Source organism: Arachis ipaensis, chromosome B4 (assembly GCF_059453495.1).
Source record: "Arachis ipaensis isolate K30076 ecotype BB chromosome B4, ASM5945349v1, whole genome shotgun sequence".
Classification (NCBI taxonomy): Eukaryota; Viridiplantae; Streptophyta; class Magnoliopsida; order Fabales; family Fabaceae; genus Arachis; species Arachis ipaensis.
The window spans coordinates 18526731-18670909 of record NC_142439.1 but is presented as its reverse complement, the minus strand read 5'-3'; the positions used below and the strand labels follow the sequence as shown (position 1 = coordinate 18670909).

The following is a 144179-nucleotide window of genomic DNA, read 5'->3' as shown; positions in this document are numbered from 1 at the left end:
TTTCAGAAGAACTCACCCAGTACACTTTCGAACAGATAAAACAAAGAGGCTGGTTCTTCATGGAAAGGAACTTGACAGAGGTCAATGCTTCCTGGGTCAGAGAATTTTACTGTAACTACTTTAAGACCTCCCTGGATGCAATGCACCTCAAAGGGAAACAGATTTTAGTCACTGAGGAAGCTATTGAGGATATCCTCTGACTTCAGCCTAAGTCAGATCAGCCTAACGATTACCAAAAGGCTGAAGAAGATATGAGATACATGAGATTTGACTGGGATGCAGTCAAGCAAAGAGTAGCCCTTGATTCTACTGCCCATGGGTCATAGGAAATAATACTGTGATGCCTAAGAAAATCAAGCTGATATATTTGAATGATGAGGCTCGGCTTTGGCAGCAGATCCTGAGTAACTACGTAATGCCAAGCACTCATGAGACAGAGGTGCCCGCTGCTATGATCACCGTCATCTGGTGTGTGATGGAGGGTAAGGACCTGTATCTTCCATGTTTCATCAGGTATTATATGGCCAGGGTCCATGTCAGAGGCACTCTCCCTTTTCCTTATCTGATTACCCAGCTAGGCCGCCGAGCTGACGTGCCTTGGGAGCTGGCTGATGAAAAGCCAATTGCTGTAGACTGCAAGAAGATCATTCCTCCCAGCAGAAAGTTTCTGGCATTAGGGTACAGACCCTCTTTTCTCACTGCCTCGAGTTAGGCAGCCACATCTTCAGATGCCCCTTCTACGTCCACTGCTGCACCAGCCCCATCCACTGCACATCCACCTGCTCTTGAACCCATTTATCATTTGGTGCACCGTCTCTTCGCACGCCTAGATCGTAGCGACGCTATGAGCACCTAAAGTTGATGATCCGATCCAGCAGCGACATCCCCTCAGAGCCTAACACCGCTTCTGAGCCTTCTGATGCGGAGGTGGATGATCATGAGGAGGAAGCACATGCCCAGACAAAGCAGGGAGGACCTGAGCAGGCTGTACCACACCATGAGGAGCCCCACCAGATCCAGGCCGCAGATCCGGAGATTCATCTACGGTCAGAGCCTCTGCTTCAACAGGCAGCTCCTCCTACACTTACCGAGACTGCAGATCCTCAGCCTGCCACAGAGTCACCAGCAGCCCATCCTTCCCGATATGACACTTCTCACACCCAGCTTGAGTGAGCATCAAGGACGATGCTATTATTTAAGTGTGGGGAGGTCGCCATCTCTGGCATACTTTATTTTGGTGAACCACTTTTCAGACTCTTTTATCTTATTTTGCTTATTTTTCTGTATTTTTATTTTTATTTTTTTATCTTTCAGTACTTGCACACTTTTCTTTTGCTGTATTTTCACTGTATTTCTGTATTTTTCACTTTAGTTTATATATTAGATATTTAGTTTAGTCTAGCTGCAATTTTAGTTATTAAGTTGTGATATAGAATATATAGATTAATTAGTTTAGTTTACCCTTTTAACATACGATAACTTGGATTAATTGGAAATAAAAAGAGTAAACTAAAAACTTTAGTATAACAGAATCACAACAATCCACACACCTTGTATATATATAGCATTACATGTTAGTTAAGCTAACAACATTTTTCAAGGAAAAACACTAAGATTTTAAGGGCCACCCTAAGATTCACATTGAGAATAATGGAAACTTTTGATTTCTACTTGCATGACAGACATAACTGATATATGGTTTTTGAGCCAAAGAACACACAGCCCGTGAGTTTTTGAGCTTAATTGTATGGTTACATTATTTAATCATAATTATTTCATTCTTGTGTGTTCGCCCTTCTTTTTTTTATTCTAGTGTTCTTTACTTTGTTTCAATCTAAATATCCAATATAGAATATAGATACATACCAAGAGATGATTGAGGCCATCATTTGAATTTTCCTCACTTATCCCAAATAAGCTTACCTTTTACATCACCGTTGTTAGCCCCCTTTGAGCCTTTTTAATCCCCTCTTGTTCTATAACCACATTACTAGCCTTAAGCAGAAAAACAAATTAAAAATTCCAAGTTGAATCCTTGGTTAGCTTAAGATAGAAATTGTGATGCACACTAAGTGTGGGAAAACAGGGGAACATGGGTTGATAGAAAAGGATTAATTCAATAAAATAATAAGAATTTTAGGGTGCATGCTCATGTGAAACAAATTAAAATTAAATTACCTTGTGCATTGATATATGTTCTGTTTATATTTCAAAAAAAAAAATCCTTTTTATTACATAAGTAAATAAGGGGACAAAATTACCCCAATAATAAGCGTAGCGAAGAAATCAATGCACATAAGGTGAAAAATCAAAGTAAAGTTAGTACATGAGCATGTAATACAAAAGTGAAAAATTTGGGTAGCTAGGTAAAGCGTTTTAAATTATATAAAGTATGTATATGTTAGGTGAGATCTTAGATTAATCAAGGATTCACTTTGTCAGCTCACTTAGCCTCATATATACCCTTACCCTTACCTTAGCCCCATTACAACCTTGAAAAAGACCTCATGATTTTTGTATGTCTATACTCAATATATGTTGATTGGTTAGATGAAGAACAAAGTTTTAGAAAGTAAGAATAGAAAAGAATAGAGTGATTAACCCAATAAACACTGAGTGACTAGAGAGTAAACACAAAATTCAGTGAGAGTTCGATAGCTCATCACCATATATCTCTGCTTAATTGTCTAATTGTCTTGCAAGTTTGTGAATTATGTTTACCCAACTCAATTGTGAAAGTACTTTAACATGATTTAGGTTTGGCTATACATATATGATTCCTTGAAAATATGAATCGAATTAACCACATGTAAGCTCTATATATATAGGTGGATAATAATTAAAAATTGCATGATTCATGTAGGTAGTTTGCATTTAGAATAGATTGCATTGCATGAGATTCCACCATTCTAACTTTACCCTTTCTCTTGGATTTAGCATGAGGACATGCTATTGTTTAAGTGTGGGGAGGTTGATAAACCCATATTTTATTATGTATTTTGTGCTTAATTTAAGTGATTTATTCAACCCTTCACCCACTTATTCATGTAAATTGCATGGTTTTACTTTTCCTTCCTTATTTTATGATATATGTGAAAAACGTGTTTCCTATACTTTAAAAATATTAATTTTAATTATTCTTTTTATTACTATTCGATGCCGTAATTTGTGTGTTAAGTATTTTCAGGTTTCATAGGGCAAGAATGGCTTAGGGGACGAAAAGAAAACATACAAAAATGGAAGTAAAGCACAAAAATGGAGTTTTGAATAAAAGGGCAGCGACGTGAACGCATGGACGACGCGCATGCGTGACTGACGCGGACGCGCGCCGTGAGCAGAACGCAAATGACGCGTACGCGTGACCGACGCGTACGCGTGACAAGGAAAACTCCCAGATGGCGCGAACGCGTGACGGACGCCACGTATAGGAATCTGCAGAAAACGCTCCCAGCGATTTCTGGACCCTTTTTCGGCCCAATTCTGAATCCAGAAACACAGAATATAAGCCAGAGAATGGAGAAATCAAACAACAACACACCATACATTCGTAATACACAATTTTAGGATTAGATGTAGTTTTTAGAGAGAGAGGTTCTCTCCTCTCTCTTAGGATTATGATTAGGATTTCTCTCAATTTTAGGACTGCTTATCTTCATTACAGGTTCAATGTTCCTTTTATTTATTTTATCAATTTAGTTTATGAACTCTTTATGTTTAGATTGATTTTCTATTATTAATGCAATTGAGGTATTTCAGATTTATGATTTTTATTTAGCCTTTTATATTCTTGGCTTTAATTGATTAATTTGAGACTCTTGAGTTATCAAACTCATCGTGATTGATAATTGTTATTTTTGCTAATTAATTTGAATTTCAATAACTCTAGTCTTTCCTTAGGAATTGACTAGGACCTGAGGATCAAATTGATTAGTCCACTTGAATATTCTTTACTAATTCTTCTTCCGCTTCGTCTCCGACTTTTGAATTGCCGAAACAAGAACTTTATGTAAGAGTTGAAGCCCTTAGTCCACTTGACCTTCCTTTGTTTAGCAAAGGTTAACTAAGTGGGATTAAAATCCAATTCTTATCACCGTTGATAAGGGTAACTAGGATAGGACTTTTAATTCTCATACCTTGCCAAGAGTTTACTTTATAATTATTAATTTATTTTTCTTGTCATTTAATTTACTTGTTCTTTATTTAAAAACCCAAAAATAATAAATCATACTTCCCTCAATTCCTTGAGAAGACGACCCGAGGTTTAAATACTTCGGTTACAAATTTTATTGGGTTTTGTTACTTGTGACAACCAAACTTTTGTACGAAAGGATTCTCTGTTGGTTTAGAAACTATACTTACAACGCGATTAATTTTATAAAAATTCTAAACTGATAGAAAATTCGATCGTCAACAAGCCCATCACTAAAAAGAGGATGGAGCAAACAAGAGAGCCTGCTCATGGACCTCAACAAGAGTATGAGGAAATTTCTCATCAAGAAATCCCTGAGATGCCTCAAGGGATACACTTTCCTCCACAAAGCTATTGGGAGCAACTCAACACCTCTTTAGGAGATTTGAGTTCCAACATAGAGCAACTAAGGATGGAGCACCAAGAGCACTCCATTATCCTCCATGAAATCAGAGAGGACCAAAGAGCCATGAGGGAAGAGCAACAAAGGTAAGGAAGAGATATTGAGGAGCTCAAGCACTCCATAGGATCTTCAAGAGGAAGAACTAGCCGCCGTCACTAAGGTGGACCCGTTCTTTAATTTCCTTATTCTTATTTTTCTATTTTTCATTTCTATGCTTTATGTTTTGTCTATGTTTGTGTCTTATTACATTATCATTAGTGTCTAGTGTCTATGTCTTAAAGCTATGAATGATTCCATGAATCGCTCACCTCTCTTAAATGAAAAAAAATGCTTTTATTTGCAAAAGAACAAAAAGTATATGAATTTCGAATTTTATCTTAAAATTAGTTTAATTATTTTGATGTGGTGGCAACACTTTCTGTTTTCTGAATGTATGCATAAACAGTGCATGTTTGAAGTTGGAATTAAGAAAAGTTGGCTCTTGAAAGAATAATAAAAAAAAGAGACATGTTATTGGTAATCTGAAAAATCATAAAATTGATTATTGAAGCAAGAAAAAGCAGTGAAAAACAAAAGCTTGCAAAAAAAAAAAGAAAAAAAGAAAAAGAAAAAGCAAGCAGAAAAAGCCAATAGCTCGTTAAACCAAAAGGCAAGAGCAAAAAGCCAATGACCCTTTAAACTAAAAGGCAGGGGTAAAATGGATCCAAGGCTTTGAGCATCAATGGATAGGAGGGCTCAAAGAAATAAAATCCTGGCCTAAGCGGCTAAATCAAGCTGTCCCTAACCATGTGCTTGTGTCATGAAGGTCCAAGTGAAAACCTTGGGACTGAGTGGTAAAAGTCGTGATCCAAAGCAAAAGAGTGTGCTTAAGAACTCTGGGCACCTCTAACTGGGGACTCTAGCAAAGCTGAGTCACAATCTGAAAAGGTTCACCCTGTTATGTTTCCGTGGCATTTATGTATTCGGTGGTAATACTAGAAAACAAAATGCTAAGGATCACGGCCAAGACTCATAAAGTAGTTGTGTTCAAGAATCAAAAAGAACTTAACTAGGAAAATCAATAACATTATCTATATTTCTGAGTTCCTAAAGAGGCCAACAATTCTGAACTTCAATGGATAGAGAGATGCCAAAACTATTCAGAGGCAAAAAGCAACTAGTCCCACTCATCTTATTAAAACTAATCTTCATTGATATTTTTGAAATTTATTGTATTTTCTCTTCTTTTTATCTTATTTTATTTTTGGTTGCTTGGGGACAAGCAACAATTTAAGTTTGGTGTTGTGATGAGCGGATAATTTATACGCTTTTTGGCATTGTTTTTAGTTAGTTTTTAGTATGTTTTAGTTACTTTTTATTATATTTTTATTAGTTTTTATGCAAAAATCACATTTCTAGACTTTACTATGAGTTTGTGTATTTTTCTATAATTTCAGGTATTTTCTGGCTAAAATTGAGGGACCTGAGCAAAAATCTGATTCAGAGGCTGAGAAAGGACTGCAGATGCTGCTGGATTCTGACCTCCCTGCACTCAAACGCATTTTTCTGGAGCTACAGAAGTCCAATTGGTGCGTTCTCAATTGAGCTGGAAAGATAACATCTTGGGCTTTCCAGCAACGTATAATAGTTCATACTTTACCTGAGATTTGATGGCCCAAACTGGCGTTCAATGCCAGCTAGAGACCCTTTTTTGGCATAAAACGCCGGAACTAGCACCAGAACTGGAGTTAAACGCCCAAACTGGCATCCAAGCTGGTGTTTAACTCTAGAAAAGGGCTATGCACGTGTAAAGCTCAATGCTCAGCCCAAGCACACACCATGTGGGCTCTGAAAGTGGATTTCTGCACTATCTGCACTTAGTTACTTATTTTCTGTAATCCTTAGTAACTAGTTTAGTATAAATAGCACTTTTTACTATTGTAATCTAATCTTATGCCATTTTTTACATTGGGAGGCTGGCCACACAGCCATGCAAAGACATTTTTCTCGTATGTATTTTCTACGGTGGAGTTTCTACACCTCATAGATTAAGGTGCGGAGCTCTGCTGTTCTTCATGAATTAATGAAAGTACTATTGTTTCTCTTTCAATTCACGCATGTCTCTTCTCCAAGATATACTCTCGTTCTTAATTTAGTTAAGTCAGAATGAAGGGGTGACCCGTGACAATCACCCACTATCTTCATTACTCGCTTAGCCAAGATCCGCGTGCCTGACAACCACAAGCGGTCTACATGATGTTCAACGTAGTCATTGGATGACAGCTGGAGTATAATCTCTTAGGTCTCTGGTTCGTGACTTTGACTTGCATCTTCTGACAACAGAGCAGTCGAACTCACAGAGATCAGAACCTTCATGGTAAAGGCTAGAACAAACGAGCTTCAAACTCACGAATGTTGGGCGCAGTGACAGTGTGCAAAAGGATAGAGAGATCCTATTCTGACACAAGTGAGAATCGACAGATGATTAGCCGTGCGGTAGCTGTGCCTGGTATTTTTCATCCAAGACGAGAGATCTGACAGATGATTAGCCATACAGAAGCCGTGCCTGGACCATTTTCACTGAGAAGACGGATGGTAGCCATTGACAACGGTGATCCACCAACATACAGCTTGCCATGGAAGGGAGCACGCATGATTGGATGAAGACAATAGGAAAGCAGAGGTTCAGAAGCAACAAAGCATCTCCAAATGCTTATCTGAAATTCCCACCAATGAATTACATAAGTATCTTTATTTTAATTTACGTTTTATTATCTTTCAATTATCAAAACTCATAACCAATTGAATCCGCCTGACTAAGATTTACAAGATGACCATAGCTTGCTTCAAGCCGGCAATCTCCGTGGGATCGACCCTTACTTGCGTAAGGTTTTATTACTTGGACGACCCAGTGCACTTGCTGGTTAGTTGTACCGGAGTTGTGAAAAGTGTGATCACAATTCCGTGCACCATTTGTCTCGGTGTGGATACGCATAGAGTTTTCGTACAATCGAAGAATAAAATTTTTACTAAAGCATCCAAAGGTGTTTATATCTGATCTATATATTATTCGAATAAAGTTTAAGCACAAAATAGATATTTAGGATTACTTTCTTTTCTTCCGCTGCGTGTTATGAATACATGGTAATCCTTCATCTTTATTGAGAGGAAACCTCGAATGTCATAAAATATAACCTGGAGGATCTGGACGAGGTGGAGCAGTGTACAGCAAGGTTTTGAAAACCGATTCGAAACTGAACAGTCAAATCGGTTGAACCGCAAACCGATAGAAATCCCGGTTCAGACTAATGGCAAAACCACAGGATCAGAAAATCGATGTCGAACTGCAAAATCGGACGGGAACCGATCGGTCAAACCAAACTGTGAACCGTTCGGTTTTTGGAATTTGACCAAAACGCAGCCGTTCTATCTAACCCAGCAAACCTAAGTCCCTAACTCAGTAACCCACTCTACTAACCCTTGCTCCACAACAAGACACAACAGCGCAGCTCTCCCTCTCCCTCCCTCACCATCAAGCTCGTCCTTCCACTCACCGCTGGCAAGCTGTCTCCGTCACTTCCGTCCAGCTGCTGGACTGCTCCCGCCACCATCGCAAGTTGGAGCCTTGAAGATTACAGTTCCGATCGTGCAGCTTTCCACCATTGTCGCCGTTTCATCTCTTGAAGGACCGTCGCCGGGCTCGCCTCCTGCCTCCGTCGTACACCTCTCTTCCACCGTCGTCGTGTCAGCTCGGTTGCACTGGTCAGTTCTGTTCACCAATTCCCCCTCTGTTTTATACTTTTATGCTTCTATCTTCTACTTTTTTTTTTGAACAATAATTGTTGAATAATCTGTAAACTTGTTATGGGTTAAATAATTGTTAATTATTCTGTAAGCTTTGCTGCTGTTATTGGTTGAACTTTGTTGTGGGTTGCAGTGAAGCCCAGTTGCTGGGCTCGCCTCATGCTCTGTTCCACTGGCCACCGCTACTCCCCTTGGATCTGCTCTGCTCTGTTCTATGCTTCTAGTTTCTAGGTATTTTTTATTTTTTTTATAATAATAATTTTTGAATAAGTATTGTTGAATAATCTGTGAGGGTTGAATAATTATTATTTATTAATTAATCTGTGAATAATTGCTGCTGTTACTGCCTCATTACTTAAGTCACTTGGGTAGTCAAATGTTTGGGCAATATGAAATTATTTTTAATAATCAATACCGATAACATATAAATAAGGTTTAATTACTCTATTGGTCCCTGTAGTTTCGTGAAATTTTCAATTAGGTCCTTATACTTTTTTCTTTTTAATTGGGTCCCTGCACCAAATTTTTTTTTCAATTAAGTCCCTCTTAGTAGTAATTAGCTTAATTTTATAGGGACCCAACTAAAAAAAAGAATTGATACAGGGACCTAAATAAAAAGAAAAAAAGTGTAGGGACCCAATTAAAAAAAATTGGTTCAAGGACTCAATTAAAAGAAAAAAAAAGTATAGGGACCTAATTAAAAATTTTGCGAAACTATAGGGACTAGCAGAGTAATTAAGTAATAATGTGTAGGTAGAGATATGTTAAGTAATAATGTGTATTATACATTTATACTATATTGTTGCTAACCATTCAATGCATTATTAATTTATTAGTCAGATTAAACTCTTATGCATAGAGATAGAGATATAAATCATAAATGCGCTTTGTTGTTATGAACCTCTCTGTTGTTAATTAATTGTTGGAATAATCATTTTTAAGTAATCTGTGGATTTTTTTTATGATTGATGACAAATTTGGATGTTGGCATTTTATATTTAGCTGGTTGTTTTTGTTATTTGACTTTTGAGTTTGTATTTGGATGTGATCATAACATTTAGATTTATGTAATATTTTTAATTTGGATGATATTTTAAAGTTTATATTAGATTATAATTATGTTTTAGTGTGTTTATTTATATTTTATTTATTATAAAAAAGTTTTTTGGTTGAACCACAGTCGAATCGGTTGAACCAATAAATCATTGAACCAGTAGCTAGAGCGGTTCAATGACCGATTCGGTTTTCAGAACCTTGGTGTACAGTCGCCTTTTTTCAAGATTGTTGGGGCCGATCTCCTCACCTAGATACCAAGAAATTTTTGTTTGCCAAGCGGAGTTATGTTCGGACCGAGCTAGGTAGTTATCTGTTTATTTTGTAGATAAATGTGTTTCTATTGTTTCATTCTAAAGCTATTTTTCTCTTTCTTTGCAGCAAAATAACCAGTGACAGTAGTTCTCTTGCAAAGCTGAGGGTGGCCAAGAAGAACGTATTCTCCCGACTTGCCCAGCAGCTCGAGGCCGAGAAATTGGGTACTTATTCTTCCTAATCGGATTCTTCTCTCTCCAGATCGGCCAAGAGCTCACTTCCCCCTCCCACTAAAGAAGCTAAGGACTGAGTGGTTCCCCCTGTTCTCCCTTTCCACGAGCCTCCGAAAACGGATACTGAATCCAGCAACCCGCGTAAACGTAAGTCGCCCCTTCTAAGTTTGGAAGTACTTAAAATCCTGGGTTTGACGTTGTTGGATAGTGATCTTGGCTCAGAGCTCAGTTGCTATGGATGACACCTTAATGGAAAGGCATCTTGAAATGCTTGCTAGAGGTGAAATTCGGACAGTAAGGGTTTGCACCTCTTTGTTGAAGAGCCTTAAAGAGATTCTCCTTGGTGCTATGCAAAGGGAAGTGACCAATCTGAGAGCTGAGGTGGCTAGGCTGACGGAGTCCAAGTTAGAGCCGGAGGCCGAGCGAACGTTCTTGAGGTCGGACGTCTTAGGCTTTAAAGAAAAATTGAAGCTTTCTCAAGCAGCTTTTGCCATGGCTGAGGGTTTGAAGGAAAAAGCTGAGAAGAGCTATACCCAGGCCTTTGGTGAGAAATTGGAGCTTCAAGAGGAGTTGGAACGACTTAAATAGAAGCACGAAGACTTGGAGCTTAATATAGCAGAGGGTATGGACTAAATAGCTGAGAATATGAAGGGCCAGTTCCGACTTCTTCCTTTCTCTTATTGACCTGGACAAGATCGTGGTGGATGGGAAGATAGTTTCTCCCGAGGCTAAGGCTATTCCTTCTATGGACCCGAAGACTTATGATCCTCGTGACAATGAAGCCCTCCATAATTCTCTTATTCAAGTCGAGGAAGTCTCCTAGCCCGACGTAACTATGGAAAAGAAAGATCCTTGCTCTTAGTTTGCTTTGTAATTGTTCACCCAACTTGTGGGTCCTTGAACACCTTTTTTTTTGTAATAGTTTAAATAGTTTGGATACTGGTTATCCTGTTTTGGGCTTTTGAATATCGTGGTTCTTGCTTTTTACATTGATTTTATAAATGTTTATAGCTTTGACTTTCATTGAGTAGTAGTAGTCTCGTTTGCTTTTTTGTGATTTCAAATATCACTTTATAACAAACGTTTTAGAACTTTCGGGATGATGTTGCCTTTGCAAGATATTTTCTTTATAGCTTGGTTGTGTCGAGCCATTCTGAAGGTCAGAAAAATCGTGTAGTTATTTCTTAATTGCTCCAACCATGTGAGATTGGTACCTTTCTTCTCTATAAAAATTTACAAGTTATTTTGGACTCTCTTTTCAACTCGTTTGGTCGAGCTGCTCTATGAGGTCGGATGACTTGTTTTTTCTGTGTCGACTTAGCGAGATCAGACACTTGATTTAAATCACCTTCCTTTTTCAATTTATTTCCAACAAATTGTTACAAGGCCGGGCTAAGAATTGTTTTCTTAATTTTGACAATAAATTATGTTCATGCCGTCCTTGAGAGGTCGGTCATGATTTTTGTTTGTTTCATCAAGTTACTTTTGCGATTTGTTTTACGCTTGCCTCTTTTGCCAACTTGTTTTTGTACAAGTAGCTTTAATGAGGTCGGACCACGATTTGCTTATATAACTTCTTACACTAATTTGGACCTTGTCGTTTAATCTTGCTGACCACTAATGTCGGGCAATGATTTTCACATTTTATCAAGCTTAAATTAGTGTGTATAGCAAAATAAACAACATAAAAAATAAAAAATGTTGAATTATCATTAATAAAAATGATTTACAAGTGCTATTTGCTACTAAGAGTTTTCCTATTTCAACTCTTAGCCCTTACTTTGATGCCTCTTTAAAATTTTCTTCAGGAAAATGTTTTTTCAAAAAAAATTATGAAGTCAGAAAAAAGAGTACACTAGGGAGCAAAGTTCGCTTTCTAGCTGTAGTACCTCTTCATGCTGCATGCGTGCCACGACCTAGGAAGCTCGTTCCCTTGTAAGTCGACACTTTGTAGGAACTTTTCTCCAAGACTTCAATGATCTTGTAAGGTCCTTTCCAATTTGCAGTAAATTTTTCTTCGCCCAACCTCTGTACTTTGATATCATTACTGATCAAAACAAGGTTGTTTGCAGCAAAATTTCTTCTGATGACTTTCTTATTGTATCTTATAAACATCCTTTATTTCAATGCTTTCTCCTTTATTCGAGCTTGTTCTCAGCCTTCTGGAAGGAGGTCGATCTCTTCCTTTTGAGCTTGGATATTTTCCACTTCATTGTAGAATCTCACCCTTGGACTTTCTTCGTTAACTTCTGTGGGAATCGTGGCTTCTATTCAATAAGTAAATCGGAACGAAAATTCTCCAATTGTAGAATTAGGAGTTGTCCGATATTCTCATAGAACTTGGGAGAGCTCTTCTATCCATGTTCCTTTCGCATCTTGTAGCCTTCTTTTGAGCCCTGCCAATATGACTTTGTTTGCAACTTCTACTTGTCCATTAGCTTGAGGGCGCTTTACTGATATGAATTGATGTTTGATCTTAAGGCTTGTCACCAAGCTTCTAAAGGTCGAATCAGTAAATTGAGCACCATTGTCTGTGGTGATGGAGTATGAGACTTCAAATCGGGTGACAATATTTTTGTAGAGAAATTTATGACTTTTTTGAGCTGTGATGGATGCCAAAGTTTCTACTTCAATCCATTTAGTAAAGTAACCTTCCCGAGTACTTGAAGAAATGGTTCGAGCAAGTCTAATCCCCATTTTGCGAAAGGCCATGGCGAAGTGACGCTGATGAGCTTTTCTAGTGGTGCCATATGAAAGTTTGCGTGCATCTTTTGACAAAGTCGATCGCTTCTCTCCGCAAAGTTAGCCAATAAAAGCCAGCTTGTAACACCTTCTTAGTTAGTGACCTTGCTCTTAGATGATTTTCACAGATGCCACTGTGGATTTTGTCTAAGAATTTTTCCTTCTTGGAGGTCAGAACACCCTTTAGTAAGGTTGTAAATACTCCTCTTCTATAGAGGACATTGTGAACCAGAGTGTAATTTTGTGTTTCCCTTATAAGTCTCATTGCCTCTCTTTCTTCCTTATGAAGGACATCAAATTTGAGATATTTAATGATGGGAGTCATCTAACCCAAGTTTAGATTGGAGATCGTCAGCATGTTCAACTTGTCGATTTTTTTGGCCACTGATGGTGTGTGTGGAGGGTTGCCTGGACCACACTTCTGTTATTGTCCCATAGCTTGGTGCTATTCAGTTTGGAGAGGGCATCAGCTCGGGAGTTGAGCTCCCGACTTATATGTTTGACCTCTACTTCTTGGAATTAGGCTAACTGTTCTAGTGTTTTCTCCAAGTACCTCTTGATATTAGGATCTTTGGCTTAGTAATTCCCATTTATCTGAGAGATTTTAACTTATGAGTCACTAAACACTATGACTTTTGATGTCCCGACCTCTTTGGCAAGTCTCAAACCCCCGAGCATGGCTTCCTATTCAGCTTAGTCGTTAGAGGCTGAAACTCGAATTTTAATGAAAGCTTTACCCAAGTTTCACCTCCATTCTCAAGAATGATTCTTGGCCCACAACCAGCTTTATTTGATGAGCCATCTACATATAGATGCCAGGTTGTAGAGCTCTTCTGTAGTTCTCTTGTGTAGTTAGCTAGGAAGTTACTCAGGTACTACAACTTGATGGGTGTCCGAGTTTCATACTTTAGATCGAACTCGGACAGCTCCACAGCTCAGTGTAATATCTACCCTGCAATATCTGTCTTTTATAGGATATGCTTCATGAGTTGGTTAGTTCAAACTTTAATTGTGTGGACTTGAAAAGAGGGCATAGCCGCATAGGCGAATTTCTCTATTTTTTGATAGTTTAATTAAGTCCCCTGTATTGCCTTGCTCGTAAAGTAGACAGGCTGTTGCCCTTCCATATCTTCTCGGACAAGGACTGAGGTTATAGCCTTGTTTGCAACTGCTAGGTACAGCACTAACTCTTCCCTTTCTCTTTTTGAGGATTGCAAATAAGGGTAGGGATTTTAAGGCTGACCTTGCCAAAAATCTAAACGAAGCGGCCAGCCTGCTGTTTAGCTATTGGACTTCCTTTGAGCAGGTCAGGCTTTTCTTTTTCATGATGGCCCTACATTTGTTTGAGTTAGATTCAATGCCTCTTTGAGTGAGTATGAATCCCAAAAACTTTTATGCTTCTACTGTAAAGGTGCACTTCGTGGGATTTAATCTTATCCCGTGCTGTCTTATTGTGTTAAACACTTCTGCAAGATCGGGCAGTAGACTGGCTTCCTCCTTGGTTTTAATGAGCATGTTGTCTACGTAGACCTTCATCAATTTTCCAAGATGAGATGAGAACACCTTGTTCGTCAGTCGATGATATGTAGTCCCAACATTTTTCAATCCAAAGGGCATAACCACGTAGCAATAGTTTTTCCTAGGAGTGATGAAAGATGTTTTTTCTTAATCCGACTTGTACATCGGGATTTAATTGTATCCTGAGTATGCATCCATGAAGGACGAGTATTTATAGCCTGAAGCTGAGTCTATCAAAGCATCAATATTGGGTAGAGGGTGAGGATCCTTAGGACAGACTTTGTTAAAGTCGGTATAGTTGACGCACATCCTCCATTTTTCATTCTGTTTCTTCACGAGTACCACATTGGCGAGCTATAACAGGTATTTTACCTCTCTTATGAACCCGGCTTCTAACAACACCTAGACTTGCTCTTCTACGATGTCTGCTCTTTTGGGACTGAGTTTCGTCATTTCTGATGGACAGGTCATAATCTCGGGTAAACGGCAAGCTTGTGGCTCTTGAGGTCGGGATGAATCTCAGGCATATTAGATGCTTTCCAAGCGAAGAGGCCAAAATTGTTTTGTAAGAGGTTAACAAGTTCTTATTTTAGATGCTCTTCTAAGTTAGCTCATATGTTTGTTGTTTTTCCGATCTCATCCCCAATTTGGACCTCTTTAATTTTTCCTTCGGGTTGGGATCTCAATTCCTCTTGGATTCAGACACCTCTGAGCTCTATGGTATTCATTTCTTTCTCTTTTACACATTATCGTAGGTTCAGGTCTTTGTTGTAACACCTTCTTACCAGTTTCTGATATCCACTTACAGTGACTATTCCCTATGGAGTAGAAAATTTCATGCAAAGATGGGAAGTTAAAACTACTACTGCCAGTTATTTAAGGTTGCTCAACCTATCAAGACATTGTAGGCAGATGCCACGTCTACCACAATGTAGTCTATGCTTAGGGTTCTTGCTTTTGTGCCCTTACCAAAAGTGGTGTAGAGAGAGGTGAACCCTAAAGGTCAGATAGGAGTATCTCCCAAACCAAAAAAAGTACATGGGTATGCTTTTTAGGGTTTGAACAAGATGTATGGCGAACTCCCTTGATGTATCAAGGTTCTATGAAGATTTGTGGGTAGGTCGGGTGTTTCAACATCTTCATTGACTTGGTATAATTCTTTCAAGTGCCTCTTCCAGAAAGATTTTGTTATCCCTCTCCTGCGAACCCTCTGACGATCATGTGGATGTGCATCACGGGAGTTTGTTAAGGCCGGTCTCGCCTATCCTTGTCTCGTCTCTCTTTCTTTTGTTGTGATTGTCCATCCTCCGAGCTAGGAATCTATCTAGCCGACCTTTTCTATCCAGTTGTTCAATCATTTTTTAAATCATAGCAATTGTTGGTGGAATGGCAGTACATCTTATGGTATTCACAATATTCTTGCTTTCAATGTGTCTGGGAGGTGGTATATTTTCAGTGTGGCAGATTTTTCTATACACATCGACGAGGGATACACGTAGCAGGGTATAAGAATGGTATCTTCGAGGCCTGTCCGAGCTGTACTCTTCTTTTTTCTTTGCCTCTATTCTTTACCTTGGGCTTGATATTGGTTGTTTTGTCCTGGGATGGTCTTCCATAGTCTTGTTGTTTCTCCATGTTGATATATTTCTCCGTCCGCTCTTGCACCTTATATAAAGATATTGGGTGTCTCTTTGATATGGTTTGAGAAAACGGGCATTCTCTGAGGCCATTGACTAACCCGATAATGATTGCTTCGATAGGTAGGTTTTAAATCTCCAAACACGCTTAATTGAACCTTTTCATATAAGTTTGTAGAGATTTTCTAACTTCTTGTTTTACTCCTAAGAGGCTCGGAGCATGCTTGGTATTATCTTTTTGGATGGAGAATCGGGTAAGAAAGCTTCTCGCCAAGGCATCGAAGCAGGTGACCGACCTGGGTGGTAAGCTATAGAACCACTTCATCGTCGCCTTGGTTTATGTAGTCGGAAAAGTTTTACAGCGAGTTGTATCCAATGCATCGGCCAAGTACATGCAACTTTTGAAATTACTCAAATGGTGTCTCGGGTCGGTCGTTCCATCATAGAAGTCCATATTTGGGCTTTTAAAGTTTCTGGAAATTTTATCCCGCATGATTTCTTCTATGAATGGATCTTCAGTACAAAATATTTGCATCCAAAGATATGAAAATATTTAAGATTATGAGGGGTTCCTTTTCATAATTCATAAGGTGTTTTTTTCAAAAATTTTCTAATAATTGTTTTATTCACAGTGTAACATGTCGTGTTGACCACTTTGAGCCAAAGAAACTTAGGGACAATGCTTTCACATAACATGGCTATAGCCATTTCTTGAAGACTTCTATTTCCTTGTTCAACAACACCATTTTGTTGAGGTATTCTTGGACAAGAAAAATTATGTAAAATCCCTAGTTCATCGCAAAAGTTTTCAAAATCATTATTTTCAAATTCCTTTTCGTGGTCACTTATAATAGAAACAGTCTTCAAATCTTTTTCATTTTGAACCTTTTTGCTAAACACCTCAAAAGCCGAAAAACATCATTTTTATGAGTAAGAAAAAGAACCTAACTAAATCTAGTGCAATCATCCACAATAACCAAGCCATCATGTTTACCACCTAGACTTTGAATTCTAGTTAGTCCAAAAAGATCAACATGTAATAATTCAAGAAGTCTTTTAGTTAAAATGTCTTCCTTTGATTTAAATTAGCTTTTTGTTTGTTTTTCCATTTGGCATACATCACATGTGATATCTTTGTCAAATTTAATTTTAGAAAGACCTTTTACTAAATCCTTATTTACTAGCTTGGCTATTTGAAACATGCTAGCATGACCTAGCTTTTTGTGCCATGGCTTTTTTTCAGAATCCATGGAATTAAAACAAGCGACATTTTGAATTTTGAGTTCATTTAGTGTGAGGCCATACACATTATCACATATTTTAGCTACCAACAACACATCATCCGAATTTTCATTTACAACAAGACATTCTAATCTTTTGAAAATTACCCAATAACCTAAGTCACAAAGTTGGCTAATGCTCAAAAGATTATGTCTCAATCCATCAACCAAAAACACATTGTCAATGCAAGTAGAAAAGTCCTTACCCACTATACCTATGGCATTGATCTTATCTTTTCCATCATCACCGAATATCACAAATCCTCCATTGTACTCACTTAGGTTGATAAAGAATGTGGACTTCTCGGTCATATGTCTTGAACATCTGCTATCAAGATACCACATGTCTTTCTTCTTCTTGGATGCAAGGCATATCTACACAAAGTTTCAAGTGATCTTAGGTATCCAAATAAATTTAGATCCTTGGATGTTAATCCTCCTTGGTTGTCCAAGGGAATTGAAATTCTTTATCACTTTGTATATTTTATTTCTAATTTTTCTTTCAACAATGAAGCATTGATGAGATGAATGAGCATGTTTTTTTGCAAGTTTGACAATGATTCCTCTTTGCTGATCTTTGCAAGTGATAAGAGGTTTGAACTCTTTTGGTTTTAGAGGTCGAAGCTTCAATTTTAACATAAGATTTTTAAAAAACGGCTTTATTTTTGTCAAAATATCCCAACCCAAAATTTTCAAATAAGAATTTTTAACTAGCTAGTAATTTGTCCAAGTTTCCAGAACTTTGAGCAAATTTCACTGTGTCTTGGTTCAAGCCTTTAATCACTTTATGCAATCTTTTATTTTCATCAATTCAGTCCATTAAATCAATAACCAAGTGCTTCCCTTTAAATATTTTATTTTCAGATTTAAGAGGTTTATTTTCTTCAATTAAATCAACAACACTTTCGATTTTCTTTAGTTTTTCTTTAAGGAAAGCATTTTCAACTTTTAAGGAATCATTTTTTGATTCACATTTATAACATTTATCCAAGATGTTTCTGACATGTGTAGTTAAATCATCAACCATTTGATATAATTTCTCATTAGATAGGTCAAAAAAATTTCCCTCTTCCACTAGATCTTAGTTAGCCATGAAACAAGTTTGTGCTTCGCGTTTGAACTATTCTTCATCCTCAGAGTCATTTTCAAGATCCTCCTATGATGCCATCAACACCTTCTTCTTGTCTTTCTTCATCTTGTCCTCCTTTTTTAGCTTAGGACAATTGATGAACGGATTTTTGTGTGTTAAAGAATTTCACAACAAATTCTCGTTGCAAGTATAGCTTCTAAATCACAAAGAATCCTTTCATATAAAAATTTTGGTTGTCACAAGTAACAAAGCCCTTAAAAATAATAACCGAAGTATTTAAACCTCGGGTCGTCTCTATCCTTATCACTAATGATAAAGAGGTCTTGGCAAGGTTTGGTGGTCAAGGATCTCTATCCTTATCACTAACCACAACATGAGAATTGGCAAGGATCAATCCCATTAAATCATCCTCTAACTAGTAGTAAAGGAAAGTTAAATGAGCTATATCAATCCAAGTCCATAAGTCCTAACTCTCCACCAATTCAATTAGTGAGAACTAGAGTTAATGGCTCCAATCATCAATTACTTGGACATTAGTAACTCAAGAGTTCCTAAGTTACCATCCCAAGCCAAGAACATAAAAATCCTACTCTAACATCCTTCCAAACATTTTATCAAACACTTAGTAGGCACAAAATAAAAGAATAGAAAAGTAATAATAGAATATAAGATCTAAAACTAATAATTTCAAGATCAATGATGACAAATAAAGGAAGAAGCAATAAACATGAAATACCTCAAATTGCATTAATAAGGGAAATCAAATCTAACATGAGAATTCATAAACCAAATTGTCAACATAAAGTAATCAACAAGGAAAATAAATAAACTAGAATTCTAGAACAAATAAAAGTAGAAGAGAAACTAAATTAAAGGAACATTGAACCTGGAATTGAGAAGAAATAAACCTAAAACTAAGAGAAATCCTAAAACCTAGAGAGAGGAGAACTACATCTAAAACCTAAATTGTGAATAATGAGAAGTGAATCCATGATTCCCCTACTTTGCAACCTATAATCAGTATTTTCGGGCTTGAAACTGGGCCAAAAATAGCCCAGAAATCACCCCCAGCGATTTCTGATACGCTGAAATTTTGCACATTCCACGCATACGCGTGATGCACGCGTGCGCATCCCTAAATGCCAGGAAACTATGGCAAATTTTATATCATTTTGAAGCCCCAGATGTTAGCTTTCCAACACAACTAGAACCACCTCATTTGGACCTCTGTAGCTCAAGTTATGATCGATTGCGTGCAAAGAGGTTAGGGCTGACAGCTTAGCAATTCCTTCAACCTTTTGTATTCCTTCCACTTTTGCATGCTTCCTTTCTATCCTCTAAGCCATTCCTGCCCTAGAAAACCTGAAATCACTTAACACCATGGTTCAGAAAATCGGACTAGTCATCAAACCATTCTAGTCACTAGTTCACTAGTTCATTGGTCTAACCGGTCTAACCAGTGGTTCAACCGAAAAAACTGTTTTAGAATAGAATAATAAATAAATTATAAATACACCTCCTAAAATATAATTATAATCTAATATAAATCTTAAAATATCTTCGAAATTTAAAACACTACATAATATATCATCAACCAAATACATATGATCTTATCAAAATCCAAACTCAAAAGTTAAATAGTAATAAAAGCATATCTAAATATTAAATCCCAACATCATGGTTTATCAATCATCAAAATCCGCAAGAACTTGTTATCAGCATGGATTAGCAGCATCATTCAAAATAGGAGTATCGACAGGCATGTTATTATTCACAGAAGCATTGTTATTAGCAGTTACTTCTTAATTAATACTATTTTCCATAACTGAAATTAATAAAACAGATATGAAATTAAAAACAGCCACAAGCCCACAATAAAATGAACATTAACAATGAAAATTAACAGCATGAAAATTAACAATGTTCTTAACCTAAAGCAGGAGCCAAACATAATGAAAATTAACAGCATTCAGCCTACAACAATTCTACCTACAACATTCAGCCATTCAGCCATTCTACCAAACACAATGAAAATTAACCATGTTCTTAACCACAACACAAGACTAATTCAGCCTACAACAATTCTATCTACAGCATTCAGCCATTCAGCCATTCTACCAAACACAATGAAAACTAACCATGTTCTTAACCACAACACAAGACCAATTCAGCCTACAACAATTCTACCTACAGTATTCACCCATTCAGCCATTCAGCCATTGTACCAAACACAATGAAAATTAACCATGTTCACAGAAAGTAACAAATTAAAACAGAGTAAGAAATTAACAGAGGAAGTTCACAGAAATTGATGTTCACAGACATTGAACAGTATCAACAATTCTTCCTCCATTCATGTTTCTGTATCAACTGAGGAAAAAAAAACTCCTAGGTTTGATGAGCAGAGGAAGTTCACAGAAATTGAATAGAAATCGAAGTTCACAGAAATTGAACAGAAATCGAAGTTCACAGAGGAAGTTCACAGAGTATCAACTTCATGTTTTTTCATGTTTCTTATACTAAATAACAAACAGAAATTGAAGACATATGTTAACCGAAGAGGTGAAGAACGAAGAAGATGAGCAGAAGAAGTTCACAGAAGCTGAAGATGACGAGTCACTCACCTGGGTTCGATGGAGGGCTACTGGGCTGAAAAGCTGAAGACGATGGAGGGCTACTGGGCTAGGAACCAGGCGACGATGGAGGGCTACTGGTGCTGAGGACCAGGCGACGGTGGTGGCGCTGACGACCTGAGACCGCGGCGACGATGGAGGGCGAGTGGGCTGGGAGTGCTTTAGAGGGCTAGGGTTAGGGTTCACTCACTGTGAGACGAGATAGTGAGAAGAACGAATGGGGGTCGGGGGAAGAAAGGGGTGCTTCACGAGCGGGTCGGATCGAGTTCCATTTTTTATTTTTTTTTAAATTAGAAAACGGCGTCATTTAGAAGAACCGGCCGGTTTTTGGCCGGTTCACCAGTTTTTAAACAGTTTTTCTATTACGGTTTTTAGGGGAGGACCGGACCACTTGCATCGCTGGTTCGCAGTTAAACTGGTCGAACCGGCCGGTCCGGTCTGGTTTTTAGAACCTTGCTTAACACACATATCACGGCATCGAATGGTAATAAGAGAGGATTAAAATTAGCAAATTTAAGGCCAAGGAAGCATGTTTTTAATCATAGCACAAAATTAGGAAGGAGAATGTAAAACATGCGAATTTAATGAATAAGTGTGAGAATAATGGATGAAATTCACTAAATTAAGCACAAGATAAACCGTAAAATAGCGGTTTATCAAATCTCCCCACACTTAAACATTAGCATGTCCTCATGCTAAGCTCAAGAGAAACAAAAGAGTGAAGGCAAAATGGTAGAACTTATGCAATGCAACCTATCTATATGAATGCAACAACATGCAAAAATATTTCTACCTACTTGGTTAAAAGTAAACAAACTCTCCAAGAACAAATATGAAATGGATTTCACTAATTCAAATCATAAAATTGAAGTACAAATAGACTTGCAGAAGAAAATAGCTCATGAAAGCCGGAAACAAAGAATCGAGTATCGAACCCTCTCCGAAAGTGTATACACTCTAATTACTCATGTGTTTAAGGTTCGATTCTCTCAATTCTCTACTAACCTTGCTTTCTAAGGCTTGCTCTTCTTCTACCAATCAACACAATTTAATGCACCAATACACATATCAAGATGCCTTTTCAAGGGTTGTAATGAGGTTAGAGTCAAGGTAGGAATGTATTTGGTTAGAGTCAAGTGGACTAAAATCCAAATCCTTGATCAACTTAAACTTACCTAACCTAAGACAATCCATGTAATTACAATGCAAAATCTAACTTCCCATTAACTGTGTTTACCACATATTCATGCATCCCAAATTTTGAGTACAGTACATATACATTGCTATCACCACTTTGGGGCATTTTCTCCCCTTTTTATTATTTTCTCTTTTTCTTTTTTTTTTCTTTCTATTTCTCTTTTCTTTTGTCTTTCTCAATGCATATGATTAAGTATTGAATGCAAGAATATGTGCTTAACTATCTCTTTCACAAATTCAGCAAAAATATACAACACCCAATTCTCAAACTAAATATTCCCAACCCAATTTTCCCACACTTAAATCATGAGCACTCTCACTAGTCTAAGCTAACTAAGGATTCAAATTAGGGACATTATTATTTTTTGCTTAGAGTTAGTGATGAGCTAAAGTAAAGACCAAAGGGGTAGAGTAGGCTCAACTTTGGTTTACAAAGGATAATGAAAGGGGTAAGGCCATATGGGCTTGTAAGCTAAGTGAAACAAAGGCCTCAATCATATAAGTGCATGCATACATCAAACAATAGAAATAAAGAATCAGGCAAGACAAAGATCACAATTTTAGAGAGAACAACACACACCAAAAATAAAATATTGGTTGATAAAATGCAACCAATCGAATAGGCTAAAAATCTCATGGGTTTTGTGTGTTTGAGCTCTAAACCATGTTCCAAAATAAAATTTCTTCAAACAAGTTTAACAAAAATTTTAATTCAAATTAGTGAAATGCTATAAAAAGTTTCTTGAAAAAGAAATTATTACTTCAACCAAGCAAGACATAAATGCAAGCAACTAATTACACATGCAATCTATTATGCAATGCAACAACTCATTAACAAAGAAAGTTTAAACATTGGCGTTGAGACAGGAAAGTAACTAACCCACGGAGATCGGTGTTGACCTCCCACACTTAAAGATTGCACTGTTCTCAGTGCATACTGAGATGTGCAAGAGGATGGGTTGCTACAGCTGATGCTTTTCACCAAAGGTTGTGCAGATGAACTTGTTTATTGCTCCAGTTAGAAACTCTTCTTTTTCCCTCTTGGTGGCCATCCTGAAAGAAGAGAAAAAAAAGGAAGGGAAAGAAGCCACAAGCAAAGATATGAAAAGGAATAAAACATAGGTGGGCTAGTGCCAAATAATAAGGTTCTCAACTACATGGTAGCTACAACATGTAAGTGAGAAAATAATAGAAGCACAGGCCATGTCAACTAAATAGCAAACAAGTCAAGAAGCACCAAAAATAATGCAAGAAATATACAACAATTGAGTAAGAAAAGTTTAACACCAATGTGAAAACAACAAATATAGAAAAGAAAAGGAGAAGAAACAATAAAGTTAAAATGCTATGAATGCGAGTATGCAAATGTAGCAAATTAAAAGAAAATAAAGAGAGGAAGGATGAGAAGGGAGGAGACGAAAGTGTTAGGATTGAGAGAGAAGTAGGATTTGGGAGGTGGGAATAAGTGAAACCGGGCGGAGCGCTGGTTTAGAGATGCAGTGCATGCGACGCGCACGCGTGCCTCACATGTACGCGTGGGTTGCGTAGAAGGGAAGGTAACGCGTAAGCATCTGGCACGCGTACGCGTGTCCATGGGCGTGCCAGTCGCGCAAAGGCCGCCGCGCGCACGCACAACTCTCTGTTCGCATAGCATAGGAATCAAAATATGCGTACGACACGTGCGCATCAGGTACGCACACGCGTGGGTGGTCTGAGAACGAGAGGGACGCATACGCGTTAGGGACACGTACGCGTGAGTGGATTTATGCCTCTCGTACGATGCCAGTGCCAGGCCATCACAACTTTCTGTTCAAAACATATTTACGCCGATTCCCTGAGGCACGCGTGCGCGTGCTAGGTGCTTACGCGTGGATTGTGAAAACGGCAGGGGACGCGGATGCGTTAGGTACGCGTACGCGTGGGCTGGTTTGTGCGCAAGGCACGCTTCCAGCACGCCTCCCACAGAACTCTCTGTTCAATCCCAATAGTGGTCGCAGCCATGCAGGACGCGTACGCGTCATAGACGCTTGCGCGTCAAATGCCTCCCTTTTTTTTAATGCAGAATACAGGTGATGATGCAGAAATTATGAATGATCACTGATAACAATAAAACAAAATAAAATTAAGAATGAAAAGAAACGATCATACCATGGTGGGTTGTCTCCCACCTAGCACTTTTAGTTATTGTCCTTAAGTTGGACATTTGGTGAACTCCTTGTCATGGTGGCTTGTGCTTGTACTGATCCTTGAATCCCCACCAATGTTTGGAATTCCAATAGCCTCCGAGGTCCCAAACTAGGCGCATAAATCCTTCAAGCAAGTTAAAGCAAGTGACAAGGCCCCAAAAGTGTTGATTGCTAGACTGAATTTCGGGGTCCCAAACCCTGCTTTTGCACCCATCTTTGTGTTGATCATCATTGTTCCAACCGGGTGGCAAGCAATTTGAATTCTTACTGAAGCGTCCAAACAACTTCCTAGACCCATTCAATTGAGATCTACACTAACCTTTGCATTTAGACTTTGAACTTTCAACCAGAATGAACCTAGGATTGTGTTGCCAACCACTAACCATCTCTCTTTTACTCTTAAAGCCACAAAGAGCTCTAAGTTGCCCATCTGTCTCAAGCAAATCATATTCAAGTGGGATTATAAAGCTTAGAAATAAGAGGTTTACCCACTTGAATGTTGTGAAGGATGATGGTGACTTAGGAGGAGAGGTCTCCAACAACTTTGGCAAGGTGATTTCAAGCTCCACTCCCTTGTGTTCTTTCTTGACAACTTCCACCTCTTTGCAAGCTTCTTCAATTTCAACCTCTTCCTCTTGGTAGTTTTCTTCCAATTCAATCTCTGCTTCATTGCTTACCAAGGGCATGGGAGGGTGTGCCTCTTCTTCTTTAATCTCCATCTCTTGATCAATCTCTTCAAAGTCTTCAACCATGATATATTGGTGCACGAATTGTAAATCACACTTTTCACAACTCGTACCACTAACCAGCAAGTGCACTGGGTCGTCTAAGTAATACCTTACGTGAGTAAGGGTCGAATCCCACGGAGATTGTTGGTTTGAAGCAATCTATAGTTATCTTGCAATTCTTAGTCAGGATATAATATCAATAATAATTCTTAGTTTAAATTGTAATAAGTGAAAGGGCATAAAATAAATACTTATTGTGCAATAATGGAGAATATGTTGGAGTTTTGGAGATGCTTTATCTTCTGAATCTCTACTTTCTCCCTGTCTTCTTCTTCACGCACGCAAGGTTCCTCCTATGGCAAGCTGTGTGTTGGTGGATCACCGTTGTCAATGGCTACCATCCATCCTCTCAGTGAAAAAGGTCCAGGTGCACTGTCACCGCACGGCTAATCATCTCTCGGTTCTCGATTATGTCGGAATAGGATCCATTGATGCGTCTGTCACTACGCCCAACACTCGCGAGTTTGAAGCTCGTCACAGTCATTCAATCCCTGAATCCTACTCGGAATACCACAGACAAGGTTTAGACTTTCTGGATTCTCAAGAATGCTGCCAATGGATTCTAGCTTATACCACGAAGATTCTGATTAAGGAATCTAAGAGATACTCATTCAATCGAAGGTAGAACGGAGGTGGTTGTCAGGCACGCATTCATAGGTTGAGAATGGTGATGAGTGTCACGGATCATCACATCCATCATATTAAAGTGCGAATGAACATCTTAGATGGAAATAAGCGTGTTTGAATAGAAAACAGAAATAATTGCATTAATTCATCGAGACACAGCAGAGCTCCTCACCCCAAACAATGGAGTTCAGAGACTCATGCCGTCAAAGAGTACAAAGTTCATATCTAAATAATTGCAAAATAAATCTCTAAAAGTTGTTTAAATACTAAACTAGTAACCTAGGTTCACAGAAAATGAGTAAACTATGATAGATAGTACAGAAATCCACTTCTGGGGCCCACTTGGTGTGTGCTGGGGCTGAGACTTAAGCTTCTCACGTGCCTGGGCTATTTTGGGCATTAAACGCCAGGTTGTAACATGTTTCTGGCGTTGAACTCCAACTTGTAACTTGTTTCTGGCGCTGGACGCCAGACTGCAACATGGAACTGGCGTTGAACGCCAGTTTACGTCGTCTATCCTTGAGCAAAGTATGGACTATTATATATTGCTGGAAAGCCCTGGATGTATACTTTCCAACGCAATTGAGAGCGTACCATTTGGAGTTCTGTAGCTCCAGAAAATTCACTTTGAGTGCAGGGAGGTCAGAATCCAACAACATCAGCAGTCCTTTTTCAGCCTGAATCATATTTTTGCTCAGCTCCCTCAATTTCAGCCAGAAAATACCTGAAATCACAGAAAAACACACAAACTCATAGTAAAGTCCAGAAATATGATTTTTAATTAAAAACTAATAAAAATATACCAAAAACCAACTAAATCATACTAAAAACTAAGTAAAAACAATGCCAAAAAGCGTATAAATTATCCGCTCATCACAACACCAAACTTAAATTGTTGCTTGTCCCCAAGCAACTAAAAACAAAGTAGGATAAAAAGAAGAGAATATACAATGAATTCCAAAAACATCTATGAAGATCAGTGTTAATTAGATGAGCGGGGCTATTAGCTTTTTGCTTCTGAACAGTTTTGGCATCTCACTTTATCCTTTGAAGTTCAGAATGATTGGCATCTATAGAAACTCAGAATTTAGATAGTGTTATTGATTCTCCTAGTTCAGTATGTTGATTCTTGAACACAACTACTTTATGAGTCTTGGCCGTGGCCCTAAGCACTCTGTTTTCCAGTATTACCACCGGATACATACATGCCACAGACACATAACTGGGTGAACCTTTTCAGATTGTGACTCAGCTTTGCTAAAGTCTCCAATTAGAGGTGTCCAGGGTTCTTAAGCACACTCTTCTTTTGCTTTGGACCTTGACTTTAACCGCTCAGTCTCAAGTTTTCACTTGACACCTTCACGCCACAAGCACATGGTTAGGGACAGCTTGGTTTAGCCGCTTAGGCCAGGATTTTATTCCTTTAAGCCCTCCTATCCACTGATGCTCAAAGCCTTGGGATCCTTTTTATTTACCCTTGCCTTTTGGTTTTAAGGGCTACTGGCTTTTGTGCTCTTGCCTTTTGGTTTTAAGAGCTTTTGGCTTTTTCTGCTTGCTTTTTTTTCTATTTTTTTCGCTATTTTTTTCTGCAAGCTTTTGTATTCACTGCTTTTTCTTGCTTCAAAAATTATTTTTATGATTTTTCAGATTATCAAATAACATTTCTCCTTTTTCATCATTCTTTCAAGAGCCAACAATTTTAACATTCATAAACAACAAATTCAAAACACATATGCCTGTTCAAGCATTCATTCAGAAAACAAAAAGTATTGCTACCACATCAAAATAATTAAACTATTTTAAAATTTAAAATTCATGTACTTCTTTTTCTTTTTCAGAAAACAATTTTCATTTAAGAAAAGTGATGGATTCATAGGACATTCATATCTTTAAGACATAGACACTTAGATACTAGTGATCATATAGTAAAGACACAAACATAATTAAACATGAAGCATAGTAAACGAAAAACAGGAAAATAAGAACAAGGAGATTAAGGAATGGGTCCACCTTAATGAGGGTGGCGTCTTCCTCTTCTTGAAGAACCAATGGTGCTCTTGAGCTCCTCTATGTCTCTTCCTTGCCTTTGTTGCTCTTTCCTCATAGCTCTTTGATCTGCAGTCAATTGCTCTACCACTGAATTATGGAAAAACAAAAGCAATGCTTTTACCACACCAAACTTAAAAGGTTTGCTCGTCCTCGAGCAAAAGAAGAAAGAAGTGGAGAAGATGGAGGAGAAGGAAGTGTGTGAATGGGTGGGTTTGGGAGGGAAATGGTTTGAATTTAAATGGTGAGGTAGGTGGGGATCCTGTGGGGTCCACAGATCCAGTGGGGTCAAGGATTTAGTATCCCTGCTCCAATTGGGCGTACAAAATGCCCTTACTGTGCAATCCTGGCGTTTAACGCCAGACTGCTGCCTGTTTCTGGCGTTAAACGCCCAAATGTAGCCTGTTTCTGGCGTTTAACGCCAGACTGATGCTTGTTTCTGGCGTTTAAACGCCAGAATGATCTTCCTCCAGGGTGTGCTATTTTTCATGCTGTTTTTGATTTTCCATTTGTTTTTGTGACTTCACATGATCATCAACCTAAAGAAAACATAAAATAGCCATGGAAAATAAATAGATATAATTAAATAACAATGGGTTGCCTCCCAACAAGCGCTTCTTTAATGTCAATAGCTTGACAGTGAGCTCTCATGGAGCCTCACAGATAATCAGATCAAGGTTGGGACCTCCCAACACCAAACTTAGAGTTTGACTGTGGGGGCTTTGGTTGACTCTACAGTGAAAGAAGCTTTTCATGCTTCCTCTCCATGGTTACAGAAGGAGAACCTTGTGTCTTATAGTTTGCAATGTCTGCAAACCATAGAGCTTCCTGAATAGCAAACAATTACTCATCCGTAAAGGTTTCAGAGATCTCAGTAGGAGGGAGGGATGCTCTTGCTACTGGTTCTATCCGGGACAGGTGATCAGCTACTTGATTCTCTGTCCCTTTTCTGTCTCTTATTTCTATATCAAACTCTTGCAGAAGCAATACCTATCTTATGAGCCTGGGCTTTGAATCCTGCTTTGTGAGTAGATATTTAAGAGCAGCATGGTCAGTGTACACAATCACTTTTGATCCTACTATCTAGGATCTAAACTTGTCAATGGCATAAACCACTGCAAGTAATCCTTTTTCTGTGGTTGTGTAATTTTTCTGGGCATCATTTAAAACACTGCTAGCATAATAAATGACATGCAGAAGCTTGTTATGTCTCTGTCCCAATACTGCACCAATGGTATGGTCACTGGCATCACACATTAGTTCGAATGGTAATGTCCAGTCTGGTGCAGAAATAACTGGTGCTGTGACCAGCTTAGCTTTCAGGGTCTCAAACGCCTGCAGACACTTTGTGTCAAACACAAATGGCGTGTCAGCAGCTAGCAGATTGCTCAGAGGTTTTGCAATTTTTGAAAAATCCTTTATAAACCTCCTATAGAATCCTGCATGTCCCAGAAAGCTTCTGATTGCCTTAACATTGGCAGGTGGTGGTAATTTTTCAATTACTTCAACTTTAGCTTGATCCATCTCTATTCCCTTGTTTGAAATTTTATGCCCAAGGACAATCCCTTCAGTCACCATAAAGTGACATTTTTCCCAGTTTAAAACTAGGTTGGTCTCTTGGCATCTTTTCAGAACAAGTGCTAAATGGTTAAGGCAGGAGCTGAATGAGTCTCCAAATACTGAAAAGTCATCCATGAAGACTTCCAGAAACTTCTCTACCATATCAGAGAAGATAGAGAGCATGCACCTCTGAAAGGTTGCAGGTGCATTACACAGACCAAAAGGCATCCTTCTGTAGGCAAACACTTCAGAAGGACATGTGAATGCTGTTTTCTCTTGGTCCTGAGGATCTACTGCAATTTGGTTGTAACCTGAATAGCCATCCAAAAAGCAGTAATATTCATGACCTGCTAGTCTCTCTAGCATCTGGTCTATGAATGGTAAAGGAAAATGATCCTTCCTGGTGGTTGTATTGAGCCTTCTGTAGTCAATACACATACGCTACCCTGTAACTGTTCTTGTAGGAACCAGTTCATTCTTTTCATTATGAACCACTATCATTCCTCCCTTCTTAGGGACAACATGGACAGGGCTCACCCAAGGGCTATCAGAAATAGGATAGATAATCCCAGCCTCTAGTAACTTAGTGACCTCTTTCTGCACCACCTCATTCATGGTGGGATTTAGCCGCCTCTGTCGTTGAACCACTGGCTTAGCATCATCCTCCAATAGGATCTCGTGCATGCATCTAGCTGGGCTAATGCCCTTAAGATCACTTATGGACCACCCAAGAGCTGTCTTGTGTGTCCTCAGCACCTGAATTAGTGCTTTCTCTTCCTGTGGCCCTAAAGCAGAGCTTATGATTACAGGAAAAGTGTCACCTTCTCCCAGAAATGCATATTTCAGGGATGGTGGTAGTGGTTTGAGCTCGGATTTAGGAGGTTTCTCCTCTTCCTGAGGAGTTTTCAGAGATTCTTTTATTTCCTCTGGTTCCTCCAGATCAGGCTGAACATCTTTAAAAATGTCCTCTAGCTCTGATTCGAGACTCTCAGTCATATGGACCTCTTCCACCAGGGAGTCAATAATATCAACGCCCAGGCAGTCGTCTGATGTGTCTGGATGTTGCATAGCTTTGACAACATTCAACTTAAACTCATCCTCATTGACTCTCAAGGTTATCTCCCCTTTTTGGACGTCAATGAGGGTTCGTCCAATTGCTAGGAATGGTCTTCCTAGAATGAGAGTTGCACTCTTATGCTCCTCCATTTCCAGCACTACAAAGTCAGTAGGGAAGGCAAATGGCCCAACCTTGACAATCATGTCCTCAATTATGCCTGATGGGTATTTAATGGAGCCATCAGCAAGTTGAAGACAGATTCGGGTTGGTTTGACCTCTTCAGTCAAGCCAAGCTTTCTGATAGTGGATGCAGGGATTAGGTTGATGCTCGCCCCAAGATCACATAAAGCTATCTTGGTGCAATTACCCTCTAATATGCACGGTATCATAAAGCTCCCGGGATCTTTAAGCTTTTCTGGGAAGCTTTTCAGAATGACTGCACTGCATTCTTCAGTGAGGAAAACTCTTTCAGTTTCTCTCCAATCCTTCTTATGACTCAAGATATCTTTCATGAACTTGGCATAAGAGGGTATTTGCTCAAGTGCCTCTGCAAACGGAATCTTTATTTCAAGAGTCCTGAGATAGTCTGCAAAGCGAGCAAATTGCTTATCCTGCTCCTCTTGGCGGAGTTTTTGAGGATAAGGTATCTTGCCTTTGTACTCCTCAACCTTGGCTGCTGCAGGTTTATTTCCTACAGAAGTGGTTGGGAAAGCCTTTTTAGAGGGGTTGTTATCAGCACTTGTGTGTGTCTGATCCCTTACTGGCGTTTGAATGCCAAGGTTGGAAGCTTGATTGGCGTTGGACGCCAACTTCCTACCTGTTTCTGGCGTTTGAACGCCAGAACTGAGCTTCCATTGGGCGTTTGACGCCAGCTCCTTGCCTGTTCCTGGCGTTTGAATGCCAGAGTTATTCCTCTCTGGGTTCTTATTGTCCTCAGAGGGATTTTGGATAGCAGGTTGTTCATTTCTTGGCTTCCTGCTGCCTTGAAGTGAGGTATTTAATGTTTTCCCACTTCTTAATTGAATTGCTTAGCACTCTTCCGTTATTTGTTTTGATAACTGCTGTTCTGTTTGCTTCAACTGTACTTTCATATTCAGATTAGCTATTCTTGTGTCTTGTAGTATCTCCTTGAATTCGGCCAGCTGTTTTGTTAGAAAGTCTAATTGCTGATTGAATTCAGTAATTTGTTCTGCAGGACTAAGTTCAGCAGTTACTGTTTTAGCCTCTTCTTTCATGGAAGATTCACTGCTTAGGTACAGATGCTGATTTCTGGCAACTGTATCAATAAGCTCTTGAGCCTCTTCAATTGTCTTTCTCATGTGTATAGATCCACCAGCTGAGTGATCTAGAGAAATTTGAGCTCTCTCTGTAAGCCCATAATAGAAGATGTCTAACTGCACCCATTCTGAAAACATTTCAGAGAGGCATTTTCTTAGCATCTCTTTGTATCTTTCCCAGGCATCATAAAGAGATTCATTATCTCCTTGTTTAAAGCCTTGGATGTCCAGCCTTAGCTGTGTCATCCGTTTTGGAGGGAAGTATTGATTCAGAAATTTTTCTGACAGCTGTTTCCATGTCCTTATGCTAGCCTTAGATTAGTTATTTAACCACCTCTTAGCTTAGTCTTTTACAGCAAATGGAAACAGTAATAATCTGTAGACATCCTGATCTACTTCCTTATCATGTACTGTGTCAGTAATTTGTAAAAATTGTGCCAGAAACTCTGTAGGTTCTTCCTGTGGAAGACCGGAATACTGGCAACTTTGCTGCACCATGATAATGAGCTGAGGATTCAACTCAAAGTTACTAACTCCAATGGAGGGTATACAGATACTGCTCCCATATGAAGCAGTAGTGGGGTTAGCATATGACCCCAGAGTCCTTCTGGACTGTTCATTTCCACTTAGGTCCATGATGGAGAAAGGGAGATGATGCGGATTGCAAATACAATTTTTTTTTTGAAAATCGAAATTAAAATAAAATAAAATAAATGAAAAATTGACTATATTTTCGAAAATTAGAAGAAAAAGAAATAAAAAATTGAAAACTAAATTAATTAATTAAAAAGATTTGAAAAAGATGTGGGTGAGGATTTTTAAAAAAATGAAGAGAGAGAAATTGGTTAGGAAGTTTTAAAAAAGATATGTCTTAAAATTAAAGATACTTGTAAGAAAATAAAATAAAATAAAATAAAGAAAAGATATGAAAAAGATTTGATTTTAAGATTTGAGATTAGAAAAGATAAGATAGGCTAGGTAAGAGAAGATAAGGAATTTAAATTAAAAAGTTTTGAAAATTAAATTTTTTAATTTGAAAATTTGAAATTTGAATTTTGAAATTTGAACTTTGAAATTTGAAATTTGAAATTTGAAATAAGATAAGATAAGATTTTGAAAAAGATATGAATTTTTTTGAAAAAGATTTGAATTTTGAAATTTTAAAACTAAGATAAGATAAAATAAAAAAATTTTAAAATAAAATCTGAATTTTTAAAAGGAAAATTCGAAAAATCAATTAAAATAAAGGAAAAAGATATTTTTGAATTTAAAGAGGAAAGAGAAAAACAATAAGATAGCACAAGACTTAAAATTTTTAGATCTAATGCTCCTTGTTTTCGAAAATTTTGGAGGAAAAACACCAAAGAACACCAAACTTAAAAATTTTAAGATCAAGACACAAGAAAAACTCAAGAACACTTTGAAGACTCACAAGAACAACAAGAACAAAAGAAAGAACACCAAACTTAAAATTTTTGAAAACCTCAATAAAATTTTCGAAAATTAAAGAAAAATCAACAAGAAAACACCAAACTTAAAGTTTGACACAAGATTTATTCAAAGAAAAATTAATTTTGAAAAAGTTTCAAAAAAGAAGATAGCCAATTACCAAGAACATAAGCATCACGCTCTAGCCAATTGAGCTATAAATTTAAAGTATTTTAACAAGGTATTTAATAAATAAATATTTTTTTTAGATACTAATAAATCAAAAATGCACAAGAAAAACAAGAAAAATCACAAAACAAGAAAAACTAAAGATCAAACAAGGAAAATAAACAAGAACAACTTGAAGATTAAGGAAGAACAAAGAACATGCAATTCGAAAATTTAAAGAGAAATAAAAACATGCAGTTGATACCAAACTTAAAACATGAAACTAAACTCAAAGAGAAGACTAAATCATGAAGTTATTGGTTTTTAAAAATTTTCGAAAATAATTAAGAAAAAGGAAATAAGGATTCTAAAATTTTAACAAGAACAATAATAAAAGACTCTGACCCAAAAGACAAAATTTTCCTAATCTAAGCAACAAGATGAACCGTCAGTTGTTCAAACTCGAACAATCCCCGGCAACGGCGCCAAAAACTTAGTGCACGAATTGTAAATCACACTTTTCACAACTCGTACCACTAACCAGCAAGTGCACTGGGTCGTCCAAGTAATACCTTACGTGAGTAAGGGTCGAATCCCACGGAGATTGTTAGTTTGAAGCAATCTATGGTTATCTTGCAATTCTTAGTCAGGATATAATATCAATAATAATTCTTAGTTTAAATTGTAACAAGTGAAAGGGCATAAAATAAATACTTATTGTGCAATAATGGAGAATATGTTGGAGTTTTGGAGATGCTTTGTCTTCTGAATCTCTGTTTTCTCCCTGTCTTCTTCTTCACGCACGCAAGGTTCCTCCTATGGCAAGCTGTGTGTTGGTGGATCACCGTTGTCAATGGCTACCATCCATCCTCTCAGTGAAAAAGGTCCAGGTGCGCTGTCACCGCACGGCTAATCATCTGTCGGTTCTCGATTATGTCGGAATAGGATCCATTGATCCTTTTGCGTCTGTCACTACGCCCAACACTCGCGAGTTTGAAGCTCGTCACAGTCATTCAATCCCTGAATCCTACTCGGAATACCACAGACAAGGTTTAGACTTTCTGGATTCTCAAGAATGCTGCCAATGGATTCTAGCTTATACCACGAAGATTCTGATTAAGGAATCTAAGAGATACTCATTCAATCGAAGGTAGAACGGAGGTGGTTGTCAGGCACGCATTCATAGGTTGAGAATGGTGATGAGTGTCACGGATCATCACATCCATCATATTAAAGTGCGAATGAACATCTTAGATGGAAATAAGCGTGTTTGAATAGAAAACAGAAATAATTGCATTAATTCATCGAGACACAGCAGAGCTCCTCACCCCAAACAATGGAGTTCAGAGACTCATGCCGTCAAAGAGTACAAAGTTCAGATCTAAAAATGTTATGAGTTGCAAAATAAATCTCTAAAAGTTGTTTAAATACTAAACTAGTAACCTAGGTTTACAGAAAATGAGTAAACTATGATAGATAGTACAGAAATCCACTTCTGGGGCCCACTTGGTGTGTGCTGGGGCTGGGACTTAAGCTTCTCACGTGTCTGGGCTGTTTTGGGCATTAAACGCCAGGTTGTAACCTGTTTCTGGCGTTGAACTCCAACTTGTAACTTGTTTCTGGCGCTAGACGCCAGACTGCAACATGGAACTGGCGTTGAACGCCAGTTTACGTCGTCCATCCTTGAGCAAAGTATGGACTATTATATATTGCTGGAAAGCCCTGGATGTCTACTTTCCAACGCAATTGAGAGCGCACCATTTGGAGTTCTGTAGCTCCAGAAAATTCACTTTGAGTGCAGGGAGGTCAGAATACAACAGCATTAGCAGTCCTTTTTCAGCCTGAATCATATTTTTGCTCAGCTCCCTCAATTTCAGCCAGAAAATACCTGAAATCATAGAAAAATACACAAACTCATAGTAAAGTCTAGAAATGTGATTTTTAATTAAAAACTAATAAAAATATACCAAAAACCAACTAAATCATACTAAAAACTAAGTAAAAACAATGCCAAAAAGCGTATAAATTATCCGCTCATCATATACCTTGGAGGTTGTACACCCTCCTCAACATCAACATCAAATATCTTGGAAGGAGGATCTATGACTGGACTTTCCCATGGAGGTTCCGCATCTCCCAAGTCTTCAACCACTTCCTCTTTTGTGATAAATTCGGCTTTCTCCACTTGCTCTAATACAAAATCAAACTCCTCCTTGATGTCTTCCTTCACTAATTCTTCAACCACTCCTTCGCCTTTAAGGGTCTCTACTACCTCCACCTTGTGGGCCTCCTCTAGCGGCTTTTGAAGTATGAATTCGTGAAACTGATCCATTACGTCCCTAAGACGATCCCTTCTCTCTTGTTCTATGTCACTAGCATAATTGGGATCGTGTTGCTCTTGGATTGACGGATGTGGGTGCTCTTCCATGGAGGGTGGTGATGGGATGGAGAGATCATTATGTGGTTGAAAAGGAAGTGCACTAGAGCTTGAGGGTTGACTGTTGGGGGTATTCAATGATCCAATCTGTGAGGTGAGAGCTTGTAAAGCAGAGATCAGACCGTTTAAGGTAGAGTTAAGTGTGGTTTAAAGCTCTCTTTGCCCTTGGTGAATAACACAAAGAGTGTTGTTATCTAATGGAGATTGGGGTGGATAGGAGAATTCATTTGTTGGGAGAAAGGGCTCATAATACGGAGGTGGTTCTTCTTGATAAGGATATGGAGATGGTGTATATTGAGGTGGTAGTTCTGGGGAGTAAGGTGCTTGTGATTACGATGGTTCAAAATTATGTTGAGGAGGGGGTTCATAGGTGTATGGTGGTGGTTGTTGATAATCAAAAGAGTGCTCACCATAGCCGTTATCTTAGTATGCTTCTTGGAATGGCTCTTGGTCATAGTATGTTGGTGGAGGTTGTTGCCAAGAGGGTTGATCAAATCCTTGTGGCTCCTCCCACCTTTGATTGTCCCATCCTTAATGCATATTCCCATTGTAATCGCCATTTCCTACAACATAATTAGACCTAAACTCATAGCCAAAGGGGTGAGAATTTATAGTAGCTAATAAAAATAAAAACTAATAATAATAAGCAACTAAGTCCTAAAAAATAACAAAAACTAACAAACAAGCAAAAAGCAAATATTTACAATAACCAATAATAAGGCACACGTTTGCAATTCCCCGGCAACGGCGCCATTTTTTGACGAACGAATTTTTGCGTGGTAAAGAATTTCACAATAAATTTTCGTTGCAAGTATAGCTTCTAAACCACAAAGAATCCTTTCATACAAAAATTTTGATTGTCACAAGTAACAAACCCCTCAAGAATAATAACCGAAGTATTCAAACCTCGGGTCGTCTCTCAAAGAATTACAGGGAAGTGTTCTTATAATTGGTTATGCAAAGGTATATTTTAAGGGTTTTGTGAATAAGAGAACAAGAAAAAGTAAATGGTAATGAAAATCAAATGATAAATAGGTCTTGGCAAGGTTTGGTGGTCAAGGATCTCTATCCTTATCACTAACCACAACATGAGAATTGGCAAGGATCAATCCCATTAAATCATCCTCTAACTAGTAGTAAAGAAAATTTAAATGAGCTATATCAATCCAAGTCCATAAGTCCTAGCTCTCCACCAATTCAATTAGTGAGAACTAGAGTTAATGGCTCCAATCATCAATTACTTGGACATTAGTAACTCAAGAGTTCTTAAGTTACCATCCCAAGCCAAGAACATAAAATCCTACTCTAACATCCTTCCAAGCAATTTATCAAACACTTGGTAGGCACAAAATAAAAGTATAGAAAAGTAATAATAGAATATAAGATCTAAAACCAATAATTTCAAGATCAATGAGAACAAATAAAGGAAGAAGCAATAAACATGAAATACCTCAAATTGCATTAATAAAGGAAATCAAATCTAACATGAGAATTAATAAATCAAATTGTCAACATAAAGTAATCAACAAGGAAAATAAATAAACTAGAATGCTAGAACAAATAAAAGTAGAAGAGAAACTAAATTAAAGGAACATTGAACCTGGAATTGAGAAGAAATAAACCTAAAACTAAGAGAAATCCTAAAACCTAGAGAGAGGAGAGAGCCTCTCTCTCTAGAAACAACATCTAAAACCTAAATTGTGAATAATGAGAAGTGAATCCATGATTTTCCTACTCTGCAGCCTCTAATCGGTATTTTCGGGCTTGAAACTGGGCCAAAAACAGCCCAGAAATCGCCCCTAGCGATTTCTGATACGCTAAAATTTTGCACAATCCATGCGTACACGTGATGGACGTGTGCACATCCCTAAACGCCAGGCAACTATGGCAAATTTTATATCATTTTGAAGCCCTGGATGTTAGCTTTCCAATGCAACTAGAACCGCCTCATTTGAACCTCTGTAGCTCAAGTTATGATCGATTGAGTGCAAAGAGGTCAAAGCTGACAACTTAGCAATTCCTTCAACTTCTTGTATTCCTTCCACTTTTGCATGCTTCCTTTCCATCCTCTAAGTCATTCTTGCCCTAGAAAACCTGAAATCACTTAACACACATATCACGGCATCGAATGGTAATAAGAGAGGATTAAAAATAGCAAATTTAAGGCCAAGGAAGCATGTTTTCAATCATAGCACAAAATTAGGAAAGAGAATGTAAAACATGCGAATTCAATGAATAAGTGTGAGAATAATGGATGAAATCCACTAAATTAAGCACAAGATAAACCGTAAAATAGCGATTTATCAACAATCATACTTGAAATGACCAGTTTTCTTACAATGATGACAAATGATCTTGCTGAAATCCCTCTTGTGTTCCTTTGAACTTGAGTCTTTACTCCTTCCTTTGCTTCTCATGAGTCTTTTTAACCTCCTAACAAAAAATACAATTACGTCATCCAAAAAACTGTCATTGGAATCTTCTTTTAATGAATCGATATTAGATTCAAAGCTACTTCTTTCTTTTTTATGTTTAGGTTCATGTGGGTGGATTTATAAACAAGTAGTTTTCCTCTCAACTCATCATAAGACATTTTGTTCAGATTACTACTTTCAGAGATAACCGTTGTTTTTGTTTCACACTATTTGGTAAGACTTATAAGTATTTTTCTCACTAGCACTTTTTGGTATGAGTCATCCTTATAGCATCCAAATTTTTTATGATAATTGAAAATCTTTCAAATATCTCATCGATGGTTTCTCCTTCCTTCATTGTGAACATCTCGTATTCCTTTCTTAGCGTATCTATCCTTGTTTTCTTGACTTGTTCGGTGCCTTTATGAGCGACTTGAAATTTATCCCAAATCTCTTTTGCTATTTTGCACCTTGATACCTTCCGATATTACTCAAAGCTAATTGAGCAATGCATCATGTTGATTGCCTTTGCGTTTAGCTCCACTTTCTTCTTATCTTCATCTTTTCATTTGGCTTCTTCTTTGCGAGTAACCACTCTTTTAGTGCTTGTCTTTGTTGGGACTTGTGGATCGTTCATAATGATCTTTCAAATGTTGTAATCAATGGACTACACAAATATCCACATTGTCTCTTTCTAGTAAGTGTAGTTCTTGCCATTGAAGAAGGGAAATCTGTTGTTGAACTGACCCTTAGTGAGTATGTAAACCACAATGTTTGCACTCATGTTGTTGACTGTTGGATCTTTACTCCAAGCTGTGAAGCTTGATTGCTTAAGATCGGACTCTTGATACCAATTGAAGGTTCCAATGGCCTAGAGAAGGGGATTGAATCTATGACCTCTTTTAAAACTTGTTCACTTTAACTTTAAACTAGATTTGATTCAGTGTTGCTGTTAAGTCTATAAAGTTGATTATGCAGGAGACAATTTTATTTTGTCTCTTAATGACTAATCAGGAACAAAGCAAACATGTTACTTTTGAGTGTACTGAGTTATTGTGACTTCTGTGAGATAGATTAAGCAGGAAACAATTTCATTTTGTCTCTTATAAATGAAATTAGAAATAGAACAGAGAAGAGAAAATGATGCAGCCACATATTCTGGTTCAACCACTTTGTGCAATGTGGCCTCCATCCTGTCTCCACCACAAATGTGGTGGAATTTTACTATCTTTATCAAAGATTACATACACCAATTTCTAAGGATTCAACCCAATCTTATTAGGGACAAACCAAACTTCTACCCAAACTTGATTTGACTAGGTTTACTTCCTAGACTTTCAACCACTAAGTGCTCACCCAACTTAGCAAGAAAATCCTCTCAAGATCATGAATACAAAACAAAAATACATACAAAAGAAATTAGAATAATTTTCTTATTTTTCTCCATGGATACTCTCTTTGCTTTTTCTCTCAATGACTTTTACTGATACCTCACATAATGCCTTTTTTATTGATAAGAAACAAAGAAAGATAAAAACTGAAGAACAGAAAATTCAATGTAAAACCATGAAGGAGAAGAAGGTTAAACTCGACTTTGTTCTTCTTTCCCAAAATTTATATCAGAGATGTAGATGAGAGATGGGACAGCAACAGTATTAGAGTTAGTTTGAATCCTTGCCTAGCTGCTTCTCTTTCTTCCTTTTTTTTTTACTTCAAAATCTGAACCATTGATCCATTCTTTGGCCTCAATTTTCAATTGTGACATTTGATTTATAACAAAGATACACAACCTCTATTTTCTTCTTCTTACCCGAATGGTGCACGCAGGAAGAGGGCAGCTTCAACAAGCTAGAATAGTAGCACAAAGATGGAAATGCTATGTTGATTCTTTTTCTGATTCAACCTTTGATTTGATTTTTGCTTTTGGCTTCAACTCTTAACTTTTTCCTCTCTTTCCTTTTCAATATCAAGACTTGGTGATTCACTTTTTTCTTGATGCTTGAACCCTATTTTAAACATTCCTTTTTGCTTTTGATATTTTTTTTTCTTCCTTAATTTAGGGTTAGTCATGTGGGTTACAATTAGAAGAGAGAAGAGAGTGTTTGGTTGGAGTGTTAGACACTTGATCACGGGTCAGAGAAAAGGATGAGTGCTGTCTATGGACATTTGGGTCTGTTATTGAACATATTAATTTTTTACACAATAAACACATATATCAGTTACATTTTTTTTATTTTTAATCCAAAACTATAATGTTAGTCATCATCAAATTATTTTCTTTATTTTTTCAAACTCAACAAACTCCCGGAATAATTACCACAGTAAAATTGAGTATGGCATTTCATATTAAGTTGTTTACACATAATTCTTAATTATTTAGGTTATGGTTAATTTTATGTTTTTATATCATATAAAATATATACATTTATATATAAAAATACGACTTGACAAACAGAAATGCTTTAATTGTTAGTAAAAAAACTTTGAAACTTACTTGCTTTACAAACTAAGATATTAATCTTTTATTATTTTATAATTCCATGATTTTTTTTCTTTATACATGATAAGGTTAAACTTTGAAATAGTACTCACTTTTATATTTAAAATTGGTTAGACGATTTAATTCAATTTTTAATTCTTTAAAATGATCAGTTAACTCCTTCAACAGTAATTCTAATTTATTTGTACTTGTCAAATTTTTATGTCACATGCATCCTTAATGAGATGACCAAATTGAGGCTAAAAAATTTTAATATGAAAAAAAGATGTGAATTTTTGCTGGAAATGGAACTTTTTAGTATATATACAGGTAGGTGGATGTTGCAGATACAGCAGGTGCAACACGTAGGTCACGTGCTGACTCAACACGCATGCAGCGTGATGGACACATGGCCCAATCAGCAGTAACATGCACCCTACGTGCTGTCCACGTGGCGAACATCAAGCCAACACGCACTCTGCATGTTGGACACGTGTCAGGCATGCAAGCAACACGCATCCTGCGTGTTGTACACATGACAAACACTGGTTGGATAGCTTTACAAGTCCTCTGCCTATAAAAACCGAAGCTCATTAATGGTTTACTGCATTATGAGAGAGGTATTTTCCTGCACTGTTAGTGTGATGGAGGGCACTGCAAATATAGTGGTTTACCATAACGGTGAGGTTATACGAAATACATATGAGGGCGTGAGCTTTGCTTGTGAGAGTACTTTTTTGTTTGTGATTTCGTGCACTATAACATTTGCAAAACTACAGTACGGACTCTGTCATAACATAGAGAGTGATATTTTAAAGAGGGTGAGCAACATTCTCTACCGAAGTCCAATTGTTGTATTTGACGGCCTGATACAGTTTGAGGTTATGCCGATCGTTGACGAAACAAGTATTCAACTAATGTTTCATATTCACCAGCAAACTCAGGTGCAACATCCAATGATTGAGTTGTATATTGAGTTTGAATATATAACTGTGGATGAGGTTCAACATGACCCAGATGTGCAAGATGACATAACTGAAGCATACGAAGGAATGAACAATGATAGTAACGAGAAGTTTGAAGCTATGTATAAAGCCGGTGACAAGGACGAAGACGGCGATGAGGAGGTGAGGCAACCGATGACGTTCCACCTTTTATGCGTAGCTTAGATATTGATGACATGCATGCACCGGAGTTTTCCGAATATGCGAACATAGGTACGTGAGCAGTGAGTAGTATGTTTCCTTAATTTTGTTTTGACGGATCGATGAGCAATAATTTATTCTTTTTATAGGTGTTGCTAATCCTGAGGATGGAAAGTTCAGGATCGGAACGGAATACGGTTCTAGAAAATCAGTCATTGCGGTAATTCGGAATTACACTATCTCCAGAGAAGTCGATTATGTTGTTTATGAATCTGAGCTACAAACGTTCTATGCAAAATGCAAGACTTATGGACGTGGGTGCGATTGGCTTATCCGAGCCAACTTGTTGCAGAAGAAAGCTTGCTGGGAGATTCAGAGATACAACGGGAGGCACATGTGTTCCATGGAAACGATCTCACAAGATTACTCCAAGTTGGACTCGGACACAATTGTTGAGGCTATGAAGCCATTGGTTGAATTTGACCCATCCATAAAGGTGAAATCTATAATTGCAGGAGTCTAGGCAAGATTCAACTATACTATTAGTTACCAAAAGACTTGGTTGGCAAAGCAGAAGTCGATAGCCAAAGTTTTTTATGGATAGGAAGAATCTTACCAAACTATGCAGTTGTGGTTCTCCACAATGGTTCAAAAGATGTCTAGTTTACAAGACTAAATAGAAACACGACCCCTGTATAATGGGAGTGAAGAGGTGGAGGGTGTTAGGATACTTCATCAAGTATTATGAAGTTTCAATCCATGCATAAGAGCCTTCAAATATTGCAAACTGTTGGTTCAAGTTGACGGCACCCACCTATACGGAAAATATAAAGGTTGCTTTTTGGTTGCAGTTGCGTAAGATGGGAATAAAAATATTGTGTCGATTTCTTTTTCCATCGTAGAGGGTGAGACCGCTGATGCGTGACACTTTTTTCTTAGTAATTTACGAAGGCATGTTGTCAGAAGAGACGGCATGGATATAATCTCCGATCGTCATGAGTCAATCCGAACAGTAGTAAATCGTAGCGGAGGTGATTGGGAACCTCCAAGAGCATGGTGGATGTTTTGTATTCGACACATTGGTAACAATTTCTTAAGGGAATTCAAGGTCCCGTATTTGCAAAAGCTTGTGGTCAACATTGGGTATACAAGGATGGTGAATGAGTACAATGTCAACTACAAGAGGTTGCAAGAACGAGACGAGACATATGCCGTTGGTGCGACAACATCGAACGTCCTTAGTAGGTATTGGCATTTGACGAGGGATATCGATGGGTCATATGACGATAAACCTTGTCAAGTGTATTAATTCAGTGTTGAAGAGTGCTCGAAATCTGCCTGTCTTGGCGCTCGTCTGAGCAACATATTATCGGTTGAACGAGCTATTTACGTGGAAGAGTATTGAAACTCACGAGCGCAGGTGTGCTGGATTTACTTACTCTGACTTTGCCACTCAGTGGATAGAGGCAGATATGCAACGTGCAAGAAACATTGTCGTGCACCGGTTGGAGGTGCTCGAAATGCCAAGTGGAAGAGTGTTAGTAGTTGATATTGCGCAGCGAAGATGCGGCTGTGGACATTTTCAGGTGGAACGACTTCTATGTCGCCATGTTATTGCGTGCTGTGCTAACCAGCGCCTCGATTGGCAGGTGTATGTCAGTGATGTATACAAGATGTTGGAGATTTTCAAGGTCTACAAAATTGAGTTTGTCCCGTTGGGCGACACGGAGACATGACCTGATTACCCGGACCAACGATGGTCGCGAATCCTGCCTTGAGGCGAATGTTAAAAGGTTGTCACAAATCGACTTGCTATCTGAATAAAATAGATTCACGGGAAATGCGTGGTCCCCGAGTATGCCATCTTTGCGGGAGACAGGGTCGTAGTCGTAGAAGATGTCCGCAACATGCTGGACCGAGTGGGGGTTGGTGGCAGTGGTGGTTCATAGGGTTTATTTTCAGTTGTAGAGGTTCATTGTTCGTTGTAGTTGGATTCTAAATTTCTAAGTTTATGTACTTTTTAAGTTAATGTATATGAATTCTTGATTTTTAAGCTCATGATTTTATAGATTAAGTAAACTAAGTTCGATTCGACTGAAGATTAATACAACTAATACAAATATTAAATAACGTAAGTTCGACTAAACTGAAGATGAGTACAACTAATATAAAGATTAAAGATACTAAGTTTGACTAATCAGCTCATGGCTTCTTCTTAAAAAATCCATCACCTTGTTCGCTATCTAGTTAACACTTGACGAAGTAAACCTGTTTGGTGGATTGATATCTATCTGTAGGTTGTACTGATGGCCAACTGCCTGTCCCTCTACCAGACTTGACCTACCTGCTTCTGCCAGAGCGGAAGGACCAGGGATATACTCGTCAACAACCTTCTGTGTCAGCACATTCAAGTCAAGACCGCTCGGAGTCTCTGTTGGCACATTCAGATGACCTCGATCGATCTCAAGATGCGGATCAATGTACCCACTTTCTCAACTATCGGGTGTGGGGCTACGATGGTTTCGACGAGCCAAACTATCCACCGATGCTCGGTGTGACTACGGTGACTGCTGTAATAGCACTGCTGGGATGAGATCCTCCTCAAGAGGACCACCACTAGCAAAGAAACGACGGATTAGCACATCATCCACAAACGTATCTACCTGTGGTGACAATGGGAAAAAGTATGCAAACTTGAATCCAAGATGGCTATGCTCGCTGTGAGGCAAGCTGTGGTGCTCGCTGTGGTACTGGTTGTGGTGCTTGTTGTGGTGCTCACTGTGATGCAAGCTGTGATATGACGATTGACCATGATGGGAGGTGTGATGCAACTGCTAGCTGTGATGCGAGCTGTGATGGCTCGATTGGCCATGATGTGAGTTGTAGTGCTGGCTGTGATGCTAGCTGTTATGGCTGAGATAGTTGCGGACGATGATAAGAAAATGGTTGAAACATTGTATAAGGCTGTGCTGGCTGCTAGAGTGGCTGCTGAGGAATGAATTCCGACAACCTCAGATACATCTAGAATAATCCAAGATACCAACTACGGTAATCGGCAGATGGGCTAAAGTCGGCAATTATTGCAGATTTCTATCTCGCAATTGACTGTTGCGGCGGTTTCCTCATTGCTGAATTCATACGTCGAGTATGGTGCTCCAATCATGGCACTGTACTCCCCGAAGAGTGTAACAATGCTGATCAAGAGGGATGGCCTATGACGGCAGATGGGGGGTTGTGCATACCCGAACTGGCAAACCACTTGGTCCGCAAGATGCCATTCAACACACTCGAATGAAAGCAACGACCCTACCGTGTCACACACATCAATATGGGCATGTAGTTCGGCCGGAATGATGATGTCGATGTATGGACACCAGACAAACTGCAAAATATTGCATGGGCTAAGTTAGATTATTAATATCGTAAATTATTTTTATAAGTTAATTCTGATACTGACCTCTTCCATGTAATCTATGTTGTGCCTAATAGACACCGTGCTCCTCAACATCCACGCCCTGGTTCGTGGATGATGACTCCATTTACAATACACAACGTTATAATAGAGTTTAAATTACATCTTGTTAGTAAAACATAAATAAAATACGAGTCAAACTCCAATAAATTATGTATTGTTACCTGCGTGCAACCAATATATCAGCCGGTGCAAGCTACTGTCTTGGAATGGGCGCAAGAAAGGGCATTTACTCCCATGCTCAAACAAATAATAAATCAAACGGGCCACCCATCTCCTTGCAATCATAGCGCGATGCACGGTACAATGACCTGTAAAGACGTGTGAGAGTTGCTGACCCCCAATTGTAAGTGCAATCTGCTCAAAATTTTGGAGCAATGGAAGGTACTTCGGGTAGGCATATGCCGTCGAGTTATCCGTGAAGAGGGTGGTTCCCAGTAGATAGAAGATGTGACACCTAACGTATCGCTGAACAAACTCCCAAGTGTCTAGAGATTGTGTGTCTCTGATATGGCGAACCCAGACCAGCTTTATATAACTTTTAGATGAACTACTCACAACAGATTTGCTGCCGAAAATCGCCATGCTCTAGTTGACCAAGAAGTCCTAACTGCTATCAGTCCAACCAGTCACAACTTCTCCATCAATCGGTAGGCCAAATATGTGTAACACGTCCTCTAATGTTACTGTAACCTCACCGACTGACAATACGAAGGAATGAGTCTCCGGCCTTCACCTTTTCACAAGAGCAGTTAGCAACGCGGAATTCTCTCTAATCTTTTCAACTCTCGAGAGATGATAGAATCTCGTTGTTCATAAGGCCTAGTCAACCGTTGGGTGCCACATCTCCGGCGGATCAAATTTATGGGACAGAATATTCCTGTTAGCTTGGTACAAGACAACCGAGAATAGAAAATAGAAAATTATTATATAATTTTCAAAAAAATAAAATAAAAATTAACTTCACAAAATAAAATAAAAATAAAAAATATAAAATTTAAAAAAATAATACAAAAATAATTACAAAAAGTAAAATAAAAATAATTATTAATAATTTGCATTAGTATTTATATTATTCATTAAAATTAAAAAATACACATTACAATAAAATAAAAATAACATTAAAACAGAAATTGAAAATAATTATATAAAATTCGGAAAATTACATTTTTTAAATTTATATTATTTATTAATATTAATAACTACCATTTTTATTATATTATATTATTTATTAATAACAACCATTTATATTATTTATTAAATCTATTAATCGTAGATTAAAAAATAATAATATCATAGCAAAAAAGGAAATAAATAATTAATAACAAAAATTCTTGAAAAACATTTATCAGTATTTTTATTACTTATTAGTTTCAAAAATTACAGATTAATAGATTAAATTACAATAATATTATAACAAAAAATAACAATTTTCAAAAAATAAATAAAATTATTAACATTATGGCAAAAAAGTAAAAAATAAATATTTAAATTATTTAATTCACTAGAATGGCTAATAATAATATTAATTCAAATAATTATACTAATAATAATATATTTTAAATATTAATCTTTAAATTAACAAAAATACTAAACTTACATAATTAAATTATCCCAAATAACTAACGTGTTTTTTTGCAGATGTATAATCACGTACCATTTTTTTAAATAACACACTACTCACTCTTCTTGCTAAAGATAACCTTTCTCCCTCTCTAACTCTTAAAAAAAAAATCGTCCTGGAATGAACAATACACAATAAACAATGAAGCATGCGAACTCCCCATCCTGCCTTTTAAAGGCACAAAATCATTAATACATTGGCGTTCCTGGAACATGGATGTTGGATGCATGGAGACAGACGGCCAAGTGATTAAGGGCAATTTACGCATCTAAATTGTTTGATCTCCAATATTACGCAAATACATTGTTTCTAAATTTAATACGCAAATGCATTGTTTCACTATTTTATGTAAACCGCTACTGGCAGTAGCGGTTTACAGGTGTACATAAACCGCTACAACCAGCCGCGGTTTATGTGTGTGAGTGTGTGAGTGTAAACCGCTGCTGCCAGCAGCGGTTTACGTGCATGTGTGTGTGAGTGTAAACCGCTACTGCCAGTAGCGGTTTACGTGCATGCGTGTGTGAGTGTAAACCGCTACTGCCAGTAGCGGTTTACGTGTATGTGTGTGTATACTATTTAAATAATATTATAAATAAAAAATTTAATTTATCATTTCACAATATAATTTAAAAATATAAATATGCATGTAATAATTTTTTTATTTGTATTTATTATTAGAAGTAAGACCAAATTACAAATAAAAAAATACAGTCTTCAAAGTATTGAATTATATAAAGCAAGACTAATTTTTTTTATTATCATCTCTTTTAAAATTTATAAATAATAAAATAATTTATTTTTAGCCAAAAGTTTACTAAATTATATATTTTACTCTTTAAAAATCACTTCATTCTCTTTTATTTATATCAACCATACAAAAGAGATTGGAGAGTTTGGAAAATGGGTTGTGTTCTTTGCTGCTGATTTGCATTTGAGATTCTAGCTAAATGATTTTTTTTATTTGTGTAACTTTGTTGTCTTATACCAAAAAATAAAAATTATTTGTATTTTACAGTTGATTAATTAGATAAATAATAGTGATGGCATCATAATTTTGATGAATAAAATAAAAAATATAAATATGCATGTAATAATTTTTTATTTGTATTTATTATTAAAATGAGATTAAATAGCAAATCAAAGAGTGAGTACTCACATAGTACTAAAATATATAAACTAAGACTACATTTTTTTTTTATCTTCATCCCTTCTAAAACTCATGAATGATAAAATAATTTATTTTTAGTAAAAAATTCACTAAAGCATACACTTTTTCTTTAAAAATTACTTCATTTTTTATCCATATAAATCATATGATTGCAAAAAATATATACTCCGTTTTTTTTCTCTCAATTTTTTTGTAACTTAATTTAGCATAAACAAACATTTTTTCTAATCAACGTAGACTGCTAAAGGAACACAGAAATCGCTAAATTAAGTTACAAAAAAATTGAGAGAAAGAAAATGGAGTATATATTTTTTTGCAATCATATGATTTATATGGATAAAAAATGAAGTAATTTTTAAAGAAAAAGTGTATGCTTTAGTGAATTTTTTACTAAAAATAAATTATTTTATCATTCATGAGTTTTAGAAGGGATGAAGATAAAAAAAAATTTAGTCTTAGTTTATATATTTTAGTATTCTGTGAGTACTCACTCTTTGATTTGCTATTTAATCTCATTTTAATAATAAATACAAATAAAAAATTTATTACATGCATATTTATATTTTTTAAATTATATTGTGAAATGATAAATTAAATTTTTTATTTATAATATTATTTAAATAGTATACACACATACACGTAAACCGCTACTGGCAGTAGCGGTTTACACTCACACACACATGCACGTAAACCGCTGCTGGCAGCAGCGGTTTACACTCACACACTCACACACATAAACCGCGGCTGGTTGTAGCGGTTTATGTACACCTGTAAACCGCTACTGCCAGTAGCGGTTTACATAAAATAGTGAAACAATGCATTTTGCGTATTAAATTTGGAAACAATGTATTTACGTAATATTGAAGGTCAAACAATTTAGATGCGTAAATTGCCCAGTGATTAACACGCACTTTGTGTGTTGTCCAGGGTGTTGACAAGTGACAGGGGACGCTGATAAACGTGGCCAAAAATCTCTGCTAAAGAAATCTCTACTGCTTCAACACGCAGGGTGCGTGGTGACCAGAGCCTGATACGTGACAAATTTTTACTGAAATTTCTGTAAAATTTTTTTGAAATTCGGCATAAAATTCTTGCAAACTCAGCATGCAGGGTGTATAATGTGTAAGAGTTTCTGCAATTCTACACTTCTGCAAAACACTTCAAATAATAATATTCAACAAATATACTTTTTCTTTATCCATATTAAAAATAATTTTGTCAAATTCAATCATTCTACTAATTTTAAGCACTAAAAAATAAAAATTACACATATTTTGTTCCTCCACTTTTATGTTGCAAATTTGTAAATAACTCTTGTCTTTCTATGCAGATATGCAGCGACAATATAAATTTTTTATTTACTAAAAATTGAAAGATGATCCATAACTACTGTAGAAGTAATTTTTATTTATTTTTTTTTGAAACTACAATTGACGATTTTTTTTAAAATTTTAAAATCAAATTGTAAATGAGAATATTCATTAAAAAAATCAATATTGAAAAGGAGTTTTTTAAGGTGGTGAAAGTATCTCTAGAATTTTAAAGAATTTGAGTATGAAAAAGAATGAGAACAAACTAGGAGGACTAATTCATAGATATGCTATTTTCATAAGAGTCCAAAATTAAAAAACAGTATCATACAAAAAATCTAATCTGTTGCTATATCAATATATCTTATTATTATTTATCTATTTTTCAGTTATATTGGTATTATTACTACTAATGTTATTATTACATTTTCTTATTATTATTATTATTATTATTATTATTATTATTATTATTATTATTATTATTATTATTTAAAGTTTGTTTACTATGATATAAAATAAAGACTTTTTTACCTCACTGCTTCAAATATACGGGTATATTTTTCTTTACAAGACTAAAATAATTTATTAACTACTTCGACCACAAACAATTTTAATTATTGACCACTACTTATTTATCATTACTAAAGATTTACTAAATTATAATAATTAAATACTATTTAATTTAAATTGATATGAACAATTCTAAATATAAATAATTAAAGCATCATAATTAATAATCATAAATGTATTTAAATTCCAAATATCAGTCTTTTTAATTTTTCAACTAATTTTATTTTAAAAAATTCATTAAATTTAAATGATTGAATAAAAAAAATTAGAATTTAGATTACTCATTATTAGTTGTAACTATTAATACAATAAAAACTTTTAAATTTTATAAAAATATTTATAACAATTATAAATACACAACAAAATCTTGATTATCAATAAAATTAAAATAATAATTACAACTAAATATTTATTAATTTGTTTATAAAGTTCAAAAAATTTTCTTATACTCTTTATTTTCAATCTTATTTGTTATTCTAGTTGTATCCATTGTAAAATATAACAAATGCAATACAAATTTTCAAACTTTATACAAATAAGTACAATAGTTAGAAAAAAAAATCTTATAGCAAAAAATTTTAAATTTTATAAAAATATTTATGGTGATCGTTCTTTACAATTTTTCCAACTCGTTTTAACTTAAACAAAGTTTCATTCATTTATGATATTAAAATTAGACTAAATCTAATACCACCTACTTGAAATTTATCATATATATAGGGCCAAAGTTTTAATTACTATATTTATAGTATGGACTCATATAAGCCACTAATATGGAATTTGAAACGTTAGTTTATAAATGTCACTACAAAAAAAAAAAAAAAGGCCTATGATCACGGTAAAATAGCTAGTAAAAAGGGTGGTCATAGATCTATGGTCACGGTTTTTTATCGTGGCCTATTCTCTCGTGGCCATAGGTCTATGGTTACATTTTTTTTATCTATGGTCACGGTTTTTATGGTCACGGTTTCAATTTTCAAATTCTAACACTTTAGGCCACGTTTTTTCACCGTGACTAAAGAGACCCCTTCTTAAAACTGTGACCATAGCCTTATTTGACCATAGCCTCTATGGTCACCCCTCCTTAAAACCATGACCATAGCCTTATCTATGGTCACCCCAACTTAAAACTATGACCATAGCCTTATCTATGGTCACCCCTCCTTAAAACCGTAACCATAGACCATTTAAGATCACATCCCAAAATCGTGACCATAGACCCCTTTAGGTCACACCACAAAACCGTGACCATAGACCCCTTTAGGTTACCCTTTCGTAAAACCGTGACCATAGACTCTTTTAGGTCACCCCTCAAAACCGTGACCATAGATGTCTTTTGGTCACGGTGAAAAATCATGACCATAGACCATTTTAGGTCACCCCTCAAAACCATGACCATAGACCCTTTTAGGTCATCCTTTTTTGAAAAACCGTGGCCATAGACCATTTAAGGTTACCTCCAAAATCATGACCATAGACCCCTTTAGATCACCCTAAAAAATCGTGATCATAGACCCTTTTAGGTCACTTTTTTTTCAAAAAATTATGACCATAGACCCTTTTTGGTCACCCAAAAAAACCGTGATCATAGACCCTTTTAGGTCACCCTGTAAACCGTGACCATAGACCCTTTTAGACCACTCTTTTTTTAAAAACCGTGATCATAGCTTTTTTTTTCTTTGGTCACGGTAAAAATCCGTGACCATAAACCCTCTGCGGTCACGGTTTTTTACCATGACCAAAAAAATCATAGCCATAAGCCCAAAATGTTGTAGTGTGTTCAGTCTCTACTTTTTCTACCAAAAACAAAACTAATTTTAAAATTATTACATAAAGAATATTTTGGTATTTTTATGTTTAATATGAAAAAATATTTACCTTTTAAAAATAAATATGGAGTTTCAATATTTTAAAATTAAAAATTAAATTTTAATTTGTAATACAATTAAACAATTTTATAGGTAAAAGGGTACTTTTTATTTTTTTTATATTTATAATATCAAATATTATTTATTTATGATTAACAAATTAAATTACTAACTATTTAACTTATTTAAGTTACAAAAAAAAATTACTAACTTAATGGCACTAAGTATTTGTATGTAAAAAAAGAGATTTTAAATTTAAATCTTTATTTTTCATCATATGTATATGTATTTTTACGAAAATACAAATTTTATATTAAGAATGTAGGTTTTGTTAATATATTGTTTTTTTTATTAATTTTAAAAGAATTAAAATTAGACAAAATCAATATATGTGTAACCTTTTTGTCTTTAATTACTATATTAATTTAAAATCAAAGAAAGATTGAAATTTTTCCATTTTAAATATATAAAAAATAATTAAAAAATTGACTATATTTATTTAATTAATAAAATTATATGAATAATAAATTAAATAATATCATCGTATTATTAATAATTGTATTATTCATGACACATGTAGTTATTATCTACTAATCGATTTGAATTTATTACATAGTTTGTAAATAACAATTTTAAAATATATTACATAGTTTGTAAATAATAATTTTAAATTTAATATTTACTTTTGATGATAATTTTGTTAAAAGATATAAATTAATTATATATTTTTTGGTAACAATAAAACAAAGTAAACAAAATTAATACCATTTTCTTTTTTTTTATCAATATAAAAAATAAAGAGATAACTGATATTTTTAGTTAGAATTGAAATTTACTTATATATATATAATAAATTAATTTTATTAAATACGTATTTATCACAAACAAATTCATATTTTTTACTAAATTTATATTTACAATTATTAGCATAATTGAGCTATTCCAATTCATTCATTATAATTTTATCAATTTAGAGATCATCTACATAATATTAAAAATTAGTATGAAAATATTATCATAACTATAAAAATAATATATTTTTTTTGGTCTTTAAAAAATTAATTTATACTTTTCTACTATATACAAATTCTCAAAAAAAAAAAAAAACAAAAAATAGGTTTTAACTTTTTTTTAATGACCAAAAGAAAAAAATAATAATAATAAAAAATAAAAATATTATCTATATATTAAAATTAACTACTAAACTTAATTATCAATATATTTATGTATAAATATACACGTAATTTAATTTAATTTTAGTATATATTTATATATTTAACATAATTTTTATATTAATAACTAATTTTAATATATATATGATGAAGTGCATAAAAAAAAAATCAGAGTTTATCCTGATTTTTCCAACCATTTTCTTTTTCTTTCTATTTTACGACCCTCTCTCGTCCTCTCTGAAGTATCATTCACAAACGAACGAAAGAAAAAACGATGAATGTCCTTTGAATTTCGATCTGTATCTCCTTTTTCTTCTTAACCCAAAATCATGGACCCTAGTGGATCGTACGCGGTCTCAGGAGGAGGAGCAACCCAAATGAAAATGACGATTCGGCCCTCCCACTCGCACCACCACTCTGAGAGCAGCAACAGCGACCGCGCACTCGACTGCAACCTCACCTCCCTCTGCGATCACATCCAATCCGAAGGCTTCAACTCCGGCGCCTTCTCCGACATCCTCCTCCACGCCCTCGGCTCCACCTTCCGCCTCCACCGCCTCCTCCTCTCCCGAAGCTCCTATTTTCGGTAACCAACTCACTCACTGTTACTCATTCACTCATCAATTGGAACCGTTAGGGTTTGTTAATTGATTGCAAATGTTATTTATTTGTTGATTAATTAGGAACATGCTTCATGGACCTTGGAAGGAAGCATCTGCACCGGTTGTGACTTTGCACGTGGACGATAAAAACGTTAACGAAGAGGCCATTACTATGGCATTGGCTTATCTCTATGGCCACCACCCTAAGCTTAACGACAACAATGCTTTCCGTGTTCTCGCTGCTGCTTCCTTCCTAGACCTTCAGGTACCAATCAATTCTGGGTTAATAGTTGTGCGTCAATTTGGTACTGGTTCTCGAGAGGTTAGACGCCTCTGATTGATCAATTGATCAATGAAAGATACAACCACGAATCAAAGTGGTTCTTCTGACACGTTGAAGGTGGCATAGATCAATTTTGTGACGTGTCATGAACTTATGGAAATGACCAATTCTATTCACTGTTAGTTGTATACTTGTATCTTTCAGGACGAATTTGAGGTGTCCAATTTTTTTGAGCATCAAGTTGACGCTTTGAAGAATCATTTTGACCTTTAGTCCAATCAATTTCATGAATTTTAAATTTTAAATTTTGTTTAAAAAAAATTTCTGTGCAGGATTTGTGTGCAATATGTACGGACTTCATTATATCAGAGCTTTGGACTTCTAATTTCTTGGCTTACCAGGTTAAACATGCATAATGCTACCCTCATTGTGAATTGCAAGTAATACATCTTTCAGATTTTTACTATCACTGGGATAGTTATTTATGTGGGGTATGATTGGAATCTAGGTGTTTGCCGAGAACCAGGACTATGGCATCCATGGGGAGCGTGTAAGAAATGCTTGTTGGGGCTACCTTTGTCAAAGTGGTGGCATGGAATTAAAAGAGGTAATTTGGGTAGGAAGATAAAATCACATTCTTCTAAATATCACTTAGCGTTCTTTAGTTGTGGTTCTTGGTTATGTATATTTGTTTTGAATATGAGGAGTATGTTGGATTAGTTGACATTTGGTTGTTTGTTGCAGGTGCTTCCTAAACTTTCATCTCAAACATTGCATGCATTACTGACCAGTGATGAACTATGGATACCAAGTGAAGAGAAGAGGTAGGTGGTTTTTATGAGCTTCTATTTGTTTTTCTTTTATTTTTTTTTCCTTTTCCTCCCTTTAACAGCTTGAGTTTCGTTGTTTGTGTAACACTTGTCTCAAATTTCATTATAAGGTTTGAGTTGGCTTTGTATGTGTTCCTCGCAAAGAGTGCTCAGTGGAAGGCCAAACATCCTGAACATGGAAGTTCCAGTTCTGAGTCTGGAACTGATATCCATTCTGATTCTGATCACTCTAAGGGGAAGAGTGTATCTGACGGCTGCACTGATAAGAGGTTGGAAACTGATCTAGAGCAAATGAGTCTTAAAAGTGGTCTAAAGGATCCTAATGCCCGTAATCTTCTAGTTGAGCTTCCAGACTTCAACAATGCAGCTTCTAACTCCAATCAACAAAGTGAAGAAGCTTCATATACCAGCTCATCAAACCTGAAACCAACATACTCTTGCAACATGGAAGGGCCTTCATCAATGGGTGATTCATTATCTGATACAGATGGCATCAGAACATCATGTTCCTATGTTGAGATGCCTGTTGTTGCTGGAGCAAATGGAGTGGCTATGGAAGGGCCATCTGAGGAAGGATCTTGCTTCCATTTGGATAACAATAGTTGGATTGTTAGGGATCAATCTAGAAACCGTTTTTCATCAAATTCTTCTTCTAGCGGGGTCTCATCCAATGATTGGGGAAGATATGGAGCACCATTTTTTTCATGGGGTGGAAGAGTTGTTGGCAAAAGACGTCTTGAAGCTCACTCCAAAAGAAACTATGCAGATCATGGGGATGAATATGATGCATTTCTTAACATATTTGAAGGGGGCTCTCTCTTATACTGCAACATGTCTTTTGAGGCTCTTTTGAATGTCAGAAAGCAACTTGAAGAGTTAGGTTTCCCTTGCAAAGCTGTGAATGATGGTCTTTGGCTTCAGGTATTTCTTTGTTGCCATTTACATTGCACCTCTTAAACAAACACTGCCTATGACTTCACCAATGACCCAACATCTGTTGCAGAATATATTTGAAATTTAATTTTATTGGTTTTTATTAGATGCTTCTTAGTCAGAGGGTGCAAGAAATTGCTGCTGATACCTGCAAAAGTTGCTCCCTTATGAGTATGGCTTGTACCTGCCGGCAACCATTTACATTTTCACATGGAGCTAATTCCACTGGATTTTACATTCAAGAACATAACCAGAATAATATGCATGCGAACATGGGCAATATATATGTTGCCGAGCCTTCTCCAGGTGAAGGAAATGGCATCTTTAGACCTGTACGAGTACATGTTAGAGGGGCTATAGATGGGCTTGCAGGTATTGGTCGTGGAACTACATTTGTTCCAGCAGCTGCTTCTGCTCCTACACGATTTGTCTTTTCTCGTGTACCATTTGGTGTTGGGAACAGAAACTACCAGCAATCTGCAGCCAATGATGATTCAGAGATGCGAACTGATCACAACGGCGACCTGTCTGGAGATGGATTGACAGCTTTGGTTGGATTAAGTCAAGGTGGGGTTAATGGAATAAATGTACATGGAGAACTTTCTCAAAGGGGATATGAAATGGACATGCAAGGCAGAATGTCTGGAACTGCAGGAGGCCCAAGTACTGGTGGTATTCCTATGCAGATGTTAGAGACACCAGAACATAACGGTGGAATAGAATGGGAGAATTCAAATAATTCATCTATATCATTGGATTTGAAAACGCCTTTAAGCCATTTCCCCCCTTTTCGCTTTGGGTGAGTCAACCTCTCTACAACTTTCCAGAGTTGTTAAAGTAAATTTTGCTATTACTGGTTTGTGCGTTTTGTGCCCTTAGCTCTCACAGTTGGTGACACCCCTCTGTTACTGCCAATGTACTTCACAATATTATTAATTTAGTGTGGTTAATATTCACACACAATCACATTGGATACACTTATGTTTCATTGAACTTTCAATCTTCCTCCTATGCATGAGATTTTATATCTATTTCTTGCTTGTGAAGGTTCCTCCTCTGTTCCTCTCCTTTGTGTTTCCCTTTAAGTTGTGTTGTTTTAGGTGTTTTAGTTTAATGTAGGTTATGTATAATGCATACTGTAACATGCTAATGGTGTATATCCAATGTTGTTTCTTGTATCACAGAAGTTGTCTTGCAGTTAGAGTGAGATAGTAGGGGTCTTTTTGTTTTGATTAGTAGTTTGGTTAAAATGCAAATTGTCCTTCCTGTTTTTACCCTTTCAAAATTGTGCCCTTGTCTCAATTTTGACAGTTATCTTGCTTAAACTTTCACTACAATTGGTTTTAATTTGAACATCGAAAGTTGAAACTAAATACTTATTTGCCACTTAGTGAAATTTGAGGCTGTTAAATTGTCAAAATTGAAATCACATTGGGGCTATTTGGCAAAGGTTCATAGTCAGTGTAGGTGTTTTCATTTTAATAAATAATTTGTATACATTTAATGTTGCTTTTGCTGTGGTTTACAGGGTCCAATTTGAGGATGTGCACAGACTCGGTGATGGTCAGGTTAAGCATTCTCCAGAAATGTTCTATGCTGGTTCTTTATGGAAGGTTGGCAAAAAATAATCACTATATTATCATGCTTGAGTTTATGTGTTCTGATATGAACAGAGTTTATCTGTTTGAATCTTTAGGTCAGTGTACAGGCTTTTAATGATGAGGACCCCCAGGGAAGGCGTACACTGGGTAATGTCTTACTGCATTGAATGTTCACCTTTGGACTGTGAATTAAGTATGTAAATTTTTATTCTATCTGGGAGCTTATGTTTAGTGTTGGTGCAGGGTTGTTTCTTCATCGTAGGAAGGCAGAGATAACTGATATACATAGAAAGGTAAGCAGGACTGATTTTCAGTATTTAAAAGATAGTTTTGGACTTTGGAAATCATATTCTGTTTCTGAAAATGAATTGCTTTATTTCAATAATATAGAGTAATGTCTGTCCATCAGGTACATTTAAACTCAAATCGGGGTGCTGATTGCCAGTAGTTGGAGTTCTAGTATCAGCATGCCACATTCTTAGTTGTTTTAAATGTGTATACCTTATATAACGTGTCGTTGATTATAAATCTTCTGGAATTCTATCTAACCTAACTTATTTCTATGAAATGTATTTTCAGGTGCACATGTATGTTGACTCTCGTGAAAAGGTGACTGCTCGCTACCAGGTAATGCTGCGGTACTGAACCTATGCTTTTATCATGTGGTGGTTTGTGATTTTCTATTATTTTAGTCGTACCTGATACTGTTATCATTCTGGTTAATGGTTTTGTTTTCCATCTGCCGGGTCCATTCAGTTGATTTGTCCATCCAAGAGGGAGGTAATGGTGTTTGGAAGCTTTAAACAAACAGGCACTCTTCTACCTAAAGCTCCTAAAGGATGGGGTTGGCGAACTGCTCTATTATTTGATGAGCTTGCTGATCTTCTCCAAAATGGAGCCCTAAGGGTCATTGCTGTGGTGCAGCTTGTTTGAGTTAAACAGGTAAAGTTTCTTTGCATATACCATATATGAAAAGTTGAAAATTCTAATGGTTTGTGAAAGCCAAATTGCTTGTAACTACTCTTTTCTAAAATATATAATTTGATCGGTTTCTTTCTTTTGTCCAATCTTACAGGAGATGAAGTGATGAACCATGGTCAAAGTCTTCATTGTACATGAATAAAATAGGAAAGTTCAGGAGTTGCATGCGCTATATTGATGAATAGCACGAGTAAATGCCATTTTTGTTTGCATCTGCCTTAATATTTGGATGAGCAACAAAGCATCGTCTTCACATATATAAGAGGGCTTTTTTTATGCTTTCTTATTTTCTTCAGGTAACTAAAGCACAACAATATTAACATTGTTGTATGAGATAGAAAAATTAAAAATAATGTAAAATTATAATTCGGCAGTGTCTCCATCAGGTGCTCTTAATCAACATGACATACCTATCTTGGATTCAGTCTCCAAAACATGGGTGACTACACCTGAAATGAATGAATTTTAACCTGTTTATATTGGAAAGCTGAAGAGAACTACAATTCATAATTATAGATTGATCTTGATCTTGGTCTTGATAATGTGGGGTGTGGACTGTGAATTTTTGAGATAATATACTTATTACTGTACTCCCTTAGCTTTTAATTTTTGAAGTCTTCCAACATTTTTACCAAGTAATGCCATCAAATTTTGCATCATCTTCATTCTTTTTCGACTTGAGCTCAAGCTCTCAAAGTCAAAGTTGCAGTGCACGGTTTGAGGCCGAAGGAGAGCTATATTGTCACCGTTTGCGCTTTTTCTCATCATTCTGTAATTTTTTTACTAATTGACAACAAGAAACGGTACCCTGGTGAAGTTTTGGAACACAGTAATGCTACATCTTCAAGGTAAAAAGATGCTAACTAGAACTTTCAACAGAAATTATGTGAGTGATTGAATCATGGACGATGCGAAATGGTGGAGCCGACTTGCCATAATTCATACTCTTCAATAAATGAATGTAATTTTTTTATTAGTCAAATATCGACGGATTTGTTCTTTCATATAACGAAAAGAAAGAGTACAAGAAACTAATTTTAGTCAGCTAATATTAGCCAACTTTAGAATTTAAGTCTATAATTTAGGATTTAGAATTTAAAATAAACAAAATAATCTTAAAAAAGTTAACTATGCTGAAAAAAAAAAAGTTATCTAAAATTACTCATTAAAATTAGAACCATTGAATTATTTTTTCCTTTCTACCGTAGTTACCTTTCTTTTGTAACTTCAATCATATAGATATTAAATTAATGTGAGTGTAAGTGGAAGTGTGAAACCATATTTCTAATCCAATTGAGTGTGGTATATATGTGGGGTACAAATGGTGTGCATACAAAAGGCGACGGATAGTGACTCGAGAGTGTGCTGTCAATATCATCAATATTAGTCAATGACATTATTAGTACTATTGGGACGCTGCAAATGTTGTTGGCAGAATAACAATAATGTATGAAGTTTAGTTGGCATTGGAGGCTCAAGCTCAGCCACATTTGTATATGTTTATTGTTATAGAACTTATTAGGATATCTGAAAATTAATTAATTTAGTCTCCAAATTAAATTTCAAACATCTTTAAAGAGTTTAGGATCAAATTGATTATTTCTTCAAATTTCAGGATCAGATTGAACATTCTCTCGTGTCGAAGTTATTAGTTTTGTTTCTTTTTATTTGTTTGATGTAGATAATGAGATTCGGCACCGTAAGACAAAATGGAAGAGAACCGTGGTAGTAATATGGCACCGGCACCATATGCAGCACGTGACACTCTTCTTATAGAATAAAATATGCTGCACGTGGTGCTCGCTTTCGAGTTTCGAGTCTAGCTACTTGATTTTCTTTATTGATTACTAATACGTTTAAAAATTATTAGTAATGAATTCTATCACAAGTAACGTAGCCGAAAAATGTTTATGTTCTAATGAAATGAGTGCGATATCACATAGTTGATAGTTTGCTCCAACATGCAATAAATATTTGTAGTATGTATTATTATGTGGTTACGACATCAAGTCAATACTTAGTGCAACGGTTATATATATATTTTTTATGAAGTCAAACTTTGTTTAATTGTTTGAGCTTTTGATTTTCTTTCTTTTTTTTTTTTAAAAAAAAAAGGAGCACAATAATGCCAGCAACTTTATTTGGGAAAAAGTTTAAATGCTCACAGAACAAGATCTACACATTAGTGAATTACTATGGTGGCTGTCTTTATTTCTTTATTCCATGCTTTCTCAAAGTTGCCGACTACAAAATAATAGATAATGAATCGGAATAAACTATTTAGCTTACTTTAAAAATTCTCTGTAGTATAAAATCAAAGGCCATATTATATTGAAAATTTAATGTTATTGAAATTGCTGACAAGAGGACTAATTACAGTTCTGCCAAAGAAAAAACCTTATATAAGTCTAAAAATATGGGAATTAAATTCAATAGATTTTAAATTTTCAGCATGTGCCAAAATTCTTTAGAAACATGCTCCAATTCTTTTTTAATTTTTCAATGGAAATATATCTTTTTTCCCCCCAATGTGAAGGGGATTTGTAGTGTGAATAAATCTAGGAAGCTTTGTGTCTAAGAAAGTAAGAAGATGGCATAGAGTCCATAGTGAAAATTTTAAGTGATCGGAGATACTTACAAGAGGATAGGACGATAATAACATTATACATGCACTAACCAATTATCTTGGAATTTAGGGTGTCCAAATTCATCCTCTTATACCAAAAATTCACATAATTCGTTTGCTTTAATCCATTGTTCCAAAATGATACTCCTTTAGATCTAAAATATTTGTTATTTAGAAACTAATAATGGAGTACACGATTCAACCAATCAAGCGAATGTCACATACGTAATGTAAACATTATCTCGTATTTTTTCTTTTTCACACCATTAGTATTGAAGTGTCTTAATATACGGCTTTATTTCCATTACAATTATTCATAGAATATATATGTGATAGAATAATAGAACACTTGCATCCTCACACAATGGCTTAGTTTGGTAAAATTTTTTAAAGCTCCTTATTTTATATTTGGTCAATCAAAAAGATTATATTTTAATTTTTAAAAGCACTTAAGATAGAATTTTTTAAAATTGGCTTGTGTTTTTCAAAATTTAAAAGTCTAATATAATTTTATATGTTAACTAATTTTCAAATTTAATGTTTACATTTATGTCTATTATAGTATTTTTAAATTTTAAAAACTATTTTACCAAAAACAATTGATGTTACTTGTGTTTATTAAAAATTATTTTTGATTTAATAACATAAATGTTACAACTTTTAAAAAGTCATCAAACTACTTTTGAAAAGTAAAAGCTTTACCAAACTATATATCTTCAGTGTTTGGTAAATAAAAAAAAATCATGTGTTTGTGTTTGCAGCCTTTAAAAAATTGGAATACTTTTAAAAGCACTTAAGATAGAATTTTTTAAAGTTGGCTTGTGCTTTTCAAAATTTAAAAGTCTAATATAACCTCATATGTTAACTAATTTTTAAATTTAATACTTATATTTATGTCTATTATTATAATATTTTTAAATTTTAAAAATTATTTTACTAAATTGTTGCTTGTGTTTATTGAAAACTATTTTTAATTTAATTACCAAACATAAATGCTACAACTTTTAAAAGTCATCTTTTAAAAATTAGTTTTTATAAACTATTTTTAAAAAATAAAAATTTTACCAAACTAAGCCTAAGTCAACTAATACAAAAAGACTACTTAGCAAATTATAACCATTTAGCTTAAAGAAGAACAATTTAAAAGTATCCTTAGAAAAAATGCTTTTTAATTTTGAAATGGTTTTGAGCAATATATTTTATAAAAAAAAGATGTAAATACGTGAATTACATAAATATAATATCTGAATTTTGAGTAAATTTCTATAATAATTCTTGAGATTCACAAAATTATCCAATTTGATATAAAAGATTTTAATTTTATTATAGTAGTCTTCTAGATTCACCTTACCATAATAGTTCTTAATGTTGTAAAATAAATAAAAAATATATAAAATAAAGATGTATGAATAGAAGACTCTAATATTAATATAATTAGCTCAATAGAAATTGTTCATATATTTATAAGTAGTAACAAAAAAAAAGAGAGAAAAAAATTATTTGTAGAGAATAAAAAAAAGAATGTTTTTAGTAATATAAAGAGAGAGGATTTTATTGATTGTTATTGCTGTGTATTGTATGTAAGGCTATAGAGCCTTATTTATAACTATACAAATTCAACTTTTATTAAAGTTAGTCTACCTAATAATCTAAACTCTCTCTTAAAAACTTCAGTCGCCTATATCATAAATGGGCATCCATTTGTCATCCTTATCATAACATTTAAGCATATTTTTTACGATAAGTCACCCGATTAAATGTTGATGTAGCTACAGTGTGCCACGCTGGCACTTACCAAAACGACGCGTTTGGTGTTAAACATGATGAAAAATGGTTTGCATTCAAACACACTCACTCATCTTTCTTCCTCATTTCCACTTCTTCTTCAACTTTTCTTCATCAATAACACCACTATTATAGGATTAGGATTCTGGAGGTTTCTTCTTTGCAACAACCTCAGTTAATTAACATCGTAGGTCTGAGTTTGATTATCTGACTCTCCTATAGAAAAGGACGGTTCCGCCATTATCGTTTACAATGAAAGCATGTTTTTTTTTTTAAATTATTACAACGAGTTATCTTTTGTTTTTTGTTATAATGGTAGTATGAATACCCAAGTTATATCTATTTGTATAGTTTTGGTTATATTTGGTAAAGAAGCCAAGTAGTATTAATATTTTCAATTTTTACAATCATCTCAGTGCTAGAATATTCAATATATATCCAAGGAAAGCAGCAATCCTTCCTCGATCTAATGCAGATATCATAATCCTCAATCCAAATTCAAGCTTTGAGATATCAACAAAATCATACCACTCCAAACTTGACATAAATGTGTAAGGCAGAAAGAAATGAAAGATACTTATTTTTACTATAACACGGTCCCTCATGAAATTGAAGTTAATCAAATTCACAGTAACAACATTAGTGTTAAGATTCGTTGCGATTCTCTATCTGCTAGGATTTTTAGTTTTTTCTGGTAGGTTGGAGTTTAGGCTCTATTTTGTTCAATAGACCAGGGGTGGGTTAATGGATTGAGATATGGTTGATGAAAATGTTGTTTAGGTTTGCGACGTGGGAGTTTTTCAATAGATTAAAATGTTGTTCTTTTCTGTTGGAGTTTGAACTTTGAAGTAATGCGTGGGGATTTTTTTCAGATGAATGAGTTATTGGACATCATGTATCATCATGGAGCAATTTTAAAAAAAATGAAAGAGAAGGATTATTCGACTACAGTACTCTCACCACTCTTCATTGATCTTAAGAAAGGAGGAAGAATGACAAGAAAAGGAGGAAGAAGCATCAGAAATTATCATAAACAAGCTTTGGGAGGGAGCAAAAAAGGTTAAGGTTAAATAGAAATGGAGGGAACAAATTAGATATAAATTAGAATCTGGCCAGCTAAGCTAGTCATTATAGGCGCCAGCATGGCACATTGTAGCTATGTTAGCAATGAAACAAGTGATTTATCGCCGAAAATATGTCTAGAGATTATTATGATATCCGGAGACCGCATGGCACATTGTAGCCATGTTAGCAATGAAACAAGTGATTTATTGCCGAAAATATGTCTAGAGATTATTATGATATCCGGAGACCACTATATAGTGAAATTGAAATTTTGAGTATCAAATTGGTTAATTCCGTAAATTTCAAAAATTATTATAAAAATTTACTCCTAAAATTAAAAAAAAAATATCTGAATTTTGATTTGAGTTTATTCACTTTTTATAATTTGCTTTCAAGGTATTTTATTTTTAATTTTTTAAAATGTATAAATTTATTTTTAACAAATTCTTTTTTAACTTTTTTCTTAAAATACATTTTTAGCATAAAAAAAAAAGCAAAAACAGAGAAAACAGAAAATTAAATAAACATATAAATATTATAATATTATTATATTATATATAATACGAATGTCTAGTTTGGTGATGCCTGTGCATCAAACACCAGACCAATTTAATATCAAATATGGCAACTCAAATTGCCGTTAAAAGTTATATGTAACAAGGATATAATGCGCTAATAAATTATAACTCAAATGGCATAGTTTTCTTTGAGAAAAAAAAATACACATAATAAATTTATATTTTGTCAAAAAAAAATTTATTTTGAATTTAATGCTCTTAGCATATCTGATAATAACTACTTATCATGGATATTAGATGTTAAAATTTATCTTGACTTAATGGGTCATGAAGACACTAAGAAAGTATCACTAAAAGATGGTGATACTTTCTCAAACCCGTTATGAATGGACATATTTGCACCTACATGATTTTAAACCGATAAATGAATATAATTCCGCAATATTCTGAATCATCTTATCTTATGAATGAAATTATGTGATAAAAATATAACTGATAACGATATGTTAGAAGAAACTTATTTGATTTTTTATGTTTCAAATGTGCTCTTGCAGTAGCAATATTGAGAAAAAAGATTTACAAAATATTTTAAATTAATTGGTTGTCTCCTTGTTGTTGAACAAAATAATGAATTGTTCATGAAAAATCATGAAATACGTTTAGCTGGTACTGTTCCATTTCTTGAAACAAATGCGATAAATTATAACTCTAAAAGTGATAAATGCAAGATTTTGGTAAAAAGAATCAAATTTATTCGAACAGGAACAAGAATAATAATACTGTGTATTTCTAAAAACTAAAAACAAAAGAACAAAAAAAAAAAAGATTTTGAATAATTTGAATTTAACAAGAATCACTTATCCTTTTATAGAAGTAAGAAAAATTTTCAACAAAAAATGCTTCATCAAAAATGGGATAATCATGAAAGAAACAATAGACAAAATAAGAAAACAGAAATAAATACTTTTGTTGTAGCGATAAGGACTATTGGTCATGTACCTTTAGTATCCCATTCTCCAAGACACTTAATTGATTTTTACCAAATATTTTTAAAGAAAGATGATAAACAAATGGTAGTAAATTTTGTTTTAAAAGATACTGTTAAAAATGACGTTACTCAATACGAAGTATTTAATTTTTTGAGAATCCTCAAAAAAATATAAATCATTAATAAAAAATTTAATAGTTGAGTTTATCTTTTTCTAAACTTATTATGTCATGAAATAATATAATAAATTTTTTGTTGAATTTTATTTTCTATGTATTTGAATGGAAAGTTTGATATATTTAAATATAATATTCAATAAAATATTTATATTTATGTTTTTATTAAGAATTTTAAAAATATTAAACCGTATCTCAAATTCTTTCAAAATAAAATAAAAGAAAATGGTATATGTATTGTTCAGAAATACGATTTTGCTTTTCACACACTTTTATTTGTTTTATTTCATTTTTCTATCACATATATAAAAATTTTGAAATTTTTTTATATTATGATCTTATTATTATTGTTGTTTGACTTTAAAGAAAATAGTAAGAACATATAATAAAGATATTTGTTTTGTGGATAGTACAAGTTCGCATACCATTTTTAAAAGTAATATTTATTTTACTTATCTTATTTCTAAAGAAGAATGTGTTAATACTATTATTGACTCAGGCAATATGATTGAAAGCTCCCAAAGAGCTATTATTTTGTTTTTTGGAGGAACAAAATTCATATGAAACAATGCATTATTGTCTACTAATGCATTATTGTCTCCAATGGGCTCGTTTGGGAAGCTTCAAAAGTAACTTGTTTTTAGCTTTTGACTTATAAAAAGTAGTAGTATTAATGTCTGGTACAATTTTCAAAATCAAATTGCGGCTTTCTAAGAAACTATTTAGGAGCTTATACAGAAGTTAAAAAAAATGACTTCTTTCATAATACTTCTACTTTTTATCATATTTCTATAAAATAAGCACTTTTAAAGCTAAAAATTCAAACACAAAATAACTTATTTATAAGCTACTTTTAATATAATCATTTAGAGTAAAGTATCGTTTTTATCCCCAACGTTTAGGGTAAGTCTTATTTGTGTCCCTAATGTTTAATTCGTCATATTTGTATCCTTAACGTTTATAAAAGTGATTCAATGTTATCCTACTATCAATTATACTAACAAATCAGATTATATTTTTCAATTATTCTCACTTGGATGTATTCATTATCAATTAGGTCTTACTTGGATGTGTTCGATTTTAATATTATACCCACTATTTGTGTTTAGATTTAATTATGTTCCTAGAAAAGTGAATTATGTAAATGTTGTAGGAATTAGTTTCAACATTTGATGAGTTATTTTTCGGAGTAGATCATCGATTCTATCCCAGATATTTGTATTCTAACTTCAAGAAGAGATTTTTAAAACTCAAACTAAAACACTCATGATGTGTAATTGACGGTAGGATAACATTGAATCACTTTTACAAACGTTAGGGATACAAATAGGACGATTTAAACGTTAGGGACACAAATAGGATTTACCCCAAACGTTGGGGACAAAAATGATACTTTACTCTAATCATTTATTATTTAAGTTATTTTTTCAAAAAGAGCTTAATTAAGCTGTTGCATTATTGTCTCCAACAAATTTATTGAGTTTTAAAGATATTAGTCGAAATAGATATCATAAGGGAAATGATGAGTAATTATACATCACAAACGGTGATTCAAATAAGAAAGTTATATTGAAAAAATTAGGATAGATTTAGTTAATTTCATGTCAATTTCTCTCTAGTTTTAGTTTCTAATCTTGTTTTAGTTTAGTTTTATTTACATTTTCTTGTTCTTCTATCTTAGATCATTAACTTTTTCTTATTAGTTCTTATTTATATTATTTTAGCTTATGAACTCTTGTTGAATTTGCAAATTTTCTTTAATGAATTTGATGTTTTATATTTTTTGTTGCTTATTGGAGTTGTTGTTATTATTACTTTCTTGAATTGAGTAGCTGTAGATTTTACAAATTCTTGCCATTTATGAAGTTCTATGTTTATGCACTTGTTAGATATTTGATAAAATGCTTGAATTAGTTATAGAGTATATTTTTTTTCTTGGCTTGGGGTTGAGAAATTAGGTGACTTTGCGTTATTGATGATATCCAATATTGATTGTTAATTATTTAGAATTGTTAATTAATCTTGTTTCTATTGACACTAATCTTTTACTAATTCAATCATGAAGTTGGTTAGAACTTATGGATTAGAATTAATTATGTCTACTTGATTTTTCTCGATGTATAGAGATTGACAAAGTGGGATCAACTTTTCATAATTGTCATGTTTATGATAAATGATAAAAATAGTGATCATTAACCCTCAATTCCTGTCAAAATCTTTTTAGCATTTGAATTTACTTTCTCTTCTTTAGTTAATTAGCTTAATCACTCCTAATTTAATTTCTTGCTATTTACATTTCTTGTTTATTGCGCTCAAAACCCCGATTTCCCCTCTAGCTAATAATTGAGCACCCGATTGCAATTCTTAGAGAGAACGACTAGGGATTAAACTCCTGGTTATTTGTTTTGAAATTTGTGACATCTTTCTACTAAACTTTAAAGAGCGTTGAATTCTGATTTAGAGCTACGACGAATCTTGTGCTTTAACTTGTGAAAATTTTTAAGCCGGTGTTTAGCGCTTCGTCAAGTTGCCTGATGTATTTTCTAATACTAAAAGGATAACTAAATCATATATGTTAGCTAAAAATGCTCCAATTTAAATTAATGTTCCAGTTTGATAAATGGTCACAAAAACAAATGCATGCCAGAAGCGTGGTAGACCTGTCAGTTCCAAAGACAAATTTTCGAAAAAGAAAAGAGGTAAATACTATTCCCATTGAAAAAGATAAAGACACAGTAAAGACATCTATGGTTGTCCAAAACTCTAATGTAATTTTAACGTCAGAAGATGTTTAGCTACCTAAAAGTTCAGAAAATTATGAAAACGATAAGATCTTGATCAATTATATTTTTATGGGAGAAAAATAGAACCTAAATGAGACAATTGTGAATGAAATATTTGCATATCACGTGACACTTCACATCATACTTAAAAATGAGGATCTTGAACCAAGAACAGTTGAAAAATGTCGATATAAAAATGATTGGCTAAAATGGAAAGAAGCTATGAAAATAGAATTAGATTCACTTATAAAACGTAAAGTCTTTGGACCTATAGTTCGTATACCAAAAGATGTAAAACCTATTAGATACAAATGGATATTTGTGAGAAAACGAAATGAGAAAAATGAAGTTGTACGCTACAAAGCTAGACTTGTCGCACATGGGTTTTCACAAAGACCTGGAATCGATTATGAAGAAACATACTCCTCTGTGGTGGATGCAATTACATTGTGTTATCTAATCAATTTATCTGCATACTATAAGTTTGATATGCATCTAATGGATATGGTGACAGCTTATTTATACGGATCATTAGATCGTGATATCTATATGAAAGTTTTTGAAGGACTTAAAATATCTAAACCATCTAATAAATACTCTTAGGGGTTATATTCAGTCATATTGCAAAGGTCTTTATATGGTCTAAAGTAATCTGGACAAATGTGGTATAATCGTCTTACTAAGTATCTGACGAAAAAGGAATTCAAGAATAACGATATATGTCCATGTGTTTTCATAAAAAAATTTGCATTTGGATTTGTTATAATTGTTGTGTATGTTGATGATTTAAATATCATTGAAACTCGTAAAGACATTCCAACAATTATAAAAGCTCTAAAAGAATAGTTTGAGATGAAAGATCTCGAAAAGAGTAAATTTTATCTTGGCCTGCAGATCAAACATACAAATAAAGGGATCTTTACTCATCAAAAAACTTACACAAAAAAATATTAAAGAAATTCTATATGGATAAGTCACATCTATTAAGTACAACAATGATTGTAAGATCTTTGGATATGAAAAATTAGTATTTCCGTCCTAAAGAAGAAAACAAAAAAATTCTTGGTCCTGAAGTATCATATCTCAGTGCCATTGGAGCACTAATATATCTTGCTAATAATACACAACCTGATATATCATGCGCTGTAAATTTATTAGTAAGATATAGTTCATCTTCAACCAAAAGACATTGGAATGGTATCAAACAAATTTTTCGATATCTTCACAAAACAATTGATATGGGACTATTTTATCCATATGAATAGTCACAATTAGTTGGTTATGCAGATGTAGATATTTAATTGATCCACACAAAGGCAGATATCAAACTGGATATCTATTCACATATGGTGATATAGTTATATCATGGAGGTCCACAAAATAGACTATAGCAGCAACATCATCTAATCATGTTGAAATACTTGTGATACATGAAGCAAGTCGTGAATGTTTCTGGTTTAGAGGTTTGACTCAATACATTGAATCGTCGTGTGAACTATCTAATAAGAAAATAGCTCAAACTATTTTGTATGAAGATAATGCAGCATGCATTGCTCAATTTAAAGGTGAATACATCAAAGATGATAAAACAAAACATATTTCTCCAAAATTCTTCTTCACTCATGACTTTCAAAATTAAGGAACAATCGAAGTTCAACAGATTCGTTCAAGTGATAATTTGGCAAATTATTCACAAAGTCATTTCCAACATTCTCCTTTAAAAGATTGGTGCACCAGATCGAAATGCATCGATTTCGAGATTTTAAGTGATGTTACTAACCTGAGGAGAGATTATATTCTTTTTTTTAATTAGGCTTTTGTCTTTATTGGATTTTTTTACAAGATTTTTAACGAAACAATTCTCATCACAAAAGGATATTATATTCTTTTTCTTTCACTAATTTTTTTTTTTGGTAAAATTTTAACGAGGCATATCTAAATAGACATATAAATAGGAGTGTTATAATATTATTATATTATATATGATGTGAATGTCAAGTTTGGTGATGCCTGAGGCATCAAACTAAACCAACTTAATATCAAGAGTAAAGTATCGTTTTTGTCCCTAACGTTTGAGGTAAGTTCTAAAGTTAACCCTATTTAAGTCCCTAACGTTTTAAAATTGACTCAATGTTGTCCTGCCGTTAGGGATCTGTTAACAGAATTGACGGCGGTATAAAATTGAGACGATTTTAAAATGTTAGGAACTTAAATAGGACGAAAACGTTGAGGACAAAAATAATACATAGAAATAAATTTTAATTTTATCCTTCACTAATATCAATCTTTTACAGTACATAGTTATTCAATTATTTTTTAATTACATTTAAGTAAATTATACTTAATCACATTACTTTGATTCTAAATAAATTTATTTTTTATAATTACTCTTAAAGATTTTTACTCGTCATGAAATATTTGGAGAATGACTAGAATCGTATTATTTTATTATATATGTATCTTTTTTTCCCAATATGTACTAGTCATTATACAAACATTTTATGATGAGTAAAAATTTTTAAGAGTAAAATTATAAAAAAAATAAATTTATTTAAAACAAAAGCTATGTGATTAAGTATAATTTACTTAGATGTGATTAAAAAATAATTGAATAACTATGTACCGTAAAAAATTGATATTATTGAAGGATAAAATTAAAATTTATTTTTATGTATCATTTTTGTCCCTCAACGTTTTTGTCCTATTTAAGTCCCTAACGTTTTAAAATCGTCTCAATTTTGTCTTACCGTTAATTTTGTTAACAAATCCTAACGGCAGGACAACATTGAGTCAATTTTAAAACGTTAGGAATTTAAATAGCACGATTTAGACATTAGAAACAACATTAAAACTTACTCCAAACATTAAAGACAAAAACGATACTTTACTCTAATATCAAATATGGCAACTCAAATTGCCAAAAGCCATATGTAACAATAACATAATGCATAAAAAAAACAGTGTTTCAATAGCAATACAAAAAGCTACGTGACCTTGCCTTATATAATAATATATATGTATATTACAGTGAGTATATTATGGAGAATATGTTATAAAATCTCAATTATAATAAAATAAAAATATTAAAAAATATTAATAAAAATATTTTATTTTCTCTATTTTATTTTTATATATACTTCTCTTATCTATTTATTTATTTTACAACAATATACACGCAATTACGGAAGAGCCATAAATGGCTCAAAAACAAGTGAATGTAAAGTTGAAGTAAACTTGGTGGAAATTGACGACATAACACATGACCCATGACGTGTGCTTCTGCAAATTTGGCTATTTGTCTTCTTAATTAGGTTTCACACATATTGACATTATGGTCGGATGCACAAATTGATAAGGATATATCCATCTTTGATGCAAAAAAAAAAAAAAATAATAATAATAATAATAATAATAATAATTAAAATATCAATTTAATTATTAAAATTTTTTGATATTGTAATTTTAAATAATTCAATTAATTTTAAAAAGTTATTCTGAATTAGATGATTTTACAATTCAAAGCATATTAGGAATGCATCAATAAAACTTTAGAAGGTCGATCAAATTTTTATTCTAATCTCTAACAGTGCATCAAGATTTCTGATTAACATTTGAATCTCCCGTGCTTTGCAGGTTTATTTTTCCAAAACATTTCTAATTCAAAGGTTTCACCACCATGGTTATGGCTTCAGACTTTCGTATATAAATCTTTTCCCTGAGTATTATTCTTATCATAATTCTAAATTTTAAAAATATTTTATATAATTATCATTGTAAATTATTATTACATCAATAAAAATATTTCTATTATCTAAAATCTCACATATACTATACAATACTATGCACTATTATATATTTGCAACAAGGTGCTTATTATTATATGCCCAGCTCCTGATTACAATATTGATTAATATAATTGCATAATAATCATATAAAATATTTTTATATAACTACATGATGATGATTAGTATTAGTATTAGTATTAGTATTTTCACTATATTGTACTTCTAGATGCGTGACTCGCATGGAGTTTATTTTATTCAACTAAATGATCCCACCCTTCAAGCAAGCCGCATTGAAAATCAATTCATTTTCACACACATAGCTTAATACATCAACATTCCCCACAAACACAAACACAGTTTCATACTCCTCCAACCTTGTTCCACACCTCTTAATTTGTTCATCAATCATAACAGCAATCCTTTTTCATCATCATGATGTATGAAAAAACTAAAAAGTTATGTCCAACTCTTCATAACCAACCTTGAGTTATATTTATATATGTAACTCTTCATATTGAAGCATAATATACCAACCCCATATTTGGAACATGTCTTCTAGTTCTTCTTCTTGGCTTACTTCATCTTCTTGTTCACCTCTATCAGTGGATTCATCTTCTCCTACTTCACAACTTGTAGCTCAATGGTTGAGGTTCATATTCCTATCACCATGTCCTCAGAGACTTCTTCTTTCTGCCATTGATCTCATCTTCTTGATCACCCTCTTAGCCTTTGCAGCTCAAAAGATCTATTCTAGATTCAGTTCTAATGCCAACTCTGGCTCCACAATAACCAAGCCTCTTTTGCAGGACAAAGATTCAGATTACAAGGTTACCTTGTGGTTCAAACTACCCCTTTTGGTGACATCACTCTTGGCTCTGACTTACACTGTTCTAAGCATCTTGGCCTTCACTCAAAGCAATCTTGCCTCATGGAGACAGATAGAGGCCCTCTTTCGCCTCGCGCAAGCGATAACCAACATAGTGATAGTGATTCTGATGGTACATGAGAAGAAGTTCAAAGCTCCAAAGCACCCTTTGTCACTAAGATTCTATTGGATTGCAAACTTTGTTGCTGCTTTCCTTTTTGCCACTTCGGCCATTATTCGATTAGTAAGTGTTGAGGAATCGAGTTTGGAGGCTAATTTGAGAGTGGATGATGTGTTTTCTTTCATCAATCTTGCAGTTTCTTTGTTCCTTTTGGTAATAGCAATCAAAGGGTCATCAGGGATTGATGCTATAAGAATTTCTGATGTGATTGAAAGTTCAAGAACATGGCTTTCCAATGACAGGACTACGAGTCTTTATGGCAATGCTTCTTTGTTCTCCAAAACAGTGTGGCTTTGGATGAATCCTTTGCTCAACAAAGGGTACACAACACCACTCAAACTCCAAGATGTTCCAACGCTTCCTCTCGAGTTTCGGGCTGAAAGGATGTCAGAGCTTTTCCAAGAATATTGGCCAAAGCCAGAGGAAAACTCCAAGCACCCTGTTGGATTCACCCTGCTAAGATGCTTCTGGAAACACATAGCATTCACCGGCTTCCTCGCAGTTGTTCGGCTCGCTGTTATGTACATCGGTCCAATGCTTATTCAGAGCTTTGTAGATTTCACATCAAAGGCTAATCCTTCTCCCTATGAAGGACTTGTCCTGATTTCGATCCTGCTTGTGGCAAAATCAATTGAAGTCCTCAGTGTTCATCAATTCAACTTCCACTCTCAGAAACTCGGCATGCTTATTCGTTCCAGCATCATTACTTCAGTTTACAAGAAGGGTCTAAGATTATCTAGCACTGCAAGGCAGGCTCATGGAACTGGCCAGATTGTGAATCATATGGCTGTTGATGCTCAACAGCTATCTGATTTGATGCTTCAGCTTCATCCTATTTGGTTAATGCCATTGCAAGTTGCAGCGGCGTTGGCCTTAATTTACACCTATGTTGGCTTGTCTGCAGTTGCAGCCCTGCTTGGAACTGCTGTGGTATTTGTTTTCACTCTGATTCGGACCAAGAAAAGCAACAGTTTCCAGTTCAGGATCATGATGAGCCGTGACTTGAGGATGAAGGCAATTAATGAGCTTCTCAACAACATGCGTGTCATCAAGTTTCAAGCATGGGAGGATTACTTCGGCAACAAGATTCGCCAATTTCGCCAAGCTGAGCACGGTTGGATTGGCAAGTTCTTGTATTATTTTGCTGTCAACATGGCAATTCTCTCCACTGCTCCTCTCTTGGTCACGGTTCTTACCTTTGGAACCGCCACGTTTCTTGGGATTCCTCTTAATGCTGGAACTGTTTTCACCATAACTTCTGTGATCAAGATTCTGCAGGAGCCGGTTAGGACTTTCCCTCAGGCTCTTATGTTGATTTCTCAGGCTATGGTTTCTCTAGGGAGGTTGGATGAGTTCATGATGAGTAAGGAAAGGGATGAGAATGCAGTGCAAAGAGATGATAAATGCGAAAGCGACATAGCCGTGGAGATGAAAGATGCGAAATTCTCTTGGGATGATGAGGAAGGGAATGAGGCTCTGAAGGTTGAAGAGCTGGAGATTAGGAGAGGGGACCATGCTGCAGTTGTTGGAACTGTTGGCTCAGGAAAATCTTCGTTGTTGGCTTCTGTGTTGGGGGAAATGTACAAAATTTCAGGAAAGGTATAATAATTTTTTTATGGAATCAAAAGTTATTGGTTTCTTCATTTCTTGTTCATTTCTAGAGAACAGTTTTCTTTTATGATGATATTTCAAATTCATACTAATTTATGTGGCCAAAATTGGTTTAAGCATTCATCTGTACTAGAATTAGAATAAGCTTTATTGGTTCTTAATGGATATACGATTTTCTCATCCAAATTTTAGGTCAGAGTTTGTGGGACAGTTGCATATGTAGCACAAACATCATGGATTCAGAATGCAACCATCCAGGAAAACATATTGTTTGGACTACCAATGAACCAGAAGAAATACAAAGAAGTCATAAGAGTGTGCTGCCTGGACAAGGATCTAGAAATGATGGAGCATGGAGACCAGACTGAGATAGGAGAAAGGGGTATTAACCTCAGCGGCGGCCAGAAGCAACGAGTGCAACTCGCCAGAGCTGTGTACCAAGATTGTGACATCTATCTCCTTGATGATATATTCAGTGCTGTTGATGCCCAAACAGGATCATTCATTTTCAAGGTATGTACTAAGTTATACAAATTTTATTTAGTGTTTGAGAGAACAAATTTTATTTAGTGTGTGTTTGGATTGGCGTTTATGGCACACTAATTTAGCTGTGACAGCAAGTAGCATAGGCGCATGTACATATACACACATAAAAAAAATCACATATAACTAGTTCAGAACAATGAAGTAGTTTTCCATGATGAAGGTGCTTATCTTTTTTCTCTAATTTGTTGCAGGAATGTGTTATGGGAGCTCTTAGACATAAGACCATTTTACTAGTAACTCACCAAGTTGATTTCCTGCATAATGTTGACTCTATAATGGTAAGTATGTACTCAATTTTTTATAGACTTGTGTGTGTGTTTTCCTGTTAATTTCTCAATTCAATTACACCTGAATTAGTCCTTTCAACTAAGAATTTTTCTTGTCTGATTCCAATATCAAGGTGATGCGAGACGGGAGAATTGTGCAAAGTGGAAAGTATGATGAACTTCTCAAAGCTGGCCTGGATTTTGGTGCACTTGTGGCTGCTCATGAAAGTGCTATGGAGATTACAGAAACTGGTGATGGGTTTAGCCAGTCTCCAAAGTTGGCTCGCATTCCTTCGAAGGAAAAGGAAAGCGCAGGCGAAAAGCAATCTCAAGAGCAATCTAAGTCTGATAAGGGTTCATCAAAGCTCATTGAAGAGGAGGAGAGGGAAACTGGCCAAGTCAATCTCCGAGTATACAAACATTATTTCACTGAAGCATTTGGATGGTGGGGAGTAGCACTCATGCTGGCAATGTCTTTAGCATGGATCATAGCCTTCTTGGCTGGTGACTACTGGCTAGCATTTGCAACTTCAGAAGCTTATACTGTTCCTTCTTTCATTTTCATTATTGTGTATGCTGCCATAGCAGCAGTTTCATGCATAGTAGTGATGATCAGGTCATTCTTATTTACATATTGGGGTCTAAAGACATCTCAAAGCTTCTTCATTGGTATGCTTGATAGCATTCTGCATGCACCAATGTCATTCTTTGACACCACTCCTTCTGGCAGAATCTTAAGTCGTGTAAGTCTTACTATGCGTTTGTTTCGATTTTAAAATAAGCTTTTAAGATAATAATATTTGGACTAACATTTTTTGTTTACCTTCTGCTTCTGTTGAATTATTTAGGTATCTACTGATCTACTTTGGGTTGATATATCAATTCCATTGTTAGTAAGCTTTGTGATGGTGTCATACTTCTCATTAATCAGCATCATCATTGTCACATGCCAAAATGCTTGGGAGACTGTCTTCCTCTTAATTCCATTGTTTTGGCTGAATAATTGGTACCGGGTATGTATATGATGCTATGTGCCTACTCATGCTTAAATTGTAGCCTCTACAATATTATGATCCATACCCTCTGCATTGTTCCAGATAACATTGGATATTCAAGAATATTAATTGATTCAACCATTAATATGAGATCTTTATGCACACTTGGAGCACAGGCCTATGGCATTTGAAATTACAAGTAAAAACTAAAAAGAAAAAATATGTGGTGCATTTTTAACTGTCTTTTTATACTGGTATGCAGAAATATTACATTGCATCTTCTCGGGAACTGACTCGCCTTGATTCTATCACGAAAGCTCCGGTTATCCATCACTTCTCAGAGACCATTTCCGGTGTTATGACGATCCGGGGCTTCAGGAAACAGGGAGCATTCTGTCAAGAAAATCTTGACAGGGTAAATGCAAGTCTCAGAATGGATTTCCACAACAATGGAGCAAACGAATGGCTCGGTTTTCGCTTGGACTTTACAGGAGTGGTTTTCCTTTGCATTGCCACTGTTTTCATGATCTTTCTGCCAAGTGCTATTATTAGGCCAGGTACACTACTTTTCATGAAACTTCTTTGCTAAGCATCATAATTGGTCCCTATTCCAAACAAATACAGGAAATGAACAATGGCTTTTCTAGATTTATGAGATCTTATGCATATATTTGGATAAAAAGTTACCTTCAGAGTAGTGACCAAGAATTGTTTCAAAACTGATGACGTTATCTTGCTGTTGCAGAATATGTTGGTTTATCTCTATCCTATGGCTTGGCTCTCAGTAGTCTCTTATCATTCACCATAAGCATGACTTGTTCTGTTGAGAATAAAATGGTTTCAGTTGAGAGGATAAAGCAGTTTACCAACCTTCCATCAGAAGCTCCATGGACAATCCCTGAGAGGACTCCTCCTCAGGATTGGCCTAGTCATGGCAACATTGAGTTAGATAACTTGCAGGTAATTATAGTCACAAAAGAATAAGTGCATATTGTTTGCAAACCAAAGTAACATCAGAATCTAACCAATCAAAGTTGAGGATACTAAGCAGCATGATTGTTTAATGTGTATGTAATCTTCTTTATTATTGTATTGTTTAAACAGGTTAGGTATAGGTCAAATACTCCTCTAGTTCTCAAGGGAGTATCACTCACTATTCAAGGAGGAGAGAAGATTGGTGTTGTTGGCCGTACAGGGAGTGGGAAATCAACCCTCATCCAGGTGCTATTTAGGCTGATTGAGCCTTCAGCTGGAAAAATAATCATTGATGGAATCAACATTTGCAATGTGGGGCTTCATGATCTGAGGTCTAGATTCGGAATCATTCCCCAAGAGCCAGTTCTCTTTCAAGGAACTGTAAGAAGCAACATTGATCCCCTTGGATTGTATTCAGATGAAGAAATTTGGAAGGTAACTTTTTGAGTTAATATCCAATATATGGCAATGTGCATCATAAGAGAGAAAACTATAGGAATGAGTTTAATTACTATGCAGTTTACACTATCATCTAACTAGATGACTATGTTCTTAAGGCTTTTGAGACACAGGATCATTTAATCCAACTAATAACTTGTTGCTGTAGAGTCTCGAGCGCTGCCAATTGAAAGATGCAGTGACTGCAAAGCCTGAAAAACTTGAGGCTTCAGGTATGAACTCCTCTCTCCATAATCCCTTTCAATAGTTTAATTCATTGTGACTGAAAACTATTGTAGTCTTACCAATTTTGAGCTTATTTCACTTTTTCTTCACTATTTCATAGTGGTTGATGGAGGAGACAATTGGAGTGTGGGGCAAAGGCAGTTACTTTGCTTGGGAAGGATCATGCTCAAACACAGCAGGATACTATTCATGGATGAGGCAACGGCATCTGTTGATTCACAAACTGATGCTGTGATACAGAAGATCATCCGTGAGGACTTCGCGGATCGAACAATTATCAGTATTGCTCACAGAATACCAACAGTCATGGATTGTGACAGGGTTTTGGTCATAGATGCAGGTATGAGTAAGGACTTGTATCTTTTATGCTTTGTGCACAAGTAACTAAACAACAAAAGCAGACATAAGAGCATGCATTGTTTCCTGATTTCATTTTCTGTTTCCAGCTTATTTGGAAATCTTTTACCTTGTTTTCTGGATTTTTTTGAAGAAAAATGTCAAAAGAAAATATGGGTCTAAATCTGATTCCTTCTTTAAATACGGAAAACAAGAAACAACATGAAAATCATAAGGTAGCATTTTCTAGAAACCAAACAAGTCATAGTGTGTTGTTTTCACCGATATTTTTGTATACATAGAAAAAACTGGCTACAAGCTGCTGTAGAGTGTAGAATACAATTTTTGCTCGTTCCTATAAATACTTAAGCCTTGTACAAGGTAATCAAATTCAAAACTTATTTTTGACAGGTTATGCAAAGGAATTTGACAAACCATCACGTTTGCTAGAAAGGCCAACAGTTTTTGGAGCATTGGTAAAGGAATATTCCAATAGAGCTTCAGAAGTATAATCCTCTATAGCTATCTGCAGCAGATGCTTGAACCTTTGCTGCTACAGCTTTTGATTCTAACTCTGAACAAACGTCGAACATCATTCGGGCAATAAAATTGCCACCAAGCTGCACCAACTTCAAAGACATCAATCTGCAGCACAACATTATGTGGTAGATCAGATATTCTTTTGGAGGTTTTTATGTCACTTATGTTTTTGTAGTTGCAATAAGAATAATTTTTGTAACATAAACTTTCCTATTATTGGGTTACATAAAAATTGAGAGTAAATGGTAAAATTGATCTCTAAAGATCACTTGTTATCTAAATTGATCATCAAAAAATTTTTTAATCAAATTCATTCTTCGAAGATTTTAAGTTAGTCATGTTAGTCTTTTATCATTTTCATTGCTAATGGCATTAGAGTTTGTTGATGTGGCACGATAAGTGACATCACAACACACACCTGGTAGTCCAAATTAGCGGCTAATATAATAAATTTATGAAATTAAATCAAATAATTTCCAAATTGAAAATTTTCAATGTCTTAAGATCCCCTTCATTTAGGTTTTGATTTGATCTAATTTTATAAACTTATAATGTTAGCAACTAATTAAGACTCTTAGGTGTGTGTTGTAATATCACCTAACATGTAATATCAACAAATGTTGACGCTATTAACAAAGGAAGTGACAGAAGGACCAACGTGATTAACGTAAAATCTTTTAAGGACGAATTTAATTAAAAAAATTTTCAGAGGCCAATTTAAAAAACAAGTGATATTTTAGGAACGAATTTGACTATTTACTCTATTGAATGGCGGAAGTTTATGGCTATGACATATGAAGAATAAAGAGTATGTAAGTTGTTTACAAGGATGGGACATTGAGACAGAGATACAAAATTGTGTTTGACAGATAAGACATAGATCCAGAGACACTAAATTAGTGTATTTTGTGTTCATCCTGACAAGAAAGATACAAAGATACTAACAAGAGACACAACTTATTTTTCATTTTTTCTTTCATTATTCTTGTTAATTTTTCATAATTATATTTTTATTATTATATATTTTTTCTCAAATTTTTTAATAAAAAAATGAGAATAAATTAGACTTTTCTAATTTGTTCTAGTTTATCACCAAATAGAATATAAAAACACTAAATTTTGTGTCTTCTGTCCTTTAGTCAGTGTTTGTTTTATCAATAAGTTGAGACATAGACACAGTGTAACACCCTACCACACAAAGCTTTACGCTTAAGTCGTAAAACAGAGGTGATGTGGTATTACGACCTCTAAAATAAAATAAGTACATATAATAGCAGAAGAGTTATAATATACTAGGAGCCTTGAAGGATAGGGGAAATAAAAATCGCGAGATAAAAGCGCAACGCTCAAGGAACGAGTTAACTTGCATGCTAAGAAAACCGTAACTGTCAAACATAAGATAACAGAAGTAGGAATAGAGTGCCAAAGATACAAAATAACAAGCTCCTAACTCAGCCTGCGAAGTCAAGACTGGCCGGAGAATATTTACACATATATACATACATATCCAAAACCCAAAAGTACATACACACAATCCTGCCTCTCCATAAACCTCTAAGAGGATCAAAAAGAATAAGTCATGCGGAGAGAAATCTAAGTACATATATATACATCATAACATAACAAAATATCCCAGTAACAACTCCGCTTCAAGAGTCCAGACGCCTAACGAGATGCCTCTCGACCTGCATCTGAAAAATAACAACATAGTATGGAATGAGAACCGGAGGTTCTCAGTATGGTAAAGGTGCCACACACATAATATATAAGGTCCTGGGAATGCCAGAGGCAATCCTAGAACGCCGACACTCAGATTGTAGAGCTTAAAGTATTAAACAGAAGCCATAAAAGGTGGTTTCCTAAAAATATTTAATCCTAACTTAACTTAACCTTAAATCTAAGTCCTATACTGCCATTCCTCCATACCTCCAATTCCATCATGCATTTTCACAGACAAATAAACAGATAAAGGCAAACACAAGAAAGTTACAACTACTGCAGGTAACAAATACACATTTAGCATGGCAAATACAGATAGGCACACCCAATTAGAGCACAAGCAAGTAATTCAAGTAATATGCATATGATGCATGCCTGTCCTATGGCTGATGAGGCTCATCTGTCGGTTACCCAGCCAACCCGACAAGTCTGAATTGTCCTTAGACGGTCCCCCGACGTGCATCCCCAAGAGTCTATGCATAGATTTTTCTCAAATAATCAATATTGCTCAATGGGGGTAACATTCCCGGGAATTTATATAGTGCCCGGTCACACTTACGTCGTAGGGTCAACAGAGTATCGAGTTTTCAACCTGGTACACGTGGTGGCAAGCCACGGCACTTAATCCAGGGAATCTCGTATCTCAGATTATTCAAATTCATAAGCCATATAAATAATTCAATTAAAATTCATCAACATCCACATCATTCTCAATCACATCTCATTCATCATTATATGTCAATCATATTCAATCATTATCCTTCATTATCACACCTCTCATTCCGTCCATCAATAGTTCCAATTCAAAACATAATTCATTCTTTTCCAAATGAACTAAACTTAAAACATGCTCATTTTCTTAATAACTCAAAATCAAACCATATAACCTTTAAATCTAAATCTTTTTAGATAATCATATAAACAAAATCTCTAATTTTTATAAAATTTCGGCAGCATCTCCTCTAAAACTCAGACTTTGCCACCCTATTCGGGTCCAAACCTGTATTCTTTTCAATTCAACATACCCTTTCTCATCATCATAACAACCACCACAATAAATCTACCTCAAATCAACAATTAAACTCATACAACATTCAAATCCAACAACCAAAATTCAACTAAGAATCATAGTTCACAAATCCTAGGCTTTTAACACAAAATACCTCAAATCAATAATTCACCAAATCATTAGTTAATCAACAATAACATTCAACCATAATTCTCTCCAAATTAACATAACAACATTCACCATCCAAAATTAAAAACTAATTATCCAATAAACTTCAACCAAATATATTCATCGATAAATTACTAAACATTAAACATACACCTGCATTCCAACTTATCCAATGGTCATCTAGCCTAAGTTTTCACAGAACATTATATATTAAATGTAAGAAACCTAAACCATACCTTAGCCGATTTCCACGTAACGACCAAAGCTATTTATTCAAAACCAAAACAGCCCCTCAAAACTCAACTAATCCGCTTCCTCCAAGTTCCAGTATTCACAATTTCAAGCTCCAATTATTTATTTTCAACCTAATACACATTCATAATACATATATACCCAATTTAATACTCAAAGCTCAAATTTAATGAAAATAAAATAGAATTATCGTATCCTCACCTTACCCAAGCTTCACATAAGCAAGAGTGAACGTTTTTCTCAAGCTAATTGGATCCTAAAACATCAAAAATCAAAGAAATTCAACATTCCCACTTAAAATTCGAAAATTGGGGGAAATGGGAGGCTGAAGTGGAATATCAAGTTACCTATGAAATTGTTCCGGTAGAAACGTAGAGCTCGACGCGGTGAACGCGTGGCCGCAAACGGTGCGACGATTGGAGCTCGAACGGAGGAATTACGGGATTTGGAAATTTGCCGTAAAGGTTCGGCGTTCCTTTCCTCTCCCTGGAGCTCAGCTGCATCCTTGAGGAAATGAGGGAAAAAGAGCCCGTGGCTCTTTTTAATGGGCTGGTCCGGTTGGACCGATAGCCCGGTTCGGATTCGGTTCAACCGGTTCGGTCCTTTCGGTCCAATTTTGGACCGTTTTCTTCGAAATTAGTGTCAAAATTCTCGTTTCGATGAGCTCTACCCTAATTTAATATAGCATTCACATTTCTAATCCTCCTTATTAAAAACTAATTTATTGACTAATTATCTACTAATTTAACCGGGGTTTACATCCTACCCACCTAATAAAGAATTTTGCCCTCAAAATTCAAATATAGTTACCTGAAAAGAGATGTGGATAGTCCTTTCGCATATCTGATTCGAGTTCCCAGGTATGTTCCTCGATACCAGCTCGTCTCCAAGCTACTTTTACCAATGATACTTCCCTTCCTCGTAATCGTTTAACACTGGTGTCATCAATCCTCACCGGAATTACTGGGAGTGTTAGATCTTCTCTCACTTGGATTGGTTCTGGTTCTAGAACATGACTTGCATCAGGAGTATACTTCCGAAGCTGTGATACATGAAATACATCGTGCAAATTCGAAAGGTATGGCGGTAAGGCAATTCTATAAGCCACTGGTCCAATTCTCTTCAGAATCTCAAACGGTCCAATATAACGGGGATTCAGTTTCTTGGTCTTAATAGCTCTTCCCACTCCAGTGGTTGGTGTTACTTTCAGAAAAACATGTTCTCCTTCCTCAAATTCCAAAGGCTTTCGCCTCTGATCAGCATAACTTTTCTGGCGGCTCTGGGCTATAAGCATTCGATTACGAATCTTCTTTATCTGCTCAGTCGTTTCGGCTATCATCTCAGGCCCTAATAAACTCCTTTCTCCAGTTTCATACCAACACAACGGAGACTGACATTTCCTGCCATATAGAGCCTCATATGGAGCCATTCCAATGCTCGCATGATAGCTATTATTATAAGCAAACTCTACTAATGGCATATACCGGTCCCAGCTCGCCGGTTGGTCCAAAACACAAGCTCTTAGCATATCTTCCAAGGTCTGAATAGTTCTTTCTGACTGACCATCTGTCTGAGGGTGATACGCAGTACTCAAGCTTAACTGAGTCCCAAATGCACGCTGAAAAGCTCCCCAGAACCTTGATGTGAAACGAGGATCTCTGTCAGATATGATAGTAGAAGGCACACCATGCAACCTGACAATCTCTTTGATATACATTCGAGCCAATTCCTCCATTGTGCAACTTATTCGGATAGGAAGAAAGTGAGCTGATTTTGTCAGTCGATCCACAACCACCCAAATAGCGTCACAACCAGATCGGGTTCTAGGCAAACCTATCACAAAATCCATTGCGATACTCTCCCATTTCCATTGTGGAATCTCCAAAGGCTGAAGGGTCCCTGATGGTCTCTGATGCTCAATCTTAACCTTCTGACACGTTAAACATTTAGATACATGCAATGCCACATCATTCTTCATACCTGGCCACCAGAACATCGCTTTCAGATCCTGATACATTTTAGTGCTCCCTGGGTGAATTGAAAACCCGCTCTTGTGAGCTTCCTTCAAGATACTTTGTCGTAGGTCTCCAACATCAGGCACAATAATCCGGTTCTTGAACCTCCATAAACCATCCTGACCTTTTGACATTCTCCACTGTTTTCCCTGTTCAACTGCTGGTAATACCTTACGTAACGCTTCACTATCTTGATGAGCCTTCAGAAGTTCTGATTTAAAATCACTAGAAATTTGCAACTGACTCAAACACAGGATTCCAGATTCTTCTCTAACTCCCAAATTCAAACCTTGGAATGCCTTCAGTAACTCTTCCTCCCGTAGCATCATCCAAGCTGCATATAAAGACTTCCGACTCAAAGCGTCCGCCACAACGTTCGCTTTTCCTGGATGATAATTCAATTCAAAATCATAATCTTTCAGAAGCTCCATCCACCTCCTCTGACGCATATTCAACTCTTTCTGCTCAAAAAGATACTTCAAACTCTTATGGTCTGAGAAAACATGAAACTTAACGCCATAGAGGTAGTGCCTCCAAATCTTTAAAGCAAACACAACAGCAGCAAGTTCTAAATCATGTGTCGGGTAGTTCATCTCATGCGGCCTTAACTGCCGTGAGGCGTATGCTACAACATTCTGGTGCTGCATCAGAACACACCCCAACCCTTTCAGAGATGCATCACAATACACTTCAAACGGTTCACTTGGTTCAGGTAATACCAATACAGGTGCAGTAGTCAACTTGTGCTTCAATGCCTGGAAGCTCTCTTCACATAAAAGGTATGATTTTACAATTCTACCTCTCCTTTCTGTTGCGGTTCTACACTTCGAGTTGGAGGAAGCTGCTTTGAGTAGAATTGCCGGAGAAAGTCGCTAAATTGCCGGAATGGCGTCTGTGGTGCGAGGTTGCATTTTAGAAAGAACCCAATTTAAAAGTTATCTTCTTAACCCAGAATGCATTTTGACCTAATCAAAGCCCAATTTGAGTTGAATATATGAAAACCCTAGCAATAAATCCCCAACCTCTCAATCTTTCTCACTTTTACGATTTACAATCCACGTTACCTCCATCTCCAAGCTCCATGACTCCATTTTCACTTCTCTTAATCTCACTTTTCTCTACCTCTGAACTCTGAAATCGACCAAAATTACTGCCGTTTGTTTGTGTGGCATGCTGTTTGTGGGTGTCGCTGAGGATTGGTGATGTGGTTGGGCTGTCGGGTTTCTGTGTCGCGTCACTGAGTGAGTCTCTCTGTCTCTCTGTCTAATTGGCGTCACTGTTGCTCCATTTTGCCATGTCGTTAATGTCGCTGGTTAATGCCTTAGTGGTCACAACTCCAACTATGGCTTAGCATTGGTATCCTAAACTGCGAAGAATGAGCCCAGTCACATTCTGCATAGCATCACCGATTATGGCTTCCTCATCCCTTCCACTGATCCGAGCTCCGTCGCATTCTCTCTAACTATTGTGATGTTTCATGCGTTTTGAGAGAGAGGAAAAGAGAAACGGCGCCGTTTTGACACAATATGCTCTAATACCAAAAGACAACGTCGTTTTATCATTGTTGATTTGTCATTTAACGATACATGTGGAAAACGTTAACAGAAACCGTTAACTAATTGACGGAAGGACAAACGCGATTGATTTTAAATCTTTCAAGGATTAATTTGATTAAAAAAATTATTCGGGGACGAAAATGAAGAATGCGTGATCTTTCAGGGACGATTTTGAGTATTAACCCTATATAATAAATATTAAAAATTGTTGTGTTTTGTAGATCTAAATTAAATGTGTAAACTAAAGTTAAATTTAAAATGTATTTTATTTAAAATAATTTGTAGTACAAAAGATTTGGATATTAGAGTTGTATGTACAAAATGACATTTTTATTTGGTGATTTAATTTTTGCATTTGTTTTAGTTGATGAACTTAGTCTTCTTATGCGGCGCTCGTCCTCCTTTTTTTTTATTGGTTGTTGTTAGAGTTGTTACTTTCTTCTTTCTGTGTAAGTTCTTATGAAGGCATGTTCTTTATGAATTATTGAGTTATATGCATGTTCTTTATGAATTATTGAGTTATATGCACTTTCTATTGTGTTGTTTGTTCTATCTTTGCAAGTATGTTCTTCTTCCGAAAATGTGTCATGAATTTATATAGTTTTCTTTCTCCTTAATCTCTTGGTGGGTATGTGATTTTCGTATGATGATATTAGTGTTGGCGAAGTTGGTTCCTATAATCAATGAATAATTTAAATTAGAAATAAAAATGATGTCTAAAATAACTAAAATAAGTGATATTTTTTTAGTATTACCTGTTTTATTTGTTGTAATGGGTGTTAAAATTTAGTGTTTTTTGTTGGAACAAATGTCTTGGTAACAAATGAGAGTTGAAATTTAGTATTTTTTGTTGGAACAAATGTCTTTGTAACAGTGTATTGTTGAGAACTTTCTTTAAGATTAAAATCATTTATATTGACTTCAAATATAAGTGAGGTTGCACAAATTTTTCAATTGAGGTGGTGCTTCAATGTCATTACTTTTCTGGAGTACCATTAAATTTGAAACAGTTGTACCCAACAATTTTTTTGCTTCACCATCAAATAGTACAAAAGTTATTGGACCACTTTGATCTGAAATCTTTAATTGAATTTTGAACCTAAAATAAGTATTGGGTTAGTAACTAATAATTTGATAGATGAAATTATGAAAAGTATATAGAGTTACCTTATTGTTGGATATTGTGGTGTTTGTTTACATGTGCCACAATGTAGTTATCTCCTTTTTCATATGCTTTTTTCATATACTTTTCACATTCAACATAGTTATCTCTATTGAGTAAGTTTGAGATGTTGTATAGTTCGGAAATAAATTTTTTGTGCTAAATTTGATGTAATTTGAAGGAATAGTGATAAGAGACTTATATAAGTAGTTCAAATAGTATGGAATTTGAATATTTGTAACGTAAAATTTACTATGATTAATAATATTATTATGACATTTGTAATATGGATGTTGGGTATGTCTAAAACGAGCACAATAATTATGTGCTTATTGGATGCGCCATATTTATATAAACCATTAGATTTGATTAGATAAAATCAAAGGCTAATATGAAAGAAAAGCATTGATGGACTCTAATAAATATAGAATATCTTAGTACATAAATAAATATTTTAAATGATAATAGTTTAATATAATACTTTAAAGGGTAACAGAATCTTTTATTCTTAAATAATTAAATATAAAACATATAAATACAAAAATATGAGTATTTTTTATTTAATAAGATTAATTATTATGCAAAAATTTTTTATGATATTAAAAAAATTATATTAAAATAAAATTTTAAACTGTAACATAAAAATATAAAATAATTAAAATTTTATTTTATATTACTTGACAAATAATTAGATTATTATATTCAAAATTTATTATCTAACTAATTTTATTAAAGATATTATTATATAATATAATTTTTCATCAAAATATTTTAAAAATATAATTTATTTAAAATATTATATATAATACATGAAAATATTAACCTTTTTATTTTTTTTAATTTTTTTTAAAATAGAATAAATAATATAATTCTAAAAACATGCCTATCATATTACATATTTATTTATATTAGTAAGACCTAAACTAATCAAACTTACGTAATTAAAAATATAAAACATATAAATACAAAAAAAATATTTTAAAAATATTATGACATTTACACTAATTTTTCGTATATATATATATATATTTGGTCGAGTTAGAGAATAAAAAATTTAGCTAAAACAATAAAAAATACTTGAAAATAATAAAAATAAAAAATGATCTTATTATAAATATATAATTTTAAATATTATATATATGAAACTTTAAATATTAATTTTAATAAATAAAAAATATATTTTTTTTATTTAAATATTTTAAATTTTTAATTATGTAAGTTTGATTAGTTTAGATCTTACTAATATAAATAAATATATAATGTGATAGGCATGTATTTAGAATTATATTATTTTTATTCCGTTTTCCTAAAAAAAATAAAAAAGATTAATATTTTTATGTATTATATATAATAATTTGAATAAATTATATTTTTAAAATATTTTTATGAAAAATTATTTAATTTTTTCATTGATATTTTATTTTGTTGTGCTTCTCAAGTTTTAATGTAGTTTTTAATCTTTTTTGAAAATAGATTTTTGATCAAATTCAATTAGGCATAATAACTACTTTGTTTCTATTTGTAAAACAAATGTAACCACTTATTATACTAATATTATTTTGTAGTTTTTCTTCTAATTGCAAGAATACATTTTCTTTACAAAAGAGCTTTATACCGGAGACATTAAAAATATTAAAAATAATACTAAAACGAGAAATAAAATTGTATTTATATTTGTAACAACTAAATGTCCAAAAATTAAAAGAGTATAATATATATCACACAACTAATTTGTTGATTTAAATATAGTTTAAAGTAAATACAAATATATTAAAAAAGATTATTTTTCATGCACATATTATTTATATATTTTATATTTTTAATTACGTAAGTTTGATTAGTTTAAATCTTATTAATATAAGTAAATATATAATGTGATAGGCATGTATTTAGAATTATATTATTTTTATTCTATTTTTCTAAAAAAATTGAAAAAAATAAAAAAAATTAATATTTTTATGTATTATATATAATATTTTAAATAAATTATATTTTTAAAATATTTTGATGAAAAATTATTTTATATAATAATATTTTTAACAAAATTAGTTAATTAATAAATTTTTGAATATAATAATCTAATTATTTGTCAAGTAATATAAAATAAAATTTTAATTATTTTATATTTTTATGTTACAGTTTAAAATTTTATTTTAATATAATTTTTTAATATTATAAAATTTATTGTATAATAACTAATCTTATCGAATAAAAAATATTCATATTTTTGTATTTATATATTTTATATTTAATTATTTAAAAATAAAAGATTCCGTCGTCATTTAAAGTATTGCGTATTAAAATATTACCATTTAAAACATTTATTCATGTACTAGGATATTCTGTATTTATTAGAGTCCATCAATGCTCTCCTTTTATATTAATCTTTGATTTTTATCTAATTAAATCTAATGGTTTATATAAATGTGGCGCATCCAATAAGCACATAATTGTTGTGCTCGTTTTAGACATACCCATGAATGTTTATTACATTGAATCAGTTATTTATAGAAATTAATAAATTAATTATTAGAGTTATAAATTTCTTGTATTGTTTATAATGATAAGATATAATAAATATAAGAATATGAATTTAATGTCTTTGTAAGTTACAAATTTGGTTAGACACTATTAATTTCTAATTATTGTCGTTGGTAATTATTGTATTATTTTTTGTATTTTTTTTTTTTATGATTTGGAAATAATAGATGATTTGATAAATTTTGAGTGGTTGATTCTAAAATTTTGCCAAATAAGCGATATTGCTGACATGACGTTAGTAGAAGAAGAGAAATAGTTTAAAAATAATGTGGGTAAACTTATGTATCTACTTTTATATATTAAAAATAAATAGATAGATTGAAAGACACAATAAAAATTATAAAAAGTCTATATTAACCCCACAATAATTTTTTTCAGAAAAAAATCATTCACCACCACTATCAGTAACCATCCTCTCTACCACCATGCATGGATTCATCATAACATACACCACCAAAAATCAAATTAACAAAATTAGCTAATGTTTTTAAAAAATAATCACTATCTGGGAGTAAAGAGAAAGACAAGAACATTTTTTTAAATAAACAAATAGAAAAACAAAAGGGGACAGAATAGTGCAGAATGACAAAAGGGGGAAAAAGGCAACGAAGGGGAGAGGTGACACAAACAGAAGTCAAAGCCAACAGCAGAGACATAGAGAATCGGCGCGAGCAGGAGATCAACAAAAGAAGTGGAGGAGAAGGTAGAGGCAACAATAGTGACACATCGTGGCAAGCAAAGAAGATGAACGCAGTAGTACTCACAATTGCGTCAATAATGACAACAAACAAGATAAACCCAAATCTGAGAACAAATGGAGGAGAAGAAAAGAGACATAAAGAGTGGGGCCGAAAAAAAAAAGAGGGAAGAAAGAACAACACAAATGTAGCATTTGGTGGAGAGACAGAGATGGAAAGACTGAGATTGAGAGACAGAGACTAAGAGACATGGATTGAAATAAATCTCAGTATTCTATTTGGTGCAAAATGAGAGACAGGAATTGAAACAAGAATGAAACTCTAATTTAATTTGCACAAAGGGTAAAATTAAAATTAATTAATTGAAATGAAAGTATTTTAGGTATAAAATGTTATTAAAGTTTCAGTCTCCATCTCTAAAAATTTCAGTCCCTTGTGTCCCTACTTTTTGGAGGTACTGAAATACTGAAATTTTAGAGACAGAGACAGAAATTTTAGTACCAGTCTCTGAACTAACAAACACGATACTAAGTTTCAGTCTCTCAGTTTCTATCTCAGTACCTCAAAACAAACGCTACCAAAGAGATAGAGGAAAAGAAAGAAGGAGGGTATATCATGCATGGAGGAAGGGAGTAAGGTGAGAAAGAAGGAAGAAGGGTTTGGGTCTCTGGTTAACAAGGGGTAAAAATAAAAATAATTTGTCTTATGTATTGTATCTTCCTGTCTCACCTTTTAAGTTGGTACACAAAATTTGTGTATTTGTATATACTATGTCCATTCGTGTCCTAAAATATTTTGTGTTTTAACTAACCAAATAATATACATTTACTATCGTATTTGTGTCTTTGCTAGACACAGATACTAACCAAACATTACCTTATATCTTATTTTCAATGTCTTATCTTATCATGTTCTCAAAAACAAATACAATCATAATGAATGTAGGGTTAGTTTTTTTTAAGTTAGTATATATATTATATATATTTTTTAATATAATAATAAACTAATTGAATATTGAATCAGATTTCACTCTCCTAAATTCAATACCTAAATTGATTAAAAACAAAATCTAATTACTCATCAAATACAATGTATTTGTTTAGGTGTCATTAAGTTGACAAAAATAAAAATAAAAATAAAAATAAAAATATTAAAAAATCAAAAAAATATTTTTAAAAAATTTATAATTTACATTTTTTTAAAAAAAACTTACATAATAAATAAATAAATAATATTTTTATATTATTGTATCTAAACACAATTGATAAATAAAAAAATCTTTTTATATAAAATATCTAAACATAAAATTATTTTATTTTTTAAAAAAATTAACAATTTTTTTTTTAAAAGCTCATTCAATCAAATTCAATACCCAATATACTCGAATCTATGTGAGTAATGGAGTTATCCATACTCATTTACAGCTCTATGCCTCTCCCCCAAGGCTAAGGCGGAATCCTCCCTCGCTGAATATTAAAAGAAGCACAATCAAACGTTGAAAGATGAATAACAATCTACTTGTTAACTTGTTATAAATATATTTTTTATAGATGCTCTAGATTGTAACTATAATTTAAATTTTAAATAGATAGAATTAGTTATAGATGTAACCTAACTGAGTCATCTAAAAATTGGGTCATTGGCTATAAATAGTCCTTTGTAATATTTTGTGTACAAGATTAATCATTAAATAAAATCATCTTTTATTTTCCTTATTTTCTTTCATCTTTCTTTTCTTTTCAAATTCTAATCTTTATTTTCATAATATATTATTAGCACAAATTCTACTTTAAGACTAGGGCTAAGTAATTATCTTCTCTTTCTATCCATTTTATTCTTCTTTTTTTTTTTTTTTTACATCACAATAATTCTCACAACACGCATACTTCTTCTTTTTTCTTAAACATCATTGCTAATTTTTTTTTTTAATAAGGATCGTACTCAAATATTTTATCCATTACTTAACTATAAATTGATTATCCTCTAAGAACAATGAATCTTTCGTATAAGCATATTCTTTTTCTTTTTAATTCATATGCTGATATATGCATGTCATCATATATGTGATGTTTTTCTTTCCTTGGCTTATCTTTTTTTTAAGAAACTCGTACGCCATTTTTTTCCTTCTTGATGGGTTTCATAACTTTTTTTTTTTAAATTGTTGTTTCTCTTTTCTTCCTATTTTATCTCTTATTTGTTACATTATTATTGTTATTTTGATTTATTTATATTATTTTATCTTTTATGTATGACATTTTATTTAATATTAATATTATTTTTTAAAGTAAATGATAATTAATCATATAGATAATTATTCTTCTTATGATCATAATTATTTCCTGAAATGAATGATAGTTAATCATATAAATAATTATTCTCTGAAGTGAATGATAAATAATTTTTTTAAGGGAACATATATTAAAAATAGTATTCCTTTAAGTGAAGATATAGAATCCGTAATGCTAGTATCATAATTTTATTTACATTCTCATCAATGAATGTATAATTTTAATAATTTATTTTTATTATCTTAAAAAAATAATATATTTTATCAATTTTCTGGAACAAATTGATTTATTTATCTTCTTTTACTTATCCTTTTTTTCTTTTATATGAATTATTAATATTATTATTCTTAGCTATTTACTTATTTTTATTTATTTTTGTTAATAGATCTATCATGTCAAATATGCATAGATTTGAATTTGCCGTTCTTGATTTAACGGAAAATTATTTAAAATGGGCACAAACTCATTTGATATCCAAAAAACGTGGGAATATCATAAAGAAAAAACTAGAATCCTCAAACGAAGATAAGGCTAGACACTTATTTTTCTACGTCATCATTTTTATGAAGAGTTGAAAGTAGAATACTTGACTATTAAAGATCCACAAGAATTATAGACAAATTTAAAAGAAATGTATGAACTCCAAAAGACTGTATTATTTTCTAAAGCTCATTATGAGTAGATACATTTAAGACTGCAAGATTTTAAAACAGTCTGTGAATACAATTATGCACTTTTTAAAATAATTTTTCAACTAAAATTGTGTGGTCTAGAAGTCACCGATGAGAACTTAATGAAAAAACTTTTTTCGCATTCCATGCTTTCAACATGCTGTTACAACAACAATATCATGAAAAGAGTATCAAAAGGTATTCTGACCTAATAGGTTGTCTCCTATTGGCAAAACAAAATAATGAATTGTTAATAAAAAATCATGAAATTCGTCCAACAGGCTCAACCGTTTTTCTGAAGTGGATGCGGCATCTCGTAAACATAAAAGAAACTATGGTAAGAATAACGGTCGAAAGTCGAAACCATGGTCGTGGCCGTGAACGTGGACGTGGCAAATGGAACAATAGGGTTCCTACTCATAGTTAAAAGTGGAATAAATATGAGAAGCGTGTTCCGAGCCATAATGTAAAAATTTTGTGCTATCGATATGGATTAAAAGGTCATTAGTCGCGTATATGCCGTACCCCTGAACACTTTGTCAAGCTATATCAAGAACCTATTAAAGGGAAAGGACAAAACCAAGAGGCCAATTTGACTATATAAAGAAATGAAGTTGAAGCTAATGGTGTTGAAACGGAATTGAAATTCACCGATGATATCTTTGCAGACCTTGATAACATCCTTGACATTAACAATCCATGCAAGTCTAAATTAACTTATTTTGGTGACTCAAGTGATGTTACTCATTTAGATGAATCAAATTTCTTTTAGAAGAACATTAATTATAAATCTATCATTTTTTAAATGTTTTTCTTTCTTTATAGTTTTTTTTCTTTTGGTCGTAGTTTTTATTTATTTTTGAAATTTTTGTATTTTCTATTCATTGATGGTAATTTATTTTTATTTTTTGTAATGAAGATATTGATATTTTTTACGCTTCAATCAAATTTAACAATAAAGTATGTCTCACTGACAGTATTTCAACACATATAATATTTAGAGATAAAAGACATTTTATCTCTCTTGTTACAAAAAAAAATAAATATAAATATGATTGGTCGTAATGCAAAAATGATTGAAGGCTCTGGAAGACCTACTATAGTATTACCTAAAGGAATCAAGTTCTTTATAAATAATGCATTACTATCAAGTAAGTCTCAAGAAACTTATTATATTTTAAAGATATCCGCCAAAATAGATACCAGGAGAAAAATGTGTATTAGAAAAACTACCTACTCTTTCTTCTAGTTTATACTACACCATTATTAACAATGTGGAATCACATGCCATACTAAACCAGAAGTTTACAAATATAAATATATTTACAATTTGGCATGATCCGTTAGGACATCCAGATATAATCATGATGAGAAGAATCATCGAGAATTCATTTGGTTATTCTCTAAAGGAACATAAAATTCTTCAATTTAATGAATTCTCATGTGCTGTTTGTTCTAAAAAAAATTAATTACAAGACCATCACAAGAAAAAATTAGAATTGAATCACTATCTTTTCTGGAATGTATTCAGGGTGATATATGTGGGTCCATTCACTTCCATGTGAACCGTTTAAATATTTCATAGTTTTAATAAATGCATCTTCACGATGATCCCATATTTGTTTACTATCAACTCACAATATGACATTTGCGAGATTGCTAGTTCAAATAATTAAATTAAAAATTCATTTTTCAAACTATGTTATAAAGACATATAAAGACAATACGTCTTGATAATGCTGGTGAATTTAGGTACCAAGCATTTAATGACTATTGTGTGTCAACTGGAATCACGATAGAAAAATCTGTTGTTCATGTGCATATTTAAAATGGTCTAGTAGAATCATTAATTAAATGCCTCCAGTTAATAGCTAGATCATTACTTATAAGAACTAAATTGCCTATTTCAGCGTGAGGTATGCTATTTTACATGTTGCAGCCCTTATACATATCAGACTAACAAGTTATCTTAAATTTTTTCATTACAACTGACTTGCGGTCAGGAGCTAAATATTTTTCATCTTAGGATATTTGAATGTGCAGTTTATGTCTCAATTGTTCTACCACAACACACAAAGATGGGACTCCAAAAAAGATTGAAAAGATATGTTGTTTATTAATTCCCGTCAATTATAAAATACCTTAAACCCACGACGGGTGATTTATTCAAGACAAAATTTTCTAATTGTCACTTTGATGAAATAATTTTTTCAAAATTAGGGGGGAGAAAATAAGGAGTTGAAAAAAGAGATTAATTAGAATACATGGCTGTTGAATTAGTAAAGCAAGATGAGGATTACGAACCAAAATCTATTAAAGAATGCAGACAGAGAGATAATTGGCCACAATAAAAAGATGCAATTCAAGTTGAATTAACTTCTCTTAAAAAATGTGAAATTTTTAGTCCTATAATCAAAACACCTAAAGGTATAGTGGGATACAAGTGAATTTTCGTGCGCAAACGCAATGAGAAAGATGAAATAGAAAAATATAAAGCACGACTAGTAGCACAAGGATTCTCACAAAAACCTGATATTGACTATACGAAAACATATTCTCCTGTGGTGGATTCAATTACGTTAAGATATCTTATTAGTCTGGCAGTGCATAAAAAATTTGACATGCGCCTAATGGATGTTGTTACCACTTATTTATACGGCTCAATTGATAAATAAATTTATATAAAATTTTCTGAAGGATTCAAAGTGCCTGAAACATATAATAATTCTCCGAAAATTTGTTTAGTAACACTTCAAAAATTCTTGTATAGATTAAAACAATCTGGGTTTATGTGGTATAAACATCTCAGTGGATACTTATTGAAAGATGGGTACAAAAATTACTGTGTATGTCCATGTATGTTCATAAAAAAGTTTGAATGTAAATTTGTTATTATTGCAGTATACGTTGATAATTTAAATATCTAAAGAAATTCTAAAAACTGTAGATTATTTCAAAAGATAATTTGAAATGAAAGATCTTGGTAAGACAAAATTTTGCCTTGGTTTACAAATTGAATATTTGAAGGATGGTATGTTCATCCATTAGTCAACTTATACTGAAAAATTTTTGAAAAAATTTTACATGGACAAGACACACCCATTGAGTACTCCAATGGTAGTGAGATCACTATATGTGGATAAAAATCTATTACGACCTTGTGAAAGTAATAAAGAACTTCTTGGACCTGAAGTACCTTACCTTAGTTCTATTGGTATAATAATGTATTTCGCTAATAATACAAGATCAGATATAGCATTTTCAGTAAATTTGCTATCGAAATTTAGTTCTTATCCAACTGAAAGACACTGAAATTGTGTTAAACATATATCAAGATATTCTCAAGGATCTATTGATAAGGGTTTATTTTACTCTAATGAAACAACATTTCAATTAGTTGGATATGTAGATACAGGCTTTCGTTCTGATCCACATAAAGGTGGTCACAAACAGGTTATCTATTCACAAGTGAAGGAACAGCTATATCTTGGCGTTCAACAAAGCAAACCATAGCTGCAGCCTCCTCAAATCATGTAGAAATATTAGCAATTTATAAAACAACTCAAGAATATGTTTGACTTAGGTCAATCACCCAACATGTTCAAGATATGTGTGGTTTACCTTTGAAAAAAATACCAACAGTCATATACTAATACAACTCTACTTGTATACATCAACTAAAAGAGGGATACATCAAAAGAGATAGAATAAAGCATATTTCACCAAAATTCTTCCACTCTCATAATCTTCAACAAAGTGGTGATATAGACGTTTAACAAATTCGTTCCAATGATAATTTAGCATATTTGTTCACTAAAACACTACCTACTTCAACATTTGAGAAGTTAGTATATAAGATTGGGATGCGCTAGCTAAAGAGATATCAAATGATATAATTATCAAGAGGAGTAATACGGGTTGTACTCTTTTCCTTAACTATAATTTTTATCCCACTTCAGATTTTTCTTGGTAGGATTTTTAACGAGGCAGCTAACTAACGTATTATACGAAGGATATCTAAGGGAAAGTGTTATAAATATATTTATTATGGATGTCCTAAATTGTAACCATAATTTATATTTTAAGTAGATAAAATCACTTATAGATGTAACCTAGCTGAGTTATTTAGAAGTTGAATCTTTAGCTATAAATAGTCCCCTCGTAATATTTTGTATACAACATCAATCATTAATAAAGTTATCTCTTATTTTTTCTATTCTCTTTCATCTTCTTTTCCTTCTCTAACTCTAATTTTTTACTTTTATAACACTACTGTCATTATTAGTTTCTCCAAAAAGAAAAGAGAAAAAATTCTAAACGGCCCCTGACAATTACTTCGAAAGACAACGAGATCTTTAAAAATAAATATCCTTTCTGGTCACTGATTTTTACTTTTATGAGACTAATTAGTCTCTTTATCAATATTTTCTGTCAGTATTAACGGAATAAGCCTATATGACAGGTTAAACTGTAAATTTATCCATTAAAAACCAACTAAGATTAATAAATTTTTTTTGTTGAAAATTTCGTTATTTTTTAAGATAATTATCAATACCGTTTAGTTTTTATTTTTATTTTTTATTATTTTTTAAAATATATTAACTAAATTTATTGTGTAAAACAAAAAATATTAATAATTTTTAAATTTTTTAATTATAAAAATTAAATAAAAAATATATTAATAATTAACGTGTCACGTAAATATATTTTAAAAAATCATTAATATAAACACTAATCAATTTTATGAAATTAAATATCAAAAATAAAAAAAAATAATTTTTTTTTATTTAATGAAGATATGTTTTGGATATTCATGTCACTCAAAAAGATATGTTTTGGATATTCACAAAAGAAAAATTCAGAGTACGAAACACACACATGACATGAGACTCGAGAGTCGAGACACTCTCCGTACTCGTAGCACACTCGCGAGTCAACCTACGAACTATGGTCTAGGGTTTTTCTTTACCCCCCAACCCTCCAATTAGGGAAAAAAAAAAAAAAAAAAAGAAAACCCTGATTCCCAAAATTGCACGACAGGACATGCTGCTTGTTCAACTTATTCATCCTATTCTTCTTCTTCTTCTTCTTCTTCTTCAGTCGTTCCTTGTCATCGATCAATGGGTATCATGACCACCACTCACCGCAAGCGCACCCAAGAATGCATGAACTTCCCCCATTTTCAATCCCACCAGATTCCCCAATCTCCCATTCCCTCTATTTCTCATACTAAGCGACCTAAATTATCACCTTCAATTATACCCACACCTACTCCCGCCACCCGACCCATTTCCACCGCCACCACCGCCACTGGTAACCGGATCTCCCGGTACCCTGAGCCCAAGGGGCCCTTCCGCAGGGAGGTTCACGCTCCTTGCAGGCCCAATAAATTCGTTTTTTCGGGCTCCAGGGCTGCTAGGGTTACCGCATATTCGCATCGGAACGACGAGCACATCGGTGACGACGACACCGACGACGGCATGGGAAACTTTTTGGCGCGAAGCTACGGGATTGTGAAGCAAGCGCTGTATGATTTCACTGGGAAGGGGAAGAAGGAGGTGGTGGAATTGGACGCTGATGAGCGCGGGCAGGACGAGGCTTCGGAGGATTTGAGCGTTCGGGAGGTTGAGAATGTCGAAATTGGGGGTGAAGGGAGGTCGCTGGTGGCGGACAAGAGGTGGATTGGGAATGATGCAGTTGTGGTTGAGGTGCCGGAGGTGGAATTCGTAGATGCTAGGGCTGGGGACGGGAGGAAGTCAACGTCGACGGTGGTGGATTCGGAGTTGACTAATAGTGGTTTGAAGATGGTGGAAAATGATGCTGCAGGGATGGGTTTGGCTGCTCTGATCCGTGAGCATGAGCAGAACCCTGAAAATGTTCATCTTTATAAGAAGTTGCTTCTGGCAGCTGGCAGAAGAGACGACAAACTCGGGTGGCTGAGCTTTGAAATTGAGCGGAACGAGAAAAAGATAGCTGGATTCGAATTGTTGCGGCCGAAGAAGGCAGAACCAGTTGAGGTGATGAACATATTGATAAAACTGACCCATTTTGTCGTTGATGCCTTGTTTCTTACAGACTGAGAGTCTCTGAAATGGGAGTGAAATTTGGGGAGAATTTTTCATGAACTGTTTCATGTGTGAATTTACACATGAATTTAGTCCATGAAGAATTCTTCCTCATTCTTTATCCCATACCAAACTCACCATGAGTAGTAGTGTTTTGTTGTTTTTGTACTTATGTTGTCAATTTTTAGTAGAACTGTGTTTCAGTCTATGGCCTAGGTAACCTTTATAATTTCGTAGTTTGACATCCTTGGGCTAGCAAGCTTTTGTGATGGAGCTGGCCCTTAATTCTAGTGAAATGCTTGTGGGCGCTTAGCGTTTGTGTTGGTTAAGGGATGAGAGATTCTATAAATGTTAATGTAATTTACACTATTGTTTGCATGACTTTCAGGAAGTACCACGTGAACCATTTCTCGCACTTACAGAGGAAGAGGAAGATGAGGTTGCAAGTGCCTTTTTAGCCAACCGGTATGCTTCGATGATTATGCTATGTCTTGTCATGAAAAAGCTTAATCTGTACTCTTAGCTTGTTGTGGGCTTGTATCTGCAGAAGGAAGATCTTGGTTACACACGATGAATCCAACATTGAGATAAGTGGAGAAAAGTTTCAGTGCCTTAGGCCAGGTGCATGGTTGAACGATGAGGTGATCTTGTTTGCTTATTACATGTTTTTCCTTTTTGAGAGGAAAGAGACTAATTTTATACCTAACTGTATCATGATTTGATATTTTTGTGATATGAAATTTTATAGGAGTACCTTAATGTTGCAGGTGATAAATTTGTACCTTGAGTTGCTGAAAGAGAGGGAGAAAAGAGACCCACAGAGGTTTCTTAAATGCCATTTTTTCAATACATTTTTCTACAAAAAGGTATAATAGATTCTATTACAAAATAAATTTCAATCTTTAATTGACTACTGTCGACTACATTCTCTATAAGATGAGGCCATTTTATCCTCTTCGTGCATTGGTTTCTGTTGACCAAGGATTATTGTTGTCTAACTCCTGTTTCAACCCGAATTCATCTTATTCCTATATAGTTTATTGATTTATGCCAAAACCTTGATAGTTTTACACGAATATAGGTCTCTGTCATCTTTGTGTGTTTTTAGTGTTTGTGCATGCCGTGATACTAGGGATGATAACCTCGAAACTTTCGGGCTGAGATTAATATTTTCCTTATTCACAATTGGACAGAGGTAGTCTATTTATATTGTTGGACCCAATAGTGAATTAGCGATGAATATTTTAGTCAGTTCCTGGAAATAGCATCACTGCTAATTATCGAGCACCTGAACAAAGACTTCAAATTTGACTTCTCATTAAAATTATTCAAATATTCATCACCATTTCCAGCATTTCCCCAAGGAAGAACAAATGGTTATTTGTTAATAGTTTCCTGACATTGAGACCATGGAACCCTTTGGGTGTAGCTCTTCCTTGAATCCTGTGTAAAACATGATGCTTTGAACTGGACTGCCTTTTTTTATTGAGGCCTGGTATTGTGATCCTTTGGGCCACTATATGCAGTGTCGTTACTGGAAAATCTGGCACTGAACTGGTTTGCATATGATATCCAGTTTATCTATGTTTATAATTTGTCATTTATTCATATGGTCAGATATTGATGCTTTTGATTTTCAATGTTAATTGCAGCTAATAAGTGGCAGGAGTGGTTATGATTTCAAATCTGTCAGAAGATGGACCAGCCAAAGGAAATTAGGATATGGTCTAATTGAATGTGATAAAGTAATTATATTGAAACTAAATTTTCAGTTTCTCTATCTTACTGCAGGTTGATTTGATTTTCATGCTGGTCTCTAATCTAATTTGTTGTTACCAGATTTTTGTGCCTATACATAAAGAGATCCACTGGTGCTTGGCTATTATCAATAAGAAAGATCAGAAATTCCAGTATCTTGACTCATTGAAAGGAATGGACAACCAAGTGCTGAAAGTACTGGTAAAGTTTCAGTTTGCTCTGTGTAATTTAACTGCAAATTTCATATTCCAAGCTGCATACTGCTAAAAGTGCTAATAAAAGGTATCAAATGTGAATGTAATCCAGACATGTTCATTGATTTTATTTTTTGCGATGATTTCAACTGGTAATTTTGAACTTCTGGTTCTGCTTAAGTTTGGGTTCTGCCTAGAGTTCTCTGTTTGTTGGAAATCTTGAGCCATCTTTATTATTCAGTACATGCATATTAGAATCTGAGTGAAAGTGACATATGTTATCTTGCTCATCAAAACAAGCCTAATGTGAAGCTGGTTGTTGATGCAAACATAAATATGTTGCCTAAGATGCAGTTGGATGTGTGTAACAACGTGTTTATCTACTAGGTGTGCTTGTGAGGTCAGAGATCAAATTCGTATGCAGTGCTTTAGTCAAGTAACTAACAATAAAATCAGGTGGATTTGGAGGAAATGTAAACAATGATAAAAATGATAAATAGAATGTAGGAAAGAGATTGAGAGATAACCAAGAAAAGTAAAGAAATGGATAGCTTATAAGTTAGAAGGTCATTACAATAGAGGTCTTGCATCATTCAAGACGGGAGAGGCAATGTTTTTTTTTTTTTTTTTTTTGTCTATCAGCCAAATAAGAAACTTACAAAAGATGTACATGTCCCAGGCTAGATATTATGTGGACGAGGTGAAGGACAAGACCGGTAAAGACCTAGATGTGAGTTCTTGGGAAAAAGAATTCGTTGAAGACCTTCCTGAGCAAGAGAATGGGTTTGTATTCTAATCTTCTGTGAACAGAGCATATTGACATCACTGTTTTATTTTGGTGTATTATTCTCTAAGCAGCAGTTTCTATTTTGAATAGGTATGATTGTGGGGTGTTTATGATCAAATATGCCGACTTCTATAGTAGAGGCCTGGGGCTGTGTTTTAACCAGGTAGGATGTGGCGTTCCATTTGTAGGGGTAAAACTATTTGTCTCGGTTTTGACCGGTTTCTATTTCTTTTTTCTCTTAAGTCAATAAATAACTAAAACCATTTGTCTATGTTCAATAAGGACAGAAATTTAATTGCTTAAGATCTTCCAAAATTAATTGTTCAGTAGTTCTTTCTTTGTCGTCTAGTTGGTGTGCTCTGTAAATTGTCCATGGTTTGACAAAGTTAATCAAATACCAGTGTTTTCTGCACTGGAACCTACTTAAAACTTTTAATGAATGCTCATTTTGAACCTCAAGAGATTGGCAGAGGATGCTTTTCTATGTTTTAGAATTTCTTTCATATTATTTCAGAATTGAATTTCTCTTTCCGTTTGTAGGAACATATGCCCTACTTCCGCCAGAGAACAGCTAAGGAGATCTTGAGATTGAGAGCTGAATAAGCAAAGGAGACAGTGACTTCTCATAAGTAATCAGATGCGCTATTGCCCCCACCAAAGCTGGATTTTGAGATTCAGAAGGCCAGTAATATCTATTTTTGCAGCACATGTTGATGAAGGATTCTTCATTCCTGTGTTAATGATAGCCATTCTAGAGTTGGAGCATTTCATAGCTTGCTGACCATAAATATGGTACAAGTATCCGGGTAGAGCCTGTCTACTAGTGTAGAATGCAGTAGGATGTATATGCTATTTTTACAAGTGTGAATCATTTAGTTGAAGATGAGGCATTATTTTTAAGGCTTAGGTGTTAGTCGTGTAATGGTAAATATGCTTCCCAATTTTGGATGTGGTTTTGATACTGAAGATCATCGACTTATTTGCTTCTATCCTGTCTTGCACCTTTTTTTGAAAAAAAAAAATGATATGGCTTTTTTATTCCTTTTCATATGTGAAGCGAATTCATAGGAAGAAAAGTAATCATTGTTGCGTTGGTTTTGATTATGAAAGGCTATGTGTTGCACCATTTTTAATGAGATTAGAAAACTAAGGATTGGTGTTTTAGATTTGAAGAGGTTTTGTAGACTATTCCTTGATTTTGATTATGTTGAGCCTCAGCTTATAGTATGTTAACAATCATATCTATATTTTATGAAAATTGATACCAAGGAAATTCTATAATCAAATTCAAGTAATAACATATAGATTGCTTATAATTTTGTTATATAAGAATATTATAGTAGAGCAATACAACAATATGATAAACCTCACTGAGAGCAGAAAAAAAATTCTCAACGCATAAAGCTAAATGTTGACGGCTCAGTCATCCAACCCACTGGTTCTGGAACTTGCGGCGGCCTCTTTTGTCTTTTGTAGTGGAGATGGTAACCTCGTGGCGGGCTTCATGAAGAAAATTGGAAGAATCACAATAACATTTGCAGAAATTTGGGCCATCTACACCGGAATAAAGCTAATAGTGGAGTTGGGAATCAACAGATTACAGATAGAGACTGATTCTTCCTGTGCGTTGAAATTAATTGACGGGTCATCTAGTAGCCACCATCATATGCTTTTTCTTATTAGGGCCACTGAGGATCTCCGCAGCAAAATGACTTGTGTCGTTTAAGCACGTATTTCGCGAAGCTAATTTCTGTGCTGATGCACTGGCAAAGCAAGCTCAGTCAATCTCGACTGATCTTCTTTGTTTTACAACTCCATCCCCTTTCCTGATGCCTCTCCTTGCTGATGACAAAGGTAGAAGGAAGAGTGTGAGAGTGGTGCCAACGTAGTTGACTTTTGTTTTGGGCCTTTGGCCCTCCTTTTTAATAAAAAAAATATTATAGTAGATATCATTCTGCTTTGAAAACAAGCATATATATCTTCCTTTCAACTTGAATATTATTTCTTGTAATAGTTTTCACAATAATTAGTAAGGTGGTCTATGCTACTATAATTATTCAACTCATTTTATAATAGTTCTCACAATAATTAACAAGGTGATCTCTATAACTAAAATCCCTTAATAGTCTTTATTATCTTCTACATTATTCAATTCATATTTTTTAAAACATATAATTCACATGCATATACACACATTAGAGGCAATATTTGAAGTTATAATGATACTGACAAATGTTAAAGAATATTAGAGTCTCTTAAAAAAGTGATGGTAAAGAGGGGATACTCTACTATACAGATTGAGGTTGTATAGAGAGAGAATTAAATTTCTTTTATAGTTATTTTTTATTATTTTATTAATATTCAAAATGTGAGTCATAATATTTTTAATCTCTCTTTCATCACATAAAAAGAAAGATCTATAAACTTATATTTTTACCATATAATTCACCTAAAGAGGATGATAAAGAGGATGAGTTATAAAATGAAAAAATGTTATATAAAATTACTATAAAAATAATTGCTAGCTTAAAAAACTGACTTTTGAACGGATTCAAGTAGTCAATCAATGTTATTTTATTGTATTTTAATATTTATATTTTCATTTTATCCAATGAAAATGCAATTTATTTACTTATCAAAATAATTGATAATATAGATATATGAAGTTTTAATTTTTGAAATAAAAATTAATAAAGATACTATATTTTGTGTGTTCACTTGCATAAAATATATATTAAAATATAAAATACACATTAAAATTGAAATAACAAGAATATTTATACACAAATATACAATAATTAATTTTTTATGTATATAACATTTGTAGTAAAGATAATCTTTGATATTATATAAATAATTACGAATCTTAAAATGTTCATGGAATTATAATGTATATTTTCATGTGATTAAACTTTTATTATTTTAAAAAATATTTTTTCATTCATATCCATAGTTATGTATTTAAAATTATTTTATAATATTTATTAATTACTGCTATCATTTATTTGAATTCGTGCACAAAGCGCAAGTCTTATTCTAGTTAGAATAATGTTAGGCGTGGTTTTGTGGTTAAGAAATATGATTTGCATTTTTATACGAACAAAAAACACAGCTTCGATATTACAACTTACATAAAAAAATTTTAATATTATCAGAAAGTTTACATAAAAAATTATGAAGTTAGAATTTTTAATGTATCTTTTATGTATTTTTAAAATAAAGAATAAAGTGACAAATAAATTCTTAAAGATTTATATTTTAGATAGATTAATTCCTAAAAAAAAAAGTACTAATAAAATAAGGGAAAAGCTCAGTATACAAGCGATTAGGGCTTGTAACTATTACAAGTTCATTAACGCCTAATCCACTAAAACGCGTTGCAACTCCTACGTCACTTACACGCGCTATACAAAGATCCCGCGTTTGTATAACTACCAAATTTAAAAGATTTGTTTCCTTCTTTGTTTTCCTTCTTTCCAAATTTCATCGTTCTTCTTCTCGCGCGTCTTCCCCTGGTTTTTCGATCGTTCTTTTCTTCTCCTTTCTCATTGGTTTGTTCTTCGTCATTGACGTTAGTTCTTCTCTCTGTAACTCCAGTTTCGTTTTCTTTTCGATTTTCTGGTTTCTGAAATCAAAGTTTGAACTCGTTTTGAAGATAATAGATGATTCAACCTCAGATTGTCAGCTGAATCAGGGCGAAGTGGAGCACAAATAGGAAGGAAAACGAGATTAAGAATCAATTGATTACATGTAGCAAAGAGGAAAAATGAAACCCTCATAGCAAAGACTCATTTGATAGGAATTGGAATGATTTTCTGCTAAATTTTGATCTTGTGGACAACAAGTGGCTTTCAGGTAGTGTTAGGTTAAAATCTGCAGCAGAGGTGTAAATTTAATTTTTTATCGGGTGTATTTATAGTCTGTGTTTGGGTGTATTATGCAGATCTCTATGCAGACCGTCATATATGGGTTCCAATCTATTTGGAATTCTGGATCACCACTTCATATTATAGTACCTGTAAATCAGACATTTTGAATACACCAGAGAGAGTTTAATTAATTTTGGTCTTGTGGACAACAAGTGGCTTTCAGGTAGTGTTGGGTTAAAATCTGCAGCAGAGGTGTAAATTTAATTTTTTATCGGGTGTATTTATAGTCTGTGTTTGGGTGTATTATGCAGATCTCTATGCAGACCGTCATATATGGGTTCCAATCTATCTGGATCACCACTTCATATTATAGTACCTATAAATCAGACATTTTGAATACACCAGAGAGAGTTTAATTAATTTTGGTCTTGTGGACAACAAGTGGCTTTCTGGTAGTTCTGGGTTAAAATCTGCAGCAGAGGTGTAAATTTAATTTTTTATCGGGTGTATTTATAGTCTGTGTTTGGGTGTATTATGCAGATCTCTATGCAGACCGTCATATATGGGTTCCAATCTATCTGGATCACCACTTCATATTATAGTACCTGTAAATCAGACATTTTGAATACACCAGAGAGAGTTTAATTAATTTTGGTCTTGTGGACAACAAGTGGCTTTCAGGTAGTGTTGGGTTAAAATCTGCAGTAGAGGTGTAAATTTAATTTTTTATCGGGTGTATTTATAGTCTGTGTTTGGGTGTATTATGCAGATCTCTATGCAGACCGTCATATATGGGTTCCAATCTATCTGGATCACCACTTCATATTATAGTACCTGTAAATCAGACATTTTGAATACACCAGAGAGAGTTTAATTATGGAAAAAAAAATTTACTTATAATTGGATCAAATATATTTACACCATGTGTTCAATTTCTTACAAGAGTATATAACAGTTACATTAATCAGTGACAATATCATTAGAATCTATCTGACAAAATGGACTCAATAACAATGAGGATGGCCTGAACAGTCTTATTGCATCACTTCTCCTCGCTCATATTTCTGAATTTCTCACTCAACAGATGGGTTGCACACTTTAGGTCCTTGATTTGCTGTAAACAAAGCAAAATTAGAGTTAGATATATTTCTATTATGAAAAACTGATTTGATCGAAGACATATATTTGTTCTTACATTTTTTTCAGCTTGGTTTCTGCCTGTCATTTTTTCTGAAATGAAAAATACACCCATAGATATCAGTCAGATATCACTCAAATACACCCAAATGATTACAGAAATACACCCAAAAGATTACAGAAAATACACCCAAACGGTTACAAGAATTCACCCAAACCAAAATTCGTTGAAGTACATCTTATGCATAATTCAGAACTCTTTCTCTTTCTCCTCCTCATCTTCTGCTGCTTCTTCTTCTTCAAAAACGATTTTACCATGAAAAATCGAAAAAAAAAAGAGAAAACAGAGAGAAAAGACGTAAATGAAGAAGAAGAAAAAGAGGAAAACGAGGAAGAAGAACGTGCAGAAACGAAAGAAAAGGAGAAGAAGAAGAGTAAGAGGAAGAAGAACGTGCAGCAAGAAAAAGAAAAAGAATTTTAGAAACCATGAAAATAGAGGAAGAGGAAGAGGAAGAGGAAGAGGACGAAGAGGAACCGATTGAGTGGGGCGCGTGTAGTTACGCTCCATTCAAAACGAGAAGAGGAAGAGGAAGAGGAAGAGGAAGAGGAAGAAGACGAAGAAGAAGAAAAAGAGAAGAAGAAGAAGAAGAAGAAGACGAAGAGGAACCGATTGAGTGGGGCGCGTGTAGTTACGCTCCATTCAAAACGAGTTAATGCGCGTGTTAATGAAGTTTGGGCTGATAACTTGTAAAACTTGTACGGCCTTTTTACTTGTATGTGTAGCAGGCCCCATAAAATAATAAGTATGGACAAGTTAGTTCAAATTAAGATCTTCTACTTTTAAAGCTAATTTAAAAGTATTCTTGAAAATTTTATTGATATTTTTCTAGGGACTAATTTATTCGAAAAGTAAATTCTTAGGAATGTATTTGTCACCTTACTCAAAATAAAAGATCTAAAACTTTCTATTAACAATAAATTTAACAAGTGCGTTATTTGTAAAATCCAAAATGGTAAAAAAAAAGGCAGTTGTTAATTCGATTTTGTTGTATTAAAAGTTTTCTTTTCCACCAAAAAATTGTGTTAAAGAAACATTAGACATAGTAATCTTTGCAGAAATAAATCGACTCTACAGAAATTTGACTTGTCTATACCGCAATTGAATGTCAATTTATTCCTTTATAATTTCCTTTTTGACCTAATCACCACTGATGCCAACCCTAATTATGTTACCCCAAATCCCTTGTGAACGCCAATTGAGAAGCTAAGGTAATGTGGACTCATCAAGAAAAAATGAACGAGTCAAAGAATCTGTTGTTAGTAGAAGACGAAGGCGTTGTTCTTTAATATTCTAATAGCATGATAGGAATTTAGAATTTTAGGTAAACTACAGATTTTGTCTTTGTTTCGGAAAAGTTTCAAAAAACAAGGATAAAAGTATACTTTACCCTCTAACGAGGCATGAGTTTGAATAATACGTTAAAATAAAGGCAATAGGAGCCTTTGAATAGTTCGTAAAAGACTAAAAGCAAAACCATTTTATATGAAGCAATTCAGTAATAAGGTAAATGAACGGGCTTGCCTGTCCTCCCCGCCAAAAGCTCACCCTGTGGTCCCAAATTTCTACCCCGCTTCGCCTAATGGCGGAATGGAAGGTTAACGGGCCAAGCCCACCAATGGTTTTTTTTTAACTATAAAATATTAAAAAATATATAATTTCACAAATATTTATAAACTTATAATAAAGTCTTTATAATTCTAAATATCTAATAAACATAATCATTAACCAAGTTTTTTGAAGCTTGGCGGGTAAGCTCGCACCACCCCGCCAAAACCCATCAAAACCCGCGGGTTAGGCGGTGCGAGTTAAGCGAGCTTTTTTATGATAGCGGTCTTAAATTTCTAGCCCAGCCCGCTTTTTTTTTGCGAGTTACGCAAGCCGGACCGACGGGTTTCGGCCCATTTGCCATCCCCTAGGTGAAACTGGTCTAACTAAGCATCGCCTTTTGCATTTGATGTATTCTGTCAAGAAAGAAAAATTAAAGAAAATAGTAAAGGGGGTCCAACCATCCTGCTACATTTGGTTTGAATTCAACATACTCTTCCTCAGATCAGAAAAAAATTCATAACCAAGCTTTGTGAAGCATCAATATCAAAGATCGCTAGGTTCTTTTGTACAAGTAACTTGATAAAGGGAACTTAAGGCTCCTTGCAACCTGCTTGAACATTGAACAACAATGAAAAATATTGTTCTTTATTTCAAATCTCACATAACAAAGAATTCTGTTGGAGCATTAAGCGGGAAAGTGAGGTTTACCTTCAAAGCCAAGTCTTCTGATATACTTGACCGATACCGAGTTGAGCCTTCAATTGGACAGCTTCTTCCTTTAAATATAAATTTAGCATTGCAGAGGCTGGATAGCTGCAAGAGAACATCAGACATCAGATCGCCACAGGCACCTTCAACTCCTAGTCCGAAACCATTTTGTTCTTCCTCATTGGATGGATCATCTGCAACCGATACAATACACTGAAAGATGGCTAGCAACCTCTCCAATGGGAAACTTCCAGGTCCTTTCATTAGTAGCTCCTCTTCTAGACTTTCCTTCTTTTCTGGCACCTTCTCAGAGGGCCTGGACGCAAAAAAGAACAGAGACTACGAAGTTAAACATGCATTGCTCGAAAAAGAGACAGAACAAAAGCAGAGTCGTACTACAGATTGAGACCTAATTTTTGTAAATTAGGCATCAACTAACAATTCCAATCAAATACACAATAGTCTTTTTTAAATCCTTCACAGAAAGACAATAATAGAACAGAAAATAAGTAAACAGAAAAATACAAAGAATGGGCTTCATTCAAGGTGATAAAAATATATATACTGAAGGTTGTAACCAGAGTACTAGTCTCAGAAAATTGTGTTCATACTATTTGTTACCAGCAGGCATAATTTTGGGATTAAATCACCATACTTACTTCCTCTTTCGCTTTCGGTTATCAGAACCTCCTTTGGAATCGAAAAGTGAAGCATCAAGAGTAGCTGGGTTTCTAGAAGCAAGAAATGCTGAAATAAGGAGATATTTTGCACTAGTAGACATGTGAAAATCTAGCTTGGCAACTTCTTCACAGTGCTCCAATTTCCTTGGAGTCCCCTTCTGTTTTGTCTCTTTAGAGCTCTCGACTTTTGACAAAGGAAGAGATGAAACCTTAAATATCTCATTTAGAGAGGAGGAGACATGACGCATTATATGACTGAATAGCCTTCTCTTCATGTCTTCATTAGGAACGATGCTTTTATTGCTTAAAGGTTCACAATATTTTTCATATAGTGGCTTGAAGGCAGTGGACAATTCATCGATCTGCCTAGTAATTCTAAAGAAAGGCCTTAGAGCTACACTACAAAAGAAACAAAAGTTCACTATGAGATCATGTAAAGCTGAAAATGAAAAGTGATGTAGTTTTAAAATGTCTTACTCCAGAAATGAGGAATATAGCTTCGGGTTCGCTTGGTTTCTCAACAATATTTTACGAATATCAGCTTCTACATAATCAGGAAAGTATACCGGGATAGGCTCCACATAACCCATGTTAGAGTAAAAGGTATCTGGAGAAGAATTGCTGATAAAAATCAGACCTACCTCAGGCATCTTTAGCATATCATAAAGATTAAACAGCAAGGGCAATATAGTAGAGCTCTTATCCCACTCCCTAACAAGCTGAAAATTGTCGAATACCAGGTAGATCATGTTTCCGATTCCACCTTGCATCGTCTTGCTTGACATCAACTTCTCAGACTTCTCCTTTAGATCGTTTATGGCATTTGTCAATGCCTCCCGAAGAAAATTAACAAAATCCGATGGTCTCTCACAGCGCTTTGCATTTGAATAGCCATTGGCAGCACTTCTTCTATGGAGATGTAGTTGATTTAGAATAGATTCAAATAAGATACGCGGATTATAACATGTCCTGCAGCTAGAATAAACAAGTGGCCTGTTGAGATGCCTGAATAGTTTAAGAATGATACTAGTTTTTCCAGTGGAAGCACCTCCATACACAAACAAAGGGAGCGTAGGAGTGTTCAATGGTCCCAAAAGGTGCACAATCTCACGAATCTGGCTATTTCTACCGGGAAAATTAGAAAGCAAGTCATCCAGGCTAACAGGTTCCCCTCCAACTAAAAGATCATTGATTGTTTGCGGTTCAAGGCTATTCACTTTAACAGAAGATACATCATTTGAAGTCGATGCCCAAGATGAAGTTGAAGACCTTCTTGTTCTTCTGGGAATTTGTGGTGCTTCTTCCTCTTTATCCATGTACTTTAGGTGCTAAATACCCTTAACCTGTGGTCAATGATGGAAATTATGGAATCATCAATTAGAAATTAAATTAAAAACTAAAAAACAAAAGTATATTGTATCCAAGTCAATGCAAACATATCTCGTCAACAAAACCCTAATCACTACACTAATCAGATACATAAAGTATTATCAGGTGACAAGCAAAAGAGGACAAAAGATTTACTTTGAGTGATTTTATTTCATTTTAGGGTGTTGGGTTCAGTTTTTAACAAACTCATTGGTCTTTCTCTCTATGCGGTTCAAAGCTCAGCATTTGTTTAATATGAAGAAAACAAGGTGTGGTGACAACAATGAGCAAAAATACATGTACAAATTGAAGAGAACAAAGATGCAAAGCAACAGTTATAAAATCAAACAAATGAAGCATCTTCTAAACATCACTTACCAGTAACAAGAAGCAACCCTCTTTCACTTGAACTGAAACAAGAAACGCTGCCGCCAAAGAAGGAACTAAAACGGACCACAATGGTAAGAGGTGGTGACCGGTGATCGGTGATGGAAGGTGCAGGCAGCACAACCAAAATGTTGTTGCTCCCTGTGTGCCCTGTGTCCTGTGTGGGCTGTGGCATTAGTAGAGTGTTTTATTCAATGTAAAGCACTAAAGACTAAGAGCTTGTTTGAAAGCATTTAGTGCTAATTTCAGTAATTTGGATTGATTTTTTTTTAATTTTAAACTTTTTTTTTTTTTGAGAAAATGATAAATACATCTTGACTTTATGATTATATTTTGAGTAAATTATTATTTTTGTCCCTAAAGTTAGTTTTAAAATTGTCCTAACGTTTCAATCGTCCTATTTAAGTCTCTAACGTTTTAAAATTGACTCAATGTTATCCGGGATCTGTTAACAGAATTGACGGCGGGACAAAATTGAGACGATTTTGAAACGTTAGAGATTTAAATAGGACGAAAATCTTGGGGACAAAAATGATACATAGAAATAAATTTTAATTTTATCCTTCAATAATATCAATTTTTTACTATACATAGTATTTAATTATTTTTTAATCACATCTAAATAAATTATACTTAATCATATTATTTTTATTTTAAATAAATTAATTTTTTTAATAATTTTACTCCTAAACATTTTTAGTTATGATGAAATATTTGTCGAATAACAATGAGTAGTATATAAACTTGCAGATATATATATATATATATATATATATATATATATATATATATATATATATAAAATATAAAATATACTTTTTGTTTCTAATGTATTAGAATTCTTTAAAATTATAAAAAAATAAATTTATTTAAAATGAAAGTAATGTGATTAAGTGTAATTTATTTAGATATAATTAAAAAATAATTGAATACTATATACAGTAAAAAATTAATATTATTGAAAGATAAAATTAAATTAAAATTTATTTTTATGTATCGTTTTTGTCCCTAACGTTTTCGTCCTATTTAAGTCCCTAACGTTTTAAAATCGTCTCAATTTTGTTCCGCCGTCAATTCTGTTAACGGATTCCTAACGGCAAGACAACATTGAGTCAATTTTGAAACGTTAGGGACTTAAATAGAACAATTGAAACATTAGGAGCAACTTTGGAATTTACCCCAAACGTTGGGGACAAAAATGATACTTTACTCTTATATTTTTAAGGATTTGAAAATATATTTAAGTTACTGACTTTTTCAAAATTTGGACATATCGACTACTATGTTAAATTTGTCCCATTTTAAAAACTCTTCCACGTATGCATTTGTATATCGGTCAGGCCAATATAACAGAAGTCATGTTTAATTTCCGCAGGACAAAAATATAACAGAAGTCATATTTAATATCCGCAAGACAAAAATATCTTTTTTCTCAAATTTTAATTTCCTTCAAATATTTTAGAGAAAATGACAAATAGGTCCTTGACCTTTTGTCCCGCGAACATTTTTGTCACTGACCATTGAAAAATACTTTTAAGTCCATGACCTTCACAAAATTTGGACAGATCAGTCCCTCCGTCCAAATGCCTCCGTCAGGGACTGATCTGCTCAAATGCCTCCGTCAAGGACTAATCCGTCCAAGTTTTGTGAATGTCAGAGACTTAAAAGTATTTTTCAATGGTCAAAAAAAAAATATCCGCAGGACAAAAAATCGGAGACCTATTTATCATTTTCTCAAATATTTTAATAGAACTTACTCTCTCCTAAACAAAAAAACGACTAAAACCCCATTTTGGTCCTTGAGATTCACGCGATTACTCATTTTAGTTCTCGAGATTTAAAATTACCTATACTGATCCTCCAGATTTAGATCCGGGCACCAATGTAGTCCCTCAACCCTTTTCGGTGATGACTCAGCAAACGGAGTGCCATGGTGGCACCCTCGCTGCCACGTTGGACCCTCTCTAAACGACGTCATTTCCCTCTTTAGCGCCCAAATAAATAAAAAAACGCTGTGACTTGTATATGAAGGAGCAGAAACGAGTTTTACCCCATACAAAATATTCATCTTCTTCTCTACCTCCATCATTCTTCTTCATCTCTAATCAATGGTGCCAGTGAAAAGTTTCTGAAATCATTCATCACCCAAGTTGAACTAACCCACGGCTAGGTTAGAGTGGAATCGTGTTTCAAAGGAAGGAGGTTGCTCTCCTCTCGTTCTTAGCCAAGGTAAGCGTTAATGTTGAAGTTTAGTGGCTTTAATTTTTTTTAATTTATTTTTGGAATGCATGTATGATTGTACTCTATGGTGCTGGTGTTCTTGTAAATGGAGAACCTTTATGCTTTGTTGCAACTATTTTTTCTAGAGTTTCTTTGATTGCTTATACGTTGGGTTGGGTTGTTGGGGTGCTCTGTTTTTTTATGAATGGAACAGGGGATGATGTTGATAGGGTTAGGGCTATGCAATTTTAAACTGGTTTTTGAATTTGGGTTTTCATCTCTGAACAATTTTGAATCTTACACTGAAAATTCAAGTTGATGGGGGATTTATCAACATGCATTTTGAAGAAAATCATTATTCAGATGAAGGGTTTGTGTCTGTCAAAGGTAGGAGGAGTTCTCTTAAGTTTAAACATGCCTCTGCCTCTGCATTTGTTAAGGAGAAGATTGTTATTGAAGATGATGGACTAGTGGAAGATGTCTCGGATGGCGAAGTTGACATTGATTTTGTTGGTGCAGAATTTGGACTTGATCCTAGTGCCGATTCTGATGGGGCTAATTCATGGCATTCTGAGGAGATGAAGACCCCTCCCAACTCTGAAGAGGAAATAACAGATGTTGACTCAGATGATGGTTGTCCATTGTTTAGAGATGGAGGAAGGTTTGGAGAGTTAGTGCTGGAGGTTGGTATGAAATTCACTACCAAATGGGAGTTCAAATAGGCTGTTAGGGAGTACACAATTCAGGAAGGAAAGAGGCTTAGGTTGAAAAAAAAATTATAGCAAAAGAGTGAGAGTTGTATGTAAAGTAAAGGAATGTCCATGGCTGATGTATGCCTCAAGAGACCATGAAGATACTTGTTGGCAAATAAAAACATTCAACAATGATCACACTTGTGCTAGAGATGACAGAAACAGGGCAAATAAAAACATTCAACGATAACACTCATTTGAAAAGGCAGCTTGAAAATTTTACTTGCAGTTATTGTGGTGATAAAGGTCACACCAAGAGAGGTTGCAAAAAGAAGAGATTGGCCGATACAGCAGCAGCTGCTGCTGCTGTGGCTGAGGCTGAGGCTGCTACAAAAAGCAAAGAGGGCGAAGGGGGAGGAGATCCAACAGCCGACCAAACATGCGTTGCTACCTCTGATGAAACGAACCAACAAGGTGAAGGAGGAAATGTACAACCTATTAATTTAGCACCTATTGTTTCAGCAGCCAGTGATGTCCAACCAGTAGAACTTGAGTTGTCTCAACCTACCTGTTTTGTAGAAATTAGTTAGATGTGTTTAGGGAGGTTATGAAAATTAGTATGTGGCATTAGGCCTTTAATGTTTTGTTAAAATTTAGACAATGACTACTAAGATCAGTCCTGGTTATTTTGATATCACAATGGATCTTTTGATGTTAATACTCATGATGCTTGGTTATGCATCTTTTTTGTTCAACTCTGATAACTAATTTAATATACATCCAGTTTGCTGTTTAACTTGCTTATTGTAATCCTATTTAAATATAACTCAGTTTTGTTGAATCATGTGTAAGTCACAGGAATACCACAAATTACTCTTTATTCATTCCATTCAAATATTTTTACACAATATATATTCCATTACATTACATTACACATGAATCCTTCTATAATTTTTTCTTCAAAATTTGTCACACATCACTAACAGAAACACTACCATCATAAACACAGCTACCATCAACAAATTGGTCATGAATTTCTGACTTCTTACATCATTTTTCAACCTCCCAACCCTCCATGCTAGGTTCATCTTCATTCTACCATTGACTCTATCAGAATCTGCTATTCCAGCACTTTCCTCTTAAACAATGTCAGCCCAAACAAACATATCACACCAAGTCTTTTTTCTTGTCTGAAATGAACCAATAAAAGATGATGAAATGAAGTAGGCAAGAACAAATTAACAAAATATCATATATTTAACTTACATTATAATTGGGATATCCAAAAACCGTAGACTGAGTGCACCTCAATTTGCTGGCTTTGGCATCAACTGGAACCGAAAGTGATCGAGTTATATGCTGCTTGACAACCATTGTCTATACAAGAATGAAAATATTCATCAATGCAGCATAGTTTAAAATCATATACCAGTTTAACATACAAAATGTAAAAAATTTTAGCAAGCGTTGTATGAAAACAGTTGCCTTGATTGAAGAAAATAGACATACATTTAAATCAGAAGCACATCCCAGATGTCTGCCATGTACACTTTCTTAACCCAAAGATGCGATTGGAGTAACCGGTAATGAGTGGACAACCTTTGACAATGGAGAGAATGAACCTTTACCATTAAGAGAGAGGGTCCTTGAAGTAGGTGGATGTGGAAGGACCATCCGTCTTTACGAAAGAAGATAATGCGGCATCTAATGACCATAAGGGTATTTGCAGAGAGGGGAGTGCAGGCCGTCTAGAGTGAGGAATCAAGGAAGCCTTGTCACCTTTTTTATTTGCATTTGCAGCACATGTTTACAGTAAGTAACACAATGCAATGCTACATCAAACAATTGCAAACTGACAAAAGCAGCGGCAGCTTATAGTTTTTAGTATTGAGTGATTACAGTTTTAGAGGAAACTGAAATTTAGCCAAGTTACATTCATATTATGGTAGCAGCAGCTAGCAATCATGAAACAGAGAAATGGCAGATCGAAATGGAAGGCATATGATCTGTATGTGTTATTACCTAGAGCTGGAGGCGATGAAGAGGATGATCTGAGAAGGAATCAGCAGCAGCTGTTTGAAGCTCAGGCGATGAAGAGGACGATCTTAGCTTTTAGGATTTTAATGGGACCAGGGACCAGATTGGGTACAAAATTCAGATTTGCCACGTCAGCTTGCCGTTGCTGGCTCCAGCGTGGCATTGGAGGTGCCAGATCATCCCTCCGTTTGCTGACTTGGCGTCGGAAAGAGTTGCAGGGCCACTATGGGTCCCGGAGTTGAATGTCAGGGATGCTGTTAGGGAATTTTGAAAGTCAATGACAAGTATGGGTAACTCGCCCAATCTTAGGGACCACTTTGGAGTTTTAGTCCAAAAAAACACTAAAGGAAACGCGAGCAATAATTGATTCATCACCTTCCTCACTACTATTAGCCTATTATTTAGAAACAGAACTCAATTCCTACCATTTTAGAATGAAAATCCTAACCCCAACCCTAGCTCAATTTCCCCAATTTCACGACATTGACTCGCGTTCTGCGTTCTTCTCTCTCGCCATCGTGGTGTTCTTCACTGCTCTGCTCGCATCGCGTTCTGCTCTGCTCGTGTCATGTGCTTCTTCTCGCATCGTGTTCTGCTCTGCTCCGCCATGTTCGATCTTCAGCTCGCGCCATTCTGAAACATTCGCTTTGCTCCGCCGTGGTGTCGTTCACATCTTCCTCTCAAGTCTCTCAGGTATGACAAAAATTTCTCTCAAATTTTACTTACTAGTGGTTTAATTTGGTTGAATTGTTGAAACTTGAAATAACAAAACTACTCCAACCGTGTTCAATTAGAAACCTTAACCCCAACCACTTTGAATTTTGATTGATGTGCGATTTACTCTTTTCTCTTCGCGTTCCTTGTCACTGCTCGCGATTTACTCTTCTCTATTCGATTTCCTCGTCATTGCCTGTGTTCCTCATTGCTGGCGTCGCTGTTGGCGTCTCCGTGGTGTTCGTCGCAGCTCGCCTCGCCTCTCCGTTTAAATATGGTAATTAACAAATTATCCACTATTAATTATGTAATTGCATAAGTTGTATCCACTCTTGAGAGGCCAAACAATGGTAGAATTTAATTGAAGATTCAACTGTTGAAGGATAGGATCAGGTAGGGTAGGTATTGGTACAAAAAAGAATGTTCCGTGCCTGCATTTGTTTTTGGCTCTTCCTGAGATTGCACATACATAGTCGCATAGATAGATACTCCTTTAATTTAAGCCATTAGTAATTGTCATTATTTAATTTAAAACATTAATTTGCGGGCATATGATTCATCTACTACTAAATAATATGTATGGACAGATTGGGACGAGAAGTAAGCCATGTATGTTAATGGAAATTAACCTGAAAGTGGTTCATAAAGCTAAGCTACACATTGCAAGTGTGCCTCCACAACTTAGATGAACTATACACAATACAGCATGCACTGCATAACTTTGTATTTATGTTCATTATATATTATATGTGTGTTTATGCCTTATTCATTTAGTTTAAGGGGGGAAGTCCATTTGAATTAAGTGTAATTGAAAAACCTGGGTACCTCATCACTGCATTGTAATCTCCCCATTTAGTTAGAGGTCAGTATTTGTTTAGATATAAAAGCACATGCATTTCTAAGTTTAAATTTTCATATAGAAATCAGTGTTTTTGAGTCTTTGCTAGTTGCTACTTAGTAACAAATTTCATTGTTTTTCATGGTATCTCCAAGCACTAGTCATTTCTGTTAATTGGATGTCCTTTCGACATTAGAATTTTACTGCATGCAGATCTATGATTTGGACAGCACAGGCTTTGTGAATGCCAAAAGGTAGCTATTCTTTTTATTTGATGCTTTAGGATGTAAGTAAGCTATTTTTTTATGGAGGAGGAAGAGGTTGATAGATTCAGCAAAGTTCAAGAGAGTTTCTTGCCAAGTTCTTCAACTCTCAGTATACTTGAATTCATGTTAGTGGTCAAAACATAAATGTGGAGCCAATTGAAGTGCTGCAATTGTGAAAAATGTGATGCTGTAGTGATTTTTTTATTTGAATTTTGGCAGATTGTTGATATTGGCAAAACTCTGCCGTTGTTCATGGAGCTTCAAACCTTAGGTGACAGGACGTGAAGAAGCTGGCATTTGATCACATAATTCACAGTATTAAGTGAACCAGAAGCATAAGAAAAAAGCGAAGAACCATGCTCTGAAAGTGTCTTGTTTTCAATGCTATAGGTCTCATCTAATTTGAGTTGAACCTTTTGATTATGTTGGCTGTGTGATTTCCTCAGATGGCTCTGCTTATTGAACAATTTGAATGAATGTTTGTGTATGTGTTTGTTCTTTGTCTGTTTTCAAAAGGAAGAGGATGAAGCATGAGTTAAGAAAGCGCTTGTGACACTATGTGAACTTCACAGAAGAAAAGATTGGTTTGACAAGAGAACAACTAAAACAATGTTCACTGTTTGTTTCCATCCAGCACCAAGGTTTTTATTTTCTCCTTTATATTTTGTGATTGTGCGACTGTTTTGAAATTCTGATCTTAGGCATAAAGATAGTTTTTGGTGTTATCAGGATCAAGAAAGCATCTTTATCGTCTCAATATGAACAAGACTAAGCAGCAAAGGTAGAATTTGATTCACGGGGAGGTGATGTGTGTGATTCTCAAGTGTCAGATCATTAGTGATTTGATTTTCTAATGTAACAGTATAGCTTTAAGATAATTCTATTATGGTGAAGAGATTTTATGCATTTCAATAATAAAAACTAAGCTTCATTGATATATGTGCTGGTTACTAGTGGTAGTAGCTGAGGTAATCAGTGGATCCGTTGTCTTTTGCCTTCCCTTCTTATATGTTTGCATTGTTCAACCATATGCTTTGGAACCAAGGCTTTCTACTTATGATCCTTGATATAGTAATATACTAACTAAATTCTTTTTAATCTTGAATTTGCAGATGTTGTGCTAGATATTTGCAGAGTTACCAGCATGGCCAGGGAGACAGAAGGGAGAAAAAGAAAGAAGAAACAAGAAACAAGAACTCGCAATGCTCAGCTGCATGCTACCATCTCAGTGGCTGCAGTGGCTTCTGCCGTGGCAGCCATCGCGGCTGCAATGGCTACTTCATCTGCACCAAGCAAGGATGAGAGGATGGCCAAGACCGACATGGCTGTGACCTCTGCAGCCACATTGGTGACCACGCAGTGTGTCGAGGCTGCTGAGGCAATGGGGGCTTAAGAGAGATCACCTACCTTCTGTAGTTAGCTCAGCTGTCAATATCCGCTATCATGATGATATCACTACTCTTACCGCTGCAACTGCAACAAGTAGCACTCCTTGATGACGCTGTCAAGAATCAACAAGAGTATAGTTGCATTGTCAATTAGCCCCTTATAGGACAAAATGTGTCTTGTGTTCATGTAGGCTTGGGTAGTGTGAACTAAGAGATAGTAATGATGACCCTGATCTTAATTATTAAAGTGTGCAGATTTATTTAATAATTAAATGATTATACATGTTTCTTAACTTTTGTATTTTCGATGCAAAAACAATCCTTATTTTTAGCCAAAAAGACAATCCTTCAGTGGTTGTATATTTAGTTTAAAGGTAACACTTATATAGGTTACATATTTAAAAGAATAGACAACGCTTTCAAGAGTTGCATATCAAATTGATAGGCAACACTTTTAACAGGTTGCAAATTCAAATAAATAGGCAATATTTTTAACGTCTTGCATATTCTAAATAATAGGCAACACTTTCAACGTGTTGCATACTCAGAAGAAGAGGCAACACTTTTTACTAGTGGGTGAATAGGTGTTGCCTAAAACACAGTTGCTTTTGAACAAAAAAAGCATTACTTTGACCTAAGGCAACTACAGCATCTGCAAATCCCCCAAAAAAACATTACCTCAAGTCCCAATTAACCAGTTTGATCATTGACTTAACGGTTGAACCACTGGTCTAGAGACCCAATATCTTGAACGGGTCAATTATCGATTCGATTTATGATAATTATGTATTTTAGTGTATAAGTAATATTTTTGTATTTCAATATATAACCTAAAGAAGTGACTAATTACAATTATTAATATTTTAAATGCTGCAAATCTTTCTAAATAAAAAATTAATTTAATTAAAATGAAAAAGAAAATTAATTAAGAAAATAATTATGTTATTTTTTATGTATTTCTATTACACAAAATAATCTTCTTTAAAAAAATGATAAATTTTCGAGTAATTATACTTTCTTTTTTAATAAACCAAATTAGGATTAGCAAGCATACCAGGAGGGAAAAAAATAGAAAAAAGTATGTTTTAATTTACGTTTAAGAAAAGGTTTTCAAAACTAAAACAACGGCAACATGTTTAGCGATGGCGCAACAACGCCTCATTGTTTACACGAACCAGTTAAGCTCAATAGAATTTCTTTTGAAGCTTAGAATTTGTTTGATATGAAGACTACTTCAAATTCGAGTTACAGTAGAAGTAAAGAACAATAATTTTATAAATCAAATAAGATAATTTTATAAACCAAATAAGATATTCGCAAAGGAATTGATGTTCAAACAATCTTGCTCGTCACAATCATCAGCAGTAAAATAAAAATCCCTAAGTTTGAAAAAAGTCTGAAGAGTCAACAAACTATCCGAACCGGCTTGATGACTATTCCCAGCAACACGATCAACCTTCAAACTCTTCGCCAATTTCTCTAACCCACCGACATTGATTCCTCTGCAAAACTTAATCATGTGCTTCATATCATAAACACTAGACCCGAATAATTCAGAGACAACAACCTTAAAAACATCAAGATCATTGGGCAATTTCCTTCCAGTGAGAACCTTAACCATGTACCCAAAATCATAGGAACTATGAAAAGTGACCCAAGTCAGATTCAGCCTACTAAACATGAATCTTGATCTCAGAAACAATCTTCTAAAGGCACCAATTGGGATCCCCTCTTCCTTAATCTTGGCGAAATCGATTCCTTGTTCTGCGAGTAACTGGATTGCGTCCGGATTATGATGGTCCTGGTGGACGTCGAAGCCTTTGAAATTGAATTCCCAGACGTAGCAAGAATCGGTGCCAAGGTCGGGTAAGTGGCCGGCATAATTGGAGAGGGCGAGACCCAACTGAATGAGTTTCAGAGAATCGACATTGGCCTTTACGAGTTTGTAAGTGTAGGAAGGTGGAAGCTTTGAGTAGTGGCAGTTCTTCTCAGACACATGGATGAATCCTGGGAACTCTGTGTCAAAGGCAACATGGCAGTAACAGGGAAGAATCTGTTCAAGGAGAGCGAACTCAGATTCAAGATTTGACGCCCAAACTTGACGAACAACCACGGGTTTGGTGCTACGATCCATTGATCAAGAAAAGGAGCTTTCTTTGTGGTGGTGATTTTCTTTGTTGGTCAGGTGTTGTTATTGGTGAGTTATAAATTGCACCTGGCTAGATGAGGTGAATGAAACACCCCTTAACTCTGACACCTGTTTGAGTATTGCGGTCAAATCTTTTGATGCTTTTCAGTTTTATTCTGTGAAGTGTCCTATATTATTTAGTGGCCTCTATAATATATTAATATTTAATATTTGCGTTATAGTCCAGTTTTGGACAGATGGGCCTCCACTCTAGTGTTGATTTTAATGGGTCTGCAAACTTTAAAAAATTGCCAAACAAAAATTAGAAAGATTGAAAATTTTAAAACCAATCCACAACCATCACGGACTGATCCAAATCTGCAAAATAGTATAGTGCATCTAAATTATAGAATAATATGCTTTGTAAATATAAGGTGTCTAATTTAGTTATTTGTTATATTCTTATATTTTAACGTATTACATCTAAATATTATTTTATAATTGAATCATTGTCACTTTCTACAAAAGTAAATTTATAAAATGAAATATTTTTTGAGCAAATAAATAATGCTTATTTTAAATTTGTAAATTAATTTTGCTATAACTGCACACTATCACAGTAAATAATATTAAGAAAAAAAAACTATCTTAAATTTGTGAAATCTTAAATTTGTGAAATCTTCAATATAGTTTGCACAACTACATAATCTCTTTTGTAATGTTGCAATAAATAATATTAACCTGACCTACCCTAAACATAAATTTTCTTCTGTTTTAAACTTTTAATCATTTTTTTAATTAACTCTTATTAATAACTAAATAAAATTAAAACAGATTTCATAGTGGTTTTTTTTTTTTTGGTCAAGAGTAAATTGTTATTTATTTCAGACTTACTCAGTTCGGGTCAATTCCAATAGAAATTTTTATTTTAAAGTCCAAATCCAGTTATAAACAAAAAAAAAAAATCTGTCACCCCAAGTCCCCAACTACTAAAATGCCCAAGTCAAAACTACTCAAAGGCCAATTCACAAGAAAACAAATATTTATAAATTTCTACCTGTACATATAACTATTATATTTTCACCCAAAATGTTCAGGCAGAATTGTAATTACAATAAAACTGGTTCTACTTATCTGCAGGTCAGGAATAACACCTCATTCATACACCCTGGTAACAAACAAACCATGGGACCAACTTTCCATCACGCTACTCACTTAACTCAATTAAAATAAACAGCAGCACTTCAGTTCTTCTGCTACAATTCAATTGTATTTGAATTTTTAGTTATAAAAATATTTATTTTAAAGTTATAGTATTTAAATAAATTATTAAAAAATAATAATATTTTTATACAAAATAATAAATATTAAAATAATAATGATAATAAATATCTTTTAATAAAATTTTAATTTACAATAATTTTAATGATAATACCAAAAAATATATTGTGTAGTTAGTATTTGGTATTTTATTATGTATGATATAATAGGTGAAAATAGAAAATAAATATAAAATGTGTGTTATGTATATTGTTGTTGGTTTTTATTTTTGCTACTTTTACTAGAATTCTCTCCTCCTTTATTCAGATCGAAAACTTATTGTAACAACTATAAAAAAAATAGCAAATTATATAAAAGTAAAACCACAAGTGAAAAAATATAATTGAAACTAAGATTTTATACTATACAATATTAAATATAAATTTAATAATAAAAATAGAGTGGTAGAATGATAAGAAAAATATATGGAAGGGACATATATATCAGGTGGTTCAAATAAAACATTATGTGAAAATAGTGATAAAAAGTCAGTATTTTTAATAAATAAAATATTTTTTACAAATTGTGTCAAAGGCAACATGACAGTAACAGAAAAAAAATCTATTCAATAAAAACAAACTCAGATTCAAGATTTGATGTGCAGATTTAACGAAATTTTGTGTCAAAGACAACATGACAGTAACAAAAAAATCTATTCAATAAAAACGAACTCAGATTCAAGGTTTGATGTCCAGACTTGAGGAACCACTCCGAATTTGATGCTAGAATCTATTGATCAAGAAAACAATGAACAAATCTCTTTTTGCTATTGGGGCTGTGATTTTCTTTGTTGGTCGGGTGTTGTTACTATGTTGCTAAAATTTAAATTTTCTTTTTTTTTTTTTTCTGTCCTGAATCTAAAGGGGCTCTCTTAATAGTATATTAACATTATCAATATTTCTGTTTGTTCTTGTCTGACTATTCCGAAGTATAGCTCGTCCTCTGATAAGGTCGGTGGACTCCTAGAGTGAACCAAGGTATACGTCGGCAGTGGATGAACGGCGAGGGTGGGTACCTGCAAAGGCACTCCGACGCTCAAGTTAGTATAAAGTGGATAATAAATCTTACTTGGGAAAAGTGACATACCTCCCTTAGCTTTCTCGTCCGCTTTATATCTAGCGAAAAAGGTCGACCGTTTTTGTTAGGTTGTAACGCCTAGGAAGAGGATTAATTGTGAATCCGACGTTATTGTTTTAAGGCTGTTTATGGTCATTTACGAAATCGTCGGTTACGATTGGGTCTTTGGCGTTACCGAGCTATAACTTGTAACCGATATTTATTGGTCATATCACAGCCCCCAAGCTTGACCTAACTTTGAAGAGATATGTTGAGCTTTATAATAGGCGAGTTATAGCTCGGTACGCTATGCCCCCAGGTCAGTATATCTCTTTTAAAGTTACTAATAGGTAACTGAAGAGACTGGTTACTGTAATTATTACCCAAGTCTCGAGAGATGTAAAACTTTTAATTATTATTTTCTCTAGATAGGTGCAAGTTCCAAGACTTAGTTCTAACCGTTGGTAGTGTGCTTCATTCAATGGTGTTGATTTTCATCATAGATTGAAAAGATTTAAGTAACTGAACGGTTTAGCATTTTGCTTCTTGCAGTGCACTGGAGATTGTAATTTCAGAAGCTTTAAAACACTATGAGCACCAGAGGTTAGTAACATTCCCCTTTCTTTCATCTTATCTTTACTTCCCTCCTTCTGAGTTCATCAAAAACAATGAGTGAGAAGAAAGTAAAATCGTTGCCCAAGTTTGAGGACGACGAGTCGTACGACTGGGTTGATGATGATGTCAAAATAAGGGCTTCTTTGTTTGCTGATAAGGATAGTGTTAATGAAGTTAATGTAGCTAGGATAGTAAAACCTGGTTTTCGCTTGGAATTACTGCCATGCAACCGCTCTGATCGTATTTTTCATAGGAAAAAGGACTTCGAAAACTTGTTTATGTATAGTTGTGTGCTAGAAGAATTGAGGGTTCGACTCCCATTTAGTCAGTTTGAATGTGACATTCTGAAACAATTGAACTGTGCTCCATCACAGGTTCATCCTAATGGCTGGGCGTTCATAAAGTGTTTCCAGATTTTGATGAAATTTCTGGAAATTAAACCGGATTTGGAGCTGTCTTTTCATTATTTCAAGCCAAAGGGGTATGGAAGGGATTGTGGGTAAACTTAAACAGCACACCTGGTTTCTCTGTTTTCAAATTATATAAATCTTCCTTCAAAGATTTTAAGGAAATGTTTTTAAAAGTGAAGTCAGTGGATGAGGATTTTCCATTTTACCTAGATGAACACCTTGGGGAAAAATTCCCCTTGTATTGGTGTTGTCAACCACAACACATCTTAGGTCCTGAACTGATATCTAGCCGGAACGAGTGTATTATATCTTTTCTGATTGAAATGGTAGCTAAGGGGGGATTGATGTCTGTGTCGGAGTTGCTTCCTTGGGAAGATAATAAGTCGGCTGTGATAGATTACTTTGGTGAGGTCATCGAGGTATATTTTGTTTTGGGTTGCTTTTGATTGAATAACTATTCTTCTGATAATACTATGTTTGTTTTTGTGACAGCTGGAAAGTTTCCGGGAGTATCGGCTTCTACACTTAGAGCTCGGTTCAAATCTAAGAATTTTGAGGGTTCATCCTCGAATGCTGAAAAAATGGATGTTGGGGGTGAAGTTGACCAGCCCCCACCGAGAAAGAAAGAGATTGTGTTTAAAAAAAGAAAAACATAGATGACTGTTACTACAGGGGAACAGGGTAAAGAAGGTGTTATTCAACTTGACGACCTATCCAGTTTTAGTGCAAAACAGGATAAGCTTCACATTTTCGATAATGATGGAGATGGATCATCTGTTTGGGATCGTGGGTTTCCGTTCAACGTCGTTGCAGACGAGGTTGTCCAAAGTTTTTCAGACATAGCTCGGGTGGAAGAAGTCGGGGATGTTGGAGTTGATCAGTTTCTTCAGGTGAGCTTATCCTAATCACTCATCTGGATCAAATATCTATATTGTAAATTTTTATAAAGTTGAATTTGTAATTTCAGGTGTTGGGTTTTTGATTGGCCTGTATTGGCCGTAGCCAAGAGAAAAGGCACAAGAAAATGGTTACTGAGGCTGCACAGGGTGCTGTTTTAAAGGAGCAACTGTCTTCCAAGGAATTAGCCTTAACTGAATTAAAGAAAAATGTTTCTGACTTGGAAAAGGAACTGAAAGTTGAGAAAGAGAGTCGTGAGAAGGTGGCCGAGCTATTAACAAAGAAAGATACTAATCTTGAAGACATAAACAAGCGAGTTATCGAGCTAACCGTACAAATGAAGGAATTTGAAGCAAGTAGAGAGGGTGACATTCTTGATGCCTTTGCTGAAGGCTTTGAACGTGCTGTGACCCAGGTAAAGTTTCTTATGCCTGATGGTGACTTTACACCTATGGACCCGAGTAAGGTGGTTCGGGATGGTCAGCTTGTAGATGATGAAGAAGTAATCGAAGAAGGTGGTGATAATTTAGTTAATTAGTTGTTTTACGTAATTTAGTTAACTAGTTGTTTTACGTAAGGGATCTGCGTAATTAGGTTTTGGATGATCCTAATTACTTTGTCTGATACCCGTCAAAGGGGTTTATGAACTGTATTTTGAGGATTTATCTGTTTAGTCTGTTAACAGGAGTAATTTGTGATGTGATGACAAATTTCCCCATGATATTTATTGGCAAATTGAAGCTGAGGTTAGTTAAAAGGAACATGCTAAAAATGTTATAAATGTAGTTAAGTTTTATTCAAAGCAGTACCTTAAAAACTTAATTCAGGCAGGCTAGCCTCGTTAAAACCTCCTTGAGCAAAACCCTTTTGGAAAAAATCTCAAGTGAGGAAAAAGAGTACTAGCATTCTGCTTTGTCTTAACTGAAATATTTCTTTAAAGAACTGACATTCCATGAACTTGGGAGTCTAGTACCATCCAATTGCTCTAGTCTGTAAGCTCCTCTTCCGAGGACTTCGAGTATGCGATAGGGGCCGTCCCATGCTGCCGCAAGCTTTCCATGGGAAGATGGTCGGCGAGCTCTCTGCTTGTGTTCGCAAGGATTGTTGTGAAATTTCCAAGGAAATCATTGCCTCAGACCCATATACCAAGCGGAATGGGGTTTCTTTAGTGGATGTGTGTACTGTAGTGTTGTATGACCACAATACTTCTGGAACCAGCTCAGCCCAGAGTCCCTTGGCTTCGTCGAGCTTTTTCCTCAAAGCGTGCAAGAGGACCTTGTTAGCGGCTTCAGCCAAACCATTAGATTGTGGGTGTTCCACAGATGAGAAGTGCTGGTTTATCTTTAGATTCTGCAAAAAATCTTTAAAATTATGGTCGGTAAACTGCCGACCATTGTCAGTGATAATATGGCTGGGAATTCCAAATCGGCATATGATATATTTCCAAACAAAGGATATCATCTGGGAGGATGTTATTCTTGCCAAGGGTTGTGCTTCAATCCACTTGCTGAAATAATCAATAGCAACTACCAAATACTTCATCTGTCTAGGTGCAGTGGGGAATGGGCTGAGGATATCGATCCCCCACTGGTTAAATGGCCAACTTATTACTGACTGATGAAGTTGCTCGGCTGGAATGTTGATGATCGGCGCGTGCTTTTGACATCGGTCGCAAGTTCTGACCTTCTTGCTGCTATCCTCCCACAGAGTCCGCCAATAAAAACCAGCTCGAAGTATTGTCTGTGCCAGGCTTCTTGCCCCCGAGTGTATCCCACAGATTTCTTTATGAGCCTCGGCTAACACAAGGTCGGCCTCATGCCTGTCCAAGCATTTCAAAAGTGGTCGGGAGTATCCCCGCCTATATAAAACATTATTCATTAATGTGAAGAAAGAGGCTTGTCGTCGGAATCTTTTCTTATCTGAGATGTCATCTGGGACAGAGCCATCTTTTAGGTACTGTATATAAGGTAGCTTCCAACTTTATTCACTTAAAGTGCTTAAAATGCTAATAGTATGTATGCTCGGCTTATCTAAAGTCGATTGCAGCAGTGTCGCTGTGTGTGCTTGTGTAATGGCTAACTTTGATAGGATGTCAGCCCTATTATTCTGATCTCTGGGGATGTGGTGAATTTCTACTTTTGAAAAGCTGCTTATCAACTTTTGAACAATGTCTAAATATTTTAATAAAATTTGATCTTTAGTTTGAAAAACCTGATTTACTTGTTGGACCACTAATAAGGAATCACAATAGACTTTTAAGCTGGTAATGTGTAAATCAATGGCTAACCTGAGCCCAGCGATGACGGCTTCGTATTCGGCCTGGTTATTACTTGCTGTAAAGGAGAACCAAAGAGAATGCTCGAGGATTATGCCCTCAGAACTTTCTAATAATATTCCTGCCCCTGACCCCTGGGGGTTTGAAGCTCCATCCACAAACAAGTTCCAATCCGAGTTTTCTTCTTCCAGACATGGCTGGGTAAGTTCCGCCACAAAATCGGCTAAGTGCTGGGACTTGACGGATCCTCTCGGTTGGTATTGAATATCAAATTCTGAAAGCTCAATGGCCCATTTGATTAGTCTGCCTGCTAATTCTGGTTTTGAGATGATCTGCCGAAGAGGTTGTTCGGTTCTGACGATGATAGTGTGCCCCTGGAAATATGGTCGGAGTTGTCTCGAGGAGAAAACCAAGGCCAATGCGAGCTTTTCCAACCTCGGGTAACGAAGCTCGGCGCCTTGCAGTGACTTACTTACAAAATAGATCGGTTGTTGACCTTTCTCTGTTTCTGTTACAAGGACAGAACTAATTGCAACATCAGTAATAGACAAGTATATATATAATGGCTCATTGGTCTTTGGCTTTTGTAAAACAGGAGGTTTCGAAAGGAATTGTTTTAAATTTTGAAATGCAGTTTCATAGCTTTCAGTCCATTCAAAATGTTTTGTGCTCTTTTTTAAACATTGGAAAAAACTAAAAGACTTTAATGCCAAACATGGTAGAAATCTTGATAAAGCCGCGAGCCGCCCTGTTAGCCGTTGAACCTCCTTTAGTGTCGTTGGACTTTTCATATCAAGTATCGCCTGACATTTTTCGGGGTTTGCTTCAATTCCTCGGCTGGTGAGGATGAATCTGAGGAATTTTCCTCCGCGGACACCGAAAGCACACTTTTCAGGATTCAATCTCATATTATATCGCCGGATTTGCCCAAAAATCTTGGTTAGGTCGTGGATATGAGATTTGCCAACCATGGTTTTGGCGACCATGTCGTCCACATAAACTTTGATATTCCGACCTATCTGGTTCTCGAAGACCTTATTCATTAGTCGCTGATATGTTGCTCCTGCATTCTTTAAACCAAAAGGCATAACATTATAGCAGTGATTACCATATTCAGTTATGAAGGCGGTTTTCTCTTGATCAGATGGATGCATGAGAATTTGGTTATAACCAGAATATGCATCCATAAAACTTAATAAACCATAACCACAAGAGTTGTCAACTAAATTATCAATGCAAGGTAAAGGATAAGCATCTTTAGGACATGCCTTATTTATGTCAGTGAAATCGACGCACATGCACCACTTACCGTTACTCTTTTTTACCATAACAACATTGGCGAGCCATGTTGTGAACCTGATTTCGCGGATGAAGTTAACAGTAATGAGCTTTTTAACCTCGGCAAGGCATGCAAGGCGTTTCTCTGTCCCGAGATTTCTCTTCTTTTGTGAGATTGGGCGAGCTTCTGAATTAATTGCCAATTTGTGCGTAATAACAAATGGATCTATTCCGGGCATATCTGCAGGGGTCCAAGCAAATAAGTCGGCATTCTCACGCAGAAATCTTACGAGTGATTCTCTTTCCTCCGTACTGGTCAATGTTCCTACAAAGGTGAATTTCATGGGATCTTCGGTTAGGGGGGCCTTTGTTAAGTCCTCATTTGGCATAGGTCGATCTTCAAAATCGGCTCTTGGATCTATTTCTGTCAATCTCGGCTGGTCGGGTTGTATGGAGTTGACCTGTGCCATGTTGCTCCTTTTGATGGGCTTCAAGCTTGTGTTATAGCATTGCCGAGCTTCATGGAGGTCGCTGTGGATGGTTGCCACTAAATTATCCTGCACAGGGAACTTAACACAAAGGTGAACTGTAGACACAATTGCTGCGAATTTATTTAAAAATGGTCTACCTAATATAAGATTATAAGAACTAAAACAGTCGACAACAAGATATTGAATGTCTTGTGTCTTAAATAATGGTTGCTCACCGAGTGTGGTTTGTAACCACACGGAACCCAGAATGGGGACTCGCTCCCCTGAAAATCCGACCAAGTCTCCATGGTATGGTTGCAAAATGTTGTTACTTAGCTTCATTTTTTCAAACGTGGTAAAGAATAACACATCGGCACTACTTCCCGGATCGAGAAGTACTTTGCGGACTATTAAATCTCCCAACTGAACAGAAATTACCACTGGATCGTCATAATTAGCATCGGTATGATTAAAGTCGGTTGAACGGAAAGTCATTTCTGGGAAATCTTGAATCGACTGAGGAACCTTAGGGGCATCTGTAACTGCCAACATGGCCCTATAAGTTCTTTTTCGGGCCGAGCTTGTATGTCCGCCTCCCGCATATCCTCCTAAAATACAATTGATAATTCCTCTGGGTTGGGCTGGTGCCATATCTTTTTCCTTTGATGAGGGGCTTGCTGCTGAGGGGTCGGAAGCCGAGGTTACATTCTTCTGCATGCGTCCTGTGATAAACTTGTCGAGGTGACCTTGTCTTGCGAGGCGTTCGAGGAGATCTTTAGCGATCACACATTCATCGGTTGTGTGCCCGTGTTTCTGATGAAAAGTGCAATATTTGGATTTATCGACAGTTTTGGACTTCGGGTAAGCGTCGGCCTTACGAGGAGGTTTGATTAATTTGGAGTTGAGTATTTCTTTGATAATGTCATCCCTCTTTGCGTTGAACTGTGTGTATGACTCATAGCGGGGAACGGGCTTAAAGGCTTTCTTACTATCCCGAGGTTTATCATCATCCTTGACAGTAGCTGATTTTTCTGCTTTGCGGGCTTGCCGAAGTTCTTCAACATCTATCTGTCCCTTGACTTTTTCGCGAAATTATGCCAAGATTTTCGGTTTGCTCACAGCGATTGTCTCTTGGAATTTGCCCGGACGAAGGCCGCTTTTAATGGCATGGAGATGGACCTCAGGGTGAAGGTCGGGGATTCTCATGGCAACTTTTGTAAAACGGGTAATATAATCCTTTAGGCTTTCTTGTGGGCCTTGTTTGATGGTTGTCAGGTAGTCAGAATCATGCAGGTATATTGCGGATGTTGCAAAGTGATCCTCAAACTGCTTCGCCAATTCCTGAAAACGCGATATTGAATCTGCAGGCAAAGAGCAAAACCAGTCAAGTGCAGGACCATCTAAAAAGGATGGAAAACAACGATATAAAATAGGGTCGGATGCACCGTTAACGATCATAATAGATCGAAATTTTTTAATATGCTGCTTCGGATCTCCTAACCCATCATATGGGGTTAAAGTCGTTGGCAGAGTGAATTGTCTGAAGAGTTGAAAATTCATTATGTCGGCCGTAAATGGGCCAGCGGAATTGTCGCGCTCTTCTTCCTCAGCGTCTGGTTGGGCTTCTTCGGTTCGATGGGCCTCCTCCTCTTCCCGCTGAGGTGTTTCGGAAACATGGGTCGGTATTGATTGACGCTCATGATTTTCCTCTCGGTTATGATGATCATTATTGTGCTCTAGCCGAGCATTAACCAGTTGTGCAATTTGATCCTGCATTCTTTGATTCTCCTCCGCCATTCGTTGATTTGCTTGTTGAAGTTCGGTCACCATCCGTAGGAGCTCGGATGAGGTGGGGGGAGGAGCATCAGCCATGAATGTATTTTAAGGGTATTTTGGGACCTTTGCGAATGATATTTGAAGATTATTCGGCCCCACGGTGGGCGCCAAATGTTCTTGCCTGACTATTCCGAAGTATAGCTCGTCCTCTAATAAGGTCGGTGGACTCCTAGAGTGAACCAAAGTATACGTCGGCAGTGGATGAACGGCGAGGGTGCGTACCTACAAAGGCACTCTGACGCTCAAGTTAGTATAAAGTGGATAATAAATCTTACTTGGGAAAAGTGACATACCTCCCTTAACTTTCTCGTCTGCTTTATATCTAGCGGAAAAGGTCGGCTGTTTTTGTTAAGTTGTAACGCCTAGGAAGAGGATTAATTGTAAATCCGACGTTATTGTTTTAAGGCTGTTTATGGTCATTTACGAAATCGTCAGTTACGATTGGATCTTTGGCGTTACCGAACTATAACTTGTAACCGATGTTTATTGGTCATATCACTGTTATTTTCATTCCTGAAATTATATAACACGCGTCTCACCTACATTGCTCCATGCAGGTTCTTCATGTGAGAAAAAAAAAGTTTTCTAAGCATAGCATTAGCCAAAATCAAATCCTTAAAAATAAATGAAATTTGAAAAATATGCGGACAAAGGAAAAAAAAATCTTATGATGATCTTATTTATTTTTCCCTATTTTATTACACTTTTTTATTTTTTAATTTTCTTCAAAATAATAACTCATACCTTACTGCCTATAGTTAATATGTATTTGAATTTCTATTTTGAGGTTCAGATAATTATCGAATAAAACTTTTTTTTATTCTTCATCATGATTTTTTTTTTTTTATTTAAAATGTCCTAGAGAATTACTATAAACAATACTAAACTATCTTAGTAATATTAACATATTAAAATTGAGAACAGATGAACTCAGAGTTGTTACTGTAATCAATGATATTAGGATTAGTGTTTATGATGTACACCTTAAAATTTAAATGAAATGGTTTAATTAATTTGAAAAATCAGGGCTCGTAATAAATTAAATTTAAGAATTATTAAATTTATGATTTTATAATAGGTTGTGTAAGATAAAATATCTTTTAATTTACTGATTAAATAGTATGCTTTTGCAATAGAGAAGTGCATTAAGTTATATCTCTTACATTTTATATTTACGTGTAGCTTTTTTTCTAAATTTAAGTGAAGTAAATAGTTTGCCTTAAGGTGATATTCTGATAAAGATTTTAGAAATATCTTTTTTGTAAAGATATTATATGTGTTATATTGTTATTGGACGAATTATTAAACTGATTAATAAAATATTTTAAATAAATTAAAATAAAATTAGTTTATTATAATTCATTAAGTTTTTTTTTATTTGAGTCCTGTACCAATTTTTTTTAGTTGAGTTTCTATAAAATTAAGCTAATTACTGTCAAAAAAAATTTAATTAAAAAAAAAAATTGATACAGAACATAAGTACCTAATTAAGAATTTTATAAAATTATAGAGAGCAACATAATAATTAAAACCATTGTTAATTAACGGATGACATAAATATCATCACTATTTTACATCTTATAGTTAATATATTTAGGACTTTGATGGTAATTTTAATTTACAAATAAAGATGAATTTTTGGTGTTTTTCTAGTTTTACATGCTGTCAAAAATGTCAAAAAGTGGCAAGTGGGTCATAGTAGTGACTTTTGTTATTTAGCGGGGGGTTAGCATCGTTAAGTAGCAGCTTATTATTAATTTATTGCACTATAGATTTATAATCTACGGATATGGACTTTTGTGGATTAACAAAGTGCAAAAAGAGAACTTATTAATAAAAATTATTAATTAGTTTTTTAAAATAATGATAATAATAATAATATCAATAAAATAATTATTTTTATTAGTATAAAAATAATAATACTTTATTATATCAATAATAATTTCTAACAAAATATTAAAATATTTTTGTATACTATTTTTACAAAATAGCATTTCTGCAAAACTAATTCATTGAAGAGCTAACGAAAAAAATTCAACTAAATGCAAATGAATGCAAAAGTTAGATGGAATAATCATACTATCGAAATTTTTCTTACTGTATGTGAGGAGGAAATTGTTGATGGAAATGAGCTTCATATACACTTTAATAGAGAAGGTTGGAAGAATACCTAACTTAGTTCAAGAATATCACCTGTCGTTTCTATATTTTATGTTTTAATCTTATCCTTTTATATAATTTAAATAAAAAATATTTTTTTTTATTTTTTCCAAATAAAATTAAAGTACTTTTTATATTTAAATTTTTTTTTAAAAGTTCTATCCAAATATAAATTTTTTTATTAATTTTTTTTAAAAAGATAAAAAAATTTAAGTATTTTTTTAAAAGTCAATCCAAATTGTCCCTAAATTATTATCTAATAGTTTTCAATTATCAATTTTAGATGAAGACAACTACATATAAGTTTTTACCATATTTGATTGTTTGTGTAATTTTTTTATAAAAAATTAATTTTTAAAAAATTATTAAAATGTGTCCAAATTTTTCATACAACAAAAGTAATTTAAGGTTTAATTATTCTGTTGGTCCTTATAGCTTCGTAAAATTTTTAATTAGGTCTCTATATTTTTTTTCCTTTTAATTAAGTCCTTGTACCATTTTTTTAATTGGGTCCCTACACTTTTTTTCCTTTTATTTGGATCCTTACACCAATTTTTTTTAGTTGGGTCCTTATACAATTAAGCCAATTACTGCTAAGAAGGACCTAATTAAAAAAAATAAATAAATTGATGTAGGGACCTAATTAAAAGAAAAAAATAAATATAAAGACCTAATTGAAATTTTTGTAAAACTATAGGACCAACAGAATAATTAAACCATAATTTAAAAATATGAATAATAAATAAATTTGATTTAAAAATATGATAATATTACAAATTAATTTTTTATAAGTAGTAAATAATTATTATATTTAATAAATGAGTTGTGTTTTTTAAGTTTTTTAAAATATTTTATTTATAGCTATAGATTATTTGGACACAATTTATATTTTTGTGTCATATTACTTATCTCATTTGCAATATAAATTTTATTATGAATATATCTTATTTATATTATAAACAGAAATAAACTCAGATGGTATCTATATAAAAAACTCGTTTACAGTGCGGATCATTTATCACTTTTCATCACTTTTTCATCTCTCTTCCTCTTCTTAGAATTTTTTTTTGAGATATTTGAGTGAGTTGGATGCTATAGTATATGTAGATACATGTTCGAATAATATCAACACGCTAAATACAATGTGAGATATTGCTGAAACAATCAATTTCGAGATTAATGTTATTATTTTGTCCCTTTAATAAAGAAGCATATAGTTATGATAGTTTGATTGGTTTAGTTGTGATATGTATGACTAAAGTAATTGTTTTGTTAGAAACATAATTTAGATTAGATGCTTGTTTATAGCTTTTAGTAGCTGTTGGTACCTGTTTTTAGGAAGTTGTTTCATTGAAATAGGATTTTCTTTAAAGAATAGTATTATAAATGTTTTATTTAGAAAATAAATCTATGACAATATGTAAAAAAGTTGATATATATATATATATATATATATGTGTGTGTGTTATGGTGAACATCATTTATATTATTTCGTAGTTTAGTTTTGTAATTTTTTTACTTATTTGTAAGAATTAAATTATTAGTGATGAATTAATGAGTTAATTTTGTTATTAAATATCATTTTAATATAGATGTTATTGTAAATATTGTTATAAAGTAAATTTATTATACAAAATAGATTTTTATTTTTAAATATCATTAATTAATTAATTTTTTATTTTAATAAAGGTCTTGCCTTCTATTTTTTAGGCAAATTAACCACATCCTTACACTATCGGATGTCATTCTCTCTTGAGAGAAGTTGGCTTTAATGACACAACAAAATTAAAAAATTGTGTATTTAATAACACTCTAATTTTTACATTCGTGGAGAATTGGTATCGAGAGACCCAAATTTTTCACTTGCTTTAGAATGAGTATACTATCATTCTGTAGGACGTGGCGTATCATATTGGATTACGTACCAATAAAGAGCTCGTGAAGAATTGCTTGAAAGACTTTTAGACACGGTATCAGCACCCAACGTGAAAGTGGATAGAAAAATTTTTTGGTATTAGGCCTCTTCATACTCAGCATTGAGGTCAGAGAAATGAGTCATTTTCGATCAAGTTAGCATGGCTTAAGGAAAGAGTGCAGCATATTCTAATTGGGCAAATCCGGCCACTTTCTGCCAGCATATTCGATCAATGTCGCTGTTTGTCTCAGGAATCCACCATCCTTGTATAGACGTTTTCACTCTTTGTGCTATGCAACATCAATCCACCACATACATTGTTGGGTGCATACCACTACTAATGTCATGGATATACCATCATTTTTTAACATGGTGCCCACTTGACAGGCAGACAAAGACCTTTCTGTTGGCCTTGAGCCATGAGGTATACGTTTAAGAAATTTTAATATAGTCTTTTTCGATAGTTAATATTATTTGTGCATAGAGTGATATATAACTTGTTATTTGTTGCACCTGGTGGTAGGTTGATGGGTATGATCCAGCAAAATAGAGACCATTTTAAGGAAAAATTCCTTCGCTGGCATCTTTGTTTAGATCAGTTGATGCTCGACCAAGTATGAAACTTTTTTTTTCTATTTCATAGTATATGAATAAAGTTATTAATATAATGTTGTTTTGTGATTAAAATTTCTCTAAATATTTTACAGTTTTGATGGACAATGACTTAGATTTGCAGGCTATGGTGTCAAATTGGCTGAGAGATGACAGAAAAATTCAAATATGGATGTCAGTGGTACCTATAGTTTGCCACAAAAATCTTCCTTATCCTCTGCAGAAGTGCTTTTATTGTTGTCCTTCTTATTCGACTCATCAAAATTTACATCTATATATTCCACTAGACTAGCACAATGCAGAAGGGTGGTGCAAGAAGTGGGTCATCTTAGACAAATTTTAAATGTCCAAAATCACTATTACCTACATCACCAAACTCTACAGAAAGTTCTGTCATTTGTTAGACCATGATTCTCTCGTAGACATCAAATATTAGCCACACATGCTACTCACCATCGAGCCAAAAAATACGAAAAAAATATTTTATTTCTCATCGGTGCTAACAACCTAATACTCAACTCTTCTAATCTCTTTTGTCCCATTAGCACTCATGCTTGTCAAGATTAGGCTCTTTAAATCAGATAGAGAACCTAAATGATGAGTGCACAAAAGGATAAAATTATCACACTTAAATACAATTCCATCATCATTATTGTTTCTTATGTGATAATTATGATATACACTCATAAAGATATATTCACCACTATACATTTTACTAAACTTTTATTGAAAGAATGAAAAAGAAGAGTGGAGAAAAATGATTGATATGTTTGCAGAAAAAGCTAACACTTGCAGCTCCTTATATAGCTGATTTGAATTTGTCGTATTCTGTCAAATTTACATCGTAAATGATTTATTGTGGTTGTATCACATTTACACTGACCTCGATTTTTCTTTACACGTATTTCTTTAGCATATAACTTTTCATGTATCACGGATGCATCCATTTTCTGTGTTTAAATTCTGTTTTATCTCGTTTGTAGTATAAACGAGATATATTCATAATTAAATTATTTGATGGTTATCAGTGGCTAAGAGAAGGAGGGTTGAATCTTAGCCCCCTTTTTGCTTGATAGTACTTCCTGACCTTTGAAACCAATTTTGAAAACATCCTGTCTTTTTATCTCGTCACTAGCCACGAGACTTTTTCTTTTGTCTCGTCCCTAGCCACGAGACTTTTCTTTTTGTCTCGTCACTTGGCACGAGATATTTTTGGTTTTTGCTCCTGTGCAGTAGAAACAGAAATGGAGTAGAGAAGAGAGAAAACTACACCCAGATATATCCTGGTTCAGCTGCTAAGTGCAGTGCAGCCTACATCCAGTCTCCATTACAAACATGATGGAATTTCACTATAATCTTTCTGATTACAATCTGTAAAGTGCTAACCCAACTTACAAGGGGATTCCCACAGAATCATGAAACACAACATAGATGAACAAAGGAACTCTAAGGACATCTATGGCTTTTTCTTTTAATTTTGCACTCTCTGTCTTTTTCCGCTCTATGGCTTTTTCATACAAACCTTACTATTTGCCTTTTTCCATGAGATTCAAGACATGATAAAATTAAACAGAAAAATTACAAAACAGAATACATTGAAGGAGAAGAAAATCTGTTAGCTCAGGTAGCTCTGAGAACCCTGTGCCTTGCGCTCTCACACTTTCTCCTTGCTCCAAACAGTGGCTGTTCTCTCTTTTTATAGAAGAGGAAAGCCTCCACTTTTGAAGCCAAAAACCAAACCAACTTCTTCTTCTCCAAGAAATAGATCTGGTTCGGCCACACAGAGAGAGAAGAGATAACCATGCAAAACCCAACATGCAATTACCTCTAGTCCTTCCTTGGTCATCACCCTTCATCAATCCGAGCGCTCCATCATTGGCTTGCTCTCCAAGATGGATTTTTGGCCCTTGATGCTTCATGATGATGATGGCTTCTTCTCCTCCAATCTCTGCCTCTTCCATCACTTCGCCACTCTAGCTACTTCCTGTGGTGGTTGAGCAGAATCAGAGACAAGCCATGCCTCCAAGAATCTCTTCCTTGCTGGCCGAATCTTCTTCTTTCTTTTTGAGTATGAAGAGCTCGAGATTACTTCACCAAATCTTATCATTTTTGGTGAAAATCTCAGCCACAGCATACTTTTATTTTGTTATGTTTTCTTGCCATCATTGTGATGGTCTTGTAGCTTGTTCTTCCTTCACTTCGGTAGCTCATTTTTGCTTTCATGGTTTCCTGGGTAATGACCGAAACAGAGAAGGAAAGAGATGAGAGAGAATAAACAACTTGGAAGGAAAGCAATTAAATGAGTTAATCAATTTAATTCAAAAGATGCTTTTACTTCTCTTAGAGTGGCGTGTAGCTTAAACACATCAATCATGTCACTCATTTTCTCTCTCTCATTTATGTTTCCAATGCTACCAAATTAAAATTTGAAATCCATCCTTAATGAGAATTGGAATCCGTTGGAAAGCATATGGCAAATGATAACATTTGCTTTCCTGATGGATTTTGGATCAAGTATTGGATCACTTAGCATAAATCATAATTGGGCTTGGAGCAACAAAATTCATTCTGGCCCAATTAATATGACAACAATTCAGCCATATAATTATTTTATTTTTATATCCATGCTGAATAAATTCACACTTGGGCTAGCATCAAATCATTTAATTTTCGGCCCAATTGTACCTGCATAGCAAAAATTAACATATGTAAATTAATATTTTTGCTATTTATCAAAGTAATAATGTTTAGTCATCACAAATATTTGCTTAGAGTTTTCCAAACTCATCATTATTTATACCTATAAATAAAATATTTAAAATATTTATTTAAAAATATTTTTATTTTTGAATTTTTATAAAAATATTTAGATAATATATATAAAAATCAAAATAAAATTCAATTTCTAGATTTTTTTTCTTTTAAAAATTTTATCACAAATAATATTTAAAAAATTACACATAAAATTATGAAATTTTAAGAATTAAAATATTTTTTAATAATATTTAAAAAAATATTAAAATATAATTTTAAAATTTTTTAAAATATATATTTAATATCTGACCATTTTTGTTATATTTTTATCTCTTTCAAGATTTATTTAGTGTGGGTATCTCTTAGAATTATTTTAATCAACAAAATGAATTTTCAAATATTATCTATGCAAGTTTTTTTTTTTTTTTTAAATCTTCCGTTTATATGAAAACACAGTGACTTATGAGAGTTATGACAATTTACTTGGCTGTTGTGGCTCATGCCCTCATCCCCCTCAAGGCTCAAACCGCTAGTTACAAAATATTTTAAATAAAATAAAGATTTAATTATTCTGTCCGTATTTATAATTTTATTAAATTTTTAATTAGGTTTATATACTTTTTTTTAAAGATCTGCTATATATATAAGTCTTTTTGGTATACAAGTTTATACAAATTAATTTTAACCCAATAAAACTTACTTTTATAATCCGCACGTGAAATCACGACGTTCCTCCTTCAACGTTTGTATCCCGCGTTTCTTCTCCTTCTCCTCCTCCTTCTTTTCCTTTTTCTTTGCATTCTTCCTCCTTTTTCTTCGCGTTCTTTCTTCTTCTTCGCGTGTTTTATCCTCGTCGTCGTTCTTTTTATCGCTGCTGTTGTTTCTGCACTTTTTTTTCTTCATCTTTCTATTGATTTTGCAATACTATGTATTTTTTAGAATGTAAAATAATAATGAAAAGATGAATAAGAAAGAGCAAAAGTGAGGAAGAGGAAGAGAAAGTGAAAGTGTTTTGAATTAGAATTTATCAGTATAAATTCACCGAAAATTCTTAAACAATTCACCTAAATGTCTTAGTTTTATCTCGAATTTATTGAAACTATACAAAAAAAAAATTTTAATGCTGCGTTTTTTTATTTTTTTTTTATTTCTTTCTTTTTTAGTTGAATGAATGTAGGTTCATCATCTTTCGAGTAATTTTGTAGCATTATATGTTTCTTCTTCTTCTTCGTTTGATTTTTTTTATTTTTATTCTTGTTAAGAGAGGAAAACAAGAAGAAATTTGAGAATGTAAAACAAAAAAGGAAAGATGAATAAAAAAAAGAAGAAAAAGATGGTAATGATGATAAAAAAAAAATAAGCAGCAGAAGATGAGGAGGAGAAAGAGAAAGAGATTTGAATTATGCAGAATTTATCAGTATAAATCCACCAAAAATTCTTAAACAATATACCTAAATGTCTTAGTTTTATCCCAAAATTTGCTGCAAGTATACAAAAATATTTTTTCTAATGCTGCATTTTTTCTTCTTATTTTTTTTATTTCTTTCTTTCTTTTAGTTGAATGAATGTAGGTTCATCCTCTTCCAAGTAATTTTGCAGCATTATGTATTTCTTCTTTTTCTTTGTTTGATTTTTTATTCATGTTAAAAAAGAGTAAAATGAGAAGAAACTTGAGAAGGTAAAATAAGAAATAAAAGATGAATAACAAAAAAGAAGAAGATGGTGATGATGACAAAAAAGAAGAAGAAGAAGCAGCAGAAGATAAGGACGAGGGAGAGGAAAAGTTTTGAATTATGTAAAATTTATCAATACAAATCCACTGAAAATTCTTAAACAATACACCTAAATGTCTTAGTTTTATCCCGAAATTTGCTGCAACTACACAAAAATATTTTTTCTAATGCTGTATTTTTTTTCTTCTTCTTTTCCTTATTTTTTTCTTTTTTTTAATTGAATGAATGTAGGTTCATCTTCTTCCAAGTAATTTTACAGCATTATGTATTTTTTCTTCTTCTTTATTTGATTTTTTTTTATTCTTGTTAAGAGAGTAAAACAAAAAGAAATTTAAGAAGATAAAATAAAAAAGAAAAGCTGAATAAAAAAAAAAGAAAAAGATAGTAATGATGAAAAAAAAAAGAAAGAAGAAGCAGAAAATGAGGAGGAGAAAGATGAAGAGTTTTGAATTTTGCAGAATTTATCAGTATAAATCTACCAAAAATTCTTAAACAATATATTTAAATGTCTTAGTTTTATTCCGTAATTTACTGCAATTACACAAAAATATTTTTCTAATGCTGCATTTTTTTCTTCTTCTTTTTTTTTATTTCTTTCTTTCTTTTAGTTGAATAAATATAGATTCATCCTCTTCTAAGTAATTTTGCAGCATTATGTATTTCTTCTTTTTCTTTGTTTGATTTTTGTTTTTATTCTTGTTAAAAAAGAGTAAAATAAGAAGAAACTTGAGAAGGTAAAATAAGAAATGAAAGATGAATAAGAAAAAAGAAGAAGATGGTGATGATGATAAAAAAGAAGAAGAAGCAGCAGAAGATGAAGAGGAAGAAGAGGAAGAACTTTGAATTATGCAGAATTTATTAGTACAAATTCATCGAAAATTCTTAAACAATACACCTAAATGTTTTAGTTTTACTCCGAAATTTGCTGTAACTACACAAAAATATTTTTTCTATTGTTGCATTTTTTTCTTCTTTTTTTCTTATTTCTTTCTTTCTTTTAGTTGAATGAATGTAAGTTTATCCTCTTTCAAGTAATTTTACAGCATTATGTATTTTTTTTCTTCTTTGTTTGATTTTTTTGTTTTTATTCTTGTTAAAAAAGAGTAAAATAAGAAGAAACTTGAGAAGGTAAAACAAGAAAGAAAAGATGAATAGGAAAAAAAAAAGGTGGTGATGATGATAAAAAGAAGAATCAACAGCAGAAGATGAGGAGGAAGAAGAAGAAGAGTTTTGAATTATGCAGAATTTATCAGTATGAATCCATCCAAAAATTTTAAACAATATACCTAAATATCTTAATTTTACCCCGAAATTTGCTGCAACTACACAAATTGAGAAAAGTCTATGGCAAAAATTCTATGGCAAAAATTTTGGATCAAGCAACGTCATCAATATGACAAAATTTCTACGATAATGATAACAATAACGACAATAACGATAACGATGATACGTATAAGAAGAAGACGACAATGCTATAACGATGATGATCATGATGATGAAGAAGATGGAGAAGGAGAAAAATGAGAAAGGAGAAAAAAGTTCAACGAGAAAAGAATGAAGTGGTGGTATTAGTAACAACGATAACAAAAGAGAAAATTAACGAAAAAGTAAGAGGAGAAAAAGAGGAGAAGAAGAAGAACGTGCAGGACGCGTGAATGTAAATAATTTGTATGAACTTGTATGTATAAATGACTTGTATGTGAAAAATAGTTATTTTTTTAATTGTATCTTTATATCATATCAGATTTTGTAATTAAATTCTTGTTATAATAAAAATATTAATATTAAAATTAACAGAATATTTATTTATATGTATTAGTTGCTTATAATGGTTGTTTTTTTAATTTTATTTTACTTTTATGTAAATATATGAATTGTGGCACCAAAGACCAATAATATTATAAAATTTTCACACACACAGAGAGAGATTACCTGATAATACAATTTGAACCTGTGGATTTCAATTTTCTATCAGCTTGCAATTTTTTTTCCCCTTCGGCCTCTCAAACTTAAAATTTTGGGGCCATACACAGACTTTTACCAAATTTGCAACGGCAAAAGGAGGCCAAACATATCACATATGGCCATATACATGTAAGTTTAATTAGAATATATATCCAGAAAAGAAAAAAAATAATCTGTTTATATCAAAGAAAACCTTTCAACTCTATAGCTAACCAACACAAGAATGTAGATCATCATCGACATTCAATAAGAGAAACCAAGTCTTCTATTGACGAGGAAGTCTTTTTCTACTTAGTATCTCCTGTTCTTTCAGTCGATGTTGGAATCTTGCAAGGCGAGCTTGAAGCCCCACAAGGCTAGCTGCTTTTCGAGAAAGCACATAGCTCAGTTGGGTTACATAGTTGTCAATAAGGCTTCCTGGCTTATCCACTTCTGCCAATAGTTTCATTTCCTGAAAACCAAAAGCAAATATAAGACGAGCACTAGAAAAAATAGATTGCCTATATGTTTTGTGGAATTTGAGAACCACAAACTTCTTTTTTTTTTCTATGCTAAACAATAAGAATCTTTGCTAGAATGGAAGTGGCGTTATCTATTTATCTTTAGCATTTGAATCTGAAAACGAATCTATAGTCATATGTTTCCAACTTTGTAGCACTTCCCTAATGTTAAGCATGCTAATTAATGCCACGAGAATTTGCATTTCACAAACATAACCTAAAAAATGTCATAACTTACTTCACGAACAATTTCCATAGTGTCCTCAATTTCTTTCCTATGAGCAGCAATTAGTGCTTCTTCCTCCTTGAAAAGCACAAAAAAGAGTTGATCAGATAACAGATACAACGCTAGTATTTAACTGAAAACTTGTAAAAAAATGGTAGTTCATGTGATTTGACAAACCTCAAGTATCTCACTGATATTATTATTAGGAGAGGATTCTGCTTCATAGAGCCTGGATCCAGTGGCAATTGTGTTATAGTTCCCTATGCTCTGTTGGTAGGAGTTAGTGGTGAACATGTCAGAACCATTGGAATCCCTTTTCATGCAGTTTGCAGGCCTTTCAGTATCATTAGGCCTTCTTCTATATGGCGAGGAAACCTTTTTCATTCTCTCATCAGTATCATTTTGTGAATAAGAGTTCATACTTTGACTGGTAGAACCATTGCATGAGTTCTTCACTTCAAACCTCTCC

General features: G+C 34.2%; 7 protein-coding genes and 1 pseudogene across 7 annotated transcripts in view; 3 read left to right on the top strand and 5 right to left on the bottom strand.

The window, feature by feature from the left end:
- The first annotated feature begins 52968 nt into the window (after window positions 1–52968).
- On the top strand, window positions 52969–58578 carry LOC107639052 (BTB/POZ domain-containing protein). Its single transcript, XM_016342468.3, has 13 exons — window positions 52969–53395; window positions 53493–53676; window positions 54027–54095; window positions 54203–54301; window positions 54439–54518; window positions 54635–55445; window positions 55565–56256; window positions 56986–57070; window positions 57154–57205; window positions 57302–57351; window positions 57638–57685; window positions 57815–58000; window positions 58134–58578. The coding sequence occupies exons 1-12, from the start codon at window positions 53139–53141 to the stop codon at window positions 57989–57991; spliced, it is 2604 nt and encodes an 867-aa protein (XP_016197954.1). The 5' UTR covers window positions 52969–53138; the 3' UTR covers window positions 57992–58000; window positions 58134–58578.
- A 13428-nt stretch (window positions 58579–72006) lies between these two features.
- Window positions 72007–79045, top strand: LOC107639051 (ABC transporter C family member 14). The gene is made up of 11 exons (XM_016342467.3): window positions 72007–74410; window positions 74615–74935; window positions 75160–75246; window positions 75369–75977; window positions 76083–76247; window positions 76492–76786; window positions 76975–77189; window positions 77334–77639; window positions 77812–77875; window positions 77989–78228; window positions 78636–79045. The coding sequence occupies exons 1-11, from the start codon at window positions 72314–72316 to the stop codon at window positions 78734–78736; spliced, it is 4500 nt and encodes a 1499-aa protein (XP_016197953.1). The 5' UTR covers window positions 72007–72313; the 3' UTR covers window positions 78737–79045.
- A 1384-nt stretch (window positions 79046–80429) lies between these two features.
- LOC148566823 (uncharacterized) lies at window positions 80430–83341 on the bottom strand. Its single transcript, XM_088483114.1, has 2 exons — window positions 82723–83341; window positions 80430–80455 (listed from the first exon to the last, which is right to left on the bottom strand). The coding sequence occupies exons 1-2, from the start codon at window positions 83339–83341 to the stop codon at window positions 80430–80432; spliced, it is 645 nt and encodes a 214-aa protein (XP_088339240.1).
- Window positions 83342–97703: 14362 nt separating this feature from the next.
- Window positions 97704–102695, top strand: LOC107639050 (ubiquitin-like-specific protease ESD4). Its single transcript, XM_016342466.3, has 9 exons — window positions 97704–98860; window positions 99297–99373; window positions 99456–99549; window positions 99676–99774; window positions 100561–100653; window positions 100748–100867; window positions 101540–101643; window positions 101738–101810; window positions 102188–102695. Exons 1-9 carry the CDS (start codon window positions 97964–97966, stop codon window positions 102248–102250), a joined length of 1620 nt encoding a protein of 539 aa, XP_016197952.1. The 5' UTR covers window positions 97704–97963; the 3' UTR covers window positions 102251–102695.
- Window positions 102696–108642: 5947 nt separating this feature from the next.
- Window positions 108643–111581, bottom strand: LOC107637645 (origin of replication complex subunit 5-like). The gene is made up of 5 exons (XM_016341029.3): window positions 111397–111581; window positions 110128–110993; window positions 109630–110049; window positions 108971–109286; window positions 108643–108869 (listed from the first exon to the last, which is right to left on the bottom strand). Exons 2-5 carry the CDS (start codon window positions 110964–110966, stop codon window positions 108816–108818), a joined length of 1629 nt encoding a protein of 542 aa, XP_016196515.1. The 5' UTR covers window positions 110967–110993; window positions 111397–111581; the 3' UTR covers window positions 108643–108815.
- A 9273-nt stretch (window positions 111582–120854) lies between these two features.
- On the bottom strand, window positions 120855–121838 carry LOC107637644 (putative CCR4-associated factor 1 homolog 11 pseudogene; annotated as a pseudogene).
- Window positions 121839–126952: 5114 nt separating this feature from the next.
- On the bottom strand, window positions 126953–131881 carry LOC148566822 (uncharacterized). The gene is made up of 3 exons (XM_088484447.1): window positions 131129–131881; window positions 128274–131083; window positions 126953–127844 (listed from the first exon to the last, which is right to left on the bottom strand). Exons 1-3 carry the CDS (start codon window positions 131879–131881, stop codon window positions 126953–126955), a joined length of 4455 nt encoding a protein of 1484 aa, XP_088340573.1.
- Window positions 131882–142947: 11066 nt separating this feature from the next.
- LOC107639047 (kinesin-like protein KIN-13A) overlaps window positions 142948–144179 on the bottom strand; it is a 7142-nt gene continuing 5910 nt past the window's right edge. Inside the window, exons 11-13 of the mRNA XM_016342464.3 lie at window positions 143888–144179; window positions 143723–143788; window positions 142948–143435 (exon numbers count right to left, since the gene is read on the bottom strand). The exon at window positions 143888–144179 is cut by the window's right edge and continues 282 nt beyond it. Of these exons, the coding sequence (XP_016197950.1) occupies window positions 143250–143435; window positions 143723–143788; window positions 143888–144179 (544 nt within the window). The 3' untranslated portion in view covers window positions 142948–143249. The remainder of the gene's footprint in view (window positions 143436–143722; window positions 143789–143887) is intronic.

Excerpts from the sequence above, each read along its gene's own strand:
- LOC107639052 (XM_016342468.3), top strand. The coding sequence starts at position 53,139 with ATGGACCCTAGTGGATCGTACGCGGTCTCAGGAGGAGGAGCAACCCAA. Across the intron at positions 54,096-54,202 it reads CTAATTTCTTGGCTTACCAG|GTGTTTGCCGAGAACCAGGA; the intron begins GTTAAACATGCA and ends ATTGGAATCTAG. Across the intron at positions 57,071-57,153 it reads ATGCTGGTTCTTTATGGAAG|GTCAGTGTACAGGCTTTTAA; the intron begins GTTGGCAAAAAA and ends TTGAATCTTTAG.
- LOC107639051 (XM_016342467.3), top strand. The coding sequence starts at position 72,314 with ATGTCTTCTAGTTCTTCTTCTTGGCTTACTTCATCTTCTTGTTCACCT. Across the intron at positions 75,978-76,082 it reads CTGGCAGAATCTTAAGTCGT|GTATCTACTGATCTACTTTG; the intron begins GTAAGTCTTACT and ends TGAATTATTTAG. Across the intron at positions 76,248-76,491 it reads GGCTGAATAATTGGTACCGG|AAATATTACATTGCATCTTC; the intron begins GTATGTATATGA and ends ACTGGTATGCAG.
- LOC148566823 (XM_088483114.1), bottom strand. The coding sequence starts at position 83,341 with ATGGCTCCATATGAGGCTCTATATGGCAGGAAATGTCAGTCTCCGTTG. Across the intron at positions 80,456-82,722 it reads CTATCCACATCTCTTTTCAG|ATGCAGGTCGAGAGGCATCT; the intron begins GTAACTATATTT and ends GTTATTTTTCAG.
- LOC107639050 (XM_016342466.3), top strand. The coding sequence starts at position 97,964 with ATGGGTATCATGACCACCACTCACCGCAAGCGCACCCAAGAATGCATG. Across the intron at positions 101,644-101,737 it reads CTTCCTGAGCAAGAGAATGG|GTATGATTGTGGGGTGTTTA; the intron begins GTTTGTATTCTA and ends TATTTTGAATAG. Across the intron at positions 101,811-102,187 it reads TGGGGCTGTGTTTTAACCAG|GAACATATGCCCTACTTCCG; the intron begins GTAGGATGTGGC and ends TTCCGTTTGTAG.
- LOC107637645 (XM_016341029.3), bottom strand. The coding sequence starts at position 110,966 with ATGGATAAAGAGGAAGAAGCACCACAAATTCCCAGAAGAACAAGAAGG. Across the intron at positions 109,287-109,629 it reads AACCGAAAGCGAAAGAGGAA|GCCCTCTGAGAAGGTGCCAG; the intron begins GTAAGTATGGTG and ends TTTTGCGTCCAG. Across the intron at positions 108,870-108,970 it reads CAGAAGACTTGGCTTTGAAG|GTTGCAAGGAGCCTTAAGTT; the intron begins GTAAACCTCACT and ends ATGTTCAAGCAG.
- LOC148566822 (XM_088484447.1), bottom strand. The coding sequence starts at position 131,881 with ATGGCTGATGCTCCTCCCCCCACCTCATCCGAGCTCCTACGGATGGTG. Across the intron at positions 131,084-131,128 it reads AATTCCAAGAGACAATCGCT|GGACAGATAGATGTTGAAGA; the intron begins GTGAGCAAACCG and ends GAAAAAGTCAAG. Across the intron at positions 127,845-128,273 it reads GCCGTCATCGCTGGGCTCAG|GCGGGGATACTCCCGACCAC; the intron begins GTTAGCCATTGA and ends TGTTTTATATAG.